The sequence below is a fragment of the Ascaphus truei genome, chromosome 5 (genome assembly GCF_040206685.1).
Source record: "Ascaphus truei isolate aAscTru1 chromosome 5, aAscTru1.hap1, whole genome shotgun sequence".
NCBI lineage: Eukaryota > Metazoa > Chordata > Amphibia > Anura > Ascaphidae > Ascaphus > Ascaphus truei.
Genome location: NC_134487.1, coordinates 158,294,301 through 158,438,479, shown reverse-complemented (window position 1 = coordinate 158,438,479; position 144,179 = coordinate 158,294,301).

Here is a 144,179-nt window from a genome sequence, read left to right as displayed (position 1 = left end):
GGTACTATCCTCCTGAAGACAGGTGGTGTGTGGTGCAACCCACTCACCATATGTCTCATTGGCAGGTTCCCCTGAAAAATATGCAAATACTCACATCCTGGTAGGGCAGGCAGGCAGGCTGTGCAGCTACTCAATGCAATACAGGGAAAAGGGAGACCAAAAAGCGCACCAGCACAAACGGAGCAGGAAGAAAACCAGAACAAAAAAATGATTAAAAGGGCACTTTAATGTGGCAAAAGACCCATCCAATGCATTTCGAACGTCGCTGCGACGTTCGAAATGCATTGGATGGGTCTTTTGCCACATTAAAGTGCCCTTTTAATCATTTTTTTGTTCTGGTTTTCTTCCTGCTCCGTTTGTGCTGGTGCGCTTTTTGGTCTCCCTTTTCCCTAATCTGTTTGTACAGTCAAATGTATAGTATATAAACAGCAGTGATGATGTACACAAAACCTCTCCTCTCTCAATGAACAACTGTACTGTACACAGAATGAGGAACAAGATAAAGACGGAAAAAATAATATTACTATATATATATATATATATATATATATATATATATATATATATATATATATATATATATATATATATATATATATGGAAAAGAGACACAGCGCAGAACTACACAAATGTTGAGTGGGGGGAAAATATACACACCACCAATAGCCAAACCAGCATTAAATAAGGTACATACCCTGGAATACAGCTGTCCCTATAAGCTGCAGCCAATTAGGTCTGCGGCTCCACAACGCCGCGTGAAGAATGTGTAGAAGAGTGACCTAGGCGCAAATAAACAGGGAAAGAAGAAACACAAGAAAAGGGATCATAGGGCAGTATATCAACAATTACACAGACTATATAATGGTGAGAGATGCGCTTACTCAGGTAAGTGGTTTTAAAGCCTGTAATCCTCTATGGGACTCGCAAACACAGCTGCTGCAGCTCTTCCTCTTAACCTCAAGATGTCCAGGATTCTTCCACAGGAACACAGCAGCTGGTTACAGTGGTCACAGGGGGTCTCTGGATGCAGCCCGTCTCTATAGGTTGATCTCACAAGGAGGGGGTGGAGGGGGGGGTGGGAAGGGGGGGGGGTTTGGGAAGGTAATTAAGGAAGGGACAGTATATGTGTAAAACCTTTTTTTAATCTAATAGAATGCTATAAAAACAAGTAATCAACTCAAAAACAGGCAGTAGAGAGTGATTTTCGAGTCTCTCACACTCGTGTAGTCAGACGCCGATTACCAGTCCTTCGCCTCCTCGCTGTTGCTTTCGCATCACGTGACGCGGCGCGGTATGATGTGGCTCAGCTCTCGCGAGAGTTCGTCACCTTCAATGCAGGGAATCACCACCGCAGCTCCTAGAGAATCCCTCTCTGCTCAGCTGTTCGGCGTATCTCCTCTACTGCTGTGGAAAGTGCTGGCCCTAAGCGTTTCTCCACTCAGGGCTTCGTCAGGGGTGATGATGTACACAAAACCTCTCCTCTCTCAATGAACAACTGTACTGTACACAGAATGAGGAACAAGATAAAGACGGAAAAAATAATATTACTATATATATATATTATACATTTCAGTATATATTATCAAATAATATTTGTATAAATGATCATTATTCATGTTTCTCCATGTTTTACAAATGTTTTCTAAATGTTTATCCAATTTCAATCTGCCAGAAGAACTTAATGAAGACTGCATCATGTATTATTCATGATTATTTTTATATTTGTATTTTTTGGTTCCTGATAAAATAAAATAAATATTTATTCACATTCCTGCTAATCATAATCATTGACAGCAACCACCCCCCCACCCCTAAAGTACACCAATGAATAAGAATGAACGACAAAGCAACATGAATCAGTTAATGGGTTTTTTAACTCTCAGTTCTCACAATGCTGTGCAAATCAGATTTACATTTCAAAATCGAGAAGGGATTTTCCAAAGCGTTACCGTAAACAAAGCCTCAAAGTGTTGGGGGGGGGGGGGTGAGTCATGTGCAGTAATCAGCTAGCTCCCATCTCAAAGAGAATTACACGCAGGCGCACTGAGGCTTTGTAGCTCTGCTATGGACGGATTCAGAACACAATGGCAAGATTCAGAAAAATAACGACTCTGTGGGGAGGGGGGGTTGGGTGACTCATGCGCAGTAAGTAGCAAGCTCCCATCTCTAAAAGGATTAGAGTACACGCAGGCGCAGTGAGGCGATTGACGATCGGCTAGGGAAGGATTAAAAACACAATGACTAACTAACTTCAGAAAATTAATGACTCTGTGGAGGTGTCTGTCGATAAGAGTTTGTGTGTGCGTGGGGGAGGGATGAAGGATTAGTTGTGCAGCAGTTCACAGAAATTACATAGAGTAGAGTACAGTAATTTCAAACGGCAGTTCATCATAATACTGTAATTTGATCCCTACACCCCCCAAATACAGTACATAAAAAGCACACAAATCAACCATGTGCAGGCAAACGCACAGATTTAATATTGTAATATCACGATTGTTTTTGCAGGCTTGTGGATAAAATAACAGTTAAAAAGTAATAATTGAAAAAAATTTGGGAGGGCACTCAAGCAAGCAGTGGTGGGTGAAGTTACAGGCGCATGAGCAGGAATCAACTAGCTCCCATCCGAAAGAGGATTACACACAGGCGCATAGAGAGGTGATGCTCTGTGCAAATCAAATTTGAGAAGGGATTTTCCAAAGCGTTGCCGTAAACAAAGCCTCAAAATTCCCATCTCAAAGAGAATTACACGCAGGCGCAGTGAGGCTTTGTAGCTCGGCTATGGACGGATTCAGAACACAATGGCAAGATTCAGAAAATTAACGACTCTGTGGAGGGGGGGGGGGGGTTGGGTGACTCATGCGCAGTAAGCAGCTCCCATCTCAAAGAGAATTACACGCAGGCGCAGTGAGGCTTTGTAGCTCGGCTGTGGATGGACTCAGAACACAATGGCAAGATTGAGAAAATTAACAACTCTATTATGGAGAGGGGGGGTTGGGTGACTCATGCGCAGTAAGCAGCTCCCATCTCAAAGAGAATTACACGCAGGCGCAGTGAGGCTTTGTATCTCGGCTATGGACGGATTCAGAACACAATGGCAAGATTCAGAGAATTAACGACTCTGTGGAGGGGGGGGGGTTGGGTGACTCATGCGCAGTAAGCAGCTCCCATCTCAAAGAGAATTACACGCAGGCGCAGTGAGGCTTTGTAGCTCGGCTGTGGATGGAGTCAGAACACAATGGCAAGATTGAGAAAATTAACAACTCTATTATGGAGAGGGGGGGTTGGGTGACTCATGCGCCGTAAGCAGCTCCCATCTCAAAGAGAATTACACGCAGGCGCAGTGAGGCTTTGTAGCTCGGCTATGGACGGATTAAGAACACAATGGCAAGATTCAGAAAATTAACGACTCCGTGGAATTTCAAATCCTTGAGCTAGCGTTCGTGGGGGAGGGGGCTACAGATACAGCTGCATGAAGTTCAAAGTTAAAGACATACTTTAATTTCAAAAGGCAGTTCATCATAATAATACACCCCCAAATATAGTACGTAAAAAGCACACAAATCAACCATGTGCAGTCAAACGCACAGGGTCGCAGTCAAAAGCTACAGCACAGATTGTGAAAATAAAAATAAAAAAATTACAAAAAAAAATTATTATTTTTTTGGTCACTCAAGCAAGCAAGCAAGCAGTGGTGGGCGAAGTAACAGGCGCATGCATAGTAATCACCTGCTGTCAAGCAGGAATGTGATTGAAACCAGAAACCAGACACACGTTCAAAGGAATGGTATGGGAGAGATGTACTGCATTGTAGAGAAGATAAGATGTTGAAATACCCTGCAGTGCAGTTAATTATCCTGAGAGGAGAGCGCTGTATATGCCGAAATGTGACACTGTTACAATACAGTACACGCCTATGCGTTTCAACAATTTTCAAATGAGACATACTGAGACATACTGTACTGCAGAACAGCACTGCAAATGCATGTATACTTTAAATATGCAAATTTAGAATTACTGCGCGCGCACACACAGACTGTGTACTGACGTAGTTTGTATGTGTGATGGTGCTCTGAAAGTGCTGGGACCATATATAATGGAAGGGAGTATAAGCTGGGTATATAATTAGAATAATAGTACTGTACCTTTAAGTGGGCATAGGATACCCTGAAGGTTGGGGTGGGTTGTCCAAAGACACCCCCCCCTTCCTCATTGGGTTAGCCCCAGGTATTGTACTCACGTATTGTTTCTTCCCAGAATCTCCCTTCCAAAGCGTGCAGCTGTTTGTGTAAGAGTTCCAAAGGCCAGGGTGTGCAGCGCACAGCAAAGATGATAAGAGCAGGTCTTGCAATAAAAATCCTTTATTTGTAAATCATCTGGATGTGGGACAGCAGCAAACTTCAACGCGTTTCGTTCAGAGGGAACTTTTTCAAGAAGTGCTGTATACTTTAAAATCATCAGTTTAAATGCAGCTGCCCGCCGGGTTTTCGCGCCAATAGTGACGTCATTGCGTGTCATCAGACCAATGGGAATCGTGCATGCCGCGCATGCGCCGCGCGCCAGAGCATTCTGGGAGCCCCCGCAAGCCCCAGCCGCGCTCATCACGATCGGCACGCCTCTCAGGACGGCCTCCACACTGAGAGCACGCCTCCGAGAGCCGCGTAGGCTCCCTTCCTACTCCCCGCATCGGCGCATGCGCAGATGCTACCTCTAACTCCCCCAGTAATAAAAAACCTGACATGCGATCCACTACTAACTAGGAAGCATGTATAAACATTGAATTATATGGGAACATTTACAGGCTGCTGAAAATCACCAGGCAGGCAACTACAAATATGACATATACAAAAAATGAATGAATATATAGCTATTATATGAATACAAAATTACTCACAAAAGAAATAATTATATACATTTAGATAAATCTTTAACAAACGAATGTATAATGAAATATTAACAAAAAATATTGAGAAAAGGATATATGAAAAAAAGTATAAAGAAAAACAGGAATGTATAAGAGGAATACATAATCCAACACTATTGTGTGTTGGAACAAAAAATTATTGTATTAAAATTAAATTTATTACTTAAAAGAATTCTAAAAGAATAATGTTAAAACAAATTAAAAAGGTGTAAATGGATCTTATACCTATATCTAAAGAACAGCAAATTGCTTGCTCATATTAATGAGATGGAGTTTACATAATGTTAATCAATAAATGCAATTGTACATTTATATGGTGTGGAGTACTATATATTAGGTATATGGATTTATGTATAAAGAAATTTCTTAAACACTCTTGCTATACTGTGGTTAAGTAATTAATAGCATAGAGAAATACATGACTTATTATACATTAATTGGTGCAATATGCATTTTTCAGAAGAAAACAGAATACATTGATTACACAAATGACAAAAGGTATATATTAAGGTAAACAGAGAGATGACATATGCATGTTTTTTTGTGTTGTTGAGTATAAACCCTTTAGCAAAGGTGGACTAATGGGTTCCTAGAATAGAATTGGATAATTTTGGTGTATATCGGGGGATAATTGGGCAAAAAACAGTAGACGGTGAGTGTTTATGTTTATATATTATGTCTAACATTTTTTGTTATAATAACGTTAATATATATGCTGAATGGTCTTATTTCAGGAAATGATTGATATTCCATTCAACATTCATCCCATCTGGGTACCTTGTTTTTAACGTGAATATCCAGTAGGATTCTCTACAGTCTAATGTTTTTACAATATTTCCCCCTCTTTCTTTATTCATTATCTTCTCAATACCCATGAATGAGAAGCTGTTAATGCCTCCCTGTCTGCATTCCGTAAAATGCTTAGACACAGGGTGATCAGTGTCTTGTTTACGAATCAGTCTGCAATGTTCCTGCATCCTTGTCTTTAAAGCTCTTGTAGTCCTTCCGACATATCTCTTCCCACAGCCGCAGGTAATAAGATACACCACAAATGTGGTATTACAATTGATAAAGCTATATATGGTGTGGCGTTTATGTGGGCTGTAGGAAAAGACATGTCGAGCAGGCTTCATGAAACTGCACATGCTACAATGATTGCATCTAAAGGATCCTTTAGTGGAGTAACGTTCTGGATCTTTCACCGGCGTGGATATCACGCTTGGTGATAGAAATGTGGCCAATGTCTTGGCTCTTCTGTATACGAATTTTGGGGAACTGACAAAAAAGTTCATTGAGAGGGGATATGATCGGGAGACCCTCCAAACTACATTACAGGAAGTCACGGAAATTGAGCGTGAAACTGTATTGCCGTCTGGATCCAGAATGAGGGATGGCTCTCGTGCTATTAGTAGTAAAAAAAGTGAGACTAAGGAAGATGGGATTTGTCCTTTATTTATCTCCCAATTTAATAGATCAAGTCATCAAGTAAATAAAATTGTTAATAAGCATTGGGAATTACTAAAAATGGATCCCATACTTCGTGAATACACAGAGGAAGGCCCAAAATTCGTATACAGAAGAGCCAAGACATTGGCCACATTTCTATCACCAAGCGTGATATCCACGCCGGTGAAAGATCCAGAACGTTACTCCACTAAAGGATCCTTTAGATGCAATCATTGTAGCATGTGCAGTTTCATGAAGCCTGCTCGACATGTCTTTTCCCACAGCCCACATAAACGCCACACCATATATAGCTTTATCAATTGTAATACCACATTTGTGGTGTATCTTATTACCTGCGGCTGTGGGAAGAGATATGTCGGAAGGACTACAAGAGCTTTAAAGACGAGGATGCAGGAACATTGCAGACTGATTCGTAAACAAGACACTGATCACCCTGTGTCTAAGCATTTTACGGAATGCAGACAGGGAGGCATTAACAGCTTCTCATTCATGGGTATTGAGAAGATAATGAATAAAGAAAGAGGGGGAAATATTGTAAAAACATTAGACTGTAGAGAATCCTACTGGATATTCACGTTAAAAACAAGGTACCCAGATGGGATGAATGTTGAATGGAATATCAATCATTTCCTGAAATAAGACCATTCAGCATATATATTAACGTTATTATAACAAAAAATGTTAGACATAATATATAAACATAAACACTCACCGTCTACTGTTTTTTGCCCAATTATCCCCCGATATACACCAAAATTATCCAATTCTATTCTAGGAACCCATTAGTCCACCTTTGCTAAAGGGTTTATACTCAACAACACAAAAAAACATGCATATGTCATCTCTCTGTTTACCTTAATATATACCTTTTGTCATTTGTGTAATCAATGTATTCTGTTTTCTTCTGAAAAATGCATATTGCACCAATTAATGTATAATAAGTCATGTATTTCTCTATGCTATTAATTACTTAACCACAGTATAGCAAGAGTGTTTAAGAAATTTCTTTATACATAAATCCATATACCTAATATATAGTACTCCACACCATATAAATGTACAATTGCATTTATTGATTAACATTATGTAAACTCCATCTCATTAATATGAGCAAGCAATTTGCTGTTCTTTAGATATAGGTATAAGATCCATTTACACCTTTTTAATTTGTTTTAACATTATTCTTTTAGAATTCTTTTAAGTAATAAATTTAATTTTAATACAATAATTTTTTGTTCCAACACACAATAGTGTTGGATTATGTATTCCTCTTATACATTCCTGTTTTTCTTTATACTTTTTTTCATATATCCTTTTCTCAATATTTTTTGTTAATATTTCATTATACATTCGTTTGTTAAAGATTTATCTAAATGTATATAATTATTTCTTTTGTGAGTAATTTTGTATTCATATAATAGCTATATATTCATTCATTTTTTGTATATGTCATATTTGTAGTTGCCTGCCTGGTGATTTTCAGCAGCCTGTAAATGTTCCCATATAATTCAATGTTTATACATGCTTCCTAGTTAGTAGTGGATCGCATGTCAGGTTTTTTATTACTGGGGGAGTTAGAGGTAGCATCTGCGCATGCGCCGATGCGGGGAGTAGGAAGGGAGCCTACGCGGCTCTCGGAGGCGTGCTCTCAGTGTGGAGGCCGTCCTGAGAGGCGTGCCGATCGTGATGAGCGCGGCTGGGGCTTGCGGGGGCTCCCAGAATGCTCTGGCGCGCGGCGCATGCGCGGCATGCACGATTCCCATTGGTCTGATGACACGCAATGACGTCACTATTGGTGCGAAAACCCGGCGGGCAGCTGCATTTAAACTGATGATTTTAAAGTATACAGCACTTCTTGAAAAAGTTCCCTCTGAACGAAACGCGTTGAAGTTTGCTGCTGTCCCACATCCAGATGATTTACAAATAAAGGATTTTTATTGCAAGACCTGCTCTTATCATCTTTGCTGTGCGCTGCACACCCTGGCCTGTGTACTGACGTAGGTTGAACCGCCATGGTATTAGACTTCCAAGACAACAGCTCGCAAACGCCCCACTGAGTTTTTACACGGCATTGCAGTATTGCAGACAGCGAGAATAAAATGCTAATATCACGAGCGCGAAAATAACGCAGTTCACTCTGGGCGAAAACCACAAAAACCCGCACCTAGCCGGGATAATCTCAGAACCGCGGATCTAGCCGACTTAGACTCAGGTCGGCCGCCACTGTAGTAAATATAGTATATTGAAGAAATGAAGAGCTATGAACAAACTTTTTTTCCTAAATATTGTAGATTAGGGATTAACAGCATTTTGAGATTTTCATATCTATATGAATGTCTTGCATAGAAGGAGTTGCAGGGGAACCTGGTTCAATCCCTGGTGTCAGCTTCTTGGGCGTCACTTTATCTCCCTGTGCCTCAGGCACCATAAAATAGATTGTAAACTCCATAGGGCAGGAACCTGTGCTTGCAAAATATCTCTGTAAAGCGCTATGTAAAACTAGCAGTGCTATACAAGAACATATTATTATTGTATTCCTACTTATACAGTACATCAGCCTGTTTTTGAAGTGAAACTTCTTTAGTGGCACCTCTGATGGGATAAAACTGGATAGATGGGGGGCGAAATGTGAAACGGAAGTGACGTCACGTAATGGACGCCGCTCCGCTCACACGTCCCCTGTCACATGTGGCGGCGGCGGCGGCAATAGCCGCCGGCGCCGCCCCAAATCGCCGCCGCACCCCTCACCCTCTCACACACCCCACACCCCACACCCAGCTGCTCACATATGCGGCGGCGATAGCCGCCGCTACTAACTGCCACTGTTCCGCCGCCCGCTGCCATGCCACGTGCAACGCATGCGCAGAAGCGGCTGTGCCATTTCCCGCCCGCTGCCATGCCGCGCGGCATGCATGCGCAGAAGCGGCTGGCAGCGGCGCCGTTCCCCGCCCGCTGCCAGGCCGATGTACAGGAGGTGGGAGGCTGGCGCTGGTGCCGCTCTTAACAGCCTGGGAATGGGGGGGTTTGAGCGCGCCGCCGGGGGGTGAGGAAGGGGGGAGCTTGAGCGCGCCACCGGGTTGTGGGGAAAGGGGGAGCTTGAGCGCGCCGCCGGGTGGTGGGGAAGGGGGGAGCTTGAGCTCGTCGCCGGGGGGTGGGGGGGGTCTGCTCAGAAGACTCAGACTGAGTCCCCCGGGTCCGCAGCTCCGCCAGGGGTGGGGGGAGTCAGGAGAGAGGGGGCAGGACACAGACACAGAGACATATGGTGTGTACACACAGAGAGATACACATACACTGACAGACACACACACACATTGACTGACACATACTTACACTGATTGACACACACACACTGACTGACACAGACACACACTTACTCTGACACACACACACACACTGACTGACACACACACACACACACACACACTTACTCTGACGCACGCACACACTGACGCACGCACACACACTCTGACGCACGCATGCACACACGGACGCACGCACACACCCTCTGACGCACGCACACACACTCTGATGCACGCACACACACTCTGACGCACGCACGCGCACCCCAGTGATGTACCGAACACCGGCCCTGAATGATGTGCCTATTCCTTCCCCCCCCTGTGAGCTCCCCCACCCGCTCAACATTCATGATGCTGGTACTGCTGCCAATAAAAACATACACACACACACTGACGCATGCACACTTTGACGCACGCACTTTGACGCATGCACACTGACTGTCACACACACGCACGCACACTGACTGACACACATACGCACGCACACTGACTTTCACACATACTCACTGACTGACACACATACTCACTGACTGACACACATACACACACTGACTGACACACATACACACACTTACTGACTGACACACACACACACACACACACACTGACTGACACACATACACACACTGACCGACACAGAGAGACATTCACACAACACAGAGAGAGAGAGAGAGACATACACTGACACACACACACACATTGACTGACACACATGCACACACTGACTGACACACATACACACACTGACCGACACACATACACACACTGACTGGTACAGATACATACACTGACCGGCACAGATACATACACTGACTGACACACACACACACAAACACACATACATACTCTTTGACTGACACACATACATACTCACTGACTGACACATACACTGACTGACACATGTGTGCCGAGCACGCGCGTTATAAGTCAATTTCTGTGACAAAAGTCAAAGAAGTTTCACTTACTATGCGCGTGCACAGCACACACAGCTTTTTTTCCTATGACCTATATTTAACATTACAATGTGTATGAAGCACAATATTTTTGTGTTTTATTTTTTGTTTCTAATGTTAATCTGGGTGTTTCCAACAGCCTAAGGGTATGTTTACAAATCTAGATCATTTACACACCTACATAATGAAATATTTCATGCTCTGTCAAGAATCATCATGTATCCTTTTAAAAAAAGAAAAGGCAGCGCAAAAAGTGGGTCATGCTTGGATTGAATTTCTGAGCAGCTATTCATAATGTCTCAGCACTGACGTCAATGATTACCATGTTACTTTACATTTTTATAGCTGGAAAAATTAGTGCAACATTTAATTTGTCACTGGGTCTTCAGAAGCATTTTATTTCAGTGTTGTGTAAGAAAAAGTACTTGATGTCAGGAAATGGAGAGGTATTTGGTCATTCAATCACCATAGCCATGATGCATAAGGATCTCTATTAAAAGTGGGTGAATCACTTACTGACATTTACTTTACTTTCTTCAGAATATTAAATTTTTATATAAATTTACCAATATGGCCACGAAAAATGTAGCATATATCTCCATATGCATTTTTTTCATACTAAAGGATTGATAACACAAATTATTAATTGATTGATTATCTGCAATTATTATAATGTCCAAATTGATGTTATCTATATATGTTAATTATCCTTCATATGAGAATCTGATTATATTTAGGCAGGCTAGGCACTGTGGGCCTCCAGGTGGTCCCCGCAGGCCCCAATGGGGTCCACAGGTGGTCCCCGCTAGTCTGGGGTTTCTCGGGTCCTCCACACAGGTGTCTGGTGGCCCTCGGGTGGTTCCCTCAGGTTTTTGGGGCCCTTGGGTAGTCCCTGTGATTCCCCTGGTTCTTCCCCACAGGTGTCCCCCATGGTCCCTCAGGTGGGTGTCCGGGGGTTCTCAGGTGGTCTCTATGGGAACCCCGCTGCCCTGCGGTACCATTCCTGTATGTAAAAAAATAAAACACAGCCAATATGAAGCGCATCCTCGTCCGGATACTGCAGGCCCCTGTCCTCCATTGCCAGAAATCATACATACAGTAATTAATACATTCTAATGTCCCCTAACCCCTTAATCACCGTAGCAGTTAATAACCGCTATAGCAATTAAGGCCACCATTTGCCATAGCCCAGACTCTGTGGAGCCTGGACAGCGGGTGAGCTCAGTATGCAAAGAGGCAGAGGTGCCAGGTTGGCGCATGCCCCTTTAGAGACTGAGAAAAGGTGCTCACCTGGCTTTACAATACCGGCAAATCGGTGATTGGCTGGCAGGAAAATTCCCACGCTCTGATAGGCTGTAGAGGTTTGTGAATGGGATGCTGAAACCCATAAGGAGCCTTGCAGCCAATGAGGAGCGCAGATTCCAAGCACCAAACCATCAGCGGCAAATTCAAAGATGCTCTGTACTGAATAGACGCGAGCCGGCTTCAAAGATTTAGACTCAAGAATTCTTCTAAGTCCCACTTCTGAAGAACATAGCGGTCGCGGCTGGCATTGCATGCTGAAATCAGTTCCAGGACTTTCGTGAGTACCTACCGGTCATTGGAAAGGTCTCCTAGAGAGGTTATTTTTGTGAATTTTGTTTAAAGGATAGATTTATTCATTAGCCCCGTTCCCAGTAAGTGTGTTAACCCTGTAAATTGTGTTACATTGTGTGTACACTGGCGACACACTTTATTCGAGCTCGGCTAGTCCCACGAATTCGGGTATACTCGGGTGTATTGAGGTTTGTGACTGTTTTCTGCCCAAGTGCATTGCATTATTTTCCAGGCAGGGATTGAAGCATTTTATTCCCGCTGGCTGCAATACTGCACAGTATATATATACTGCATTACAATTCATGAATTTATGCCATCTGGTAGACACGCGAAGCATTGCAGCCTATTAAATCCTAATCATTATCATTTAACAGATCAGCCGCCCGTCAGCCAGGCATGAACCATGGCTGGGAAGGCAAATGCAACGGGGCTTGTCAGAGGTGAGGAGCGGCGCATTCCAGGTATCTGCCAGGTACATACTGGGTATTTGCTCGAATAAAGTGTGTCGCAGCAGTATGTCTTTTCCTGAAATAATTTACAATTTATTTTACCTCCTTGCTTTGCTCAATCAATGATCCCAGTATAAAAAGGTGTTGATAAAGCTTGTTTCCCATGACAGCTGCTCATTGTGGGATAGAGTATACTGTACCTCAGGATGGATTAGTTTAGGTGGGTTGATGTTGGAGGATGTTATTGTAGATAGGGTGGAGTTTCGTCCAGCCACACAATTCATACCAATACGGTTGGCAAGGATGGTGTTAAGGGTGTGCTAGATAACTCATCTTTTCAAGGAAGCCTTTCAGGGAGATTTTAAATGACTGAAAGCTAGGGTCTGATATGGTACGTAGTTGGGAATTACAGCAAAAGGGGTCAGCACAGGAAAAGTCTTTTAGGCAGAAGTGAGAGGAGGTGATAAGATAGGAGGAAAGGTGGATACAGTGAACAGCTCATAGGAGGCATGCAGGTATATATTTGAGGATGAGGGCTGAGATATAAGGGGAGGCAACATCATTGAAAGCTTTGTAAGTCAGAACTAGAGTTTTTTCATTTGATTCATGGTGATATGGGAAACCAGTGTAGGGATTTGCGTAGTGGAGCAGTAGAAGTGAAGTGATGAGTCTGGTGCAAAAGAAGAATGCCAATGAGGAGAAAGATGCAGTAGTCACGGCGGGACAAGATGAGGGAGTGAATGTGGATTTAAGTTGCATCATGAGTGAGAATAGGGCATATCCTGGCAATATTTCAGAGGTGAGAAATGAGAGATCAGTCAAATATGACCCATAGACAGCGGACTTGAGGTGTTGATGATATTGTGGTATTATTGACAGTGAGGGAGAGTTTGGGTCTAAGGCTGGTAGTGTAAGGGGAAAGAGTATTAGTCCTGTTTTTAACATCTTAAGATTCAGATAATGGTGCAACACCCAGGAGGAGATTGCAGAGAGAAAGTTAGTGACCCAGGAGAGGAGAGATGGAGAGAGGTCAAGGGAGGAGAGGTAAATGTTGATGGCATTGGCATATAGATGATAATGAAAACCAAAAGAGTGTATTAGTTCCCAAAGAGACGAGTTGTAGAGTGAGAAGAGCAGAGGGCCAAGGGTAGATCCTTGAGGGATCACAACAGAAAGAGGGAGTGAAGAGAGGGAGATACCAGAAAAGAAAATACTGAAGGAGCAGTTGTATAGGTAGGGTGTGGACCAGGAGAAAGCTGTGTCATATAGACCAATGGAGAGTGTTCAGGACAAGAAGGTGATTGACAGTGTTGCAGTCAGCAGAAAGGTTCAAGAGAATTAGCAAGGAGAAGTGATTAATAATGAAACCGGGAATAACCCAGTGAAAGTGATGTGCTAGTGATTTAGGTGAACAAATCACTCACATGAACATCTGCAGGAGGATGGTCTGGTCACGTAAATATCTCTCTTAAAAGACACATGGAGAGTACATAGCATATTACAGTTTAATGCACAAAACAAATGGATTCAGATTGGGGAAAGGCACACTCACATTCTCCCAAAGAATAAATCACAATGAGTACTTTAAAGGGCACACTCTCACCTCTCTAATGCTTCTGAACAGCTCTGGAACTGGAAAGGTGACGGTGTAAGTCCCTGCTATCCACCTAGATCCTCCGATCAACGTTGTGAAGTCGCGCACATATATAAAAAAAACAACCCTCCCCAACCCATATAAAAATTCCCCCAAGCCCCCCAATACAAAGCAACATTTTCCCAAGCCCCCTATACATATAAAAATTCCGCCAATACATATATAGCCGCGGCCCCTTTTATTCTCCAACATCTTCGAATTTTTTGGGGATATTTTCCGAATGCCACGCACTTCATCGCATTCATGCCTCATTCATACCGCATTCACGTTCATGCATTCAATTTTACAAGCGCTACAATACCGGAGCATAAAAAAAAAATACTGCATCTGCCCGCGGTAATCAGAGTTACGCCGATACGGCCGCATTAGGATAAAGGCGGCCGCCACGGTAGCAAGACCCCAACTCCCCCCAATAAAAATAACAAGACCCCCACTCCCCCCAATACATATAAAAAGACCCCCACCCACCCCCCCCCCCCCCCCCCAATACATATAAAAAAAAGTAGACATACCATGGAGACCGGCGGTGACTGCGGAGGATCGGCGGTGACTGCGGGGTACCGGCGGTGGCTGCGGGAGACAGGCGGAGAGTCGGGGCCCAGCCGCATCCGGCCATCAGATGCAGGCCTCCTCATTCTGTGTCCCACGCAGAGCTTACTGTCAGCGCGCACCGGAAGCTGAGGCGCACTGACGTCAGAGGTGCCCGGTGCGCTGGGAAAGGAAGAAGCCTTGTATCTGATGCAGAGCCAGGGCACTTTTGTTTCCCCCCCCCCTTTGGCGGCCCTGACGGCCATGCAGGGGGCCTGGCCATCTGGGCCCCCTGACCCATGGGGCCCAGGATGCCAACCCCGGCAGACCCCCCTGTTGGCGAGCCTGGCTGCTAGCAGCTGCAACAGCACAATGTTAGCTTACCTGGTGCCTGCAGATTTTTTCCCAGTGACCAAGTTTGCCACTGTGGGTTTCCGTTGGGGGGAAAATAGTGCTGGCCTATGGGCGGCACATAACCTAGCGACAGGCCTGACTATACTGTATATTACTGTGCTGTTTATATCCTTGAACTTATTCCCTTTGCCTACAATGGTAGGTTATTGTTAATAATACTTCACATACATTTTAATGATTAGGTGAGTGTTAAATGTCATAATTTGTTATTATTGGAACGCTATTCGGAAGTCAATTCGACTTTAACATGTTTTAATGCATGTAATGATTCAGTAGTAAAATATTTTGCAACAAGAATTTTCTTTCAAATAAAAAAAATATTTTATAGACATAAATCTTTTACTGGAAGCATACAACTATTATCGGTTATTTAATACAAGTTACTTACTAGTATTTTATGTAGTATGTTATGAAATTCTCCAATAAAATGTGTTTAATATTTACTGTAGTTCATATTGCTAATATTGTTCAAATTCCTTTTCATTGATACGTTTCCTTTTTGCATCAATAAAGGCTTAGACAAAGATGGGGATATTCTCTGTCCTTGATTAAAACTGAATATACTGTATGACAGAAATATTGTGTAATATCAATGCAGAAGCATGCAAGAGGAAATCATTAAATACAGATTTGGCTTTACATCAGTAGCTCTTGTGAAAACATTTTCCCAGTAACCTGAACTGTTTATGAAACTGACTTCCAAATACGCAAACCAATGTAATCTATGGCATAGCATTAGCCAACAACACCAATGTGACGGGAGGGGGTAACCAGGCAATACAATAAAGGTCAAGCCCGTTTTGGTTACCCCTGCTCCATGTATAAGGGTCCAAGAGAGTTAGCTCTTGGGCCCAGTAACCTTATACCATTCCAATGTAATGTCTGAAATAAAAATTTTTTTTTAGTTTTTCCCTTTCCGGGCATGCAATCAAGCAGGGATTGCTAGGGTATGAGATTTAAAGGGTTTTTGCGGAAGAACCGTTGACAAAATGTGCCTAGGAGGTTGGGGTCCCCTATAAATGTACCCAGGAATCATGCCTGATTCTCTGATACATGTAGGCACATTGTCCCGACAATACCTCCCCTTGAAAATGCAAGCGCGACTCACCACTAGGGTACCCTGCTTCAGCACAGCCCAGAAAGGAGAATGAGGCACAGGGATAAACATGTATTCCTGTATCTGAGGGAATCCCTAGATTAAAGGGGATACCCCAGATAGTGGCAAGGTGACCCACAACCAGTATAGGGTTGTGTTGGTGCCCAAAACCTATATAAGGTTCAGTGGGACTCTGAGAGCCAAACTGAGTCCAAGGGAAAGTGTGTGGGGAAAAAGGCAGATAGAAATAAAACTACAATATTTTTCCCTATTCTGTTCTCTGTCCCCTAAGTCTCAGAAGTGTAGTAAAAGATACTTTAATATAATGTAATATGCTTTTTCTATGTCCAAACAGGCACCCTGTGCAAACCCATAGGCGCTGGTAGGTCTGATGGACATTGGAGTTCAAAGCAGCCAGAGGATGCCCAGAGGTGTGAATAGCATTTGTCAGCGGGGAAAGGCGGAGTACCAGGTCTAGAGATCAATGGCAGTCTTCCGGGCTGCCATTTGTCCTGCCAGACCTGGTGTAGCCTGCCCAGCAGGTGGCATTGAGATTGCCAGGGAGAGAGGTGGCAGGCTTGCACATGTCTCTTGACTAGTTCGGATTTCCTGCTGACCCGGCTTTTCTAGCCGGTTTGGCTCTGATTGGCTGCTTGGGAAAGTTCCCACGCGTTGATTGGCTGCTCAGATTTGTGAATTAAACTGAAAATACTATACAAACCTGTGAACAAATCATATTCGGAGTCCCTTGTAGTACGAGTGCGGCGGGATTTTCAAAGTTGCTTCTGTGTGAATAGCAGAGCAACCGGCTATGATTTTTAGCCTGAAAAGCCTGCCCGCCAGACTCTAAGTCCAGCTTTTTGGGACCAAGTTTTCAAAAATCAACGTAGCGGTCGCAGATGGGATTTTATGCCGATTTGAGTTCCAGGAGATTTGGACTAATGCACTGTCAGGAAGGACCAAGTTCTCAGAAGAGACTGTAGCGGTGGAGTATGGAATTTTATGCCAAATTGGGTTCCAGGAGATTCCGGGCTACAGTAAGTCCCGGTCAGGGTAAAACTATCCCATAGTGTTGCCTGCACCTAGGAAAGTCTAGTTTTCAACCCCAGTCCCAAAGTAAGTGTGTCTTTTTGTCTGTATTTTGTGTTCCATTGTGTGTAAGCAAATTTATGCCGAACAAATTACAATTTATTTAATTACCTTGTTTTGCTCAATGAATGATTCTGGTAAAAAGGTGTAAATAACCTGGATTCCCGTGACAATCAATGAAAACCTGGATCTCGTCAAGTCATTCTGGTATTTTATCAGTCAAATTCCTACAAGTGTTTGGTGCTCAGAGGGAAATTGCTTAAATGGATGTGAAGTTAATCTCAAAGCCTTTACATAGATATGTATTCACTATTTATCTAGCATGCTTCAGATTCTCTACAGCAGTAAACTACAAAGAGCTAGGGCTTTTATCTTTAGTAAACACTTCAGCATGAGTTTAATGGACAGTAATCTAATGGGGGGGTTTACAGACAATAGCTGAACAAATTTCCCTTTAACATATGTTATATGAGGTAAGGAATCCATGATTTTATAGCAATGTATTATAAAACCAGAATTCACAATAAATGTAAGTAAATAGAATAGCTTACCCACAATGCTATTCTGAGACAGATACACCTTTTTACCAAGCTTCTTTGCCTTTAAAGAGAGTTGTGTAGCATAATTATGTTCTCAAGTGATTGAGAAAGGTTCAAATGGTGAATGATGGCAAAAGGCAAAGAATAAGTTATCCTTCTCAGAGAGTTCAAGAAGTAATATCAGTATCAGGATTCAGCAGCCAGAAAAGCTGCATCTAACAGACAAAACTAGGGCCATGTTCAACAAAGGGAAATGTGCAGCTACTACAGTAGAACAAGCATCAAAAGCAATGCTTTTAAGGGGTTTTTTTTGGTTTGGTTTTTTTTTACCAGAGATAATCAAATTACTTGATCAATAAGTATTTACTTCCAGTAAATAACTTTGCAACACATCAAAGTAATTTTAAGTTAAAAATAGTCTCCATGAATGGGATTCTGACTTTTATTTCCTTATCTGTGTGGTTCCAGGTCGTCATCTTTACCTTCAGTTAGCCCAGAATTTGTTTTTGTTGATCAGACCTTTTAGCAAGTCTTTGTTGTGCTTGGGACTTTAATTTATTTCTCTTTTATGCTTGAGGTATGTTATTATAAATGTTTAGGATTTGATCATTTTTAAAAGGGCAACTGTTTTTCCTTTCCAGGAAATGATGTGGATAAAATGCTTATCTTAGTATTTTTTTAAAAGACAACGCAACAAAAGTTTGTATATTTGTAAGATCCAAAGCGAAAATGGGAGCCAGAGGGGGTTCACTTATAAGATAAAAATGATTTTAATTGATCATACAAGGGACCCTTAAAGAAGCAACAGCAACACACAATGCGTTTCGCGCGTATAGCGCTTCATCATGATGAAGCACTATGCGCGCGAAACGTGTTGTGTTTTGCTGTTTGCTCTTTAGGGGTCCCTTGTATGATCCATTAAAATCATTTTTATCTTATAAGTTAACCCCCTCTGATCCTTTTTTTCGCTGTGGATAGTGCTCTGTTTTTCTCCTTTGCTGCTTAGCTACCTCAAACGGATTGCACATCAGAGGACCTCCCAAGATTCATCCAGATCTCTACAATAGTGAGTTCTGAGTGAGTCACTCAGAGAGGCAGCATGAGGGTGGATAAACCCACAGGATAGCCTGTCACTGCCTGTAGCTACTAGGACTTACGTGACATGGAGGCAGAAAGATAGCCAGGACCAGCCATGGCTATATGTACTTAAGAGCGCCAGATCCTTGCTTATATTTGTAAGATGCCTCTATTTATGTGTTTTCACAAACATACTTGTTGCAGGGACTGTTCTTTTTATCCTGGCCTGATTGTACAATACTTTTATTTCAATTGGTTCAAAGAGAGAAATCTAAAACAGTAAAAGCAATTGAAAGTTCCTATAAAAATAAAGTTGCAAACCAACCCTAAATCCCTCTCTGTAAAACAGAATTCATCACACCAAATGCACTTCTATACAAGTGGAACTTTGTTAAACATTCATGATTAATGATTGCAGACAGCTAAGCCACAGCCTAAACCGCAGGCTGATAGTATCTGACTAATTACATAGGGGTTCAGACAACGACAAATAGATGATTTAGTAGCTTCATATTTCATTTGGAAAATATCTGGTTAATTTTTGCATTCTTGTGATTTTTCATTTTTTCACATAACTTTTGAGTATGTGTTTTAATTTGACATAACGTTTGTGTGAATATGTCTCTATCAAACCTGTGATTCTTCATTTGTTAACATAACTGTGAATCATGTGCGTTCATACTACATTTGTGTGGATACATTTCATAGTATACTCTATTTAAATATCAGCAGACACTTTTTGTATAAAGGATAATGGGGTTGGCCAACAGTTTGAAGCTGTATGTCTCTAAATAGCATGATTTATTTAGGCATTACTGTACAGTATGTATTTTGAAATTATAATTACCAGTAGACAAAAGTGAACGTGTCAAAATTTGAGCCACCTATTTTTTGCAGTGTTTTGATAAAGATTTGATTCACAAATATTGGACAGAGAGACCTTGCTCAAGAACCCCTTGGTGGTGGTTGCGTGCTGCCTGGGAGAGTGGCAATATAAATGTAGAGGTGTACCTAAGGAGGGTACAGAGAGATCACTGATGTAGGCGCACTGCAGACCTTTATATAATAAGGTGGTCAGAGGTGAAAAAATGTTTAAATTTTTTTTTTATTGATTATATAGGTGTACTTAAAAATGATAAATACCCACACTAGGGGTGTATATCTGGATGCTAAAGTCACTCAGTATCAGTGATCTATTGGAGCTAAGGCATAGTTACCAATTTGTTTAAAGTGGAGATATGGGTAGGAGACAGGTAGATTCAAATATATGGTGGGTAGTCCCTAAATATTCCTCTTACTGCTGTAATATTTACCAGTTTGCAGTAGGTAATAATAGCCTTGTAGTGTACTCTGCTAAGTCAGTCTTACTGCGCTTGCTGTCAGGTAGCGATGTAAGTCTCCTTTAATTCGTATCAAGAAAACTAGTGTCTTATACATATACACTACCGGCGTATATTTATGAATCCCTGAAAGGGTATACTTCGTGAAAGGTTGTCTGTCAGCCCATACTCCGTGGTAGTGCACTATAAACTTGTAAATCAATATTCCGAATAGATCGGAGGTTGGTGTTGAGGTGAGTATGCTTATGATGTGTACATATGGTATGTGGTCTATAAGTATATGCTTCAGATCTTCCTACAGTCGAAAAAAATCTCACCAGTATGGCGTAGAATGCTGAGTAAACCGTCACACGTGAGTGGAGTTTACCTTCAGTATGTGAAATCTGCGTAAGGCTATTTTCCTATAGTAAGTAAAATTCGTGGAAACCTATTAACTGCGCATGCTCCGTAGTAGGAACATAATTAATCTGTTGATCAATACATGGAACTTCGCGACAGTTGAGGTCAGGGTAAGTGAAATTCTGATAAATAATGTGGTCTGATTTGTAGTATTGACATTAGGTATGTTTCAGATATAACGTATTGGGCTAAGCAAAAGTAACAAGCTGATAGGCTCACGTGTAACTACTTTAAGGATATTATTAATCTCAGAGCTAGTGTAGCCATTCAGTGGGTAGAAACTGCTTAGTGGTGTTTTGCCCTCAGCCTTAGATGAAGCAGGTCTGCTGCCTGCTCTAAACACAAATGGTCTCTCTTGGAGTATCTAGGATTTCCAGCGGAGTACACTCAAAATAGTGCAAATAGAGTGTCAACAAGCAGTGACACTCTAGTGGAGTTAACGTGATGTTTTAATCTGAGAATGTAGTGTCAATCTCAGAGCTAGTATAAATATATACAACTTCAGGATGTGAAACCTGCGTAAGGCTATTCTCCTTAAGCTATAGTAAGTAGAAAATCATGGAAAACTATTAACTGCGCATGCTCCATGGTAGGATCATAATAAACCTGTTGATCAATACACAGAACTTCACGAGAGTTGCGGTCCGTGTAGGTGAAATTCTGATAATTAATGTGATCTGATTTGAAGTTGAAAAAAACAAAAAGGAAGCACTACAATGGAAAGACTCTCCCAACTTTGAGAAGTATGAAAATATACTTCAAAAGACAACTGACAGTATGTGAAGGGAAACAAAGAGAGGAAACACAACAAATACCTCAGAGATAGTGGAGACTTTGCCCAGGGTAAAATCTATAAGCACCACTTTTTGGCAGGTAAACCAAAGATGCAAGAATATAGTGATTCATCCACAGACTGGGACATCTCTGAAAACGAAGAAAACAGTAGTTACCAAAACAAAATAACAACAAGGTCAAAAGGGACCAAAGAAAAGACCACTCCACAGGCAGAACTACATTTTTTAGACTCGGCCCAGGAAGGCACAGACTATGGACCAGAAAAACACGGAGAGGAGGGATATTGGAGAGGAAGAGGAAGATGGTCCAACTATCGGAGACAAAGGAGAAGGAGACGCTAAACAAAACAAACACCATAAACAATATGGGTAAAGTCATCAACCTCTCAAACGTGATCATTACAGAGGCACAAATGACTCTCCTGGAGAAAGGTCTCTCATACACTGGCGACACACTTTATTCGAGCTCGGCTAGTCCCACGAATTCGGGTATACTCGGGTGTATTGAGGTTTGTGACTGTTTTCTGCCCGAGTGCATTGAGTTATTTTCCAGGCAGGGATTGAAGCATTTTATTCCCGCTGGCTTCAATACTGCACAGTATATATATATATATACTGCATTACAATTCATGAATTTATGCCATCTGGTAGACACGCGAAGCATTGCAGCCTATTAAATCCTAATCATTATCATTTAACAGATCAGCCGCCCGTCAGCCAGGCATGAACCATGGCTGGGAAGGCAAACGCAACGGGGCTTGTCAGCGGTGAGGAGCGGCGCATTCCAGGTATCTGCCAGGTACATACTGGGTATTTGCTCGAATAAAGTGTGTCGCAGCAGTATGTCCCCATGAGCAAATACACACACACAAACACACATATACAGTATATACTCCTCCCTCCATCAACATGCATAGCCAGTCCCTGCCTGTATCATTAAATATATGTGTGTGTGTGTGTGTGTGTGTGTGTGTGTGTGTGTGTGTGTGTGTGTGTGTGTGTGTGTGTGTGTGTGTGTGTGTGTGTGTGTGTGTGTGTTACACAAAAGGCAGACATCAAAATCAACACTATGAAATGAATAACATCTATAGCCAAATACGTATCTGTAAAAAATACCCAGGTTTGGCGGTGCTATGGGGAAATAATATTAATCACACAAAGAAAACAGAACCCAAAAAAAGCACTCAGATATTAATAATGATAAAGCAAACATGTAATAGAAAATATCAAAAATAATGTTTAATTAGAATACATCTACATAGGACACATACACGATTTAAAAAAAACAATGAAACCAACTCAAACACTACTTCTACAACTCCTGAATTAAATAAGGACAAAATCTACACATACAAAATAAAGAACAATGTAAATCGGGCACAATGTAGCTGAGAACTTTTTGGGAACAAAAGTGCCCAATTAGCTCAAGGCCAGCCGGTCATCTAAACAATTTGCAAATAGCAATGAACCTGAACAATGATAATACAGTATGTATCATAAATGAACTATACCACTGCATGTACCATAAACCAGAGAGAGAGGAAGAGAGAGAGAGGAAGAGAAAGAGAGAGAGAGAGAGAGAGAGAGAGAGAGAGAGAGAGAGAGAGAGAGAGAGAAAGAGAAGAGAAGAGAAAGAGAGAGAGAGAGAGAGAGAGAGAGAGAGAGAGAGAGAGAGAGAGAGAGAGAGAGAGAGAACAAAAGGAAATCTGCAGCACTCACATGTAGAAAAAAGGTTTAATCAAAAACCAGGACCGCTACACAGTCTCCAAAACAGAGCAACGTACGTTTCAGACTATGGGCCTCATGCAGTAAGCACCGAAAAAGCACTCTGAGCAGGGGTTCAATATCGGCATGATTTTGGCGTTTTGCCCTCGCAGTATGCAAGAAGGGCTGATTCATTGTCGAATCAAGGCGAAAATACTTGTTCCCACTTTGGCGATGATTTGACGATCATACACAGGTGTATCGGAGAGCTTGGAGATGTCATGATATGTTCGCCAATTCATGTTGTTTCTGAATCTGCCGAACCAAGCATTTTCTTGATTGAGCGGTCCATTTAAAGGCAGTGTTTATTTCAATTCATTCTCTGTGTTGTTGGGAGAGAGAGAGAGAGAGAGAGAGAGAGAGAGACAGACAGAGCTGGCCGATTTGTATATTTGATATTGAGATAGTTTCTGTGTATTGTGATTGATGTGTCCTGTGTTGTTTTGTTAACATATTTTTGGTGTTATCAGTTTGCAAGTGTTGTGTGCGGTTCAGTTTCAATTTGTTTTCTGTTATTTGTGAGTGCTATAGGTATGGCCGAGAGGCGTATGAGGAGTGATGCTGGTGTGAGTGGTACTGGTATTCATGTGAGTACGCGTGTGAGTGAACATGGGAATCAGGGGAGTGATGGTGGTCTGAGTGCTAGTGGTGTTGTGAGTGCTAGTGGTGTTGTGAGTGCTAGTGGTGTTGTGAGTGCTGGTGGTGTTGTGAGTGCTAGTGGTGTTGTGAGTGCTGGTGGTGGTGGGGTGTCTGGTGGTGGTGAGGTGTCTGGTGGTGGTGGGGTGTCTGGGGGTGGTGGGGTGTCTGGTGGTGTTGGGGTGTCTGGTGATGGTGGAGTGTTTGGTGATGGTGGGGTGTCTGCTGGTGGTGGGGTGTCTGCTGGTGGTGTGGTGTCTGCTGGTGCTGTGCTTTTGGAGTGTCTTCCATTGGAAGAAGGAGAGTCCAGCCAGCAGCAGACAAGCTCAGTGGCTGGACGTGTTTGGAAGAAATTTGTTGAGCGGCCACGTAATCCACGTTTCAATGATGAGGAAAACAGAGTTCTTGTGACAGGGATTTTGGAGCACTATGACCATCTGTATGGGCATTTAGTAGGTAAGTAAATCTTTACATTGATTGTTCAAATAGTTTTTCTCGTATCTGATGTAACATGTGTTAACTGACATCGAATAATCTTTAATATCTATCAATGATAGTAGATTGTTACACACATTATCATTGATTGTTTACAACGAAGTTATGAATCCATTAAATGTGACATTGTATGTTCATTGAACATTGTCGCAAGCTTCCTTGGCTTTGGATGTATCCACATCATTTTAATTGTCATGTGCCCCACATATTGAACCTAAACCAGCATTTTATCAATATTTTTCAACAGTTAGCACATTTATTTGTTGTTCGTCATTAAATAACATATTAACTTACCATAATTGTTATGTATTTAAAGGACGGACAAGTTCAGCCGTCAAGGAAGATTTCTGGGAACAGATTAGATTGTCTTGTCTGCGTGTGGGAGTAGTGTCAGGACCCACACGAATTGTAGGAAAAGATTTGATGACATGAAGGCCAATCTTAAAAAAAAAATCCAAAAACAACGGATGCATGCTTGTGGCACTGGAGGCGGTCCGCCAGCACCAGCTCTAACGCTAACTCCATTAGAGAAGCAGCTGCGGGATAAATTTTTGCCGGTTGTCGTGGAGAGTTTGCCTGGTGACCGAGATATCGGTGTATAAGATCATCCATTCCCACCAGGTGAAAAATCTTACTGTAGTACACGTGTCGTATGAAAATGTTAATTAGAATTGTCCCCCCAAAATGTCAGAAATAAAAAAAAAATATATATATATATATATATATATATATATATATATATATATAACCAAGAAAAAACAATTTGAAGTAGCGCCGCTAAATATCCCAGTTACTGATATTAATAAGAGAGGCAGTAGCTAAAATTGGATATGCTTAGAGGGGCAGCTAAAGTAAGGCTAGTGCACTATGATAAAACTTTAAAAAATACAATATAAATGCAATCTCCTGACAATTAACCCTAAAGAGTAAAAATAAAAATCTAAAAAATATATTTATTAAGTAAAAAATAGAAAAAATAGAAAAAATTGCCAAAAAATAAAAAGATGTAATAAAAAACCTTCAATACATAAAGTCCTGTTCCAGTGGTAATGTCTTTGGTTTCTTGCAGCCCGTTTCGAAGGGATCACCGGTCCCTAATGATATCTAGAAAAAAGGAAAGAGAAAGAAACAGGCGCACACCTAGTGCATTACCACAATAAAAATGTATTAAATGAACATTAAATCTGACAAATGCCCACTCACAAAAGTACAGCAAATATAGGCGTGTATGAGAGGCTCTCATGTGCCAAGCAGCTCGATCACCAGCATGCGTCCGCAATCAATGGCGTCGTCACGTGTGTCACCTCCGTGGAACCGGAACCGGAAGAGGGGTCCTTCGCCTTCGGTGTTCAATAGGACAGGTCCCTCCAGGAAACAAACACTTCCAATGTAACTGATGTAATAGGTTGTAAGCCGGGAGAGCAGCACACGGGAGCCAAAATTCAACAATCAAACTGCAGCAGTGTTCGTGGGCAAATGGCGGCCAGAGTCTAGCCACGCCCTATGCGTTTTGTCATCAATCACCATGAAGAAGTCATCATTTGATGACGAAACTCGTAGGGCGTGGCTAGACTCTGGCCGCCATTTACCCACGAACACTGCTGCAGTTTGATTGTGGAATTTTGGCTCCCGTGTGCTGCTCTCCCAGCTTACAACCTATTACATCAGTTACATTGGAAGTGTTTGCTTCCTGGAGGGACCTGTCCTATTGAACACCGAAGGCGAAGGACCCCTCTTCCGGTTCCGGTTCCACGGAGGTGACACACGTGACGACGCCATTGATTGCGGACGGATGCTGGTGATCGAGCTGCATGGCACATGAGAGCCTATCTCATACACGCCTATATTTGCTGTACTTTTGTGAGTGGGCATTTGTCAGATTTTATGTTCATTCAATACATTTTTATTGTGGTAATGCACTAGGTGTGCGCCTGTTTCTTTCTCTTTCCTTTTTTATATATATATATATATATATATTACAGCTTGGTGATGATAGTTTATTATATATATATAACTGTATGCTCATTTGCATGTCTTGGGTCTGCAATCCTGCCTTACACTATTATGAGCCAGCACACAGCACTTCAACTGCAGGAAGGGGTTATGTGTAATGATATGCAAATCAGCACACAGTGCCTCCTTTTACCTTAGAAACCATTCAACATGTTTCCCCTATAGGTTTAAGCTTGCAGCATGGTCACAGCTTGGAGCACAGCCAGGGTTAACATGCATACCCAGTAAACACAGACGCAGTCATCCGTTCTGACATTAATGGGTGTCATCACTGTGGTGTTGGTTATATTGTGTATGTAAAAATTAACCAATAATGAACTATTTGATTTATTTCTCTATCTATATCTATATCTATAGATAGAATATATATATATATCTTTCTATCTATGTACAGTAGCGGCAGCTTTTATTTGAACACTTCCCGCACGGCAGGATGCGTGCGGGAAGCATGGAGACACGGTGCGTTGCGGCGCACTGTGACGTCACAGTCACGTGCGCGCCCAGCTTCCCCGGCTTCCCCGGGCTTCCCCGACACCCCTGGAGTTTAAAGTGAGGTAAGCGGGGGTGCGGGGAAGCAGAGGGGCAGAGCAGGAGCCGGGTTCGGGGTCAGGAAGGGGGGGTAAAATGCGTACGAAGTGGAGGGGGGTGCGTGTAGGAAACGCGGCAGCGCGCGGTCTTGACTGGCGGCAGCCGGAGTAGATCCCGGCATGCCGCCGGCATTAGTTCAAATAAAAGCTGCCGCTACTGTAACACCTCTAAACAGGGCATTACTGCCTAATAATGTCCTGGCTGTAATATTTTTATGTCCAAGGCGAACAATAGGAACTTTTACACAGACATGCCATTATTGGTCACTAATGCCCTGTTTTGTGTTGATGTTGCCTCGTGTGAGCAAAAATACGAATATGTACCATATATCATTAAATACTGTTCATATATAGCTAACAATATATTGTAACTACGCTGATGTACCTGTGTGTGAAAAAAGTTCCACAAATATCTAATCATAGCAGAGAGGTGAACAGGGGGGTGGGAGGGGGAAAGAGGGAGGTCAGGGGGTAATGGTGGGGTGAAGTGTTGGGGGAGGGGGAGAGGTGGTTGAAGGTGACAATGGGAAGATAAGTTCATGAGAGTCATTTGAAATGTGAATTCTATTACAACTTTAAAGAACCTTTACACGAAATATCACAATTTTGCTTTGTACTGTAATTACTGTTTAAAATAACTATTCTAACCTTAGTGATACGCCGAGAATGTGGGGATCTGTCCTGCGCTTCCGTGTGCAGAGTGGCAGTCTGAAATTGTATCAGACACTGGGGCAGCGCATGAGGGAGCTCCGCTTAGCCACAGAGTTGACCGGTGCAGGGGGCTGTTGGTTACTTACCTCACCTGCATCTCCGGTCTGGGGCCTGCTCACCTCGGCTGCTCCTGCGTGCCACCGTCAGAAGAATATCAGGAAACAATGGCGGATTCCGGCGCAACTGCGCATGTCTGACTCAGAGAGGCTGCTGGGATACTTCAAAAAACTTTATTCGTTGAACACACAAGGGCTAACACTGCATTCTCCCCCTCAACGCGTTTCACCCTTCGGAATAGGGCTTCGTCTTGGAGCCCAAGACGAAGCCCTATTCCGAAGGGTGAAACGCGTTGAGGGGGAGAATGCGGTGTTAGCCCGTGTGTGTTCAACGAATAAAGTTTTTTGAAGTATCCCAGCAGCCTCTCTGAGTCAGACATGCGCAGTTGCGCCGGAATCCGCCATTGTTTCCTTAGTGATACGCCACCTTCTCACACCAGTAGCATCTGTGAGCGAGAGACTGCATGTGGTGCTGAGTGTAACCCACATGCAGAGCTACCCCTGCATCTCCTAAATGTTCATAGTGATTTGTAAGTAATATCCTACAATGTCAAACAATTATGTGCTGAATTGTAAGCATGGAGCATTGATTTCATTCATGGCAGTGATCTCACTTCTTGTGCCTATAATAATACATACCATATCCAGTGTATGGCGAACAAACCAGTTTATTGGACTACACATCCCTTCATACATATCTGCATGAACATAGTATGTATGTTGTACGGTTCAAATCAGATTTATATTCATCATGTTAACATGTACATTTCTGTTAATATGGATCATCTACAGATGGAGCTAAGCATATCATTGTTATCTGCTGAAATAATGGTGATAGTTTTACATCAGTACTCCCACTACAGATACTGTCATGTGTACAGAATTCACATAATGAAACATTGTGATGTCTTTCTTTTAAATAGTTGCGCCGCCATCTCCTTGGCCACCTGGGCCACAACACGTGCCCCCACCTGCATCCTCAGTGTCATCAGAAGTAATGGAAGGTGAGTGTCTGACGTACACACAATATAATATGTACATTTACATGCCAAAACACATTGTTTACAAGATGTGACTTTCACATGTGATGAACTTCAGAATAGTTAATGAATGAAACTGATGAGCTGTACGTTTTCATTAGACAACCTGTATTGTGTGTGTTTTAAACTACCCAGTATGAGTTGTGATGTAAGAACAATCTTCCATTCAGTAATCATTCACACTGACTCGAGACGTTTGTACAGGTTGCCAAATGAGTAAATCATTTATTGTCAAAACATTTTGTATAATATGTCATCATTTAATGTGTTACACTATGAGAACAACTATCATTATTGCATGAACCAATGTTAATGTTCCATGTAACTTGTTCATTTATTTATTACTTTTTACAAACGGATCTTAAAGCTCAGGGACAAATGGGCTCAAGTGACCATGAAGTTGTTGACACTCCTGGATTAACACATCATTCAAGTCCTCCTGCTCGTGACAGTTTGTCCGCAATTGCAGCTTCTAAAGAACGAATATTGGGTGAAGAAAATCGTCACCATTCAGAAATGATCTCACTGCATGAAAGGATGATGTCACTGCATGAAAAGATGCATGAAAGGATGACATCAGAAATGACACATAAAAAATGTCATCATACAAATTCCAAAAGAACTACAAAGTCTCAACATCACATTACAAGCACTAGTTCTCAATGTAAGCCAAGCCAATCAGTTTAGGAGTACAGCAAGAGAGCAGGAATTCCACTTTAACCCATCAGAGGATGGATATTTCCGTGATGCAAACTTTTCTCCGACCCATCACTTCTTTATTCACCACTTCAGGATGTTTCATGTAGACTCGGTGTATCTTCTTTTCAGGTTCCTGTCAACATAGAAGCGTTGCCATCATCTCTTCCAAATATTCTACAGACACCTACAAATGAAACACGAAAAAGAAAAATGGTTAAACAATTAGAAATAACCAGCTTTTGCAAAAAAAAATATTCACACACACACAAGAAACTGCTCCAGCAGTGTTTCAATCTATCACAAGTGCTCAACCAGTGCCACACGCCATAACAAGTGCCCCCGAACTGCCACACGCCACAACAAGTGCCCCCGAACTGCCACACGCCACAACAAGTGCCCCTGAACTGCCACACGCCACAACCAGTGCCCCCGAACTGCCACACACCACAACAAGTGCCTCCGAACTGCCACACGCCACAACAAGTGCCCCCGAACTGCCACAGGCCACAACAAGTGCCCCCGAACTGCCACACGCCACAACAAGTGCTCCCGAACTGCCACAGGCCACAACAAGTGCAACTGGTAGGCAGAGAGTACTTGGCACAGGGAGAAGGCGATTACAAGAGCCAACAAACAGGCCAGTGACTCGCTCTCAAAAGCCAAAACTGAAATAAATAAAAACAAAATTCACTGAATTGTTTTGTGTTGTGATGTTTAATGCATACTCATTCATGCATAGTGTATGTATGAGCATGTAGAAATAGGTAGAGATGCTTGACAATATGAAAGTATGTCCTTTCAGACATAAGAATGTAGAGAAATGCTCGTTTACTGAATGAGGTAAGGCATGTTTGCAAATATATTATACACAATAATTCAGCTGTACAATAATGAAAATACATTATGCCACACAGTCCATGTTAATGGACTATGAAAGTCACTTAGCTAACTTTCCCCTTCAGTACTAGAATGTTGTCATGCTATGACACAATTATTTCTATACAACCTCAGTAAATGTTGCATATGACATGACCTAGTGTTTCATGTAATGTGTAAATTACAATTGAACCTGTAACAAATCTCCTTTGAATAATCTGAATTCATACTTCATCATCTTTACATGTAATCATGTATCAAATACTTGTTACTGAGAAACTCTTTAAGGCTCTCTCTCTATAGGTATGTATGTATGTATGTATGTATGTATGTATGTATGTATGTATGTATGTATGTATGTATGTATGTACTGCACCGACACACTTTATTCGAGCAAATACCCAGTATGTACCTGGTTAATTTTTTCTATCCCAGACTTTTTACCGTTGCCTGCTCAGAGTGCAAGGCATTACTGACTCATTTTTTGAACTCACCAGCATTAGACCTTGTCACAGGTCTTTTAATTTCATTTTTTCAGCATGTTATAATTTTTCTACATTTTTTCAATTTATTACACAGTTTCTTTTTCTGTTTCAATTTATTTTTCTTTTTTCTCTACCTCATACCTGGCAGCTCTATTGATATAATGGAGGTTCAAATGTCAGATTCTAGTCCTGTTGCAGCCATGCCCTTACACTTTGCTTTCAATTACTCAGACCACACTGCTAGGTCTAAAAAGGCAGGCTCAGTGTTTGACAAGGATTGTGCCGTTGTCTGTGAAGCAACAGAGGACCTGAAGCCCCATTTTTTCAGACTAGAAAATTACATCACGCAAGATATAAGACTGTGGTGGGACTTGATCTCTCTTGAGAATTATGTAAAAGATAAAAGAATACCACGTGGCTTAAGAATTAAAAAAGCACCTTCTTTTGGTTTTGACGACAGGGAATTCGAGGCACAGTGGATTAAAATCCTAGACCACTGCTCTTTTAAGCTCATTGAACTTATAATACAACGTAAGCTTAAAGAAAAGTCCATTGCAGAGAAGCAAGTTAAAGAACTCCAAAAAAAACTTCTTGCATTTACTGATATTGACAAATTTAATGAAATGGATGCTAAATTAGCACAACGTGTCAACACCATAGAGAATGGCATCATGTTGGCCAAACAAAACAAATATGAAAGTGATAAGGCGGATTATCTCAAAAACCAAATATACATGTGGCAGAGACCTAAGAGGCCTAAATCATCTAATAAAGGCAATAACCCTACAAACACAAATAAAAAACAGGAACAAGGGAATAAGTCTAATAAACCCACGAAGTCTATCCTTAGAAAAACCTCACATACCGGTTACCAATTAGGCAAGAGCTTTGAGTCTGACCTGTCTGATAATGATTTTGTGGGCCCAAGTGTTTCCTTTTCAGAGAACGAGTCAGCAGTATCCTCAGCAGATGAAAAAAGCAATCCTGTACCTCAACCAAAGATCACGAAACCACCGTCAAAAAACGAAGAAGGCGACGGAGAAGATCCAGACATCAACTGGTGGTCAGCTCCGGCAAAGAAAATGAGGTACCAGAATTAGAAGACACTAATGTGATTAACATCTCTCAATACTCACTAAGTAAATCAGAAATAGAAATTCTTGATCTGGGATTAACATTTGCACCCACTAAGAACTTTGACTTGTTCTCTACAATTGTGGACCTTTACAAGTTCACGAGAAAATTATCTTTAAAAAGATTTTTCAGACAAAAAGAATGTCAAACTGATTCAAGGGGACCTTCAAACCTAATAACCTCTGATAACAATCAGTCCACTACAATGCATATTTTTGACATTAATGCCCATCTGTCATTTAAAGAACAGTGTCATCTACAGGACCTCTCAGAGCTACTCAGGGAACAAGAGACTATCTGTGAGGATTCTTTACAGAACTTTCTAGGAAGAAAAGACTCTGGTCTGAAAAGACAGTCCACGTTTTGTCCCAATTTCCTTAGAGGCCATGCCATAGATACCTTTCAAACATCAGTTCAGAGAGATCTGAAACTCTTATCACAAGGCATATCTACAATGGGTACTACTAGACAAACCACTGCCAATCTTACCCCTGCTCAGCGTGATGCATTAAGAAATATACAAAGTAACAACACCATCATTATCAAAAAAGCTGACAAAGGAGGAGCGGTAGTGGTGTCGACTATGACTATTACATTAAAGAGGCCTTACGCCAGCTAAGCGATGCGGATTCATATGTTTTATTAAAATCAGACCCCACACTTGCCTTCGGACGTGAGCTTGATGAACTTTTGGATCTAGGAAGAATACTTCAGGTTTTGTCAATCACTGAGTTCGAATTCCTGAGGTGTAAATGTCCCGTTATCCCAATTTTTCATCATCTACCTAAAATTCATAATCCTCTCTTGGCTCCACCGGGGAGACCCATTGTGTCTAGCATAGGCTCTCTAGGTGAGAACCTCTCAATATATGTCGATCACTATTTACAGCCATTGGTCTCTGCCCTCCCCTCGCATCTTCTTGATACATCTCATGTACTCTCCATATTTTCAGATTTCACCTGGGCACCTCAATACTTATGGGTCACACTAGATGTGACCTCACTTTATATTAGCATTGCACACACACATGGCCTTATCTCTGCACGTTTCTTTCTGGAAACCCAGTCAGATTTATCACCAGCACATATCACTTTTTTATTAAATAGTATTTCTTTTCTTTTGACACACAACTATTTCATGTTTGCGGGGAATTTTTATCTCCAAACACGTGGCACAGCAATGGGAACATGCTTTGCCCCATCATATGCCAACCTCTTTATGGGTTGGTGGGAACAGTGCCACGTGTTTGGAGATGGGAACCCCTTCAGACATCTTATAGTCACGTATCACCGTTATATTGATGATTTGATTTTAGTATGGAAAGGCACTATCACTCAATTGCACGCCTTTATTTCACACCTTAATAAAAATCCCTTCAATCTTTCATTCACTGCCCAGCACCATCACCATCACATCTCTTACCTTGATCTCTGTCTTTATGTTGATCTTAATATGAGAGTACATACTGATATCTAAAGAAAGCCCAATGCTCGTAACACCATATTACATGCCAAAAGCTCTCATGATAAGAATCTTTTCAGAGGCATACCTCGGGGCCAATTCCTACGCCTCCGTAGGAACTGTTCGAGCATTGAGGACTTTGAAATTAGATCACTTGAGATGATTGAGAGATTCGAGGCGAGGGGTTATGATCCGGTTATTCTCCAGGAGGCCTATCTTAGTGCAAAGATGGAGCCAAGAGAGAACCTTATAGTTAAACGGGGAGCAGTCTCCTCTACTAAACTCAAAAAGAATACATCTCTTACTAAAACTAATGACAATCTCCCACCCTTCTTCATTACCAGGTTTAGCAACCAATCATATGACATCAAAAAAATCATTAAGAAATACTGGCCCATACTAGCTACTGACCCTCTTCTTAAAGACATGGTGACCCATGATCCTCGTGTGGTCTTTCAAAGATCTCAAACAATGGCCAATTTGATTTCTCCTAGTGTGCCTAGATTAATTTCTAAACCCAAGGAATTATTTCCAAACTTGGTTGGTTGCTACCCCTGCCACCATTGTAAGATGTGTAAATATCTTTTGAAGACTAAAACATTTTCAGGGTCTGATAACACTAGAGTGTTCAAGATTTTGTCATGTATCACTTGTAACACTGACCATGTGATCTATATGCTCATGTGTGGTTGCAATAAACGGTATGTGGGATTAACCACGCGACCGCTAAAGCAACGCATACTTGAGCATATGAGATTAATTCTCAGGAGAGACAAACTGCACCCGGTCTCTAATCATTTTGACATATGTCAAAAGGGAAGTCTGTTGAACTTTAGATGTGTTGCACTGGAGTCTGTTAAAATGCATTACAGAGGTGGTGATAGAGCCAATTTTCTTCACAGACGTGAGGCATTTTGGATATTTACACTCAACACCTTAGCACCCAATGGGTTAAATATCGACTGGGACCTGAAGAGTTTCCTTTAAGGATATACTATAGTACTATACTTAATTGGCACATATAATGTGCTCCAAAAGGTATTACTTTATTAATGAATCATCTTTATCCCACCTTTATATCCCCCCTCTAGTCGTGCATATGAGCAGACTCCAGTATCATTCTGTATTATCTATCGGTTGCCAGGGTGACTTACTATTTTTTGAAATTCCTTTATGATGTTGTAACATATTAGAGACTCAGATGGTTTAACACTATTATACGTCCACTTACCTATTTATTGCAATATTATTTCTATTGCAATTCCATGCGAAGCTTTGTATGCCAAAATTTATTTGTATACCAGTGAGTTAATTTTCTACCTATCTAATTGGATAGGCTATAATCATTGGTTAGTCAATCATTACATATGAGGCATGACATGTTTTGGTAATATTTTATTGGGACATAACATCAGGAATCATCTTTGTCCAAGATGTATCTCATTCATTTATTTGTTTATTTTCACTTATTCATCATTACCCTTCTTTTTTCATTTGTATATAGTATATATATTTATTCTGTTTTCCCTTATTCTGTTTTTTCTCATTCTGCTTCTCTTCTGTTCTGTCTTGTTTCTTTACTATCTGCAAAACAAAATCAAGTGTTTATTTATATCAGCTGTTTTGCATGACGGGGAGTATGTTAAATACCCAGGACCTCCCCTTACCCAGTACTCCTTGAGAAAGCGCCATAGTGGGCGTGAAACGCGTGGGAGAGTTTGTCACTGTCTATTTTTTGTTTTTATGTAGCCCAATAAATTAGTTTTTAACCCCTTTTGCTGGTGAGTTCTTACCTTATTTTCTCTGGAGCGGATGGACCACGAATCCTTTACCTTCTCAGTCACTGCTGCGAGGATCAGCGTTCACCACCGGAAGCGGAAGCAGCAACAAACACAGAGGGAGACGCATCTATGCAGGACTGGAGCTGGAAGGAGGAAAGCAGAGCGGTGATCTTGTGAGTCGCGTGGACTCCACACCGGGCGATCAGCCAGGGTCAGGGATTGAGTGAGTACCTTTCCATTCTCCCGTTAACAGCCCTCTCTTGTGTTATTAGTCACTTACCTTGCTCCTTATCACAGTCCTACCCGACTTTATATACCCGGTGTCAACTCCATTTAAATGCTTCCATATTGACTTTGCCCTGCCTGGCACCTTTGTCTACACTCTTTTGAGCTCCTACACGGTTAATTTTTTCTATGTACCTGGCAGATACCTGGAATGCGCCGCTCCTCACCTCTGACAAGCCCCGTTGCGTTTGCCTTCCCAGCCTGGGTTCATGCCTGGCTGACGGGCGGCTGATCTGTTAAATGATAATGATTAGGATTTAATAGGCTGCAATGCTTCGCGTGTCTACCAGATGGCATAAATTCATGAATTGTAATGGAGTATATATATATATACTGTGCAGTATTGCAGCCAGCGGGAATAAAATGCTTCAATCCCTGCCTGGAAAATAACCCAATGCACTCGGGCAGAAAACAGTCACAAACCTCAATACACCCGGGTATACCCGAATTCGTGGGACTAGCCGAGCTCGAATAAAGTGCGTCGCCAGTGTGTATATATATATATATATATATATAGCCCTTTTTCTGAACCTTCCCAAAGGAACTACTGGTCACTGTACAACACCTGCGGCTCCAGGAGATCTGAGCCTCCGCTAGCTGGGAGCCTGGGGTAACACTTATACACTTACTTAGCGCAGCGCCTCCACTTACCCAGAATCCCCGTGATGTGAGATTTCCCTGGGCAAGAAATACAACAACACACATATACTGTATGATGCAACTAGTTTACTATAGAGAATGCACGATACCTTATCACTCTATCTTATAGCAATATAACCTTAACGTGTAACCCTAGTGGCTCGCCAATCTCATCAGGAGCAACGTCTCCGTCCCCTCACCGCGTGCCCCACACACTGTGTCCATATATATTAATGTGATGGTATAGGCTCAGTTCTTTAACCACTCGCTCAGTGTTCCTAAAGAGTTTAGCCTAGGGCGGGATCAGTGCCTGTTGACCAGTGTTGGTGCACTTGTTGTTATAGTACTTGCTGGTCACGGCGGTGACCGGTACCTCTTCGCAAAGGGTCAGATGAATCAGCGATCTGTCTCCTGGGACTCAATGTCCAGCCGTCTGGTCCCAGACGACTCGCCTGCAGACCTGATCCACACGATTGTCCCTTTGTCCGTAGCTGGTACGCAGTAAGGTGATGCTCGATACTACTATAGGCTGTCCCTGCAGCACAGCAACCTTTGGTGTCTTCAGGGAACACTTCTAAGGGCCTATGGGGTAGCCTGTCCTATGCAGGTGGGTCACTGACCCCCTGCACCCACTCTACCTCTCCCTTCACCTCCCGGATCCCCTCTGACTACTCAACCTAAACCTGCAGCAAACACACTGCACTCACACAGTACCTGCAGCAAACGCACTGCACTCAACCGGTACCTGCAGCAACCACACTGCACTCAACCAGTACCTGCAGCAACCCACTGCAACCAACCTGGTACCTGCAGCAACCGCACTGCACTCACACACTGTGCCTACTTGTCAGCGCTCACAGCACTACCAGCCGTGACACTGACAAGACTGCATACTCACACCTAAGGGCAGGGTCCCTAACCTAGGGACCGTCCCTCAGTACATACCCCCTTCCTTGGAGGGGATTGGGGCCTGCCTGGGATCTGGGGAACCTTACCTGGTGTAGGAGCCACTTGCTCCCTACACCCTTCCTTCCCTTTCTACTCCCAGCTTCAACAGCCAAACGTGGTCCCCGCAACATTGTAGCCTTCCTCCACAGGAGAAGCTGCAAATCCCTATTTTCTGGCTGGCTGCACGTGATGTGGGTGAAAGGGCAATCCCCAGAGGCTGCTGGGAATTGTAGTCCACTCAGGTCCTCTTTAGCATTGGGACCGCTTGCGCTACCCCTACTGCGCCTGCACGACCAATGCGCACGCTCGCGCAACCTGTCATGGCGGCCCCCGCTAGCCGGGTACGCCGCAGAGACTCCGGGGACTCGGAGCGCTCCCTGCTCCGGCCCCCACCTTTGCGTTGTGCCGGCGGTTCCGTCGCTGCTTCCGGGGGTACCCGCGATAGCTCGGCACGCCACAGAGGGGGTCCCTGTAGGCAAAACAAGACCGGGGCTACTTTTATATGACAGAGAGAGACAGAGAGAGTAAAAATTATATATAGACACTTTATGTGTGTGTGTCAAACTCTATATAATTTTTCCTTACCTTGGTGCGCTCCTGTGCTTCTTTTCTTGGTCATTCTGTTCGCCGGCGGGGTCTTCCACCGCAGTTCGTTTTTTGGAGTGAGGGGATACACTTCAAGCCATAGGAGCAGCAAGAGGAGGGAGAAGAATTCATTTCTGCAACACTAGGAAGCAAGAGCGCAGACTGAACTTTCTTTGATTTATATTGTTACTGCTTGTATTCATTGGATTAGCTGGCTACTGTTTTTATTTAGGTATGCTAATGCAGTGTTTAATAATGGGCAAATAATCTATTATCCATAACTGGATAATAGTTATTTTGCACATTATTGTACTGTATGTGTTAAGGGGGTGTATTTAGTTAGAAATAATGTTTAGTATTTTTGTAGGCACAACATTGGTACCGCAGGCCCAAAGGTACCCCGAGACTCCCGCGGGGACCACGGGACGGCTGCGGGGTCAGCCGGGGACACCCGTGCGACCCCCGGCCTCCCTCGGGGAGCCCCACGGAGTCAGCCGGGGACACCCGCCGGCCTGTTGTATGAGTGTTGCGCACGCAAAAATGTAAACAAAGAAATTTTTCAAAGTCCAGCTTTTTTATCACCTGCTTTGAGCTAGCGATCTTTTTTGACCGCAACTTTCGCATACGATAATTTTGCGTAGCTTAGTGAATCCCGGAGAAGGGCAGAATTGAACGCAAACAGATTATCGTACGGGCAAAGTTGGACTTTGAAAAATTTCCAGGAAAAAGTCAGTTTATGAACGCAAAGTGCCTGTTTGCGTGGCTTAGTGAATGTTGTTCGGGGGAACATCACGCTCTAAGCACTTTGTGCTCTTAAAACGACTTAACGGAGCTTAGTGCATAGCCCCCTATGTCCCCAGTCTATAAGCAGTCTAGGTGTTTGTATAAAAAGTATATTATAAAATATAAGTGAATTGAATGTACTTTTAGTATGCCGCTATGATGCGGATAACACCACAATAGATATTAGGGAGATAAATTATTCTCAATAAAAAATGAAACATAGAAAAAATAGATAAAAATCAGAAAGAATATGTAAGTCCCAGTTCATATAAAGATAGTTTCTAATGGGTTGCTTGTCAGAGCTTCGTGGTATAATAACATATATATTATTGTTCACATTCCTTGCTTAATTGTATAATTGACACTTAATTTACAATGACAAAATACATAAATTTACTATGACTGCAGGAGTATGATCTGCTGACATGGGAATATCTTGCATCGGTAACCTGGTACGTGGCCCTAAGCACAGTTACATTTGTTGAATGGCAACTTTACACACAGCAATCTTGTCATATTTCATGTATTGTATGTCTATTTATATAGTGCCAAAAGTGCGCTTCACAAAGAATACAATACGGGGAAATATAATACGAGCAGCAAAATCAGACAATAGGAAAGGAAATCCCTGCCCGAGAGCTTACAATCTAAGTGGTTAATACAATTATAGGCATGTGGAAGTTTGATAAATACATGAAAGTGCTATTATATAACATACAATAATTTTTTTATGCATTTGTACACACAACGTAGTAAAACATTATTCAGAGTATTTATATATATATTTATATGACTAATGTAAAGGGTCAGGAGCAATCAGACAAATTGCACACCGATACAATCAATATGATTACATTAGTACAAATTTTATTGTCCTGTCCACAACAGTATTTTTTAAATGTCTCATTCAGGCTGCGCTTATAGTGCCGGCGACAGCGATGCAACATCGCGGCAAAACGTATGCATTGCCGCCATTGTGTGCGGTTATAGTAAGCGCGGCGCGACGGATTGGTCGCGATCGCTGGAAGTCATCTCTTTGATTTTCCAGCGACCGTCGCGTCCCCGGCTCTATAAGTGTAGCCTTATTCAAAATGAGGATAATAATTTGTTTAATATATAAAAAATGTCTAGAGTTGTGAAAAATATAACAATTGCTTGGACTTATAACCTCAAATTATCATGTACAGTGTCTCATAGCACTAGTCCCAACGTAATGTAGCCAAGTGTCTAAATTATGTTTACAGCATGTGTAACGAGTATGTAAAAGGTGTAGCTTTTTCTGTGTTTGGATACTTCCATTGACATGATCTTCTGTCTGTGGAATGGAGATGTCAACATCTGTAAAATAAGTAGATATGTCATGTTACTAATAAATGTACACCATTATGAAAACATCTCAGCTGCATACAAACAGACATCATACTTTTTTTGTATTGTAAGAGTTGTCTAGTACATGTTAAAAACATTTACATTTGTTTGTGGCCTGGAATGATTTTTCACATATCTTTTACCAATTTTTTTTTTATAACGGATGATTTATCATGAATGAATAGTTTCTCTAACAACCATATACAGTAAGAAGTATCATCGAGTGAAAATGATCAAACTGCCTATACTACAGCCATTTGTTGTGCCAGACCTCCTATCACTGCAATAATGTTATATAGGGAAAAATGAGAAAGCGCAAGACCCTCATAGTGTAGTACAGTGGTGCGCAAACTGGGGGGGCGGAAGATTTTTCAGGGGGGGGCGCAGCGTTTACAGAGGCCCCGTGTTGAGAGTGTGAGGCCTCTGTAAACTTACATACCCGGCTCCAGTCACACATCTCCATGACAATGCGGCATCAAATGATGTCCATGGCCATAGACACGTGACGTCAAATGACGCCGCAGGTCACGTGACGTCACATGACCCCGAGGCATAATTTGACGCAACATTAGAGGTGAGGGGGGGTGCGATCTAGGAGGAGAGAAGGTAGGGGGGCGCAGCGCAGGGAGTTTGCGCAACGCTGGTGTAGTATATAAAATTAAATGTTTTATAAAAAGGTAAGATATGCACTTACAGAATAAAAAATTCAAAAGAGCATGTAGGTAAAATAACCAGTAAGAATGAGATGCTGACACAGCTGCTGGACAGGATCCTCAGACTCATCGTCCTCCTTAAAAGGCTCCAATCTTTTTCCAGGAGTGACGCTGATGTTAACCTCCAGTTATCCTGGAGGAACGGAGATGCGAACAGCCAGATTAGGTAGAGAACAGCTGTTATTTTGTATTGTGGTGTTTTGAATATTCTATATTACATACACGTTTCTTTATATCCCACTGTTCATTTGTTACTAACTACAGTGATATACTTGTGGTTACAAATATTATTTACTTTTTGATCACAGGTCTTATATGACCGTTGTTTCACATTTATATATCTATTACACCTATTGATGCGCTTGGACATTTTTTGGTTCTACAAAAGTGTTATATACCCACTGCCAGATAACATGAAATAGCTTCATAATGTTACATATTCGCTATAAATCTGCTGCTTTCCCAGCCATTTATCTAAGTCAGTAACACAGAATGAGCGAATCAAACAAATCATAATGGATCCTTAGGCAAAGTACACAACTAATTATGAATATGTGCACTGCATTGCTGAACATATTACCTATTTCATAAACTCCGAAACGCCAAAATGGCAACCTGCTTTAAAACAGAAGGGCGTAAACATCGTGGAATGACATTTAAGGGATGCTCAGGGATCTCATTAACTACCTCGTACCTTCTTTCAGAAGTCTGTTCCGGCATCTGGTGCTCTTCACGCCGCGAACTCTGTAATATTAACAGATGGCAGAGAAGAGGTAAAAGGGGAAAGGCACAACTTATAAATGAAACAATTTTGTTCCTATGGTGCGTGCATGCGTAATGAATGGTACGCATATGCGTGTAATTCGGGAATAACTGATTCACAGATTGTATAAAGTAATTTTTTTTATAGTTGCCTGCATTATGTTGCATGCATATTCTGTGCAATCATGCAATGGGTGTTATGGAGGTAGCTGCTGTAGTCGATCAATTGGTTGTTCTGTGGGTTCATCTTGTTCGGATAGTTGCTTGCTCCATAATAGTTTGCATAATGTCATGCTCTGAGGCGGATACAGATAGTAAGTTACTCTGTGGCATGTAATCTGCTGGAGAAAGGTCTTTTTATGCATGTTCTCATACTGTAATAGTTAGGTCCGTCATGGTTCTGGTATTGGTTGAAGCACTCCGGTTGAAAAGAATAACAACAATTCTGCTGAAAATTTAATGCACTGCTGCGGGCACCTATATCATGGTAACTTTTTCCAAAAATGTGCTCTCCTTCTTAAATTTCTATGATCAAACATACGCATCCATGATTCATGCACCGACCAAGAGCCACCCCTCTTTCCGGTATATGGTGGGTTTAGAATAAAATATTTATTGATAAAGTCTATCTGATCGAATTTTGCCATCCATCATGGTTTGTAGTATTTTTGTAAAATGGGTATTTTTCTATGATATACAGATATACCTCTGATACAGTTGCTCTTTTCTCTGTTCGGAATTGAATGGCGCTATATATTAGATATGTGTAACTCAACGGAGGTCTCTTGTTGCAAGACATTTCTAACGCCATGTGTTCTCATGGAAAGGTGGAAACTAACGCAAACTATTCCTTAAAAGCAGCTTTGGGGGAAAAAGTATCAAAATGATACCGTTTGGGTACAAGGTCAATACAAAGGAAAAAGTGTCCATGTAGTCTTCTCCCACATATAGCTGTAGTCGGTGTATTGTATAATTTTGACTTGCATATTCAACATAATTCACTGGCCAAACTACCAGACACCCAGTAATTGGAAACACTATTGTGTATAAACAAAAGTTATTTGTAAATGTTCACAAGAACTATTTTGTGTGTACTAAATAACTTGAGCATTTTCATGTCAGGATGATAATGATCCTTAAACAGAGATCAGAATCTCATTGCTGTTGATTTAACATTTATACACATTCATTATGTTCTCATACACACTACATAATTTCACATAGTTAAGTATGTGGCTTTAGCATTACTGAAGGATAGTATGTTTGTCTGAAATGTGTCAAACATGTAAACTCTTGTCACATCACTGTGTATACAGTTATAGTTAATATATCCCTCATACATGTACTATATATAATTCAGTGCAGCAATTATTATTTTTTATTTACACTATAAATGAGCAGGACATGCTCAAATTAGGAAAGACAAATTGATAATTGTTATTATCAGAAGTATCATAGCATGCACTCCCTTCTGTCATTGCTTGGGCCACACCAACAGTACTGTGAGCTTGACTGGTACTCGCTTGTGCCTGTTCCATTGATTGAGCTATAATAGTTAGATTATTCAAATAGCCTTCTGAGTTTCCAGGTGTCCCTTGAAAAGGACTGTCATGTTCCGCAGTTCATGAAAAATGCTGTTCTGTCATTTCAGCTATTCGTCTGCCACAGCCTGTTGATGATGAAGAAATATTTCCTCTGCTGTTTTGAATGAAGCAAATGAAGCTGCATATGTATTGTCCTCTTCGCCTGGTTGTAGAGGGTCATTGTCCTCTTCCGTGACAGGATTTTCAAGATCCTGTTCTTCAGGATTGTCACATACAAGTAACTCCTCTTGTTCTGCTGTATAATCAACTGGATCAGGAACATCAAGTTGTCTGAGTGCTTCAGCATATTCTGGTTCTAAGGTATCCTCCACAGCTTCAATATCTTGGCTCTCCTCAACCAATATGTCACTTACTAATTCATCCATATTTGGTGATGCAGACAAATCTGAGTGTTTCTTCATCCATAACTATATCATAAAAATATATAATTTGCTATGAACATAATGACAAAGTAATTATGTGCTAGTGTAATGATTTTGCCTGTAAATTAATATTGGCATTTTATTATATACTTAACAATAAATGCATATAATGTAATATACACTTCTTATTTATGTACATGTGCATATGCCATTAACATCACATAATCAACAGCTAATATATTTGTGTACAAATGTTTGATATTTAAATAGAATCATAAAAAAAAAATTTTAATTCACACATGAATGGTACATTAAATGTTGGCACGGTATCCAATTTATCCAAAACACAAAAGTACAGCGTTAACTGGCCTATTGAGACTACATTATACTGGACACAGATCTAGTGTGAATGTGATTTGATATGATTTCTGTGATATGATTTCTCCCCCTACTTTATGATGTCCGGTAGAGAAGCTAGGTTACCTGTGGATATTCATCTTAGGGTATACACTGATGGAGTGCCCAATGTTGCCCACTGCAAGTATATTAGGAGATTGAAAGACAACCTCTATAGGGCAATACGATTGCAAGGTGCGCTATAGGGAACTTCATCCTGGGGACAAGGTTCTCTTGAGAAATCTGGGAATACCAGGAAAGCATAAGATGGCTGACCGATGGAGAATTGCTGCTTTCAAAGTGGAATTCCAGCTGCCTGGGATCCCTGTATACCATATCAAAGATTCAGAGGGTAGGGTAAAAGTCAGGCATAGAAATCACTTATTACCTATTTCCCAAGTGAATGAGAATGACGGGATTGATCCCCTAATAGATATGCCACAAGTGGAGATGGAGGATCCCAAAGGGGACCAGGCTGGCTCGTCCGATAAAGATCAAGCTTCTGAGGAAGAAGGGAGTTTGCCATTTGATAAAGAGGAAGCTAGCCATCATTATGACAATTCTACTCCTTCCCCATCTGGTGCAAAAAAAGACTGTGATGATGCTGATTATCGTTCTGAGAGGGCCAGGACCTCAAGCCACTGGAAGCCTCTCCGACCAGAAGGTGAAGAGATTTCTTAATCAATAGATAGGCCGGTTCAAGAAATACGGAAAAGTCCGAGAATAAAACGCCCTCCAATTTAGATTGCTTATGATGCAGTAGGGCAATCCCAATATGAGTCTCAGCAGTCATCAAAGCAGCGGTTTCCTTAGATCATTTCTGTATTAAGGGAAGTGTTCAATGCTATTTAAGTGTTCTGTGAAAACTATTATGTTATGTATGTATAGAGTGGCCTTGCACGTGGATGGCAAGGGTTTTCACCAGGGGGAGTGTGTAGAAGGGTATTCCTCCACACCACTAGGGACGTTGACACCACTCCTCAGAGTCACTCTGAGGAGGCAGAGAGGACTAAAGAAACTTTATGTCCTTGAACTCTGACACTGAGCAGGATATGATACACTGGGACTGTAACATGCGCAGTCAGTGCTGCGAGAGCAAGCATGGTGCTAGGACTGTCCTGGGAGACAGTAAGGCTGCCAGGGATTAGGTCAGTGTTACTCCCGGAAGGCCCCAGCTGGATCCCCAGCCACAGTAGCCTGAGTATTGTAGGGAAGGCCTATAGTTAGGGACCTTTCCTATTAGTTACTACACCGGTGACACTGCAGAGTGGGATGGACTCCAGAAAATAACTTCTCTGCCTTCAGAGACCACGCGTGTGGCTGCTCGTGGTAAGGAGAGAGGGGAATTGTGTCGGAGGCCCCGCATTGTGGGACACTGCATCTTCCTTCATCCAGGGAACGAGGCCCACATTGCACGAGCTTCCCAAGAGAAGGCACCAACACTGAATGGGGTAGCGCTACCATCCACACACACACCCTATTGCACCGTGTGGGTGACACGTGCATTCCAGGGTGACTGGGATGGGATTGACATTGTGGGTTACCATTGCTTAGTGTGCTATCATTACTGTTGTTCCTATCTGTGTTGTGTTCCTGCCCTGTTTGTAATGTTTATATGGTTACATTATTGTGTGTGTGTGTTTATTTACCAAGGCCCTATTTCCTGTGAGGGGCCATCCGTCCATGGTGGGATTCTAACAGGTGGAGGCGCTGTGCCTTGCACCCCAATCTCCTTATGTGCGGAGGCTCAGGCCTCCTGTACATCACACAGGTTAGCATCGCAACACCACATTACCCACAATTATCCCTTAGGGGGGATAGGGGTGTTACATAAATGAAGTATAATTTTTTTAAGCTGCAGTAGAGTGATTTCTCACTGTAATAGATCCTGTAGCGCCTGTCGCCAATATTCGTAATAGAGAATGATAGAAACTCGGAGTTTGGAGACCACGTTATACCTTTTATTACCTAATAATTGACATTAGGAAATGTTCTTAATAATTTATAATTATTTTTGGAATTGTTTCAGAGTAATATCAATAAACTGCTATATACACATTAATATACTACAAACAGAAACATGTCAGGAGGGCCAGAGTCCACTTAACTGAAACTCCAGTTAATTACAGGTTAATGCCTGGTTAATGATTCAGCTTCAAGTTTTATTAAGTAAATAATGTATTAATTTGTAAACTATATAACTACAGTAGACGCAACCCACAGTTAAAACCTGCAACCAAAGGCTTCATCATGAGGCTGCACCTCTATTTATAATCCTCCTTGGCTCCTCCTCTTTCACCTTTAATAATTTCGTTTTTCAGAATGCAGATTGCAGATTACATTTTCAAGTTAGAATGATTAATTCCCCATGTGGATTGTCAGTGATAGAGAAAGAAAAAGGCGGATTTACCTTTTGACACTGATCAGTCTTTCCCTTTTCCACGGACTGAGCTATAGTAGCTTGAGGAACCTGTTGGAGGAAGGAGTAAATACTTGTATTACTTACTATACAGTAGAATATATGTATTTTATGCATTTCAAATGATTGTACTGCATTGTTATACTGTATTTAGTTCTATTGCACTTTGTATTGGTCACTGCCTGAATAGTTCTCGTCTGTGGGTCACAGGAGCCGCAACCAGCACAACAGCAATTCCTCTTCTAACAAGAATTAAGTAGAAATAGCCACATTAGTCCAGAGAAACTGGGTACTGTACTTCAGTATTAGGTGATACCTTTTTTTATTTGAACTAAAAATAGATATTATAAGGCAAGCTTTTAAGAGTTGTCTCTCTTCATCAGATCAGAAATACTGATTTACAAAGATTCCATTAGTTTAACACAGAAACTGTAGAAGATGTAGAAGAAGAAAAAAACCAAGATAGTCATCTTGGGCAGAATGAATAAACAGACAGGGCAATAAATGAATGAAAGGGACACTGAGACAATCAGCAGTGTGCAGGGGGGTGGAGATGCAGGGGGAAGAGGGGGCTAATTGTAAAATTCCCATATCAGCATTAAGTCCTCTTGATTTAGTTTCAAAGAGAATTATCATTATGAGTTCAAATGTTTATTTTAATTATAGAACTTCTGGGTAATGGAACAATAAATAGCAGACACACCTGAAAATATTAAAACATTTTGCATACTGTATTAGACTGCCTTAAAATCTGTTGTTTGTAAAGGTTTATAAATGCCACACAAATTCTTCAGTTCAGGGTGTAACTGGGCTTGTTGCCTTTGGCATCACACTCCAATAACGCTTACATGCCTCTAGCATCTGCCTTTTCAGAAATAAAAATACAGCTATTTCATCCGTCAATTAGAACAGAGGACTTTCCTTTGGATTTCATGGAGAAAACAATCACAGACATGCATACAGTAATCTATAAACTAGGTGTATCCAGCGTAACATACACCGATCCAGCAGATCTTAAAGGTTATTAATTAAACATGACTTTTGTTTTCATCCCTCCCGGTAATGCATTGCTGTCTCATCCCTTCTTTCCCACCTTACTCTCTCCTCCATCATGCTCTCCTCTGCTTTGCACGCTCTCCCCCCACCCCCCTCTCTTTGCATTCCCTGCCTTAATGTAGCAGGAAAAATGCAAAAAATGCACACAGCAGCGCGCTGCCCCACAAAATGGGACACAGGTGGTAAAAGTGAAAAATGTATTGCCCAATTAATATGACAAAAAAGGAGGTGTGGACCCTCCTACGCATTTCACACCAAATGTGCTTTGTCAAGGAGTATGGTGTGATATCTGGGGAAGTCCTTCTTATAGTGCTAACAATAAAAAAACAATTTCCAAATTTTGGCGCAAAAACAGGTACATATGACGTAACTGCGGGTGCGTGTACGCTCCCGTGAGTGCGTCTGTCACTGTGATTCCACAATCTCCCCTCATGCGCGCGACACGTTCCCCCGAGCGCCTTGCCAAGGTGGACCTGGAATCACCCACAGCCCCCCCTCCTCGGTGACGTCTGCACTAACCACCTATCATACTGAGGGGAGGAGAGAAAGGGAAAGCCTCCGTAGCTTAGCCTTAAGAGGTACATGCACTGCGAACACCACATGCACGTGCATGTCCCCCTGAGCCATGTCAGGAACAGTCCCGATCTTGTACCACCCCTCAGAGACATCTCCCTCTCTTAATGTGTCTGCTCCTCTCCGTGCACACTACCCTCCCTTTTCTCCTACTCATCTCATCTGTCTCCTCCTCTTCTTGCTGGCTCTGATTCCTGCTCACCTTGCTGTCTCTCCTCTCCTCTATTTGTACTCTCTCCTTCCCCATAATCACACTGCTCTCTACTCTCTCCTTTTTTCTTTCCTTGAGGAATGCTGGTTGTTGCTTAGCAAATCTCTGTAATAACTGAATCTTTGCACAAAAACATACCTAAGCTATATGGATATTTAAGTAATAATCCCCTCAGAACAGGACATTACTGGCCAATAATGCCCTGGCTGGAAGAGTTGAAGGCCCGAGGTGAAGCCGAGGGACTTTAACCCAGACAGGGCATTATTGGCCAGTAATGCCCTGTTCTGAGGGGATTATTACTATTATAGGCTAAATGTAGGCTTATTTATTTTTACATTTTTCATAAAAAAGATAGACACTTTTTTAGTCATATTGATTTTTATCAGCATGATACATTCTTTTGCTTTAACTGCAAGTTTATTAAAAGGAAATTATACATACACACAGCCCCGCCTCTATATATACACAAACAAACACTGCAGCCCCCCCCCCTCTATATACACATGTAGCCATGCATAATAATGGACTGCAGACATCTTCCCTGTTGGCAGTAAAACCTGGTAAGTACAGGAATGCCAACAGTAGTTATGGAGGTTTTCCCTAACACCCTGGTGAGGTGCCCTATGTATGGATGGGAGTGGCTGCATACTCTGAGTCCCTGGATAGTGACATCAGAGATGTGCCTGCCCCCTGAGGTATATAAGGCACAACACTGTCAAGTTAGTGTTGTTGGTTGCTGATGTATTTGGCTCCTGTGAAAGGGATTGCAGGATATCTTTGTGACCCTAGTGCTGTAACTAGTGGCGCAAACATCCAAATCAAGCCTGTCTAGGCCACACTGTGTCCAGGGACCTTGCGCAGGGGTGATCTCTCTAAAGAGAGAGGGGATCCCACTCCAATTAGGAGGGCAGTACCTGGCAAAGGGACAGCACGGAGAAATGTGCAGCTAGAGCTGAAAGCTGCATGGGGCAGTCTACTACCTCCAAATCATCAATAAAGATGCCCTTGTTAAAGATACCCCCACTGTGTGAGTGTGAGATTACTCTGCAGTGGCAGTCACCACCGAGAAGGAGTTCCTCACCAGGACCATCTCCCTGCGGAAGCATAGATCCTGATGAGGTGGAGTCGCTGCACATGATGTAAGTTGGACTCGCACCCACTACCTCAGCTACCTGTCCTGATGACATCCCCTAATACCATCGTGCGGGAGACTCAGGAGTCCTGTTACTTGCAGGTGCACCACCATACACGATCACGTAATGGGGACCGGTTAGACCACATGGGCCAATGTGAGATTGGGTGGGTCAGACAAGGGGGGTCCACCCGTTACACACACAAACACACTCTGCAGTCCCCCCTACACACTGCAGCCTCCCCTCCAATACACCCACAAAACATACTGCAGCCCCATGTAAACCCACAAAACTGCAGTCACACCCACCAAAACACACTCTGCAGCCCTCCTCCACCCTCTACACCCACTAACACACACACACTGCAGGCCCCTCTACACCCACAAAATACACTGCAGACACACTAATAAAACAGACTGCTGCCCCCTCTACATCCACAAAACACACCAGCAGTCCCCTCTACATCCACTGCAGCCCCCTGTAAACCCACAAACTGTAGACATACACACACAACACTCTGCACCCCGCCACCACCCACAAAACACAACTGAAGACACACACTGCAGCCCCCCTCTGCACCCACAAAAAATACACTGCAGACACACACAAACCAACAGACTCTGCCAACTCTACATCCACAAAACACACACCAGCAGCCCCCATGTAAACCCACACACTGCAGACACACACACCAACAAAACACTGTGCAATCCTCCTCCACTCACAAAACACACACACACTGCAGCCCCTCCCCCTTCTACACTCACACAGCAGAGACACACCAAAAAACAGACTCTGCTGCCCCCTCTAAACCCACAAAACACACACACCAATAAAACACTCTGCTGGCCCCCTTTACAACCACAAAACACACACAAACATTTCCCCTCATTCTCCTGTGCGGAGCTCTCTGCAAGCAGGTTAGGGGAGGAGTTGATGTCTCCTGTCCAATCAACTCCCTTGTCTGAGAGCTAATTTCACTCATTGTGAATGAGAACTGAAAGCTGATTGGCTGAAAAACTTGGCAGGGTACCAAAAATTCTGGGCCATTACTGATTGGAAAATGCCTGGAATTTTAACCAATCAGAGAGCAGGGATTTAAACAATGCCATGAATTTACCAGCTTTAGCTTGCAATTAGGTATATAGATGTGTGAATCTGGCTTCTCACAATAATACAGGGAAAAGGGAGACCAAAAAGCACACCAGCACAAACGGAGCAGGAAGAACCCAAGACAAAAAAATGATTAAAAGGGCACTTTAATGTGGCAAAAGACCCATCCAATGCATTTCGAACGTCGCAGCGTTCTTTTTCAAGGATAAAACACAATGTGATAACATCCATTATATACCCTCTTACCTGTGGGCCATTTCGCGCCAAAAATCAGAACCTGATGACGTCATAACAGAGCGACTCAGTGCCGATCTAAGGGCAAAAGGAAGTACCAAAGGCAGTGTGGCCATCTTGGATGTGGGCAAACATAGGAACACAATAACAAAGCTTTATTGACCATTCCAGCAGAACAAAATACATTGCTGCTAACTGGACAAGCATATTTAAACGAAATAAAGCTATATTAAACTAAACTAATGCTTAATAAAGGGTACTATTATATCAAGAAAAAACATGAACAAGGTGGATTAAAAAACTAGCTGTGTTGCAACTAAGTTATATACAAAAAAAAGTTAAAAATAAAAACCTCTAGACATGATTAAAAAAATGTGCAAGAAAAGTAAATTTAAAGACATATTACACATACTTACTGCATAACACAGATTGTGTACCTAAATCATAGGAACCAGGGAAATACAACCATTATAAAATATGAAGTATTATCCACAAGATACATCAAAGAACAATTTAAGCTTACATATTAGCATAATATTTGCATGATAAGGCATAGGTTCAAAGGTTATAATGATAAGAATATAATGTCCAATATAATGACAATTGTCTTATTTAATCTGTATTACCAACTAATTACACCATAATACGTCTATCACAAAAATGTTTACAAAAAATGTGTTAGTTGCCAGTCAATGTTCAAGCCCATAGGGAAGCGCGTTTGGAGAGTGAAGATCCAATACGCCTCCCTACGGTCCAGAAGGTTGATATGATCACCTCCTCTAGATTTAGAAATAACTGATTCAATCCCCAAAAAGGAAAAATTATTAATTCCTCCCTGACCACATTCAGTGAAATGTTTTGAGACTGGATGATTAGTGTCTCTCAATTTTATGAGCCTTAAATGCTCTAACATCCTGACCTTAAGGGCTCTAGTCGTCCTCCCCACAACCACATGTTTTTAGATAAATCACAAATTGACTTTTACAATTTTAAAACTGTTAATCTTAAATTCCTTATTTGGTAATATATTCACACCATGTGGCGGTGGCAAGGCAAACTGGAAAAAACTTTTGGCAGGCTTCATGTGTTTACATGCACTACAAGAGCCACATTTGAAGGAACCCCTAGTGATAAAAGGTTTTTTGAGACCAGAAGATTTGAGTTCACTTGGTGAAACATGAGAACCAATTGTTCTAGCTCTACGATATACAAAAGTAGGACCAGAATCCACATATTTTTTAAGGACAGGGTCCATGGATAAGACATTCCAATGTTTTGAAATTATAGAGTTTACTTTTCCACTTTGTTTACTAAATTGTGAAATAAAAAGAGGACATTTGTTTTTTAATTCTGTCAGTCCATGTGAGTCCTGTTTAATACCAATTGTCTTAACATTGTTAGCAAGGCGAGAATCTCCAATTGGATGTGTGGGCAACAATGATGCTATCTCTGTATGTAATGCATTTTCAAATGCAATTGCTAAATGTGATTTGGGGTATCCCCTTTCCAAAATTCTCCTTGTAAGTTCCTCAGACTGAGAAAGGAAACCACTCATAGTGGAACAATTCCTTCTCAGTCTGAGGAACTGTCCCCTTGGTATGGCCTTTATGACATGGGATGGGTGGCAGCTGTCTGCCCTAAGAAAGGTGTTCCTGGCATTTTGCTTCCTATAAACATCCGTTTGGATTTTTTTGTCTATGTCTACAAATAATTGTAGATCCAGAAATTCAATGTGATGGAAATGAAAATTGAATGTAAATCTTAGATTATAAAGATTATTATTAAGATAAGATACAAAAGTGTGAAGTGTAGTGACATCCCCCCTCCAAATAATAATTAGGTCGTCCACAAATCTTTTATAAAAAACAATATTGTGACGAAATAAATTAGTGCTCGAATAGATAAAAAGTGCTTCCCACCATCCCATAAATAAGTTCGCAAAAGAAGGAGCAAAACTTGTACCCATAGCAGTGCCAATAAGTTGCAAATAAAACTTACCATTAAATGTGAAAAAGTTGTGCGTGAGTAAAAAGTGTATAGCGTCCAAAATAAAAGCCGATTGAAAAATTGATATTTCTGGTATCTCAATAAATTGGCGGACCGCTGCCAAACCATGGTCATGTTGTATAACAGAATACAGAGAGGTAACATCAAGTGTTACCCACAGGTAATCATTACCCAATTTAACATTTTAGATCTGATCAAGAAGATCACCAGAGTCCCGTATAAATGAGGGCAATTTCCTAACAAATGGCTGAAGAAAACCATTAACATATCTTGACAGACCATCTCCCAAAGATCCAATACTAGAGACAATGGGACGACCTGGAGGGTCGACCAATGTCTTGTGGATCTTTGGGAGATGGTGGAAGATAGGAATAATGGGATGAGATGGAATAATGAATTTAACCTCGTCCTTCGACAGAACTTCCATAATAACACCTGAGTCAACCAGTTCTACAAGGAACTCCAAGAATTGCGGTGTGGGGTCGGCGGATAGTACACGATAGGACCGGCCATCATCCAGTTGGCGTAATGCCTCCCTGATGTAACCGTCTCTGCCCTGCACCACCACCGCACCCCCCTTGTCCGCACTCTTAATGACCAATGCAGAATTATTTTTCAAAGATTTTAAAGCTAAACGTTCACTTTGATTCAAATTGTCATGATCTATATAGGATAGGGAAAATCCCTGAGCTAGAAGACGAAGGTCTCTTATAACCAGATTTTCAAACATAGTCAGAAATTGACCCTTGACATGAGTGGGGTAGAACACAGAACTCCTTTTTAGGCCTGAATTCCATTCAGAAAATGTAGGAATATTAACATCATCAACCGTCTGTTCAGATAAAAGATCATTCATATCTTGCAGGGTACAAAAATCATTAAATGTATGTAAAGCAATAGATACCGGAGGAACAGAGTCGGATGAGGGGACATCACTCTCGGTAGCGTGTGATGGCCCCCCATCTAAATCCTCATCTCCGGTCGACCTAGTAACATTTGGAATAAAATTGTCAAAAAACTTTTTCAAGGATAATTTCCGAACAAACTTATACACATCAATAGTGGTTTCGAACAAATTAAAGTTCATTGAAGGTGAAAGTTTTAGGCCTTTATCCAGTAGTGACAACTCTGTAGGAGAGAGAGCAGTTTCTGAAATATTTATAACATTAGATATATCATTCAAAACTTCTTCCTTTTGGAGGCGGACCTGTAGCCCCCTCCTCCTCCCCCCCCATCTTCCCTCTTCTGATTCTCTTGTGTCCTTTTGAAATAAAGGGAAAGATTTTGGTTGTTGCTGTTGCTGTCTCTGTTGATTAACATTTTGATAAGAAAAAACATCCTGGGACTGGTCCTGACCAGAATCAGACCTACAGCACCGACATTGTTTATTGCACTAAATCACGGCGGCACGCCGAGATCTACCCCAGCTGCCGCCAGTAACAACCGCGCGCCGCCGCGTTTCCCCCACGCACCCCCCCTCCGCTTCGCGCGCAATTTAAGTTTAAAACTTCAGCAATAAACAGTACAACACTGCCCCTCTGCTTCCCCGCACCCCCGCTTACCTTCATTTTATCTCCAGGGGTGTCGGGGAAGCCGGGGAAGCCGGGGAAGACGGGGAAGCCGGGCGCGCATGTTACTGTGACGTCACAGTGTGCCGCCACGCGCCGCGGCTACCCGCTTCCCAGCCGCATGCAGCCGGCGGTTTTTACTGCAATAAACAATGTCGCTACTGTAGGTGGTTGACCCCAAAAGGTGCGTCCACCCCTCCCTCGCCCCCTAGATGGAGCTCCACGACCACGATGATCATCATTCTCAAATGTATTGACAAAAGATACAGAATGAGAGGTAGAGGCAATTTCTGCATCTGAAACATCAGATTCACCACTCTGATAATCCACATTCTTAGATTTTAAAATGGACTTATTGGGAGTAGATTTAAACTGAATGAATGATTTATCTTTGTTATTTGATCTTTCCTGAATAGAATTTATCCTCTGCCAATGGTAAACCTGGTTCTTTTCATAGTCATATCTGTCCCGATCATATTTACTTTGTTTTTTAGACATAATACCACATTCCACATTTTTTACCGTTTTGGAGAGAATAACATCAAATTCCTTAAAGCCCTTTAAACCTTTGAAACTGTATAGGTTTTTTTGCAGTTCTGTGATTTGAATATCAAGCTGATCTTTCTCCTTCATTTTCTGAAACACTATTAACTCCATCAAACGAAAAGAGCAGTCATTGAGGGCTGTCACCCATCTATTTTCAAAATCCACATCCGGAAAACCAAAGGAGGGGCTTTTTTAACCCTTAGTCCTCTTGGGATCCTTTTACATTTAGCATAGTTCTCCAGGCTTATAATGTCCCACCATAAGCGGTTCTTATGAATCAATAAACTTTCCAATTTTTGAAAGTGGATTTTGAGATCAGAGATGTCAGTGGTATCCAAATCCACAATGTTATCAAACACACGTAAAGCTTGTTTTTTTCTTTGCGTATCATCACAAGTGTTGAAAAAATAAGTATCTGAAATATCTTCTAATTCATCCATATTATACCCTGGTTCCTCCATACCAATATAATGGAACACAAAGGGGGTACTGAAGCCACAAAAAAGTAACTATAAAAGTGTATAAAAAGCAAAAATATAAAAATTAGGGATCTTCCTTTTAAATTCAAAGATTAAGCTCCAAAAAACCTATGCATGTGTGGCTCCAACCTGTATATATTGCAATATGGAAAATAGCTGAAGCGCTCAAATGCAGGTATATCTCAAAATGATAATAAGCCAGACCACTGTACCAGGGTACTAACAATTGATATAGTACCTATTGTGTCATATAATGGGTACTATCATCCTGAAGACAGGTGGTGTGTGGTGCAACCCACTCACCATCAGTCTCATTGGCAGGTACCCCTGAAAAATATGCAAATACTCACATCCTGGTAGGGCAGGCAGGCAGGCTGTGCAGCTACTCAATGCAATACAGGGAAAAGGGAGACCAAAAAGCGCACCAGCACAAACGGAGCAGGAAGAACCCAAGACAAAAAAATGATTAAAAGGGCACTTTAATGTGGCAAAAGATCCATCCAATGCATTTCGAACGTCGCAGCGTTCTTTTTCAAGGATAAAACACAATGTGATAACATCCATTATATACCCTCTTACCTGTGGGCCATTTCGCGCCAAAAATCAGAACCTGATGACGTCATAACAGAGCGACTCAGTGCCGATCTAAGGGCAAAAGGAAGTACCAAAGGCAGTGTGGCCATCTTGGATGTGGGCAAACATAGGAACACAATAACAAAGCTTTATTGACCATTCCAGCAGAACAAAATACATTGCTGCTAACTGGACAAGCATATTTAAACGAAATAAAGCTATATTAAACTAAACTAATGCTTAATAAAGGGTACTATTATATCAAGAAAAAACATGAACAAGGTGGATTAAAAAACTAGCTGTGTTGCAACTAAGTTATATACAAAAAAAAGTTAAAAATAAAAACCTCTAGACATGATTAAAAAAATGTGCAAGAAAAGTAAATTTAAAGACATATTACACATACATACTGCATAACACATTCCAAATGTTACTAGGTCGACCGGAGATGAGGATTTAGATGGGGGGCCATCACACGCTACCGAGAGTGATGTCCCCTCATCCGACTCTGTTCCTCCGGTATCTATTGCTTTACATACATTTAATGATTTTTGTACCCTGCAAGATATGAATGATCTTTTATCTGAACAGACGGTTGATGATGTTAATATTCCTACATTTTCTGAATGGAATTCAGGCCTAAAAAGGAGTTCTGTGTTCTACCCCACTCATGTCAAGGGTCAATTTCTGACTATGTTTGAAAATCTGGTTATAAGAGACCTTCGTCTTCTAGCTCAGGGATTTTCCCTATCCTATATAGATCATGACAATTTGAATCAAAGTGAACGTTTAGCTTTAAAATCTTTGAAAAATAATTCTGCATTGGTCATTAAGAGTGCGGACAAGGGGGGTGCGGTGGTGGTGCAGGGCAGAGACGGTTACATCAGGGAGGCATTACGCCAACTGGATGATGGCCGGTCCTATCGTGTACTATCCGCCGACCCCACACCGCAATTCTTGGAGTTCCTTGTAGAACTGGTTGACTCAGGTGTTATTATGGAAGTTCTGTCGAAGGACGAGGTTAAATTCATTATTCCATCTCATCCCATTATTCCTATCTTCCACCATCTCCCAACTGGATGATGGCCGGTCCTATCGTGTACTATCCGCCGACCCCACACCGCAATTCTTGGAGTTCCTTGTAGAACTCGTTGACTCAGGTGTTATTATGGAAGTTCTGTCGAAGGACGAGGTTAAATTCATTATTCCATCTCATCCCATTATTCCTATCTTCCACCATCTCCCAAAGATCCACAAGACATTGGTCGACCCTCCAGGTCGTCCCATTGTCTCTAGTATTGGATCTTTGGGAGATGGTCTGTCAAGATATGTTAATGGTTTTCTTCAGCCATTTGTTAGGAAATTGCCCTCATTTATACGGGACTCTGGTGATCTTCTTGATCAGATCTAAAATGTTAAATTGGGTAATGATTACCTGTGGGTAACACTTGATGTTACCTCTCTGTATTCTGTTATACAACATGACCATGGTTTGGCAGCGGTCCGCCAATTTATTGAGATACCAGAAATATCAATTTTTCAATCGGCTTTTATTTTGGACGCTATACACTTTTTACTCACGCACAACTTTTTCACATTTAATGGTAAGTTTTATTTGCAACTTATTGGCACTGCTATGGGTACAAGTTTTGCTCCTTCTTTTGCGAACTTATTTATGGGATGGTGGGAAGCACTTTTTATCTATTCGAGCACTAATTTATTTCGTCACAATATTGTTTTTTATAAAAGATTTGTGGACGACCTAATTATTATTTGGAGGGGGGATGTCACTACACTTCACACTTTTGTATCTTATCTTAATAATAATCTTTATAATCTAAGATTTACATTAAATTTTCATTTCCATCACATTGAATTTCTGGATCTACAATTATTTGTAGACATAGACAAAAAAATCCAAACGGATGTTTATAGGAAGCAAAATGCCAGGAACACCTTTCTTAGGGCAGACAGCTGCCACCCATCCCATGTCATAAAGGCCATACCAAGGGGACAGTTCCTCAGACTGAGAAGGAATTGTTCCACTATGAGTGGTTTCCTTTCTCAGTCTGAGGAACTTACAAGGAGATTTTTGGAAAGGGGATACCCCAAATCACATTTAGCAATTGCATTTGAAAATGCATTACATACAGAGAGAGCATCATTGTTGCCCACACATCCAATTGGAGATTCTCACCTTGCTAACAATGTTAAGACAATTGGTATTAAACAGGACTCACATGGACTGACAGAATTAAAAAACAAATGTCCTCTTTTTATTTCACAATTTAGTAAACAAAGTGGAAAAGTAAACTCTATAATTTCAAAACATTGGAATGTCTTATCCATGGACCCTGTCCTTAAAAAATATGTGGATTCTGGTCCTACTTTTGTATATCATAGAGCGAGAACAATTGGATCTCATGTTTCACCAAGTGAACTCAAATCTTCTGGTCTCAAAAAACCTTTTATCACTAGGGGTTCCTTCAAATGTGGCTCTTGTAGTGCATGTAAACACATGAAGCCTGCCAAAAGTTTTTTCCAGTTTGCCTTGCCACCGCCACATGGTGTGAATATATTACCAAATAAGGAATTTAAGATTAACAGTTTTATAAATTGTAAAAGTCAATTTGTGATTTATCTAATAACATGTGGTTGTGGCAAGAGGTATGTGGGGAGGACGACTAGAGCCCTTAAGGTCAGGATGTTAGAGCATTTAAGGCTCATAAAATTGAGAGACACTAATCATCCAGTCTCAAAACATTTCACTGAATGTGGTCAGGGAGGAATTAATAATTTTTCCTTTTTGGGGATTGAATCAGTTATTTCTAAATCTAGAGGAGGTGATCATATCAACCTTCTGGACCGTAGGGAGGCGTATTGGATCTTCACTCTCCAAACGCGCTTCCCTATGGGCTTGAACATTGACTGGCAACTAACACATTTTTTGTAAACATTTTTGTGATAGACGTATTATGGTGTAATTAGTTGGTAATACAGATTAAATAAGACAATTGTCATTATATTGGACATTATATTCTTATCATTATAACCTTTGAACCTATGCCTTATCATGCAAATATTATGCTAATATGTAAGCTTAAATTGTTCTTTGATGTATCTTGTGGATAATACTTCATATTTTATAATGGTTGTATTTCCCTGGTTCCTATGATTTAGGTACACAATCTGTGTAATGCAGTATGTATGTGTAATATGTCTTTAAATTTACTTTTCTTGCACTTTTTTAATCATGTCTAGAGGTTTTTATTTTTAACTTTTTTTTGTATATAACTTAGTTGCAACACAGCTAGTTTTTTAATCCACCTTGTTCATGTTTTTTCTTGATATAATAGTACCCTTTATTAAGCATTAGTTTAGTTTAATATAGCTTTATTTCGTTTAAATATGCTTGTCCAGTTAGCAGCAATGTATTTTGTTCTGCTGGAATGGTCAATAAAGCTTTGTTATTGTGTTTCTATGTTTGCCCACATTCAAGATGGCCACACTGCCTTTGGTACTTCCTTTTGCCCTTAGATCGGCACTGAGTCGCTCTGTTATGACGTCATCAGGTTCTGATTTTTGGCGCGAAATGGCCCACAGGTAAGAGGGTATATAATGGATGTTATCACATTGTGTTTTATCCTTGAAAAAGAACGCTGCGACGTTCGAAATGCATTGGATGGGTCTTTTGCCACATTAAAGTGCCCTTTTAATCATTTTTTTGTCTTGGGTTCTTCCTGCTCCGTTTGTGCTGGTGCGCTTTTTGGTCTCCCTTTTCCCTGTATTGCATTGAGTAGCTGCACAGCCTGCCTGCCTGCCCTACCAGGATGTGAGTATTTGCATATTTTTCAGGGGAACCTGCCAATGAGACTGATGGTGAGTGGGTTGCACCACACACCACCTGTCTTCAGGAGGATAGTACCCATTATATGACACAATAGGTACTATATCAATTGTTAGTACCCTGGTACAGTGGTCTGGCTTATTATCATTTTGAGATATACCTGCATTTGAGTGCTTCAGCTATTTTCCATATTCTCACAATAATATATAGTTTAATTACAAAAATTAACATTAACTCGTGATGATTAACTTTTAAAAGAGCATTTAACCCCGCCTGCAGACCTGCCTAAGACATGCAAATGAGCATACAGGAATATTTGCTATATGCTTTGCTGTGGAGGGTTTTGTCACTTTTTTTACTCACCATAACTTAACTAAGTATATATATATATATATTTATATTAAACACACGCACACAATATATATATACACGTACATATGTACGTATGTACATATATATATATATATATAGTGTATGTGTGTGTGTGTATATATATATATATATATATATATATATATATATATACACATGAATTTCAGTCAGCACACTAGATGAAAATGTTGTAATAGCAGATGCTATTCCCATAGAGAGTAAATATGATACGAACCAATCCAAAGACCAGTAAAGAGACAGCAGACCGCACGGGGTTAATCCAAAAGTCTATATTCACAACATGAAATACACGTAAGCCAACGTTTCGGTCCCACAGAGAGACCTTCCTCAGGGCCGTGCAACCCACACGTGTAAGTGACCAAACATATATACCCTCACCCATAGTGCAATGCAAACAAAGGGAACCAATCACCAACATGCAATCAGACATTATATGCAACATAGCTGTGCTCCGTGCCCCCTCCCCTATTACCTGAATATCCAAATGATTCATCATGACATAAGAGTATAGTGATACAAATGTAAAATTACAATACCTGGCGCATACAATACAGTGATTACAATACAATAACAATAAATTATTATAAAATAAAGGATATGTGACAGTGAAGTGAAGTCCTTTTTCAAAGTCTATGAATGAATTGGACTCTGTCCTCAACTTGGGTGGAATATAGTCCCTCTCATGCAGCAAGTTATGTTCCTAAGATGTGAGACAAAAAACAGAGACACCACATTGCGCAGTATTGATTTGACAGCAAATGAAGTCCTCCCTTATACCTTATACCTTGACCAGAGAGTGAATGGGAGTCCTGATTGGGAGTCACTCTCCGGTCAAGTCACGAAATCGTGACGTCAGCGCGCACAAGACTGGATAGCGCGAGACTATCTATCTGCAATCCGGAAGCAGGAGCTGACAAAGACTGGGGTGTGTTGTGGGACAGCCAGGTCGGGCGTTTAAATTGTTTTAAACACTCACGAACTCTGTGAGTATATTTCTGCAGCTAGCTAGGATGCGTCATTAAAGTTTTTTATACTATTGCGCAATCCTCTGTTTTTTGTATACCCCTATGCTGGAGATATATACAGGAGACCAGCACAGAAGGAGAAAGCACTTTCCTGAGACGGGTTTTCTTCAAGGATCCAGGAGAGACAGGAACATCACGTGGGGTTCGGGTTAACCTGTGAACGTCTGGATCAGCAGAAACAAAGATACAGATTCTCTCAACTGCACGAGACCCACTTTATATCTAGTAAGTGGGCATTTCACTTAGAGGCATATAAGGGAGGACTTCATTTGCTGTCAAATCAATACTGCGCAATGTGGTGTCTCTGTTTTTTGTCTCACATCTTAGGAACATAACTTGCTGCATGAGAGGGACTATATTCCACCCAAGTTGAGGACAGAGTCCAATTCATTCATAGACTTTGAAAAAGGACTTCACTTCACTGTCACATATCCTTTATTTTATAATAATTTATTGTTATTGTATTGTAATCACTGTATTGTATGCGCCAGGTATTGTAATTTTACATTTGTATCACTATATTGTTTTTAGGGTTCACATGAGATTGTACCCTTAGTAGAATCACCAGGCAGCCTTTGCACACGCATTTATGCATTGCACATAAACACATATGGTCTAGCGCTATCAGAGTAAATTTGTTAACACTTTATGACATAAGAGTAGGCACTTAAACTATTAGGAGAGAGACACCCTGAGACACTGGTCCCAGAGTCTACTGCCCGTGCGGGGGAACGTCGCGCGCCGCGCATGCGCAGTGGGCCAAAACACATTGACTGCCGGGGCGCCAGCAAGGAGAGTGCGCCGCGCATCACAGCTGTGAGCAGACGCCTCATTAACTCTCCCTGGCAACCAGGGACGCCGGATGTACAACTTGGATGTGGTCCATTGTGTTGTATCCACTGCAAAACTGTGCTTCTCCTCTAGGCAGAGTGACGTAAAGGGTTTGTTGTAGCAGATTAGTGAGAAACTTCATAAGAATATTGTAAATGATTGGAAGTAGACTGATTGGTCTATAGTTATTGAGGTCTTGTTTCTCTCCTTTGTTGTGGATGAGGATAACTATGGCATTGCTCCATTATTCTGGAATTTTCCAGTTCTTCGAGCAGCATGTAAATAGTTTTGTAAGGATCTTCTGTACTTTTTTATCAGCTTCTTTCAAGATTTCACATGTAATAACATCTTCACCGAGAGTCTTCCCTCACATCCTTATCTCACTGCCTCAAAGTGGCTGGAAAGTGGCAACAGGTGTTCAAGATGGGTGAACTTGATGTAATCCGCTCAACAGACCTTACCGGCCTTTAATCCGAACAGGTGTTTGAAAACTGGAGGCAAACTACGCCCTCGTGAGTGTGGGCGAAATTCACATAAACTGCTGGTGTATGAGCCATGTGGCGGCCGCGTCATACGCAATCTGTTTCGTAGTTCAAACCAAAAGTAATATAAATTGCCACACCGCCTGCCTGCACACACCTTCTGGATGAGGAACGGGAGAGGGGTGCTGAGGATTGGTAGAGGGAGAAACAGAGAGAGGGTGTAATGATTACCGAAGTACAGCCGCTCCGCGCATCCTCTCGAGCACCACAGCGCACACACGGGTTGCCTATGGACCACATTCCTTACCAGACGAGCACAGCATGCACGGCCGCCAAAATGGCATCATCCAACGCCGCGGACTCAGGCTCCGCCCCTGGATCGTGCCGCGCACTGACTGCGCACAGAACTCGCACGTGACACGTGTGCCACGCCCCCAAGCTCCGTGTCAAGATCCACTAGCTGCCAAACAGCTACACCTGCTCATAGAAGCATTCATTAGCTGCACAAACAGCTGCACCTGCTCATAGATGCATTCATTAGCTGCAACACAGCTACACCTGTTCTTGGAAGCCTTAGACCTATCACGGCCGCTGCGGGGGCCATGCTCCCACTCCACCCCCTTAGGGGTTGTCTGATCCTGCCTATATATGCTCACCAATGTCACAGGTACTTTGGCTGAGCATAGATATATGTTACTCTGTGTTTAGCCTTGCTGTTTCTGCCTTGTTCCTGTCCTGTTGCTTTGTTCCAGTTTTTGATCTTCTGTGTACCGAACCGGCTTGCTTTGACTATTCCTACCCCTGGCTCCTGATCTTGGCTATCTCTGACTCCTCGCTCCTCTCTAATCCTGAACTCGGCATTGCACCTCGACCACTCTCCACTCTCCAACCCTGACATCGGCAAAAGTACCTTCTACGCTCCAGATATCTCCTACGTTGAACTCGACAAGTATAAAGACTACTCTTTGATCTCCATATCCTGGACCCGGCTGTCATGGCAAACCTACACTCCGGACGTGGCCCCCGTGCCTGTGGCTGGTGTTTGTTACTACTCCCATCTCAGTACCGGGGTCTCGTCTTGTTTGTGGTGAGCACAGCGTGACAGAGGGAGGGAGAGATGGTGGACGGGTGGAAGAGATTCAAATAAAGATTTGTTTATTTATATTTTTGATTTATTATTATTTGAGGGGCGGATAGAGATGGGTGAAACTGTCCAAATCCCTTTCTGGATTGTTCCAGGCTTTCATTCAAAATCTGATCCGTGTTAAAATCCGCAGTCAAATTGTTCTAATTTAAATCAGGACAGATTCATTTAAATCCCTCCATGAGCCTCAGTTTCTCAGATGTTAAATAATCTAATGTCTGGTTTAACGTAATCCATCCAGCGGACCGTGTTTATTTGTAATCCACTGTCGTACGTGTACGAATAAATTAAAGCGGAATTTTCTGACGTATTACTTTTTAAAAAACAGTGGTGAGAAAAAGTTTGTGAACCTTCCATGAACACCATTCTTGTTCAGTCTTCTTCTGATAGTTAAGTCATGAACACTCACATTAGCCATGGAGAGAGCGGCCTGCAGATCCTTGAATGTTACTCTGGGTTTTTTTTAGACTTCCTGGATGATTTTCCGATTTGTTCTTGGAAAGATCTTGATAGGACAACTGCTCCTGGGAGTGACTGATCTTAAACTTTCTCCATTTGTAGACTGTCTGACAGTGAATTGGTGGCGCCCCAAATTCTTAGAAATGGTTGTGTAACCTTTTTAGACTGATCAGTAACTACTTTTCTGAGGTCCACAGAGTTTTCTTTTGACTGTGGCATGATGTTTTCAAACACCTGTATGTTGAAAACCAAACTCACAAAGTTTCTGATCTTTAAATAGGGTAGGGCCCCCAGCACGCCAATTATTTAAACACCTGATTATAATCACCCCTGGAGGAGATGTGCGCAAAGGGTTAGACACTGACGTTTTTAGATGAAAATCTACAACATACAGAACACCTACAAGCTCAAATTGAACCCCCAAAATACCCACAACATATATATAAGCATATAAGTTTCACAGAGGAGTGCTACTGAGCATGGCAATTTATATTTAAAACCAGAGACTTAACATAAAACACAGACAAAGCTCAGTCTGTGTTTTATGTTATGTCTCTGGTTTTAAATTTAGATGAAAATCAACATAGGCTTTATTAGACAGCAGCTTTAACCAGAAAACAGCTTCAACAAACTAAGTTAGAGCAGAAAATAACAATGAGGCCTAATCCCATGTAGAAGAATGAATAACATTTGAGCAGTCCCTATTTGAGGACTGGAAAGCTAGGTCTCTTTCAAACCTTTGACACAAATCCAAAGAGAGGGTGCTCTCCACGTCAGTCCAGAGACTATGGGGGTTCCCTTTGGGGGGTTCCAAGGACCAGCGTTTGGAACAGTGAAAAAAATTGTGAACAGTGAGTCCTGCTTGTTTGTTTGGAAAGACTTAACCTACCAACTAGGTAAATATTAGAGCAAGTGTAGAGGACACTGAACAAAGTGGGGTTAAAAACCCAAAAACGGCGATTTGGACCGGATTGATGCAAAAAAATTGCTTCTAGTTAAAATATAGAGGAACGCCGGTATAGAACCGGAATCAGCACATGTGTATTTATGGATACCTTTTAGATAAATAAATGCTGATCACTCTGATAGTTAAATCATAATGTCAATTCAGGTATGTGTGGATAACATAGTCTATCCTGGGTACTGGAATCAGCATCAATGCTTCAATGTTGACTCAATGCTGATTTCATAGATAATAGCTGAATATATATATATATATATATATATATATATATATATATATATATATATATATATAAATATATATATATATATCAGATATAACCAGATGGTGATCCGGAAAGGAGAGACAGCACACAGCCAAGGCACTGTATTGTTCATGTGAATACAGTTGTTTCATCTACTTGGCTGTGTGCTGTCTCTCCTTTCCGGATCACTATCTGGTTATATCTGCTCTACGTGTGCATATCGGACAAGCATCGGTATATTTTTGTTTGCAGTGTGCCTTCTGCCCTTGTTTTATTATATATATATATATTATATATATATATATATATATATATATATATATATATATATATATATATATATATATATATATATTGTGACAGGGTCATTGACTCTGTATATGTTAGTAGGAGATGGCAGTATGCATGCTTTCCAGTAGACGAGGGGTTAACCCAGCTTATTAAGCAGTCCACAGGTGATTCAAAGTAAGCTAGTTCACCTGCTTTAAAACAGGAAGAGGAAATGCCTCTGGGGCGGCAGTCTCTCTCTGAGGAACAGAGAGAAGACAGAGGAGTGTTGAAAGACAGACACAAGCTGCTCAGATTGACCCTGTCCCAAGGGGGGAATAAAGCTCCCAGGTAAGGAGCCAACTGGTTTTGTTGAACATTGTTGGGCTGGACTAGGTTAGCTAGCCAGCCAGGTAGTTAGCCTGCACTTTTGTTTAGTCACTGCCCCGACCGGGGTTAGGGTTTTTTTTACATTTTAATTTAAAGGGACAGTGTACCCATTGTTTTAGTTACCCTTTTTGGACAAATAAATCCACCAGCACTATTTCACCAGAAAAGTCGTGTTGTCTCCTCACTTACCATGGCCATCCTGCCACACGTGGTGTCAGAAGTTGGGATGTCAAACATCCTGTAAAGGGGGCGGAGCTACAGATTGCGACTGGTGGAACCTGTTCACGCGGTAGCTGCCACTATGGAGGACGTTGTGAAGGCCTTAGTACACAGCACCACTGTCCAGCAAGAAGCTAACAAACAGGGACAGGAAAGCACGGCTGCACAACGCGAGACAAACCGGATACTTGCAGCCCAGCTTGACGTTATCGCAGACACACAGAAGCAGCTGATTGAGCAGCTGGCCCAGATTAAAATGGACTTGTCCAGTATGGCCCCGGCACGGCCCGTCCTCGATGACGTCGAGGGATACCTCCGGTCCTTTGAGCGAATCGCTTCCCAGGAAAGTTGGGCCCGCTCCAAATGGGCTGGGATTATCGCACCCTTTTTTACTGGGGACAGCCCAAAAAGCATATTGTGACCTCGATGAAGAAGCCGCAGCAGACTATGACTGTCTGAAAAGCAAAATCCTTGCAAGGATTGGAGTGACTCCCGCAGTTTGTGCGTAGAGGTTCCATACGTGGAGATTCCAGGAACACAAGCCGTCCAGATCCCAGTTATGGGATTTGATTCACCCAGCATCCAAGTGGCTGAAACCAGAGGTATATAGCCCGACACGGATCCTTGAGATGGTGGTGTTGGACCGCTTCATTCGAGCGTTACCCCAGGACCTTCAACGGTGGGTGGGGCAGGGAGATCCCCTCACTTGTGATGCCATGGTAGGTGCAGTGGAGCAGTTTCTGGCTACCCGTGAACTGTCACGCTCCCCTCGCCCAATCCACAACCCATGTCCCAACACTAACGGTAGAGGCCAGCGCTGGCGCCAGGACCCACGACCATTCGCACGATTTGAGAGGGTGGAAGAAAACCCGGATAGGGACAGAAACTCTAAATCTCAGAAAGGGTTTCAAGAACGAACTGGGCCAATTATTTGTTTTGAGTGTGGAGAGGCAGGACATATTAAGGCATATTAAGGATTTTGTGTGGTGGTAGATATGACCCACGAGGGAAAACGTACCCACAACTTCCTCACCACGGTGATTTTAAATGGTAAACCAATCTCCGCCCTGGTAGACTCAGGGAGTAATATTAACTTGGTATCAGGGAAGGTGGTTAAGCCTCTCCGGTTACACCAGGGTGAGAAGTTGTGGGTATTATGTGTACATGGGTGTACGCTTCCGTACAGCACGACTCTGATAAAAGTGAAAGTCGAGGGGCAAGTCATCCAAACTACGGTAGCAATTGTACCAAAGTTACCCCATTCCCTAGTATTAGGCTGTAATTTCCCTGGTTTTGACACCCTGATCAGAGGCCAACTCACCTTAAACAATCCTACTCCGGGTGAGCTTTTTCCATTTACAGACCCTGAATTAGTCTCCGAGGTGTCTAAAACCCCTAAATCGTAGGAAGGGGAAAAAAAGAGGTACGCCCCCAACCCAGTTAGCACTGGTTACTACTCCTAATGGAGGGGGACCACAGGGAGAGGAGTTCTCCGAGACAGGGCCTGTTGATGCTCAGGTGTCCGAGTTACCCGTGGAGGTAAGCGGCCAAACTCCAGATGAGGAAGGTTTTGGAAGTCTAGAACTTTCCCTGACTAACTTTGGTAAGGAACAGGCTAATGATCCCCAGTTGAAAAATGGGTTTAGCCAGGCGGTAGAAGGTAATGGGGTCCTGGTAGAAGGAACCACCAAGGAATCCTATCCATATTTTTATATTAAAAATGATTTGTTATACCATGTGAGCCAAGAGGAGGGCCAAGAAATAGAAAAATTGCTAGTGCCCAGTTCATTAGTAAAGAAGGTCCTAGAGCTAGCACACTCTCACTTATTGGGGGGTCATCTGGGAGTAGAGAAGACACAGCAAAGAATCCTTAAAAAGATTTTTCTGGACAGGGATATATAATGCAGTAAAGAGATTCTGTGCCTCTTGTCCCGAGTGTCAGTTGACAGCCCCCTGACCAAGTTTGAGGGCCCCATTGATCCCTATGCCTATTATTGAGATCCCATTTGAGAGGATCGCCATGGATATAGTGGGTCCCTTGGAGAAATCTGTCAAGGGTCATCAGTACATCCTAGTGATCCTAGACTATGCCACTCGCTATCCAGAGGCGCTCCCTTTACGTAATACTTCCTCCATAGCTATAGCTAAGGAATTGTTACAGGTATTCTCCCGACTCGGGATACCGAAGGAAATTTTGACAGATCAGGGTACCCCGTTTACATCTAGGCTTATGCGAGACTTATGTGTAGAGCTAAAAATACAGTCCCTAAGAACCTCTGTTTACCATCCGCAAACGGACGGACTGGTAGAACGATTTAATAAGACTTTGAAGATGATGTTGAGAAAGGTGGTCGCTAGTGATGGGAAGAACTGGGACACCTTGTTGCCTTATCTCTTGTATGCTATCCGAGAGGTGCCACAGGCCTCTACAGGGTTTTCCCCATTTGAACTCCTGTATGGGAGACGCCCAAGAGGGATTCTGGATAGCCTCAAAGAAGAGTGGGAGCAACAAGCTGTTCCAGGGAAAAATGTCGTCCAATTTGTGGAAGATTTAAAAGAACGCTTTGCTCATATTACTCCCATAGTCAGACAACATTTAGAAGAGGCACAGAGGGCCCAACAGAACCTTTACAACAGACCTACGGTTCGCAACTTCCGACCAGGGGACCGAGTAATGGTGTTTGTTTCCACGGCCGAAAGCAAGCTGTTATCACATTGGCAAGGGCCATATGAAGTTCTAGAACAGGTGGGCACAGGGAATTATAAAATTCGACAGCCAGATCAAAGGAAGGTGGAGCAAATCTATCACATAAATCTATTAAAATCCTGGAAGGATAGAGAGGTATGTCTGATGGTAGTAACTAATAAATCTGGGAAAGGGGAGGATCCACTCGTTCGAATATCGGCAGAACTCACTCCTGAACAATACAGAGAAGCTGTAGACTTGGTAAAAAGGAACAGGGATGTATTTTCCAGCGTACCAGGGAAAACTAGGGTGATTTCCCATGATATTGTCACTAAGCCGGGGATAGCCGTTAAGATAATACCTTATAGGATCCCATAAGCCAGAAGAGGGTCTATTCAGTCAGAGGTAAAGAAGATGCTAGAGTTAGGGGTAATTGAGGAGTCCCATAGTCAATGGTCCAGCCCCATTGTCTTGGTACCTAAGCCAGATCGGTCAATACGGTTCTGTAATGACTTTAGAAAAGTCAATGAAGTCTCGAAGTTTGATGCCTATCCTATGCTGCGGGTAGACGAGTTAATTGAGAGATTGGCGAGGGCCCGTTTTCTAACCACTTTAGATCTTACAAAGGGTTATTGGCAAATCCCCTTAACAAGTTCAGCAAAAGAGAAAACAGCCTTCTCCACACCTGATGGCCTTTTCCAGTATACTGTCTTACCCTTTGGCCTTCATGGGGCACCTGCAACCTTCCAAAGGTTGATGAATAAGTTGTTACACCCACACTCGAACTACGCCTCAGCGTACTTAGACGATGTGGTAATTCATAGTCCAGATTGAGACTCACATCTACAAAAGGTTGAGGCAGTGTTGAGAACCTTTCGTGAGGCGGGTCTTACAGCCAACCCAGCTAAATGTTCAGTCGGACTAGCAGAAGCAAAATATCTCGGCTATGTTGTGGGAAGGGGGATAGTAAAACCTCAGCTCAATAAAGTCGAAGCCATTGAGAATTGGCCCCGTCCCCTTAAAAAAAAACAGGTTAGGACATTTCTAGGCATTGTAGGTTACTACAGGCGTTTTATACCCCATTTTGCAACCCGGGCTGAACAGCTTTCAGATTTAGTAAAGGCAAAGGCACCTGATGTTGTAAAATGGAGCAGTGATGCGGAGACCGCATTTTTAGACCTAAGTACAGCGCTCTGTAGTCACCCAGTCTTGGTAGCCCTGGATTTTTCGAAGGAGTTTTTTCTGCAAACGGACGCCTCCGAAGTAGGTCTCCAAGCAGTACTGTCCCAGTTTGTAGGAAAGAGGAACACCCGGTCCTCTATTTAAGTCACAAATTGTGTCCCCGCGAGCAAAGACATGCCACAGTAAAAAGAGTGTTTGGCCGTAAAGTGGGCAACAGACACGTTGAAGTATTACCTTTTAGGCAGGTCTTTTACGCTCATTACAGGTCATGCACCCCTACAGTGGATGCATAGAAATAAAGAAAAGAACTCGAGAGTTACCCGTTGGTTCCTGTCATTGCAACCTTTCAACTTCACAGTCCAACATCGGCCAGACCTACTGCACGGTAATGCTGATGCACTCTAGGGTGCACAGTCTCGGTGCACGGGCCACTCCACTCGGTAACGTTACACTGGGAAGGGGGATATGTGACAGGGTTATTGACTCTGTATATGTTAGTAGGAGATGGCAGTATGCATGCTTTCCAGTAAACGAGGGGTTAACCCAACTTATTAAGCAGTCCACAGGTGATTCAAAGTAAGCTAGTTCACCTGCTTTAAAACAGGAAGAGGAAATGCCTCTGGGGCGGCAGTCTCTCTCTGAGGCACAGAGAGAAGACAGAGGAGTGTTGACAGACAGACACAAGCTGCTCAGATTGACCCTATCCCAAGGGGGGAATAAAGTTCCCAGGTAAGGAGTCAACTGGTTTTGTTGAACATTGTTGGGCTGGACTAGGTTAGCTAGCCAGCCAGGTAGTTAGCCTGCACTTTTGTTTAGTCAGTGCCCTGACCGGGGTTAGGTTTTTGTTTACGTTTTAATTTAAAGGAACAGTGTACCCATTGTTTTAGTTACCCTTTTTGGACAAATAAATCCACCAGCACTATTTCACCAGAAAAGTCGTGTTGTCTCCTCACTTACCACGGCCATCCTGCCACAATATATATGTTAAAAATGGTTATTGAGACAAAAAGTGGCACTGTGTGCTCATTTGCATGTCATTTCCCAGAATCCCTTGCTGCAGTGGAAGTGCTGTATGCTGGGTGATAATGGGGAAAGGCGGGGTTGCAGACCTGCCTAAGACATGCAGATGAGCATACAGCTATATTTGTCTATTTGCTTTCCTGTGGAGGGTTTTTGTCACTTTTTTTACTCACCATAACTTAACTCAGTATTATGGTTTAGCCTATCCCATAGCCTCTCTTGCATTCCCAGTAAAATCAACCATACACTGATGAGACCCATCAAGGTCGAAACAGCTGTCTGTGGGTGGTTTTCTGGGTATGCACCTTAACCCTGGCTGTGCTCAAAGCTGTGACCATGCAGCAAGCTTAAGCCTATAGGGAACCATGTTAAAAATGGTTATTGAGGCAAAAAGTGACACTGTGTGCTCATTTGCATGTCATTTCCCAGAATCCCTTGCTGCAGTGGAAGTGCTGTATGCTGGGTGATAATGGGGAAAGGCGGGGTTGCAGACCTGCCTAAGACATGCAGATGAGCATACAGCTATATTTGCATATTTGCTTTCCTGTGGAGGGTTTTTGTCACTTTTTTTACTCACCATAACTTAACTCAGTATTATGGTTTATATATAATATATATATATATATATAATATATATATATATATATATATATATATACACACACATAGTGTTGTGTGTGTGTATATATATATATATAACACAGTGTGTGTACTGATGCAGCGGTCGTTATTCGAACGGATCACATATTGGAAAACGATATAATCCCTTAATTCTCCCCGGTTTTGGCGCGTTATTTATTTGAACTGACCGCGGCGCATTAGCTTCCCAAAGCAGAGAACCCTGCTGTGTGAATGGTACCGGCGTCTGCCTTTGTGTAATAGACGCGCAGAAAGAGAGGCTGAATCAGTCCCTCTAACTGCGCGCCTCTCACAGGCGATCGCGGGGGGTTTATTAAAATTCTAAAATTACAGTTTTGTAGCAGGGGGTCTCCTGAGCTGAACAAAGTTTATTTCAGCCTTGGAGACCCCCTACTTCCCGAGTTACAGGCCCAGTTATGGGGTGCCGGTATCCCCGCCATGTTAAAATCCTGTGGGTCACGTGACCGCGGGACTAGAGGGATACGGGCACCCCATAACAGGGCCTGTATCTCGGGAAGTAAGGGGTCTCCAAGGCTGAAATAAACTTTGTTTACCTCGGGAGACCCCCTGCTCCCCCACACTAGTATCAACCCCCCCCCCCCTCCCTATAAAAAATCCTTACCTTAGCGGGTAGCTGCTAAGGTAATGAAGCTGCTTGCATTTTATTTTTATTCATAGTGTGCGTGAGCAGGGGGTCTCCAAGGCTGAAATAAACTTTGTTCAGCTCAGGAGACCCCCTGCTCACGCACACAATAAATAAAAATTAAAAATGTGAGCAGCTTCATTACCTTAGCAATGCCCGCTAAGGCAATGAAGGGGTTAAGGCACAGGTGCCAACCATGTGTGTAAAAAACCTAAAACATGGGCTACACAGTACAGTACATTTAAACCCCCGCGGTCGCCTGTGAGAGGCGCGCAGTTAGAGGGACTGATTCAGACTCTCTTTCTGCGCGTCTATTACACAAAGGCAGGCGCCGGTACCATTCACACAGCAGGAGTCCCTGCTTTGGGAAGCTAATGCGCCGCGGTTAGTTAAAAAAAATAACGCGACAAAACCGGGGAGAATTAGGGGATTATATCGTTTTCCAATTCGTGATCCGATCGAATAACGGCCGCTGCATCAGTATACACACTGTGTGTGTGTATATATATATATATATATATATATATATATATATATATATATATATATATATATACACACACCCACACAGTGTGTGTACTGATGCAGCGGCCGTTATTCGAACGGATCACGTATATATACACACACCCCCCGTACCACCAAACACACATACTGTACAGTACATTACAGGCAGACGCCGGTAGCATTCACACAGCAGGGGTCCCTACTTTGGGAAGCTAATGCGCCGCGGTCAGTTCTCTAAACACAGCGAGCTTTGTCCCCGTTGTGATCACGGTTTCCCGCATTAATTGCCGCATGAAGTGTTCGAATAACGGCCGCTGCATCAGTATATATATATATATATATATATATATATATATATATATATATATATATATACAGTGTTCGACAAACCTATACATCTGCACGCCCCGGGCGAGAGGATTTAACACCGTGGTGAGCTCCTATTGGCCCAAGCAGCACACATGGTTTTTTTTTTTAATTTTTCCCTTCTCGCGCTACTGTTTAGCTGTTTAGCTATGTGTAGCTATAGCCCAGACAAAACCCGGGGAGCCTCACTCTTGGGGGGCCCGCTCTCCCCCCTGTCGATGGCACATTGCAGTCCCTGAGATGCAGGAAGGAAGCACAGAGGGAAATCCCTTCCTATGCAGGTGGGCGGGACCTGGGTCAGAGGGCGGGGCCCTGAGATCAAGTAGGGAGGACAGAGGGGAAATTCCTTCCTCTGCAGAGCCTCCGTAGGTGGGCGGGCTTCAAGTAGTGCAGTGTGGGGCTGAAGCTGCAGCCTGAGAGACAGGCTAGGAAAGGTGAGAGGGGGGGAAAGGGTTAAATCACAGGAGTAAAAAGAGACATGAAATGGATACAGGAAGGAAGAGTCACAAAGAGAAAATGAAGTACAAGAGAGAAATACATACTGAAAAGCGGGAAAAGAAAGACATGAGAGAGACAGCAAAGAGAGAGAAAAAAGAGAGAGAATGAGCAAAGAAAGAGCAGAGAGAGAGAGCAAAAAGTGAGCAGAGAGAGAGCAAATAGAGGGAGAGAAAAGATAGAGAAAAGAGAGAGAGTGAGAGCAAAGAGAGACAGAGCAAAGAGAGAGAGCAAAGAAAGAGAACAGAGAGAATTAGAGAGCAACGAGAGAGAAAGTAGAGAGAGAGGAGAGAGCAAAGGGAGAGAGAAAGCAGAGAGAGGAGAGAGTAAAGAGAGAGATAGGGAGCACAGAGATAGAGCAGAGAGGGGGAGTGCAAAGATAGAGAGAGAGACATGAGGGGGCCCTGAAAACATTTTTGCCCGAGGGCCCGCACATGTCTAGCTACACCACTGCCAGGATACCACATTGATCCACCCATGCAGAGTATCCCTGTACCAGGGATAAATGCCTCAGGTCCAAAGTTCCCTTTACCAGTTACTCTCTAGACACTGAGACTAAACGTGAAAAACTGTGAAGCTGTGAGTGGCATCGGCTTTTATACTTTTCTGGCCTCCATCTGAAATATGGAAGACTTGTTCATGGAAGCTGGCCAATCAGGACCGAGGGAGGTTGAGGACTATGTTCCAAGTTTGGATAAGTACTCTCCCAGCTGGCTGACACATCCTACTCCAACTCCCTTGCAACTCCATCTGGCCAACACAATGGACAACAAGTCACACAGAAACAAATGGAAACCCCACAGTTGTCCATTAACACTTCCCCTACACAGCCCTCTGTCTCATTGTGTGCCTATCACTCAGTCATTATTTGCTAGCCCAGCCACACAATGAGTCATACAGCCAAGTGCATTTACCTAGGAATGATACATAACAACATCACTTACTGTAACATGCTATTACCAGGCTTGAAGACATTTTGTCACTCTGTGATAGTTTGGTTAACTCTTGCTTTGGGTAGCCATCTGGACAGGCAAATGCAGCAAGCTGGCTGGACCATTTTGTAGCTTGCCATTCTGCCCCTTCAGTCACAATGGGTTCCTCAAATACCTTACCTACTCCTGCTGCCTGAAGTTGACTGAGTAAAGTTTCTGTTTCTCCAGCTGAGTGGAAAAGTGCTCAAAGCATATCAGGAGATCTTTGAGAACTATGAGGTGGTCAAACGTTGATGGCCGATATGCCATCACCCCAGACTAATACCGCTACAGTTCAGGTCCCCTTTCTGGTCCTTACTGAACATCATGCTATTTAAACAAAGTCTTTTTCAATCTCTCTCTAGCTTCTTGTCTGATTATGCCTGCACTCAGTAAGCCACTGTCTCCCTTCAGCAAACAACACTCACAATTGAAATCAAACTTTAGAAAAATGTATATTATGGGGCTAATGTATCACCACGTAACAAAAGTTAAAAAAAAAAGTGAACTTTGATCAATTTGGTTCATTGCAATAGAACATTTGTCTCCAAAAGTTTAATGAAAATGTTCTCAGCTTTTTAAAAAGATCAAACCAAATAGGTGTACAGTATTTTGACAAGTTTGCATTTCACACCTAGAGATAAACATGCAGTATAATGAAATGACAATTACAATCATGCTAGTCTGATCCTGTAAAACTTTTACATGTTAGCGTATGTAAAGAGTGACTCAGGCTATTTCTGTGAGTTATTTCTATCAAGCTCACTTGAAATGGGGATAAACAGTTCCAAAATAAAAAGCTGGTGTAGTGGGGAAGAGGTGCCAATCTATACCTCTCTGAAATATGTTATTGTGGTGTGATTCATATTATAATGCAAATATGACCACAGAAATGTAATATACATAACCCAGAAGAATGGGAAGGCCTGACCTATTGGGTAAGTGGGTGACTTGATGCCCCCGACCCCACCCCCCTTCACACATTCTCTTTGGCGTTGAGTTACGGGCAGTGGGGGAACAACGTTTGAGCGGGGATGTGTGAGGGAGGGAGGTTATTCTGCACGCAGGGGAAGTCTTGCTAAATGTCCCGTCCCCATGATGATCCAGCCCTTCTGCCTTCCCTTATAACGCAGATATAGCAGATGTTACTTCTCATATTACTGCCTGTTAATGCGCAACATTGCACAATTTGATACCAATGGCTCCATTTGTTTGAAATGAGCCACGATATATCTTGCACCAAACATCACGTCAGGGTTATGCAATAATGTGCAATAATGGGAGCAGTAATGTTTGATCCACCTGTATCTTATTATTTTGTGTTGATTGGTTTATATGCTTATGTATCAGGGTACCTTCCCTTGTCTCGTCCCTGGCAGTGGTCCGGTTGCGTGGGAGGGTTTAGTGAGCTGTGCCGGCCATGTTGTGGTTGGCACAGCCACATACATGTGGACTGTGTGTAAGGCAGCGGCCATCTTGAGATTGGCACTACAGGAAGAGGAGGCCCTGTCATTCAGGATTTCCTCCGCGAACTGGAGGAGGCGTGCTCAGTCCTGATGAAGCTGGCAAAGGGAGCTAGTCAAGCCCCCTGGACTAAGCCAGACCCGTTCCCCATAGGCCCCAGCAAGTTCCCCTACACAGTAGTGGAGTATTGTAGGGCTGGCCAATATTAAGGGACCTGCGGACAATTTAGCAGAGCAGACGTAACCACAGTGGAGGATTCCCTAGGCCTGGTGGAACGGCTGCGCAATACTACAGGACGTAAGGTGAGAAGGGGATTGTGTCGGAGGCCCTGCATCATGGGATCATGGATGTGGCCTGTCTGAGTAAACCCTGGTGTACCCGAGTACCCAGGAAGGTACACACGTGCACCAACACCAGACGGGGAGGGCAACGCTGCCCTCACATATATCTCTGGGTGGGATTGTTCTGCTGGACATCGGGTTCTAGGTGCCATGGGCAACCTCAGTACTTTGGGGGGACAATTTGGTTGTTTTACCTACCGGAGATTGTGTGTATGTATTGCATTGCAGGGAGTACTATGGGATCATAGTAAAGTGTGTTGCGTATACATTGTTTGGATTGTGGTTATTTGAGGTGTACCCTATAGGTATACCTGTTCCAACACTGGGATACTCACATGTGGAGGCGGTGCACCTGTCATCCCAGGCTACCCAAGCGTGGAGGCTCATGCCTCCTGTAAGCCTAACAGGTTAGCACCATAACACCTGTATCGGTCGAATCTCCATGAGGAGGAGGGAAGGGGGTTACATTTGGAAACGCTGCTGAGATTCAGACCTGGGGTGCCAAAGACCAAAAGTATATTAATAAAATTTAAATTTATGCAAACAATATGTCACTACCGTCCAGAATGGAGGTCCAGCAGTGGGCAGTGGCAGGGCCAGAATCTCCAAGCCGCATTGGTGGCCATTGGCCACGTGCCAAAATGGACTCACTTTTATGACATATGCCTGGCCTTAATGCAACATCCAGAGTTTGCTCAAATGTGGGGGATGGCAAAAATATCTGAACCTGATTCCACCTGGGACATGGTGCTAATAGCCAGCAGTATAGACCTGGATGCGATGAAAGGGCTCAAGGGCGTGCACCTCAATGGAGCCCCGGATGGGGGGTGCCCAGTAATATATCAGGATGCCAAGATCAAGAGGGAGGAGGATAGTTATGGGGGTGCAGATGGGAATGCTGATGGGGATGATCCTAAATCACCCCCGAATAACCCCCGCTGGGGAAGGGGTAGTCCAGAACCCCAAGGTAGACCCGTAACAGAACCCCTTCTAACTGACTACTGCAGCAGTTGACCGACACCTTAACCACATCCTCCGACGCTAACCACTACCGCAGGCTAAAGGCCTTCTCTAGGGTGTTGCCCACCCCGCTAGGCGAGGAAGAATTCGGGGACTGGAAAGATCACACTTTCCAGGAACTAGAGGAGTGGTCCTGCTTTGAGGCTGTGAAATAACAGCGAATAGTAGAATGCTTGCGCCTCCCTGAGGTCTATATTGTTCAACTGTAACGTGAACAGTATACAGAGGCTGACACCCGAGACCTGGTTATGGCTTTAAATACCACCTATTGTTCTAAAGACGATGATGTGGAACTCATGGCCAAATTTCACGACCTTAAGCAAAACGACGGGGAAGATATGTCCGCGTTCATCCGGTGCTTGCAGTTAAGACTTTGGGCACTAGCGTCAAAAGGGGTTATTGAACAACCAGAGCTAGATAGCCATCACCTCACACAGTTGCAGTGGGAATCATTGCCAATGCATCCCATTACCATTATGCTCAGATGTACTCTCTCCACATAGAATCCCCCTAGGTTTGATGAACTAATGCACCGCATGCAGGATCAGGAAGTCTCCTTGCGGTTTCATACACCTGAAAAGAACCGGGAGGCCAAATGCTCGGAGGATACCGGCAGCTCCGTCCGGGGGACCCCGTTAACGAATTACCCCATTAACGAATGACCCCATGGGGATAACAAATCTGGAACCTTCACGGTCGACCCCACGACCAACAGCGCGGGTGGCCCGAGACCTGGCCCCGCTTTTCCGTGGAACACCCGACTGCACGCCTTGCTGTTATGAGTGCGGGGAGGAAGGACACATGAGGAGGGATTGCCCTCTGAAGGTAACCACCAAAGCAGCCGCGCTGACTTTTGCAACTCACCCTAAAACACAGCCACCCCACAGCAGGAAAAGCCCAATATCTACCAGCCCCAGAAAAGAACCCCAAACTGACCTCTCAAGCCAAATCAGCCCCACCTTGTTTGTCTGAGTCTTGATTGAAGGGATCTAAGCGTCTGCTCTATTCGATACCAGTTCGCAGGTAACCATTGTCTACAGGTCTTTATACGACAGCCATCTGCAGCATCTGCCATTGGAGTATGCTGAAACCATGACCCTGTGGGGGCTCAGCAGCCAGGATTACCCGATAGATGGGTTAATTAAGGTGCGGATGGACATACCTCAACTCAATACTAACCTAACGCACACTATGGAGGTAGAAGCACTGGTGTGTCCCGAACCCAGTGAACACCCAAAGTTACCCATTATACTGGGCACCAATGCTGACATAGGGCCTCATGCTATAAGCAGCAATAAGCCCCTTATTTCCAGCTTATCGCCCAAAAAGTCTACAGCGATTCAGTAAACCCCGATATGGTAGCGAAAAGAGCAAAAATCGCCAGCTTCTCAAACTCGCTCAATTCTAGTAGCCCTGATCAGTTTATTGAGGCTGATCGCCGCTCCAAATGGAGATTTCCTCTCCAAATCGTCCCGCCACAAAAAGTTTGCAAGAATGTGGGGAGAAGCTGCCGAGAAGCGGCAAGACAACACTTAGAGAACAAAATGTATTTTTCCTGCATCGGATTGATGCCAGGAGACTCCGGATCTGAAATCCATTAATATCAGCATCAGAGACCCCCGGCATGAATCAGATGCAGGAAAAATGCATTCACAGGCAACTTAATTAACTTAGCAACAAACCGCTAAGGTAATCAAGGGGGTTAACCACCAAATCCATGCTTATTGTGGGTAGCGGGGGTGGATGAAGGTGGTATTTGGCCCTTGGTGGGTATTTAGGCCTTGCGGGTGGACTTAATCGGTTCATTACCTTAGCGGTTAATACCGCTTAAGGCAGGGGTCTGAAAACCTGTCCTCAAGAGCCGCACACAAGCCAGCTTTTATGGATATCCCTGTTTCAGCAGAGGTGGCTCAATCAGTGCCTCAGTGCTTGACAGGGCCACTGATTGAGCCATCTGTGCTGAAACAGGGATATCCATAAAAGCTGGCCTGTGTGCGGCTCTTGAGGACAGGTTTGCAGACCCCTGCGCTAAGGTAATGAAGGGTTTACACCCCCCCCCCCACTACCCACCCAGTAGGCCTAAACACCCATCCTTTAGGCTAATACACCCTTCACCAGGCACCGCTACCCACAATACAAAAAAAACACATAACAGCCCTACTATCCACCTTCTAGGCCACCACAAACCATTACAATATTTCATAAACATGACTCCTGATGAAAACTCCAAGGAGGAGAAACGCGTAGAGTGCAATCTGTTTCCAGTGCCCAGCAGAGACCGAGGGGGAGACTCAATACAGAATCATCTGTTCACTTCCAATAGCCTCCAGGGTCTACATTCGGGGATCGTACCTGGACGTGCGGGAACCGAAAGACGCAGACGTCACAGTGTACTGTGAACATTGAGTAGGGAGACCACTCTACAACCTCCACGGCGGCTGTTTGATCATGTTTTGATCTATCTGAGCATATTATTCAGAAACCATGTGAGTGTGATTTTACCCTTTCATGCAGATAAAATAAGTGTTTTGCAATTTTGAACTATGTTTGTTCCTCTTCTTTCAACCTGGTATATGCGGTGAGGACCTTTTACCACAAGCGGTTCCACAGATGATACAACCCCATAAAGATTGAAAGATAAAGAAACCTTTATGTACACCATAACACAGAGAAATATGTGAGTATAAATTGGATTGGGGAATTGAAAATGTATTGAAAACAGAAGACTTAAGACATATTGCACCATTTGTATATTTTTTTTATTCACATGACTTTGCACTCCCTGATTTTTCTGGACATCAAAGCAAACCTTGGATTGAGAAAGCAATCCCAATCAAGGATTGAGCAGCATCGGATTAAGTCTGTATTTTATTCAATTATAAGCACAAAGATCACCATTTAAGTTGATTCAATTTGAGCACATTTTTGCACTATTTGTTGGGTAATTCACTGATACCCTTATACTGTTTTCACTTTGCAATTAAGTAGATTTAAGCGCTGTCAGATAACACGGTTTATCCCCACATAAAACAAGCCATGACAATTCAAATCAATTTACATAAATCACACCACTAGCCAAAAAATACATTTAATACCTAAAAGCAGTAACCAACACAACAATTAATTCATACAACCACTAGGCAACATATTAATTAACACCAGTAGCGACCAAAATACATCATTAAATAAAACCAATCTGTAAAAAGAAAAAAACAAGCCATGACAATTCAAATTAATTTAATCTAAACAATAAAAAGGCATAGAAAATAAAACAGTCAATAGAAGAAATGCATTTGCCAAAAAAATTCATTGGGTCCCACTGTACTCATCTGTACCATAAACAGACACAGATTAATACATTAGCAGTCAATGGGCAATGAAAAACATTAAAAAAGAAAAATCGAATCAAAAAACCTGGAAAAATAAAAGCACAGCCAATCAGATGGCGTGTGAACTATTTGCTGCCCAAATGTGACGTCACAAGCCATATTTTAAGGCCGTGACCTAATTTGAGCTCAAGAAGCCGTCGGGTCAACATCGTGGATTTAACATGGGGTTATTGGATTAACAGATGAAGATAAAGACAGAAGATAAAGAAAAACAAGAAATAATCACAGATGAAGAAAGAAGAAGATGAGGGAAGATTAAAGAAATAATTTTATTACCCGTCCTGGATCTATACGGTGGATGGCGTTGGATTGAGTTTCATGACGTCACCGTACGAGAGCTTGCTGATTCTCCAGGATTCGGAGGGCCAACGCTTCTAAAGGTAAGATAAATATTGAATATACTGCTGCGGCACAGTTTATTCGAGCATTTGCCCGTTCTGTGCCGCAGCAGTAGCCTGGCGCGCGCCCGAGAGTGACGGGCGCGCGCCGAAGCAGCGGAAGAGCGCCCTCCGATCGGGGCGCTCTCCCTACCGCTGCCGGGTCCGCCGGGTCCCCCGGAACCCCCTGCCGCTGTCCCGCGATCGCGGGACACCAGGGCTCCCTCGGGGAGCCCCTGGACGCGCGTGCAGGGGGCGCACGCTCCCGAAGACGCGTGACCGCGCGTCTATGACGCGCGGCACGCCGAGGGGCGGCCACTAGCAAGCCGGGAAATCTCCCGGCTTGCGGATCTGGCCGCAGTGTAATAAACTGTGTCGCCAGTGTACTGTATGTACTTTTATTTTTACAGGTTTTTTGTTTTTGTTTTTCATTGCCCATTGACTGCTAATGTATTAATCTGGCCTGTTTAGGGTACAGATGAATACAGTGGTATACAAGGGTCTTCGGAACAAGTCTTCAATAAATTGTTCAGAGCTTTGGAGATGCAAGCGTACCCATCGACGAACCTCCTGTAATAGGACCAAGCTTCCTGGTGTGTTAGTCTGAATACTATAAATGTACCCTCATCTACAACTCTGATCTAATTAACAAGCTTCCTGGTATGTTTGTCTGAATAGAATAGGCAGACCCTTCCCTTAATTATTAGTCAAGAAGTGAATGTACTAGAGTACTTAATTGAGTCTATATTGGCTGTGTTACATCTTAAAGTGTTGCATATATAGTGTCTGTGGAGTTAATACTGGAGTTAGAATTGGAGGTGAATACTACAAGAAGATCAGGACTTTGTACTACAACAACTCTGCAACTGTGAAAACTTGACTTTCTAAATGCTCTGATAATTTGTACACTTCCTATCCTCCAATACCTGGGAAGTCTCTCCTCCTGCAACTCACTATGCCCTCACTACTGCTTTTTCTATTTACTTTTTCCTGACATATTTGTAAACATGTCTGTTCTCTCCAACTTTCCCATTCCCCTCTGTAAGGGAGTGAAGAGGTTAACTCCCTTTCCAGACTGCACGTGTCGGATTTCATACCTGAACATGGAGGTGTGGACAATGAACTCCTGATTAAGCAGGCATAAAAGGCAGGAAGCTGTCAGAGACAGGGAGACTGCTTTCTTCCATAGAGAAAGAGGAAGTGAAGCTTCTCCCAGTCAGGAGAGAGTCTGGCTGTTATGGACCCTACGACTGAAGGAAGCAGGCCTGTGAGGTCCAGCTGGGAATCACACCCAGGATAAAGATTTCTCCCCAGAACTGGCGTTCCTGATTGCGGTTGGAGCTAAACAGAGACCCTGGGATAGGAAACCCCTACAGAAGATAAGACTTTCTATATTATTCCCTGTCTTTCTAATATTGTGGTTATAAGTTTGGACAGGTAACTAGCTTACCCAGCCAGGCAGATAGAAAGGGCGGAGAAATGTTTATTTAGTTTCCATAACGGGAATAGGATTTTATTTTATGATTTTGTGTTTTGCCTTAAAGGGACAGTGTACCCAATGTTTTAGTTGTCTTTTTGGTTAATAAACCAATCCAGAAGTGTAACTCTCTGTCTGTGCATCTATCTGCCCTCGCCTACAGGCCACTCCGTCACACCCTCCTATCCCTATTTCTTCATCTCTCTTCCCCTCCACCTATGCCTGTTCCCATACACTGCACCATTATTTATACACCTTTTTCCCAACAACATCTTTACCCCTCAATAATAAATATCCCCACAAATACTCTATTCATACCCTCTATCCACTCCTTCCTGCTGTTGTGGATATCTCTCATAATCCTGGACCCAGACATATACAGACCTGCAGGCAAGAGTCCACGTGGGGAAAGTGGAGCACAGCCGGTCCAGAAATGAATGATCCGGGGCTAAGCAGTTGAAATTAACAAATTAGTTATTGTGGGTGCACAACATGGTGGCACAGGGATGTACCTCTGACACGTTTCGCGCTAAAATAGCGCTTTTTCAGGATAATCTTTGAAAAAGTGCTATTTTAGCACGAAACGCATCAGAGGTACATCCCTGTGCCACCATTTTGTGCACCACGATAAATATTTTTCATTTCAACTGCTTAGCCCCGGATCATTCATTTCTGGACCGGCTGTGCTCCGCTTTCCCCACGTGGACTCTTGTCTGCATTTACATTCCAGCTGGACGCACGCCTCTGAGACACTCTCCAACAGCGTTATGCGAGTAACAAATTTTATTGTCATACTGTTAGAGGACCATGTTATGCTCTAGGGTTGCTGCCAGTCACATTGGGACACGCCGAATCTGCTGATGTTCACCTACACCGGTTGGCTCAGGCAGGGTTCCTTTTTTATATACAGTACCGACCAAGTTTATTCTAAAACGGCTAGAGCCGCAAGCCGCGAGGTTTCCCGGCTTTCTAAACGAATCCCCTCGGCGTGCCGTGCGTCACCGATGCGCGGTCATGCTTCATCGGGTGCGTGCGCGCCATGTCCTGGTGTCCTCTAATGTGGGGGATGGCGGGGGGGCTCCGGGGGTCCCGGTGGACCCGGAGAGGGGAGGGGGGTGCCTTGATCGGAGGACCGATCCTCCGAGGCTCCGGCGCGCGCACGGGACACCCCGGCGCGCCCAGTTTCTGTCGCGGCCGAGACCAGGCAAAAGTTAGAATAAACTTGGCCGCGACAGTATATCGAGCAGCAGGTAACCTTTCAATGAGCTCTACAATCAAGATTTACTTAGCTGTTTGACACCACTTATTTGCCTCAGTGTCCGTTTCAAGAGTTGTTATTTATTTTTTCTTGTGAACTCTCACTCAGATGCACTGAAATTGGAGGACATCCCCTCACAGCTTCTATCATATACAGACCTGCTTTCATCCTCGCCTCCCTGCCACCTCTTCCCTTGCTAATGGTGTTAACCTATCTGATTGATCTAATACTGACTAACCTTAAAACTTACCTCACAAATCACACATCCCAGTAGCCTGTACTCCTGACTATTGTCCCACACTCACAGTCACTGAGGCAAAGCACTGCCAGCCACTGCACTTATTCCCTCACCTGCTGTCTCTGTAAGTCTCTCAGCACAACACTTAGATTGTAAGCACTTTGGGGCAGGGATTTCCTTTCCTATTGTCTGATTTTTTGGCGCTTATTGTATTATTCCCTGTACTGTATTCTTTGTGAATCGCTGAGTACACTTTTCGCGCTATATAACTAAAGATATACATACATACATACATACATGGCCACATAATCCTAGAAAGGAGCGGAGTTCTACCATGTTCTACCATGTTCTCAGGGCGAGGCCTGTTTACTACTGCTTCCACCTTGGTAGAGTTGGTTGCCGCCCCTTCAGTGAATGCGATATGGCTCACATAGGTGACTGATGATTGGCAGAATTTGCATTTATCAAGGGACAGCTTCGGGCCTTACTGCTTCAATCGGTCCAGAACTTTCAAGAGACGTTTTTCATGTTCTTCCAGCATTCGTCCGAACACTATAATGTCGTCTAAGTAGACCAAACACTCTCGGGGATTTAGATCACCAAGGGTCCTTTCCATCAGTCGCTGAAATGTGGCTGGGGCTCCACATATGCCTTGAGGCATTCAGGTGAACTGGTAGAATCTCAGCGGACAGATGAATGCTGTCTTTTCTTGATCTTCAGGGCTCATGGGGACCTCGTAGAGCGAGAGCACAGATCCAACATGCTGAACTACTGACTGCCAGACAATGAGCCTAGGATCTCTTCAATTCGAGGTAAGGTGTGCTGGTCAGGGAAAGTTCTGCGATTTAGGGTTTTAGGGTTTGGTAGTCCACACACAGCCGTACGGAACCATTTTTCTTCCATACCACCACGATGGGTGAGGTGTAGAGACTGCGGGACTCGTCTATGATGCCGGCGCCTTTAATTTCTTGCAGAGTGTCACGGACGTCGTCCACGTCCCTCGGGGCTATTCTCTGTGACAGTTCATGGAAGGGGTTGGTGTCACTCAATCTGAAAGTGTGCTGGGCATTCTTAGTACATCCCACATCCAGCTTGGCTTGGATCACAACCCCTGAGGAAGCCATAAAAAACAGAAGGCAAAACGCATAGGATCCCGTAGTCGGCAAAGAAGAGTCTTGTACCCTGTGAGCCACCGTACCTGCAGTGCGCGCAGATGCATAAGTGCCGACAACGACGCCAGTAACCACGAGAATCGGAGGATCAAAACCAAAGGCGCAGGGCTATTTGCCAACAAGGAGACTCTTATTCCGGGAACTTCGGGTGATCCAGAGTGGTGTGAGTGTACCCTTATAGCACTCAATGTATTTTAAAAATTGGGAAAATGTGAGTGTGCCCTTTTCCCATCATATTTGTATGCATGTTCATTAAACTGTATCACGCGATGTTCTCTCTACACATTCTTTAAGAGAGTGACAAGACACTCTCCTGCAGATATTCATGTGAGTGATTTGTTCACTTATCACTTGAGCACAACCATCAGTTTTATTAGGTATTATTGGTTATTTGTTGTGTTGGTTGCACTCTATTGCGCTTAATATGCCGACCAAGACCAGCCATATGTGCTGCATGTGGATGCCAGCTATGATGGACTAGGAGCGGTGCTTCACCAGAAATATCCTTCTGGGCTACGGCCTGTCGCCTATATGAGTTGCAGCTTGACACTAAGTGAAAAGAACTATCCAGTTCACAAGTTAGAATTTCTGGTGTTGAAGTGGGCCATTGTGGATAGGCTGCATGTCTACCTCTATGAAGTATCATTTGATGTGAGGACGGACCACAACCCACTGACGTACATTTTGACATCTGCCAAATTGGATACTACTGGTCACAGGTGGTTGGCTGCCCTGTCCAATTACAGCTTCACCCTGAAGAATTAGCTGGGGCCTAAGAATATTGGGGCCAACAATCTGTCCCAAAGGCCAGGATAGGGGCCATGTCTGAAGACAGAGAATGTGAAGAAATACCTGGTCCCGGAATCTGTGCCACGTGTTCTACAGTGGCCATTTTGAACAGAAAAGTGGCCTTAACTGAGTTAAGTGTGGCGGATTCTCTGGGATGTCAGTCCAACGCCAATGCCAACGCTGGGATCCTCACGTGTGGAGGAGCTGCACCCGTCACCCCAGGCTCCCCAAGAACAGAGGCTCAGGCCTCTTGTAAGTCTAACAGGTTAGCACCATAACACCATATCAGTCGAATCTCACTGAGGAGGAGGGAAGGGGTGTTACACTTAATTATCAAAAAAGCAAATAAATATACATCATTCAAAAAAGAAAAACATATTTAAAAAGAGGAAAAGGAGTATTTATTGAGAACTTAAAGAGTTAAGCAGAGGTTTGCTGATGGTTTTGTTTCTTTATCATTATATTTGTTTTAAGAACTTGTTGTACTGTAATGTTAATAAAGCTGCTGTCAATTTTTCCACCAGTTTGGCTGTTCAGTATGAAAATATAGCATATTAGGACATGTAAACAAAATCTAATTTGTATTAAAATGTTAAGGATAATACTCATTTGTTGTTTAATTAAAGTTTGACATGAAGTAGAAAAAAAAGGAGCAAAAGTGTAGCAATTTATAATCATTAACACTGTGATGAATTCAGTATTATCACCTAATATAAAACTTTGCTTGTGTATCTAAATTTACTACAGAATGTTAAACTTGTTCCAATAGAATGAATAATGTAAACAAATTCCAGGTTTGTACTGTGCCCATTCACATGAAACAAACACTTTGGGGGCAATGCACTAAGCCGTGAGCTTTTGCGCTGGCCTGAAGAAAAAAAAACGTCAGCTAAAAAGTGAAGCCGGAGGCGCGATTCACTAAGGATTTCAGCGCATTCAGGATCGCACGTGCTCAAATCTGCCAGATCGTGCGTGCTTTTTTTCCCCCCCTGTTATTATGCTTAACGTTCAAGTACGATAACTGATAGGAAAAAAAAGCTTCCTGTAACATTTGCATGGAGATTCTGCATCTCCGTGCATGGCTGTTACAGGCGATCGTGCATTAAGAATATACATTTAAATAATACCCTATTTCCTCAATTCTAAGACGCACTTTTTTTCCAATTTTCACATGTCTGAAATCGGGGTGCGTCTTAGAATTGATGTATTAAAATAAAATAATAAAAACAAGTGTCTATAGCACTAACCCCCTTCTTTTCACTTATGTTTCAGGAGAGGTCCCATGTCAGTGGAGGACGAAGCGGCGGCGGGAATGCGTCGGGTGTGTGGCGGGAGTGGTCCCAAGTCTGCAGGTGAATGAAGATAAGACAGAGGGCGAGTGTTCGGTGGCGGAAGGAGATCATAATAGCAGGAGAGCCAAGCAGGAGCACAGCGGCATGGTGGAACGGCTTGGGAAGTGCACACTGTAACCGGAAGTCAGACACCGGTCAACTTCCGTTGTTACAGTTTGCACCTCCCAAGCCGTTCCCCTATGCCACTCAGCTCTCCTGCTATTATGTTCTGCTTCCGCCGCCACCGCACGCCATCCACTGTCTTCTTATCTTCATTCACCTGCAGTTTTGGACCTATCCCGCCGCACTCCGGCCCACTATCCATCTTCAACCATCTGCAGACGTGGGAGCTCTCCATCCGCCGCCGCCCGCTTCATCCTCCGCTGACATGGGACCTCTCCTGAAACATGGTAAGTGAAAAAGTAATTTTTCTCGGTTGTAAGGGCCAAATCGATGGTGCGTCTTACAATCGATGGCGTCTTACAATCGAGGAAATACGGTAGTGTACATGAGCAGGGGGTCTCCGAGCTGAACCGCATTGGTTTCAGGTCCGGGGACCCCTTACTTCATGAGATACAGGCCCCGTTATGGGGTGCCGGTGTCCCCGGCACTTTTAAAGCTTCCGCGTCACGTGACCGGGACATTTAAATTCTGCAGGGGATACCGGCACTCCATAACGGGGACTGTATCTCCTGAAGTAGGGGGTCCCCGAGGCTGAAACCAATGCGGTTCAGCTCTGGAGACCCCCTACACATGTACACTACTGTCAAAATACACACAACAATAAACAATAATTCATTACCGTAGCGGATAGCCGCTATGGTAATGAAGCTGCATCAATGTAAATTTTAATAATAGTGTGCGGGAGCAGGGGGTCGCCTGAGCTGAACCGCTTTGATTTCTGGCTCAGAGACCCCCTGCTTCCTGAGTTACAAGCCCAGGTATGGGGCATCGGATACCAGTGTCGCCGCCATCTTTATAGCGTCCAAGACGTGACATGGACGCTATAAAGATGGCGGTGACACTGGCATCCGATGCCCCATACCTGGGCCTGTAACTCAGGAAGCAAGGGGTCCTTGAGCCAGAAATCAATGCGGTTCAGCTCAGGAGACCCCCTGCTCCCGCACACTATTAATAAAAATATTAAAGCAGCTTCATTACCTTAGCGGCTATCCGCTAAGGCAATGAAGGGGTTAAGGAACAATAGCATGTTTATTGGGGACAATTGCCCCCAATAAACATATCAATATACAACACACATCTTCCCGCCCCCTAACACATACAATACAGCAATGGGCAAAATTACTATTATCCACATATGGATAATAATGCATTTGCCCATTTACAAGACATGAATCACAATAAATACTGTAAATACATATTGCACTTACCTTTCCATGCACCCATGATGAAGGTCATCTTCATCCTCATCCTGACCATTTCCCCTCGGGGCTGCAAAACATACACAAGAATACAAATAGCCAATTTAATGTCCCTAACCCCTTAATTACCTTATCGGTTAATAACCGCGATAGTAATTAAGAGGTTAATCCACCCTGGCCCCATACCAACCCTTCACCCATTCATTTGTACAGTGGGTATTATATATATATATATATATATATATATATATATATATATATATATATATATATATATATAAAGAAAAGACAGCCACTATCCATAGTCTGAGTGACAGTGAAACGTATGGTAGATGGAATCGAGTTGAAATATACAACAAATAAAGAAAGTTCCTCCTCTGAACCTCCCCAAATGAGGAATATGTCATCGATGTAGCGTACATAATGGTTGATGTTAGTGGCAAGGGGAGCATCACCTAATATATGTACTAATTCATAGCTGTACATGAACAAGTTAGCGTATAAAGGTGCCATGTTTGATCCCATCGCCGTTGGGGGACCGTCATGTCCAGCGAGTAGAGTATAGTATGTCCAGCATTCCGTTACCAGCCTCTACACAAATATTCCACACGCTGAAGGGCTGGAGGCCATCCGGTATCACTATACTCTACTCGCTGGACATGACGATCCCCCAACGGAATACTTATTACAATTAGTTGAGGTCATTCAACACAAAAACTTTTTTTGCTTTGAACGTGACTTTTACTTGCAACTAACTGGTACGGCAATGGGATCAAACATGGCACCTTCACTGTCACTCAGAATATGGATAGTGTTACTCTCCTTGACACTGTGGTCTATTAAAAGGATGGTAAACTTGAGACGTCAATCTTTCAGAAACCGACAGTTAAAAACTCGCTGCTATACGCAACCAGTCACCACCCTGAGTCACTTAAGCGTGGTCTTCCCTACTCCCAAATGTTGAGGGTTAAACGAATCACCAGTGATCCCTCACTAGTAGAGGTCTCACTCTTAAAAATGGCCCAAAGATTCATTGATCGGGGATATCCGAGGACTGAAATTCATGCGGCTTTGAAGAGAGTACTAGCATTGGAGAGGGAATCTCTCCTTATACCGCATATAACCAAGAAGGATGACCAATGTGTTAATATCAGCAGCACTTATTCTACTGCCTCAAACCATATTCGGCGTAGTATATGCAAAAATTGGCACATTCTAGCTAATGATCCCAATTTGGCCAATTGTGTAAAATGCCGCCACGCATGTGCTATCGTCGCGGTAGAAATCTCCGGGATGCACTGGTGCAGGCTGATCCATCGAGTAAATACACACCTACCTTGTCTTGGCTCCGTAGGAAACCTGGCACTTACAAATGTCATGGTTGCATCAATTGCAATTTCATGCAGACTGGCCAATCCTTTTCCCATCCACATAATGGGCAACCCATCCCTATCAGATCTTTTATTAATTGTGAGACGCGGTTTGTAGTCTACTTTATTAAATGCCCTTGTGCGCTTTACTATATAGGAAAAACAAGCCGGATGTTTAAGGAAAGGATGGCGATTCACAGGTCAACCATTCGAAAAGCTTTATTGGACATTGATACTGGTGAGGATCTAAAACATCTTCCAGTAGCCAGACACTTCAGGCAACACAAGCATAGCTTATCCACACTTAAATGTATGCCTATCCTGCAAGCCAAAACGTCCTCTCGTGGTGGGGACAGAAACAAGTTGCTACTTCAGGTGGAGGCCAAAATGATATACGAACTAAGAACAATGTCACCACATGGTCTCAACGAAGATTTTCGCCTTGGATGTTTCATCTAATGTTTCAATGGACTTGGTCATTTTTGTTCATTTTTTTTTGCTATATCTTTTTGATATTTTTTGGTCTCATTTGTTGATTTTATGGCATTTTGTCATTTTTGTGGTTCTTCCACATTATCTCTTTGCTTGTTGCTAATGTTATTTGTTGTTCTCACTCTATTTCTCTGGTGTCTAATTATTTGTCTGTTCCTATGTGCTCGTCTATGTGGTATCACACTTTTTATCATTTTTTTGTCTTGTCTTCCCTCCTCCCTTTGTCTTATTTTTTCCTTCTTTTTTCCTTCTGTTTCCTGTGTTTCACTTGGTCCCTTATTCCTTTCCCTTTCCCTTGTCTCACATCCACATTGGTGTTTCAAGTAGCCTGTCCCTTCCTTCCAGGCACTGTGATTGTTAGGTGTACCTTTGGTGCGTTTATATTGGCTCCCGTGGCTTTCTAGTAGTTTTTGTTTATTTATTTTTCTGCTCACTGATGGTGCTATTCGCGTTGTGCATGCGCGACACCATTGCCTTCTGCTCCATTATGCTCGGAACTACTGCGCATGTCTCTGTAGCAGTCTCTGCATATATTTATTTATTTTCAGTCCCTTCCTTTGCCACTCGCGCCGCGCTTGCGCGACCACACTGCCTTTTTCACTTATTACGATCCGCACTGACTACACGGCTCCATATTGATTCCTGGATATATTTATTTATTTTCAGTCACTCACTAAGGCACTTGCGCTGCGCATGTGCGATGCTGTTGCCTTTAGCCTCATTGACTCCATGGTTACTTGTGATGCTTTGTTATGCTTTTCCCCTCCAGCAGTGGTCGCATATATGACATCATTCTCAGATCTGACTAGTGAGTGTCTGCAGCTGTTTAGTGTTGTGACTTGACCTATCAGGACTCTGCTTGTTACTTGGTGGTGGGTATATATGTATGTTTGTCTTCACTATGTTTAGAGCACTCCCTTGAGAAAGGTCATGTTTCTGGGACCGAAACGTCGGTGAATGTTCCTGTTTTCTACTAATACACTTCTTTTTTGGATACTACTGAGTGTGCTGTCTCTTCCTTGCTCTGTGGGACTGGGACTCTGGATCTGCCTGGTAAGGAGCTCATATAAATGAGAACGTGGGAACCATTTGACGAAAATGTGATGTCATAGGCCTATAAAAGCCTGTCGTCTCATTTTTAAGCCAGACACCGATGAGGGAAGACCTCCCCTCCTAAGAAGAGAACCAGGGCGTGGCGGAAGCAGATGGAAGAAGATGGAAGAAGACACCGGAGAAGGGAAAGAAGACCCCAAGACTGACAGAAAGGATTACAAATAGAAGAAAGAAAACACAGATGGATTGTAAGGGTTTTTTATTTTATGGTTACCTGTGGATTGGTTCGAGAGCTTCCGGGTCCCCTGGATTTTGGTGAGTGGGCCATCTAATGGTAAGTAAACAAAAGAAAAGTATATATTTGTAACTTTTACAGCTTTTTTTAAAAAAAATTCATGTGGTTTTTTTAATGTCCATTTAATGCCCCTGCATTTATGTATGTCCCTATGGATATACATACATACAGGGACACTGAATGGTTGTATTGTATTTTATATTTTAATGTAATGTCATTGTTTTTTATGCTCATTTATTGCCTGTGTATGTTATGTATATGGCTAGACATACAGGGATAATAAATTATTGTTTTGCAATTGTTTATTTGTGTTATTTTCATGTATTTAAAATGAATTTAGCAGCTTTCTATCTACATTGGTGTGTGTAATTTAATTTTTATTTACTTACATGTAATTTTTAATGGTCTTTGCAGTAGTTTATTTCATGTGCTTGCTGTGTAATATTGGCTTCTTTTTGGTAGTTAGATTTTGTATGATGGTAGTTACTTTGAAGTTGAAATTTTTTAACAATTTTTTGGATTTATGAATTGAATAGTGAATTGTGTAATTGATTTGGATTGTATTGTAATTGATTTTTTTAATTGATTAATTGATTGATGATACCTTTATTTATGTTTACTTGCTGATTTTGTATTTGATTTTGTTGATGGCATTGTATGCTGTTGTTAATTGTTTATTTTGCTTTAAACATTGATTTTGCATAGTGTTACATGATGCACAGATTAATTGCATCATGTACACACTAAAATGCAATTGTTTGTTTGACATTTGGTATACAGTACATTTATTTGTCTAGGTGCTGGTTTGTTGGGAGATGAGATGTAATGTATTTAGCTATGTGCTGGTTTAATTTTCTGATGCAATGAGCTGTTTTTCAGATTGAGATTTCATGTTTCTATTTCTGCATGTTTGTGTAATCCTTAACCATTTATTTGTATATTGGTGTTGTGTGTGTGTGTGTGTGTGTGTGTGTGTGTGTGTGTGTGTGTGTGTGTGTGTGTGTGTGTGTGTGTGTGTGTGTGTGTGTGTGTGTGTGTGTGTGTGTGTGTGTGTGTGTGTGTGTGTTGTGACAAACGGCTTACTCTGGGGCTCCGTCGTTTGTCCGGGACTGTTTAGAACACGGTCTTTTAGGATAGGTTAAATGATGAGGCGTCACGTACTGTTCCTTTAAACAGGCTATGCCTGGTTTATTCAGTCCCAGGCACTGAGACTGCCACAGTGCATACAACAGAAAACAGATCAAAACAAAAGCTGCTCACCTGAGCGATAACTTAACTTAGATATCCCTGACTCAGGGTTGGAAGTGGCTTTTCCACTCCCAACAACAAAACAAGATACTTTTGCAGTCTTATACAAATGAACAGAAAGATTGAACCTGTTTGGGGAAGAGGCTTCTCCCCTCTGTAGTTCAGCAGCCTTCCAGCCTCCTGGCTCTTGTGGAGAGACCAGAGCAAACAGGAAAACAGTCTTACATACCTGATTCCTAATTAGCATGACAGGTGACAGAAATCAGGCAGCAGACAAACTCTGGTCTGGATCTCTCATCCCTCAGTTCCAGCGCTTGCCAAACTGTGGGATGGAGTGTATGTATTATAAGGCTGCACTCCCAGGCCAAACAGGATAGAAACTGTTTAGTATCCTGGGAGCCCTATATACGGAATTTATTACCATCCCCTGGTTTCTGTCACATATCCTCCCCCCCAGCTCAGACCTCGAGGGATGAGCGACCATGGATATTAGGGAGTGCATCCTTGACAACCCGTCAGCATTGCCATGTTTGTGCCCTGACCTGTGTTCCACAGAAAATTTAAAGGGTTGTAGGCTTAGGAACCACCTGGTCACTCTAGCATTCTTTTCCCTGTTTTGACACATCCAGGTAAGGGGTGCATGATCTGTGACCAACCGGAATTTTCTTCCCAACAGGTAGTATTTGAGCGTCTCTACAGCCCACTTTATTGCGAGACACTCTTTCTCTACTATGGAGTAATTTTTCTCCTGGGGATTTAGTTTCCTACTTAAATAAAGGATGGGGTGCTCCTCACCTTGAGACTCCTGGGAGAGTACCGCCCACAGCCCTACCTCAGATGCGTCGGTTTGGACTACGAACTCTTTGGAGAAGTCAGGTGTGACCAACACTGGTTGGGCACAGAGAGCTTCTTTCAGGCTTCTAAAGGCTTGTTCGGTTTCGGGGGACCACTTTACCATTAGCGGTCCTCTTGCTTTTGTGAGGTCAGTTAGTGGGGTTGCCTTAGTTGCAAAATTGGGAATAAACCTTCTATAGTACCCAATTAACCCCAAAAAGGTCCTTACTTGTTTTTTTGTAACTGGCCTTGGCCAATTTTGTATCGCCTCAACTTTGAGTGTTTGGGGTTTGAGTAAACCTCTGCCAATAGAATATCCCAGATACTTGGCCTCCTCCAGACCAATAGTGCATTTAGCGGGGTTAGCAGTTAGTCCAGCAGACCGGACTGCGTCAAGCACAGCTTGGACCTTTGGAAGGTGGGATTGCCAATCCTCACTATGGATTACCACATCATCCAGGTAGGCGGCAGCATACCGAGCATGTGGTTTTAAAATTTTATCCATCATTCTTTGGAATGTGGCGGGAGCTCCATGTAAGCCAAAAGGCAACACCTTATACTGAAAGAGGCCGTCTGGGGTTGAGAAGGCTGTCTTTTCTTTTGCCCTTTCTGTGAGGGGAACCTGCCAGTACCCTTTTGTTAGGTCTAGGGTTGTGAGATATCGGGCTTTGCCCAGTCTCTCTACAAGTTCATCTACCCTGGGCATAGGATAAGTATCAAATTTTGACACCGCGTTTAGTTTCTGGTAGTCATTACAAAACCTTGTTGTACCATCTGGCTTTGGGACTAAGACTATAGGGCTGTTCCACCCACTTTGGGATTCCTCAATTACACCTAGTTTTAGCATTTTTTTAACCTCTAAACTTATAGCCTTTCTTTTGGCCTCTGGGATTCGGTACGGTTTAAGGTTAACTCGGACCCCCGGTTCAGAGACTAGGTCATGTTCAATTACGCTAGTTCTACCTGGCTGTATAGAGAAGATTTCTTTGTTTCTTCTCACTAAATTCTGAACCTCTCGTTTCTGATGAACAGACAGGGTTTCAGCTATGCTAACCTCTGGGTCAGTTTCTTGATTCTCTGACGGACCTGGGGGTACTAGGGTTAACAAGACTTCTCTATCTTTCCAGGGCTTGAGTAGGTTTATATGGTAAATTTGCTCAGGTTTCCTCCTACCTGGCTGTCTTACCTTATAATTTACTTCTCCCACTCTTTCCAAGACCTCATATGGCCCATGCCATTTAGCAAGGAATTTACTCTCCACGGTGGGAACCAGAACTAGTACCCTATCACCTGGAAAAAAAATTCTGACCCTAGCACCCTTATTATACGTATTCCTCTGTGCTTCTTGAGCTTTCTCCATGTGTTCCCTCACTATGGGTAGGACTGCAGCAATGCGGTCCTGCATCTGGGCAACATGCTCTATTACACTTCTGTAAGGGGTAACCTCATGTTCCCAAGTCTCTTTGGCTATATCCAATAAGCCCCTTGGGTGTCGGCCATACAATAGTTCAAACGGGGAGAAGCCTGTGGATGATTGGGGAACTTCCCTAATGGCAAATAACAGGTACGGTAACAAACAATCCCAGTTTTTCCCATCTTTATCAACCGCCCGCCGTAACATGCTCTTTAAGGTTTTATTGAACCTTTCCACTAAACCATCTGTTTGTGGATGATAGACTGAGGTTCTCAGATGCTTGATTTTTAGGAGTTTACATAGCTCTTTTGTTACTTGGGGCATAAACGGTGTTCCCTGGTCAGATAGAATCTCTTTAGGAATTCCGACCCGGGAAAACAGAACTACTAACTCTTTTGCTATGTTTTTAGCAGAGGTGCTACGTAGGGGAACTGCCTCCGGATATCGTGTGGCATAATCCAATATTACCAATAAATGCTGATGTCCCCTAGCAGACTTTATTAGGGGTCCTACTAGATCAATAGCAATCCGGTCAAATGGTACATCTATTATGGGAAGGGGTACCAATGGGCTGCGGTACGCCTTGAACGGGGCGGTGATCTGACATTCTGGGCATGAGGAACAATAATTCGTAATTTCTGCCAGAACCCCAGGCCAATAGAAGCTTCGGAGAACCTTTTCTTTTGTCTTTTCCACCCCTAGGTGTCCCCCCAATGGATGACTATGTGCGAGGTGTAATACTACGTTACGGAATGTCCGTGGTACCAACAATTGTTTAGTTGTAACTGATTTCCTTTTATCAACCCGATATACTAGGTCGTTCTCTACCTCGAAGTAGGGGTAAGCAAGTGACCTATCTGGTTGGCCAGGAGTACTATTCTGGTCCCGTATATTTCCCCTTGCTACCGCTAATGTGGGGTCCTCCCACTGGGCCTTCTTAAAACTCCCAGGACTGACCTCTAGGTCAGCGAGGGTCTTATCCGGTTCTGGGGTGGTAAGTGTCTGATCAACATCTTAATTTGGGGTATTCCCTACCAAAGTAGTGATGGGGAAGGGAATTTTACAGCACTCCTCCTTTTCCCCCTTCTTATTTGGGCCCTCGTCAACCTCCATTTCTGAAAAAGGGAAAGGATTTGTTTCTTCTAATACTTTGTTATGGTCCGCTATTGAACTCTGGGCGCTATTCTGAGCGGGGGACCACATTTTTAGAAAATGGGGAAAGTCGGTCCCTATTAACACATCATGTGCCAGTTTGGGTACAATACCCACCTTGAAATCTAAAGAACCAAACTCTGTTTCAAAAAAAACATCAACAGTGGAATATTCATGATTATCCCCATGTATACAACAAATTGCCACTCTTTGTGAACTGTTTCCCTGTTTCTTCTTAATGGGCAAGAGGTATTCGGACACTAGTGTGACCATGCTCCCAGAGTCAAGAAGTGCCCGAACCCTCTTACCATTAACCTTTACAAATGCCCACAAATGGTTATTCAAGGGGTCCTCTGGGCTAGGGCCCATACATTGGGACAACAGCGCATAAGGTTCCACGCTGTTGCATTGCATGGGCTCATCATTTAGTGGGCAGATTTTTGCTGTGTGGCCCCTCTCATGACAATTTACACATTTAGGTACATAGTCTGTGTCCCACTTAGAGCCTTTTCCCGGCTCCCCATGTTGGCTATTGCCCTTAGTGTGCGAACCACTGTTGCTGGTGCTGCGTGAAGGTGGTCGCCGCTCTTCAGCGCCCCTTAACCCCGGTACCCTTTTACTGTCTCTGGAAGAGTCCTGGAACCTTGGGTAGTGGGGTTGCTCCACGACTGTGGGTTGCGGGTTCTCTTCTGCTGCATTGTACCTTTCTACGAGGGCCACAAGCTCATCCGCATTGTGGGGGTCACTCCGACTGACCCAACGGCGTAAGGCAGAGGGAAGTTTTCTCAAGAACTGGTCCATGACCAACCGTTCCACGATGTGGCTGGCTGAGTTGATCTCGGGTTGTAGCCACTTCCGGGCGAGGTGGATGAGGTCATACATCTGGCTTCGGGTGGCTTTATCCATCGTGAAGGACCATGCGTGAAACCTTTGGGCGCGAACAGCCGTGGTTACGCCGAGGCGGGCGAGGATCTCGAACTTCAATTTTGCATAGACGTTAGCTTCGGCTGGCTCTAGATCAAAGTAAGCCTTCTGGGGTTCGCCGCTTAGGAAGGGTGCGATTAGACCAGCCCACTCAGCTTCTGGCCATCCCTCTCTCTGTGCCGTGCGTTCAAACGTGAGAAGATAGGCTTCCACATCATCCGAGGGTCCCATCTTTTGAAGGTAGTGGCTTGCCCTGGTCATTTTTGGAACTGGGGCTGCCTCTGCCCGTGTAAGGTTACTGATAGTCCCCCTCAGGATCTCGAGTTCCTGCTGTAAGCCCTGAGCGAACCGCTGTTGCTCCTCTCTCATCAAGCGGTTTGTCTCTTGCTGGTTTTCATTCGCGTCTTTCTGGGCAGCGACATTGCGTACCAGCGCACTCACCACGTCTTCCATCTTGTTTGCAGAGGATGAGAAAAAAAAAACTTTTTTTTTTTTTTTTTTCAAAGTTCTTTAACCCGCAGACCTTTTAGTGTGCTGCCCGCATTCTCCACCATATGTGACAAACGGCTTACTCTGGGGCTCCGTCGTTTGTCCGGGACTGTTTAGAACACGGTCTTTTAGGGTAGGTTAAATGATGAGGCGTCACGTACTGTTCCTTTAAACAGGCTATGCCTGGTTTATTCAGTCCCAGGCACTGAGACTGCCACAGTGCATACAACAGAAAACAGATCAAAACAAAAGCTGCTCACCTGAGCGATAACTTAACTTAGATATCCCTGACTCAGGGTTGGAAGTGGCTTTTCCACTCCCAACAACAAAACAAGATACTTTTGCAGTCTTATACAAATGAACAGAAAGATTGAACCTGTTTGGGGAAGAGGCTTCTCCCCTCTGTAGTTCAGCAGCCTTCCAGCCTCCTGGCTCTTGTGGAGAGACCAGAGCAAACAGGAAAACAGTCTTACATACCTGATTCCTAATTAGCATGACAGGTGACAGAAATCAGGCAGCAGACAAACTCTGGTCTGGATCTCTCATCCCTCAGTTCCAGCGCTTGCCAAACTGTGGGATGGAGTGTATGTATTATAAGGCTGCACTCCCAGGCCAAACAGGATAGAAACTGTTTAGTATCCTGGGAGCCCTATATATGGAATTTATTACCATCCCCTGGTTTCTGTCACAGTGTATATATATATATATATATATATATATATATATATATATATATATATATATATATATGTGTATATATATATATATATACAGCTAAACCCCGTTATAACGCGCCTCGTTATACCGCGATTCGGTTATAATGCGGTTTTCCCGTAGCTCCCATTTTAAAAAAATAAAAAAAAAATTTAAAAAAATTTACATTTAAAAAAAAAAAAAAAAAATTTTTCCACACAGTGCACACACTCACTGCACACACACTGCTCATTGCACACACTGCACACTGCACACACTGCACACACTGCACACACTCACTGCACACACACTGCTCATTGCTCACACTGCACACTGCACACACACTGCTCATTGCTCACACTTACACACTGCACACACTGCACACTGCGCACACACTGCTCATTGCTCACACTGCACACACTGACACACTGCACACACACTGCACACACACTGCACACTGCACACACACTGCTCATTGCTCACACTGCACACACTGACACACTGCACACACACTGCACACACACTGCACACTGCACACTGCACACACACTGCTCATTGCTCACACTGCACACACTGACACACTGCACACACACTGCACACTACACACACTGACACACTGCACACACACTGCTCATTGCTCACACTGCACACACTGACACACTGCACACACACTGCACACTGCACACACACTGCTCATTGCTCACTGACACACTGCACACACACTGCACACTGCACACACTTACACACACTCACAGACACTCACACACACTCACACCCACATACACACACTTTCGCTCCCATATATACATACACACACACACTCTCTCACTCTACACAGACGGGGGGTGGGGTCGGAGCAGAGGAAAGGCCGCGACCAGCACCACCACCCGCTCCCCCCCTCCTCCCGCGCAGGCAGCGGGAGCGCCAGGGACAGCGGTGGGGAGAAGAAACCCCCCGCTACCACGTCCATGCAGGCAGCGGGAGCACCGGGCATGTGGAGGGATCAGAGGTAAGCGGGGACCGGAGGGACATCCCCGCTCCCATCTCCTGCCCCGCGGGCTGTCCCGCGGTGACAGGGGGAAGCGGGGAGCGGAGGGACATGCCCGCTCCCATCTCCTGTCCCGCGGGATGAATCTGCATTAAAGCGGCGGCCATTTTTTTTTCCGCGACCCCGTTAGTAACGCGGTGGTCTCGGTGTGGACCCCGAGACCCGCGTTATAACGGGGTTTAGCTGTATATATATGTATTATATCCACTGTACAAATGAATGGGTGAAGGGTTGGTATAGGGCCAGGGTGGGTTAACCCCTTAATTACTGTCGCGGTTATTATCCGCTAAGGTAATTAAGGTGTTAGGGGACATTACATTGGCTTTTTTTTGTTATGTTGTATGTTTTGTAGCACCGGAGGGGGACATGGGCAGGATGAGGATGAAGACAGCCTTCATCGTGGGTGCATGGAAAAGGTATGTGCAATATGTATTTACTGTATTTCTTGTGATTAATGTATTTTAAATGGGCAAATGCATTATTATTCATATGTGGATAATAGTAATTTTGCCCATTACTGTAGTATATGTGTTAGGCGGCGGGGGGGGGGGTGTATTTATTTACAAATATTGTTTATTTTTTTGTGGCACACCATTGGTATCACAGTCCCGCGGGGAGCCACGGACACCCGCGGGGACCCCCGGATGCCCACGGACACCCGGGGGACCCCAGGATGCCCGAGGGGTCAGCCAGGGACACCCACCGGCCTGTTGTATGGATGGTGTGCCTGCAAAAATGTAAACAAAGACATTTTTCTAAGTCCTGCTCCTTTAGCGCCTGCCTTGAGCTGGCGTGTTTTTTTCAGCGCATTTTTAAAGCATGATCACTTATCGTAGCTTTGAGAATCGCGCAGACTGGCAGAAATCAGTGCATTTAGCTGATCGTACAAGCTTTGTGGGTCTTTGAAAAATTTCTTGAAAAAAGTCAATTTTAGAGCGCAAAGTGCCTAATGTGAGAATGTGTCACTAATGTGAGAATCGTGCTGAGTGCAATATCACGTTCTAAGAGCACTTTGCGCTCTTAAAACAACTTATCACTGTTTAGTGCATAGCCCCCATTAACTGACTTATTATAATACAGTACAATTTAGCAAAATTCGGTGAATTCTGGCAGAATAGTTACTGTACAATTACAAAGTCAAGGCATGTGCCATAGATTTTTCCAAACGCCCCCTACACCATTTTACTGTACATATAGTAAGTCACATCCTTGATACAATTAATTTTCATCTATACATTCCTATATCATTATCTTGCTTATCGTAGTGTGCATTGACTTCTTTTAGCTGTCTAAATATTAGGCAACATGCACACTTCAGTCATATTTTAACTTTGATGTTATCAGTTGACAGAGTGTGACCTAAATGTTGACATTTGAAACTTAATTCAGCAAAGCCCACAGCCTTATGCATACAGCAATATTATTATCATTTATTTATAACGTGGAAACATATTCCGTAGTGCAGAACAATAGGGTTGGAGGACAGAAACAATAAAATATCAAACATTAACATACAGTACATTCTTAAAGTGTGTAAGGAGGACCCTTATTTCTATAAGATGAAGGCACACATTCCTGAACAGAATGTGTAGTGAATTGAACTACTGTATTCAAATATTTATATTTGATTTTTTTTTATCTTGTAACCATTCATCATAATGTCATATATATGCTCTACACAATGAGAGACAGCTATTGTTAAACAATTATAAAATGCCAGTGAACAAGTAAAAACAGCAGTGATGGAAACAGGAATCCCTGCAAAGGGGAATTCCTGCATAAAAAGATTTTACAATCTCAGCAGGTTTAGATCCTTTAGATATTTTTTTAAATATGCTGCAATAAAACATACACAACCATTAATCAACAGGAAGGAAAAGATGTGCGTGATGAAAAATGTAAATCAAAGATCAGAGGAATCTGTTTTTATTGCTAAGAACAAGGAAACTGCGATCTGGTACTAAGACAAGATAGTACTTGCTTTCAGGTTAATTTAAATGAACATTATTTTAGGGTGGAGTGTCATATATTACTGTATATAACAAAAATAGGATTTAGTGAAATATATCCATTTACTTTCTCCTACTCTGCTTTATTTAATTTTGACAAAATGCTGTTCAATTTACATATACCATAAATAATTGGCACATTAGATGCATGCATGGCCTCTATTGTTGACTCTGTAATGAACATTAATAATTCTAATTATTAAATTTAAGTAATTAAATTATTAAGTAATTATTAAATCTAGTAATTAAAGTATATGCAAATTTCTGATATGGCTGGTCTGGCTATACCTCTGCCCCCCCTGTCATAAGTCCTGGTAGCTGCAGGCTGTGTCGGGCCCCCATCTTGGGTTTACCCCTCCTCATGCAGCTTCCTTGAGTGGCAGGAGTAGAGATGGGGCTTGGTCTGTGATTACCCAATCCCGGGTGCAGACTTGGTGCCTTCCTCTTCTGCACTAAGGAAGAGGCAGCTCTAAAATATAGTCAGTCTGAGTCTCTCCCTCTTGGGATCGAGAAATTACCTTCAGCCCCTCAGGGGGCTGATTAGAAATACCAGGCCTTGAGTCTGATAGCTGGCCTAGGTACCCTCCAGACGCTGGGATCTGACACAGAAGAAATGTATTCGCTGTATTAACATCTGCAGTGGCTATGAATAAAGAAGATCATGTTTTATATACTCCCTGCCCAAGTCTACAGTCTATTGGTGAGGAATATGCATGATGTGTTCCAATGTGGGGACTGTCTCCAGCTATGCTGGAGCCTGCGGTGGATGGAGGCACTCGCACTAAGAGAAGAATGAAGCCTGAGATATCTAAAAAGCCTGTCCTGTTATCCCCACACTATCGCGTACCCTCAGATCTCCTGCAGCCTACAGATATCATGCACCAACTCACACCAGATAGCCAGCAATCTCCCATAGGGGGGAAGAAGCAGTGCTACAATTGTAGGCGCTGCTGAGATGCAGCAGCAGGGCAGGCTATTAGTGCAGTGCAGTGCAGCGCAGCAGTAAGGAAGGGGGAATCTCTCTCTGTGGCGTCATCAGGGAGGGGGTTACCAAGACCCTTGCAGAAAATCAAGATTATGTTGGGGCGTACCCTGAGGCTACTCCAGGGAGCGTGGACACCCTCATAATAAACTATGTTGAGGCATACTCTGGGGGTTTGCCCAGGGAGTGTGGTTATCCTCAATCTTTACTTCATTCAACACTAGGGACAGGCCCCTGAGGCATCGCCAGGGACCCTGTGTACCTTTTCTTCTGTCTGTTCACTCAAAATGGTGGCTACTGGACAATGGAGCACACCACATGTAAAATGCACTTAAAATGGTGTTCCCGCCCTAAAAACGGGACCGCATGGGCTTGCTGCAAAAATGCAAGCTAATTCTCTGCAAACAGTTGCAAGCTTTCGGCGCCAAGCCTAAACCGTGCCCACCACTGTCACTGGCTCAGCAGGAGCCAAGTCACGCCCTGTGCTGATTGCCCCTGCTCTAAATTCAACCAGAGGGAGGGGGCACAACCAAGAGCCAATCAGAGTTGAATGTATGGTGCTCAAGCACAGGGACCTATGAGGTTAATAATAAGGAGAGAAGAAGTACTGGGAAATAATAAAGGACTAAACCTTGTGGTTATATGGGCTCCAGATACCCTGAGGCAGGGGTAGATGCACGGAGACACCCCCCCTTACCTCATTGGGCTGGCCCCCGTGAGTATACTCACAACTCTATGTCACCAGTATTTCTCTCCAACGGCGTGCTGCTGTTCCAGTCAGGAAGTATCCAGTGCAGATTTGTGTGTGTGCAGCGCACAGCCAAAATAGGGTGATAGCAGGTCTGGCAAAAAAAATCTTTATTAAATGGTCATAAAAACTATTTTGGCTGTGCGCTGCACACACACAAATCTGCACAAGAGCCAATCAGAGACTGTTCCTGCCTTGGGAGGAGCCGGCTGCTGGCTATCCCACCTCTGTTCCACAGAGCTGAACAAGTGAAAGGAGCTGCAGCATCTCTCTGTTGTATCTTGCCTTTACAACTACTGTGCAGAAAAAAAAAATGTCTACCTTGGAGATATCAATCTTCCACCTACCAGGAAGGCTACCAGGTGGTGGAGGTGGATGTAAGGTGCCACCTGTGGTGCTTTTTCCCCCAATGTCAGCTCCCTGGGGGCGAAGCCAGCCCCACTGCTACATGCCCAAGCTGCAGGGCCTATTATATGAGGCATGCCAGCTCAGTGCCCGCCAACGATATTCCGCCAGGAGATTGGGCTGTCGCACCAACCAGTGTGGCCCTTACAACCTTCCCGTCCACGGACATTACTGTGGGTCCGTGTACCCCCTTCCATGCTCCGGGGATCCCGAGTGGTCCTGCGACTGCGCTAATACCCATGCAGGGTCTAAAGTGGTTCAGGACCGGAACCCTCATTGACAGAGCCACTGGGTGAAGAGACTGTCCTAAAAGAGGCCGGCGTATGTCACCTTGTGGCGTGGGAGCAGACCTGCTACCTGCCAATTGCCACCAGCGACGGTGAAGTGCGGCCGGGCCTGCATTCAGAGGAAGTAACCCTGCTATCAACTAAAGATGCCGCCTGCAGCCGAGAGTCCATATATGCCTCTCCGACAGAACAGTGATCCAGCCCACCTGTGGAGAGAACATCCCCTACCTGTGGCTTGCTGTGGAGTCCAGACCCTGAGACATCCCTTCAACTGGCCCTGGTGCACCTAGAGCCCCAGCGGAGTCGAATGGCGGATGTGGATCCCATCGGAGAGAGAGAAGTGCCTGCAGTGGATCAGAAGGAGCCTGCAATCATCCCCGATCATCGTAGTGGTGAGGCTCTATCCACTTAACCCATACAGGCTCCAGCTGCGGCCTACGCTGACGAGGTGCCGGGAGGTGCCTCGGTCAGTGGGAAAAGCAATGACGCGCTTCCGGTGGTGCCGGATGTGACGTCACTTACGGTGCGGGACCAGTACCAACCATCAGATCTCGAGAGAGCGGCCACCAGCGATGACGTTACCATCATGACACCGGATGAAGCTGATGGAAGCCGCGCCGAACCCATTCTTGTAAGTACCGGACTGTCTTATGCTGACACCAAATGATATTTGACCCGACCCAGAGGAAGGGCACGCAGAATCCCTGCGGCCCTTGTTACTCCTCCTGTAATCACATCTATGGGCCGGGGTAGGCCCAAGATTGAGGGACTGGCCCAGGACAGTGCTAGGCCCAAAGCTCCGGTTTCTGCTTCCTGTGCCCCTACCAACAGAGCCAAGGATTAAAAAGCCATATAAAATTTATCCAGAATGGTAAAACTCAAGGCTTACAAGATACCGGAGTATAACGGGCGTTGGTAAGGTTAAAGATGATACACCGAGTCGCGACCTCGTGAACCTCCAGCGCGTCCGCCTTCTCTCCCGGTATCCGTCCTGTACTGCAAGTTGGATGCCGATACGTCACTTCCGGGTTTCGTGGGTGTCGTTGTCGTCACCGGAGCTGCAAGCTGGATGCCGATACGTCACTTCCGGGTTTCACGGATATAGTTGGCGCCACCGGAGCATCAGCTGGATACTGTCTCCCTCAGGGTGTTGTATTGAGGGTTACGCTCTACGCGTTTCGCCGTGCAGGATTGACGGCTTCGTCAGGAGTGACGTAATCCCCTTGGAGGATACTTTATATACCCTTCCTAATTGCAATGACCTTTCTCCCTATAGGTCACAGCATATGACGATCTAATTGATTGGATAATTTGTTTACCACTCTAACAGATCTCACACAAAGTTATACAGATATATTAAAATACAATTTATCCTTTAATACACAATATACTAATAAAACATTTATTTGCTCATAACTAAAAATTATATAATATATGGCAAACACATCTAACTCAATAAAATTAAATAAAAATTCATAAAATATTCCCCACATATTAAAAACGTCGATTGATGCATCTCCAAAGGGAAAAAAGAAGAAGAAAAACACTATGAGTGTGATTGCATAACAGTATATATAACATCATAATTTTTTTTCACTCTCTAGTGTATATTTCATATACAAATACTAGATATATAAAAGCTTTTACTTTCAACTTCAAAGGAAAGCACTTAATTCGAAGTCCACATTGAGTCCTAAAGGAACAAGTGTTTTAAGGGTGAAGATCCAGAAACTCTCTCTCTTTTTCAGAGAGGTAATTCTATTCCCACCTCTCCAGTGTGGTAACACCTGTTCCAGTATAGTAAACTTAAGACCAGATGTGTCTCCGTTGTGTTTTTGGATAAAATGGTTAGACAAAAAGTGTGTTGTGATACCTCTCCTTATATTACCAATATGCTCAAGTATTCGTACTTGTACTTTTCTCGAAGTTTGTCCCACATATTGTAGCCCACAGGGGCAAGAAACAAGGTATACTACATGATCAGTCTTACATGTTACAGCTGGGTGAGAATTTGTGCCTATGGCGTAGGTATATAGATGATATTATTTTTGTTTGGAAGGGGGACGAAAAGAGTCTCATTCTATTCACCCATTACCTAAATGATAATTTGTTGAACTTACATTTCACATGTGAATATAGTCAAGAAAAAGTAAACTTTCTAGACTTAGAAATTTTCATTGAGGATGGTCTCATTAAGACAAAAACCTTTTTTAAGGGTGTTGATATTAATAATTATATATCTATGGATAGTTGTCATCATCCTAAATGGTTGCAAAATGTGCCTTTTGGGCAAATACGACGTATTAGGAGAAATTGCACTGATGACAGCAATTTCTATAGTCAATCAGCTTTCCTACAAAATAGGTTTAAAGAAAAAAACTACGAGGACAAAGTCATAAAATTGCATTAGTCAGAGCAGAAAGCTTAGAGAGAAAAAATCTGTTATGTGACAATAAAAAACAGTTGAGATCAAAGAACAACTTTGAGTTTTCATTTTGTACAAATTACAATAGCCAATCAGAAAAAAACTCAAAAATCATTCATAAATATTGGCATATTGTTAAAAATGATTCTATACTGGGAGAGATTGTCCCAGACAAACCAACTGTTATTTTCAAAAGAGCCAAGGCTTTAAAGGATAAATTAGCCCCTAGTGCATTGCAAAAATTAAATTCAATTGCAAATAGGTGGTTAACACAAACCAAAGGCTTTTTTGGTTGTACTGCATGTACGGCCTGTAAATACAGGACTGATGATAAATTTGGTTTTACATCATTTGTGACAGGAAAGAGGTTTAGTATTAAACAACTTCTAACATGTAAGACTGATCATGTAGTATACCTTGTTTCTTGCCCCTGTGGGCTACAATATGTGGGACAAACTTCGAGAAAAGTACAAGTACGAATACTTGAGCATATTGGTAATATAAGGAGAGGTATCACAACACACTTTTTGTCTAACCATTTTATCCAAAAACACAACGGAGACACATCTGGTCTTAAGTTTACTATACTGGAACAGGTGTTACCACACTGGAGAGGTGGGAATAGAATTACCTCTCTGAAAAAGAGAGAGAGTTTCTGGATCTTCACCCTTAGAACACCTGTTCCTTTAGGACTCAATGTGGACTTCGAATTAAGTGCTTTCCTTTGAAGTTGAAAGTAAAAGCTTTTATATATCTAGTATTTGTATATGAAATATACACTAGAGAGTGAAAAATTTTTATGATGTTATATATACTGTTATGCAATCACACTCATAGGGGCCTATGCAGAGAGCAGCGAATTTTCGAAATTCGCCATTTTTTGGAGATAATCGCGCAGAAAACAGCAGAAAATGGAGATTTCCGAAAAACGCGCCAATTTTTATTTTCTATTTGTAAAACTCGCCTCGCGGCTGGCGAAAACCTCAATCTCGCCAGTTTTACAAATATCCTAATGCAGAGAGCCGCGAACGGCATCTAGCGGCTGTTCGCGCCAATAAAATGGCGCTATTGTCTCCTTTTTCCCTCGCCAGAAAAAATTGGCAAGAAGCGGCCGCTCGCGGCCATTGCAAAGGGGAAAAAAAAGGCGCGCATTTGTTTTTACAAGTTTCTGAAGCGCGCATCTCGCCAATTTAAACTCGCCAGACGCATCCATGTTAAACATAGCAGAATTCGCACTTTTCTGCATATGGAGAATAAAACTCTCCAAAAAAGCTACTTTTTAATAAATTCGCCATTTTTCAAATTCGCTGCTCTCTGCATAGGCCCCATAGTGTTTTTCTTCTTCTTTTTTCCCTTTGGAGATGCATCAATCGACGTTTTTAATATGTGGGGAATATTTTATGAATTTTTATTTAATTTTATTGAGTTAGATGTGTTTGCCATATATTATATAATTTTTAGTTATGAGCAAATAAATGTTTTATTAGTATATTGTGTATTAAAGGATAAATTGTATTTTAATATATCTGTATAACTTTGTGTGAGATCTGTTAGAGTGGTAAACAAATTATCCAATCAATTAGATCGTCATATGCTGTGACCTATAGGGAGAAAGGTCATTGCAATTAGGAAGGGTATATAAAGTATCCTCCAAGGGGATTACGTCACTCCTGACGAAGCCGTCAATCCTGCACGGCGAAACGCGTAGAGCGTAACCCTCAATACAACACCCTGAGGGAGACAGTATCCAGCTGATGCTCCGGTGGCGCCAACTACATCCGTGAAACCCGGAAGTGACGTATCGGCATCCAGCTTGCAGCTCCGGTGACGCCAACGACACCCACGAAACTCGGAAGTGACGTATCTGCATCCATCTTGCAGTACAGGACGGATACCGGGAGAGAAGGCGGACGCGCTGGAGGTTCACGAGGTCGCGACTCGGTGTATCATCTTTAACCTTACCAACGCCCGTTATACTCCGGTATCTTGTAAGCCTTGAGTTTTACCATTCTGGATAAATTTTATATGGCTTTTTAATCCTTGGCTCTGTTGTCTCTCTTCGGGGATTTAATTCTCCCTATTTGTCTGCTGTGTGTGGACATATTCCTTACCTAGCAGTTTTTGCTCCCTGGAGCACTACCATGTTATGTATATATAGCCTGGCCTTCGGCAGCTATTGCTAATTCTGGGCCTTTCCTCTGTCAGTCCTGTTAGAACAGGCAGTGGAAAGGTTAATTCCTTCAGTTGGCCTGTTTGTGAGTTTCAGCTCTGAAGTATTGTAGCAATATTCAGGGGCGGGCCTAAGCAACATTTGAATGTGTTAATCCAAAGGGTGGATATGGGTTGGAACACCCCCTAATGTGTGTGTGAGCCAATCGGTATCCAGCTTTGAGTTGTAATGATTCAAAGCTAGAAACACTCCCTGAGGATATTCAAATTGAGACATATTCCCAAATTCAGTTAGTGATCAGGAGTCTAGAGAGAGAGAGCTGAGAGAGATAGGAAGACAAGAAGAGGTCTCCCCCTCTTGCCCCACCTGGGTAAGGAGGGGGGGGGGGAATCAAGCTGCCATGAGCAGAGAGGCAGAGATTACACCATGCCTGTGATATCATGCTGTATGCTGTCTGCACACCTATGCTGAATAAAGATCCACAGAAAAGAAGCTGCTGTGTGTGTGTCCCTGTTCCTGTGTATGGAGAATGGAGTGTCAGTGGGGGTCTCTCCTCTGGAGACCCCAGGGGATCCCTACTGGCTGGAGGCACTGCACCACCCAGAGAGAGCAAGGTAACCTGTCCCACATCACCTCCTGTCCCTGTCCTGGTTCTCCTCACAACACCGCGGAGCCCTCATCCCTCCTGTTTGCCAGCAGGTCACAGCACCCAGACCACTCAGAGTGACCAGAAGGAGTGTACCCCCCAATCTCATGTCGGGTGGGGTACCATAGGAGGGTTACAATTGGAGGCGCTGCTGAGATATATGAGGACTGCTCCCCAGGACAGGACAGGTTTTTCAACGGGACAGGTTTTCAACGACAGAGGACCATGCATCAGTTTCAAAGACTTTGTATGCAGCACAGAACAGCAGCCATAGACTCTGCCGTGAGGGAACCCCTCCTTGAAGCTCCCCCAGGGAGGGGGTTACCCTAATGAAGAAGACCTTGCTGTGGGACTATTCCTGGTGGCTATGCACCAGGGAGCGTACGTCTTTACATGCACTTCAAGGGGACAGAGGCTGCTCTATGATTGCATAGGGACCTCTGTGCACCCATCTACTTACCAAGAAGAAAATAGGGGCCGGTTCCTGAGGCTTCACCAGGGAGCTGGCTGCCTATTAATGGCACTGCAGCAGGGGCGACTGACCTGAGGCGTCCCCAGGGAAGTGTGGCCACCCTCCTGTACCCACAGCGGAGAGTGAGGGGGACAGGGAACTCTGGGGATTACGCCTATGACCCCTGTGCACCCCATCTAAGAAGAAAAGGGAGGCAGGTCCCTGAGGCTTCACCAGGGAGCTGGCGGTCCCTTAATGGCACTGCAGTTGGGGCGACTAACCTGAGGCGTCCCCAGGGAAGTGTGGCCACCCTTCTGCACCCCACGACGAAGAGAGAGGTAAGGGGGCAGGGACTACAAGAGAATGTCTGTAGGTCCCTGTGCACCCAGCAGTAAGAGTTACTGCCGTCCCTGTGCGAGGCGTTCCCTGATGCTACCCCAGGGTGCGTGATACTCAAAGATTACAGGGACAGAAATGTATTTGTGGCTCCTGAATGCAAACGGAGACCCCACTGTGCTGGACTATGTTCAATCTGGCGTTTCCTGCTCCTACAGGGATGTCATGTATTTTGTGCTCTCAAAATGGCGGCTCCAGCTCTTCTGGGGGCCGCATGGACTCTCTGTGCTCAAAATGGCGTTTCCCGCCTTACCAGGGAAGCCATGTGCTGTTCTGCAAGGATTTCTGCATTTTGCAAGCTTGTGCTGCTCTTCAGCTTGCAAGAAAGTGAGGGAACTGTTCAAACACCTCCCCCATTTGCTTGTTCTGGATTGGACTATCCTATCTACCAGGGGGAGGAGCTAAGTGTGTTCCACGGAGCAACAGGAAGTGAGGGGCCAGATGCACTTCCACTTCAAACACTGGTGGTTGTGTCTGGCAGGCTGCCTTGCTTGCTCCACTATCAGAGACTGGGCCTGTGTGCTGAGAAGCCTGTCAGCAGCACAGAGGCTGATGACATCATTGAGGTCTCTACCATTACCTCCACCGTACCCGAGTATGCTATGGAGCTGTCAGTTCCAGTAACTGTTGTTGGTGCCTTCCATCTGATCCACGCTGCCAGTGTGGGTGCTACACCACAGGTATCGGCCGATGCCTCCCATGTACCCGATGCGGCTGGGATCTGCCCTGCTACTCATGGCGGTGAGCTGCGTATCCTGTCTACAGATCCCCGCTGGGATCAAGCCCAGAAAGCTGCGGAGCTGTATCTGCGGCGTCAGCAGGAGAAGTGCCGGCCGGCACCACCCCTGATGACTGCATCGACTACCATTGCTACTCCACCACTGGGAGCTAACATGGCCGCTGAGTTGCCCCGGCCGGGTGAGCTCCAGAGAGATCCAGGCCGCTCCGGTGAGTACTACCCTTCTGGTTGATCCTTTCCTCCTGACATGCAGGGAGCGGAAGAAGTCCCGGGAGGCCCTTCAGGCCCAGGCGCTGGCTGAAGCCCGCTGCTGTAAGAGCATAGGGAGGGGCAAATTGAACTTGACCCAGGACTGTGCCATTGCTCCTCCCGGGGAGAGTGCCCTGAACGTGCCCCTAGAGACTTTGGTGCTGGCCCCTTGTCACCGGAGGCCCCAGTCCCTGAGTCATCTGCCCCTTCTGCCCAGCATTCCCCATCCAACACCAGTCCCAAAGTGCGACCCTTGACCCCCGGGCCCTCTTCACCTGGAAGCCCCGTGGCTCCCTATGGACAATATGATGTTATGTCTGTTATGCAATTGGAAGGGTCTGTGTATTGGGGGGGGATTGTGAAAAGATGGGCTATGAGTTCCCATATCTACCTAATGATACTGGGAGAATGATCAGGAAGCCTGCTCATTACTATTAATGTGTTCTATTACTGCTGTAGTAGAAATGGTTCTGTTTAGTTAGTCACTGTATTGCCATGTATCTGTGTCCATGCAGTAGTGAGTATGTCAGTTCTGTCAAGCTGGAGTGCATAGGAGTTATTGCATTTCAGCTCATGTAATTTACAGGTGTTGCTCAGCAAGGTAAGGGTTATACCTGCTGCAGTCCAAGCCGGGACGGTTGGAGTTTTACCAGAGGGAGTATATAGCCTGGCCTTCGGCAGCTATTGCTAATTCTGGGCCTTTCCTCTGTCAGTCCTGTTAGAACAGGCAGTGGAAAGGTTAATTCCTTCAGTTGGCCTGTTTGTGAGTTTCAGCTCTGAAGTATTGTAGCAATATTCAGGGGCGGGCCTAAGCAACATTTGAATGTGTTAATCCAAAGGGTGGATATGGGTTGGAACACCCCCTAATGTGTGTGTGTGAGCCAATCGGTATCCAGCTTTGAGTTGTAATGATTCAAAGCTAGAAACACTCCCTGAGGATATTCAAATTGAGACATATTCCCAAATTCAGTTAGTGATCAGGAGTCTAGAGAGAGAGAGCTGAGAGAGATAGGAAGACAAGAAGAGGTCTCCCCCTCTTGCCCCACCTGGGTAAGGAGGGGGGGGGGAATCAAGCTGCCATGAGCAGAGAGGCAGAGATTACACCATGCCTGTGATATCATGCTGTATGCTGTCTGCACACCTATGCTGAATAAAGATCCACAGAAAAGAAGCTGCTGTGTGTGTGTCCCTGTTCCTGTGTATGGAGAATGGAGTGTCAGTGGGGTCTCTCCTCTGGAGACCCCAGGGGATCCCTACTGGCTGGAGGCACTGCACCACCCAGAGAGAGCAAGGTAACCTGTCCCACATCACCTCCTGTCCCTGTCCTGGTTCTCCCCACAACACCGCGGAGCCCTCAGCCCTCCTGTTTGCCAGCAGGTCACAGCACCCAGACCACTCAGAGTGACCAGAAGGAGTGTACCCCCCAATCTCATGTCGGGTGGGGTACCATAGGAGGGTTACATATATATATTGCTAAACAGTACACACTATGGTAGTTTGTATATATTTTCCAGGTATTGACGCTCCCCTGATTCCGTTCCATCACAGAACTTCCAGTAAGTATCCTAACCAAATAACACAACCCACAGTATATATGAAGTTACTAAAAACCATGTGAGCTAACCCTCAGTCATGACAATAGAGCTATTAAACAACAGATTTAATAGGGAAGGGTACAGTAAATAAACCAGGATACATACAGAATCAGCAGCAGTAAATAAAAAGTGAGGGTAGTGGAAAAGTTCTATAACATGCAGAATGTTCAGTTAAAGTCTGGGGCTGCGGCAGGGTCCTTGGGTTAGGCAGGGTGGATTGATGCATGTTCCAAAGATTCCAAGTGAGTCTGACTCTAGGTGAAGTTTGTGCCCCTTTAAGGGATTCTGAGCCCAATCATGGAGCTTACTCGCAGGAGGAGCCAAATGGGGTCAGCCACATCAGGGTACTGTCATAGCTCTGCTCCCAGGCCAATCAAACATGGGAGTCTGGAATTTGCAACTGGCCAATAGATAGGCCACCTTTTCAAACTAAGAACCCTCTTTCCCTGGGCACGAAAAACTGTGCCTGCGCAGGGAGAAGGGATGGGGAAGCAATGGGAGTCAGAAATGTGTCCAGGCCAGATGACCCCTCAGGGGGAGCCCCAGAACAATCATGGCCATCGAGGGACTAAGGCGTTCTCACATGGCCCTCTCCCATCCTACAACAGACCACCGCCATGTCTGTCTCCTGCCACCTCCAATCCGCTGCTGCAGTACGTAGGATGGTGGCAGGGGAGTAAAGAGGCCATCAGAGCCAGATGGGGATACTGTGGGGGTGAGGAGAATCTCGATTTCATCTTGGGTTGTCTGATTCGGGTTGTTAAAGTAGTAAGTGGAGTACCTCAAGGGCCCCTTCTTTTTAACTTGTTTATTAATGACCTTGAGGTTGGCATAGAGAGCAAAGTATCCATATTTGCTGATGACACTAAATTGTGGTAGTAAAATCAGAGCAGGATGTAGTTTCTCTCCAGAAGGACATGGATAGACTGGAAACTTGGGAAGCTAAATAGCAGATGAGGTTTAATACAGACAAATATAAGGTTATGCATTTGGGAAATAAGAATAAACAGGCAACTTACAAATGAAATGGGGCAAAATTAGGTCAATCCTTGATGGAGGAATGTATCAATCAGTCTTTGTGTTAATATTCACTCTCACAAGTGTACAGTATTTGTGCTTGTTTTTTGTCGTCACGTATGCCTTTTTAAAAAGATGTTCAACCTTTTTCTATCTATTGTATCTGCCATCAAAATCTCCATAGATAATGAATTCCAAATTTTGAATGCTTTTACTGTAAAGAACCCTTTCCTTTGTTGCTGGTGAAATCTCCTTTCCTCCAACCTTAAGGGATGACCCCTGTGTCTTTTGTATTTCCCTTGTGATAAATAGTATTTTAAAGTATTTGTATTGTCCCCGAATATATTTGTATATAGTTATCATATACCCTCTTACACGCCTCTTTTCTAGTGTAAAGAAATCTCATTTAGCTAGCCTCTCCTCATAAGCCACATTATCCATCCGAAATGCTTTCGAAACGCGTAGAGTGGGAGTCTTATTCAGAGAGGAGCATACAGCAGAGGAGTTGCAGGAGGATCCAGCCCTCACCGAGCGACGAAACCGGAAGTGACGTCACACGCCAGTCGGAGCAGTCTAAACAACTGACCGGAGGCGGAGGAGTGGGGGAACGTTGCGGGACGGTGAGCCAGCTGGCTAAAATCTTCCTACACTAATGCAGTGTGATATGCCCGTTTTTTTTTGTTAGAATGTGAGTATAATATTTTATTGTTATAAAGCTATTTTTATCTTGACTGATCTGCGCTATGCCAGTTTTTCTCTCTACATTGGGGTACGTGATCCTGGGGACCTGATCCACTTTGATGACAACTGCATCATCCACTTACCTCTGACCGTTTGAGTCAACCCTGCCTTTTTGACTCTTACATCTTGTAAGTAGTCAATTCATTAGAGCCAAGTCAATTGAAGGCTTTTTTCACATTGTCATTTTTGCTGCACTTAAATTTATTTTTGTTTCCTCCCCATGCTCCCCGTGGATTTTGTGTGTTTTGCTGTTACTGTGGGGGAAGAGTGAAGACTACCCCTTCCAGTGGGTTCCAGAGCAGGGGGTGAAACTGTATTTACTTAAATTTTATCACATTTTTCACTTATTTAAGTTTTTGATTACTCACTTATTATTAGTGTCCACTTTTTATTTGTTTGCGCCTGTGTTCACTTTACCACTATGCCTTTGCAGTTACTGCATGACTTTGTGCACTATTGCGAAGCCTGCTGTCTACAAACACTCCTAAATCCTGCTCCATCAAGGATTCATTACAAAACAGAAAAATGGCTACCGCTCGCCTAAAGTGTCCTATTTTACACATGTGCTGGTAATCGAAAGATAGGGTGCATACAGGAGGGGTGTATACTAGAAAACGGTGAAAGGTCACAGCAGTGGCCTAAAAGAATCCTAATTGCACTCGCTAAACCAGAAATGCTAGGCTAGGAAAAATTAAATCCTTGGAGTTGCCTCCATAGCCATACATAAACAGTATTAAAATCACATTTATTTAACATATATACAGTAAACCTTAATTACTAAAACACCACTATGTGGCTCCAGGAGGGCACAGAGAGAAAGGTGTGTCGTCGGTGAGTGCTTATAAACTCATCTGGACAATGGGAGACTCTAATTAAATTCAGGGCAGTGTATACATAATGTATAATCCTTTTGATCCATGTCTGTGCTTGGTGCACTCTTTTGTTAGTCTCCCTTATAATAGGATATGCTCTGTAATAAGAAGGAAGAATTTTACAGGTACAGTACACCACACTTTTACCTACTGTACAGTACAGTAGTGTACTGGTTGTGTGCCTGGTCACAAGGGAGGGTTTGCAGATCTATTCCATTGTTATGTACATATTATAGATGTTTTATTTCACTGTGCACTCATTTCATTCTATGCATGTATTAATCTAATTACATGACCGGCGTGTACCTGATTGGCAGTTTGAATCACCTGATTCGTGACGTCATCGTAGACGCGCAGCTACTAAATTCCTCAGCCGCAGTGGTGACGACACTCCCGGAAGAAGCCCCTAGTGGCGAAACGGCCATCGGAGGTGCAGGACGGAGATGCAGTCATGGAGCAGATTATTTTTTCGTGTCTCTCACACAGCTTCACGAGGAGTTCAAAGATGGCTATTTAGCCGTTGTTATTCTGCGGAAGGAATCCGGAGGAGTTGAGCAGAGACGCAGCTGTACATATGGTGATATGCATTTTGATTCTCTACCTGGATTAATTATTTTCCATTTTGACTGCCCTTAATCATCTGCTGCTCAGTATCTAGACATTATCACATATCATTGGGAGCAGGCTTCCTTCCCTAATCGCATACAACTACCTTGTTTTCATTCTGGTTCTCTCTCTCTATGTCTGCACATCAGAGGCTTATTTACCAGCTGTGTGGGATGACTGATTGTTCTTTTTCATTTCCCTTGGTTTGGTTCAATCCACCTTTATGTATGAGTTTCTCCACACTATCCATTAGGGGAGTTTATGCTTTTTATCTGTATACTTTACATGTGTGGAGAGACCATTACTAGGTTGTATTCAACCATCCTTGGTTAGTCTGTGTGTGTGTACACAAGTCTGGGGTATTCCCATGTTGGGCATGTCCATTATTTAGACTTTTGAGTGCGTTATCAATTTGTGTGTTATCTATCGTACTCTTGTGTTACAACGTTACCTTTTCCCCTTTTACAGCGGTTTCCTTTGGGGACCGGACGGTCATGACTCTATGTGGGATATTTTGATCTTAACTGCGAGTATGAGGATCCCTCTCTCCTAATTTACTATCTCAGGTCTCCACTGGCTTTAGGGCTAGGTACACACCTTATGACTCATTATTAGCTCTTTGATTGTGTTTCTCTTGTCTGCTTTGTGTTTTTAATTGTATGTTATTTTTTTCACCTTGTTTTCGTTGTTGTCTCAGCCCATGTTTAATAAACATTTTGGTATTATCATCCTTTATGATCAGAGTGCTAGCTTTGGGATTTCTTTGTCTTTTTGTGTCCTCAAATATTTCGTTCCCATAGCACCGCCACTTACCTGCATTTATGGTAATTTTGTGGTTTTTGATCATCATTATTATATATTGATTTTTGATGCGGTTATATCTGTGTTCATATATATATATATATATATATATACCACAATTATTAAGGTTATGGTGGGTAAAAAAAGTGGCAAAAACCCTCCACAGTAAAGCATAAAGCAACTGTAAATATTACTGTATGTAGGTTTGCATGTCTTAGACAGGTCTGCAACCCAGTCTCTCCCCATTATCGCCCAGCACACAGCGTTTCCACTGAAGCAAGGGATTCTGGGAAATGACATGCAAATGAGCACACAGTGCCACCTTTTGTCTCAAGCTCGTATTACACAAGCAAATCCTCAAGCCAATGCATACTGTTTTAAACACAGCTTGCTTGAGACAAAAAGTGGCACTGTGTGCTCATTTGCATGTCATTTCCCAAAATCCCTTGCTGCAGTGGAAATACCGTGTGCTGGGCGATAATGGGGAGAGACAGGGTTGCAGACCTGTCTAAGACATGCAAACGAACATACAGTAATATTTACAGTTGATATATATATATATATATATATATACATATACATATACATATATATATATATATATCTGGGTAGGTTTCATGTAAAAATTTCAGGCAAAAGGTGACACATTGTGTGCTCATTTGCATGTCATTTCCCAGAATCCCTTGCTGCAGTGGAAGCACTGTATGCTAAGTGATAATCGTGAAAGGCAGGGTTGCAGACCTGTCTAACGTGAATGTGCTCACAAGTGATATTCTTTATTGGCTATATGCAGTGGAGGTTTTTTATCGCCTTTTTCACACACCATAATTTACAGTAACATGTGTATGGTAAACCTACCCAGCCTTGAAAATTGCAAAGCCAGTACAACCAACCTCACACTGATGAGACCCAAAAGGTCAAAATGGCTGTCTATGAGTGATTTGACTGACTTTGCATCTATTTATTTATAAAATATTTTACCAGGAAGTAATACATTGAGAGTTACCTCTCGTTTTCAAGTATGTCCTGGGCACAGAGTAAAACAAATAATACATGGTTACAAATTCAGTTACATAAATGAACAGGGTATACATTATATACAAGACATTGCGTGCACAGTTAAAGAAAATATATATTATGGGCGTATGAAACAGTTACAGACCAGATTAAAATGTGAGACAGCCTTAGATTTGAAAGAACTTAAACTGGTGGTGGATGTGAGAGTTTCTGGTAGGTTGTTCTAGTTTTGGGGTGCACGGTAGGAGAAGGAGGAACGTCCGGATACTTTGTTGAGCCTTGGGACCATGAACAGTCTTTTGGAGTCTGATCTCAGGTGATAAGTGCTGCAAGTGGTAGGGGTGAGGAGCTTGTTCAGGTAGCTGGGTAGCTTGCCCATGAAGAATTTAAAGGCAAGACTGGAAAGGTGAACTTTGCGCCTAGACTCTAGTGATGACCAATCTAGTTCTTTGAGCATTTCACAGTGATGTGTGTTGTAGTTGCATTGGAGAACAAAACGACAAATTGAATTGTAGAGGGTGTCAAGTTTGCTAAGGTGGGTTTGAGGTGCCGAGCCATATACTATGTCTCCATAGTCAATAATTGGCATTAGCATCTGCTGTGCGATACGCTTTCTGACCAGGAGACTTAGGGAGGATTTGTTCCTGTAAAGTACTTTATGCTGTGCTTAAACGCTGTGTGAACAGCAGAGCATTTGCTTATAAGGGTTCCATGTTAACCCACAGTGGTTTCTGTGCTTAGCACGACCCTTATTACATCTCTTTATGGATTTTTTAATTAGTGAGCAGCGCTGGAAAATCAACGCTGCTGAGATTTTCTCAGCGAATGGTGCTATTGTTGGTGATCCTGTGGTTTCTATTACTAGTACACAGGCTGACCAACTTAAACAATTAAAATTCTTATTGAAGAAAAGAACAAGGACATGGTGGAATAAGACGTCCTTGGATAGATATTTGCAGCAGCACTTGATACCTATGGGCCTCAGGATACAAGTGTTTCCTTCCTTTGAATTTCATGCTGGAGATTTTAAATTACAATGGGAAAAGGTCCTTGATACGTGTTCTGCTGAACTAATGAAAATCCTTATTTTTAATGATGAGTCGACTATAGAAGATCTGAATATGCAAATTGATATATTAAAAACCAAATTAGACTTGTTTGATTCAAATTGTGTTACACAAATTGAAAAAAATGTATCTAAGTATGAGCAAGATCTGATGTCCTTTAAGAAAAATAAATTTACACAGGATTTATTGGACTTTCATTCTAAAAAAGTTTATAAATAGAACCATAATCGGTCTGGGAATCAGAGGAAAAAATTTACAAGAGTTCCGACCAATCAATTAAATCCAGAATCTGGCTTCATAACTTCCGACATAAAGTCATCTGATGGGGGTGAGAACTTCTACCTCCCGAGACTATGAATCTTCTTTTTTAGGACAGGCCAAGCATCACAATCGAAGAGATCCAGGACGATAAGGGGAAAAAAGAGTTCTAAGGAACAGACAACAACTGACATACAACAAGAATCCCAAAATGGACAAGAAGATCCAGCAAAAAAAATACAGTTGATTTGACAATTATGAATCTGTCAAATATTGTCCTAACAGACAATCAGAAATCTGTATTAAAATTGGGTTTGTCTTTTTCTCCCTCATACTATATATGGCAGACTCTTTCTGCTGGGTAAAAGATCTTAACTTATTCTGCCGTAAACTGTTATTGCATAAATTATTTGCTAAATCAGCTCAAGAAATGGATAGCAGCGTGTTGGATAATACTGCCCCCTTGTGGAATATCCAGAAGCTTAGTATTTTAGGTGAATTTGGTACATCTTTTTCAGATCAAGCAGATGATGTTACTGATGCTGTTTCCTCTGTATTTCCAAAATCTAAATCTGTATTTTGTCCTCATGTACAGGCATGATCTCAGGTTGAGATCTTCTTGAGTCTCGTTACTAAGGAATTCTCATCACTGCCTAAATTACGTGGACCTAACAACTTGACCGCAGGTGAATGTCACGCTATTGATCAGCTCAAACAAATGTCAACTATAGAAATTAAGCCATCCGACCAGGGTGGCAATGTTGTTTTATGGCCAAAAGCCATGTATAAGAGGGAGGCTTTTCGACAGCTGCGTGATTCTGGCTGTTATGAAGAGCTTCCAAGTGGCCCTACCAACAGGTATAAACTCTTGTTGGATAGCTTGATTACAGAAGCAGTGACACAAGGTATCATCACACAAAAATGCAGTAAGGGACTTATTTTGAAACACCCCGTGGTGCCCACTTTTTATATGCTACCCAAGGTCCACAAGGATCTCTCCCATCCCCTGGGTAGACCGATTGTGTCTAGCATAGGGGGGCTGTGCGAACCTGTCTGCCGTTTTTTAGATCACTTTTTTCGTCCTCTTGTGGAAACCCTGCTGTCACACCACAGGGACACAATGGATGTTCTTCAGAGACTCGACCAGCTGACTGTCACGCCTGTATGCCCGCAGACCAAGCTAGACCCCAGTACTGAAGTGGGAAAGGTATGATACCACACACCCACAGCAGTGGGAGCAAGCCCGGAGTGTGGTATAGCGTTGCTGGGCCTGTTGGAAGAGTTGTTAGTATATACTTGCAACGCTTGGGGAGTGTCCGTGAGAATAGTCGTGTCCGTTTGCCAATGTTCAGGGGGTCCAGAGGGTAGAGTCGTCAGAGAGCAAGCCAGGTCCTAGGAAGCCAGAGGTCAGCGAAGTCGTATGCGTAGCAGGGTTCAAGGGGTTACCAGAGAGCAGAGTAGTCCAGGGAGAGCAGGGGTCAAAGCCAGGGAAATCCAAAGTAACACAGGAGCAGGTATTCACAGGAGCACAGAGGGAGCACAGCATAGGACAGATACACACAGGGAAACAGGAACTATGCAGAGCGAGGAAGAGGTGGACAGACAGGGATTATAAAGGAAGGTGCACCAATGACAGAGAGGGAGGAGTAGAGAGAGAAGTGGGAGAAGCAAGAGATAGGTCAGGGAGAGAAGAAGAGGAGACAGAAGGGGCAGTCAGGGGAATGGCCTGAACAGCTTGGGAGGCGGAGACAGGGGAATCCTGATAAGAAGAGTCTGTGCGCGCGGCCCCTGTAAACTGGGGATGCGCGCGCACAGGCTGAAACACAGGCACGGCCCGCACGGAGCAGGGGAAGACAGCAGGAGGGGGACGGAGCCAAGCGGAGGGGAACGTGGGCGAGGCCTGTGCCCATGCGATGGCCAGCAAGGGTAGAGAGGAGCATGAACGCGCGTCCCCCGTGGGCTGAGGGGGCGCGTGCACCGGACGCGTCACCAGGCGTGCGGAATGTCGCGCCGCGGGCATCACGCGAAGAGGAGGCAACGGGACGGATGGCACCACAGGGGAAGGTAAAGGAGCTACCGCTGGGGAGAGGGAGCGGGGAGGATTACAGCAGGGGCTGAGGGAGCACGTGGGTATGCGAGACCTGCGGGGAACGCGCTGCGGCAAGGGGAGAGAGGTAGACGGTGAAGGAGAGGAGTGGGAAGGGGCAGAAAGGATAACGGGAGATGGGAGAGAGGGAGAGGAAGAGGAAGGAATCTCCTGAGTCGTCACACTGACACTGGACAGGAGTACCATGCTTGCCACCTGTGATGTAGAATCTTTATATACTAGCATACATCACAGAGATGGCCTACGGGCAGCACGGTATTTCCTGTCCATGGGAAATCTGGAAGACGATCTGATACAATTTTTGTTGGAATTATTACAATTTATTTTGACACATAATTATTTTGTATTTAAAACCAAATGTTCTTTACAGATCAGGAGTACGGTGATGGGTGCCACCTGCGCACCCTCCTATGCCAATCTTTTTCTGGGTCAATGGGAGAGAGAGACTGTGTTCCAGGAGGATAGCAACCCGGCTGTCACACATGATGTTATGGTTGAGGTTCAATGACGATATTCTCATTTTTTGGGAAGGTACTATACCAGTCCTGCAGACTTTCGTCAATGACCTCAATCATAACTGTCTTAACATCAAACTTACAAGTACAGCTAGCACAGTGAGCGTTGATTTTCTGGATCTGAGCATCAATTTAGATCAGGATGCAAAGATATTTACAGATATACACAGAAAAGACACTGCGACCAATGCTGTCTTGCATGCCACAAGTGCACATCCATATCATTAGATCAGCGGAGTCCCATGGTGGAGTTCCTTAGACTCAAGAGGAACTGCTCCTCTAATGGCATTTTTAAAAGACTAACAGAAATGGTTTCTCGTTTCCAGGCCTGTGGTTACAGCAACGTTTTTATTAAGAGGGGCAGGAAGATCTCGAACACCAGAGCACTCAACTCACTTTATAGGTTAAAACAGGAGGACAAAACTACAAGTTATAAGACCATGCAATTTATTGGTACTTATGATTGGATTTGGTCCAAATACAGACAAGTATTACAATAATATTGGTATGTGCTATTGATGGACCCAGATTTAAAAAAATGTTTTGGGTGGTTTTGTCAACATGGTGAGTCGTCGGGCCCCCAAACTAGCTGATAAACTTGTGCATAACCACTACAGCAACAGTAAACCCACACATTTCCTGTCTATGAATGTTCAAAATGGATTTTCACCATGCCGCACGTAATCAGCATGCCAGTATATGCAACCAGCATTGGAATTTTATGATTCCAAGCATGTTTCAAGATACAGTATGATATACACACCACTCTAAATTGTAAATCTAAGGGAGTGGTGTATTATCTAACTTGTTCATGCTTTAAAATCTACATTGGCATGACTACACGTGAAATAAGATTCCGTGTTTTGGAGCATGTGAGAAACATCAAGACAACTGAATGTGACTTAGCGGCTGGGAGAAAAATCACGTCAGTAGCAAAGCATTTTAAATCAAAACATAACTCTGACCCAAATCATCTAAGAGCATTTGCTATTGATAAAGTCCATTTGGGCATCCGTGGGGGAGATTTGGAAAAGGCACTTTTACAGCGAGACTGCCGCTGAATGATTAAATTAGGGAGTTTAATACCACAGGGATTGAATGAGTACATGGGTTGTGCCATTTTCTTATGATTTCATTTTAAATTCCTGTGGCTCTCTCGTCTTTATTCCATCATATATAAACCAACATTTTACAACTGTTGTGCCCAGGAATATCATCTGCTGAATCAGATATACAATTTGATAACAGGCTTTTTACTTTTTTTGTTACAGCTGGAATTTGGAGTCCTTTAGGGATCTAGATCTATGATTCCACACTAATATTCTAATACTTACCTAAGCATAACTCATCATTTTTGAGGCAAATGATCAAGTATTTGAATCTGGTAATATGCTAATATTTTTGTAATAGCAGCAGTAAGGGACTCTTTGCTTTGTTTATTATAAATCTTTAAAAGCAACTAAGACTCTCTGTTAATAATATTAACATACCTTATAATAAATATGGGAGTTTAAACTTTGTCTAATATATGATATTGGGTTTGTATGGCTAGTATGGTCTGTGTGATTTGTGGGTAACCATTAAGACACTAGATTTCTATAACCAACCGTTATCACCATACCTCATCACCATCACCTCTGTTGCCAGAAATACACGAAATAAAACAATCTAATGGCCCCTAACCCTTTTTATTTACATTATTATTGCTGAGTGGCTAATGTTTTAATGTCTTTAAGAAATGGATATTCTCTTTTTAAAACAAATACAATTCAATAATATATTTACAGTAGAGGCAACGTTTATTCTAACATTTGCTGTAAACTAGCCGGGTTACATTCTGGGTATGTGCTGGGTATGTGCTGGGTATGTTCTGGGCTAGTTTGAGGCACGTTTAAGGCATTTCTGCATTGACTAACGACCCATAGGATTAACACAGCAGGGATCCCTGGCAGTCCAATTCAGTTTGAATGGGACTGCCAGGGACCCCCGCTGTTAATCTGATAGGCCATTAATCAATGCAGAAATGCTGGGGCTAGTTTAAGGAAAGTTTAAGGCATGTATTCAGAATGTACCTGGGTGTACCTGGGTCTTTTGGGTAATTGCCACTGGTTTTTGTTAGAATAAGAGTTGCCTCTACTGTAGATATATACAAAATGCACCCAGGGAGGAGAGGTATTTCTACATAACTGACTAACCATGTCCTCTTCTTTCATTTTTATATACGACTGGCTAATGAAAGTTATTTTCTAAGACACCATTTAAAGAACAATTTTAAAAAGATGATATGTGGTCTTTTTTTTATATGTTGTATATAAATCTTAAGTTATATCTTTATTGAATGTGTTTTCTTCCGGTTACAATTTTGATGCAATAGTCCATCTTGTGGTTAAATATGAGAATGCGTCTCTATACATTGTTATGTTTTCTTTATTTTTTTAATGATTGTCATTAGCATGTGATTATACTGTAAATATGAGGACTGGGACTGTCACACATGCGAGCCCTTGAGGAAGTGGAGTACAAAGTAAAATGCATATAGGGCACGTGCCAGGAATGACAGGAGTGGAGGAGAGCATAGAGATTCGTATTGCAAGCATGGAAGTGACGTCATCTGACTCCATCGGGGTTTGCGTAATTGAACAGAGGATGCCAAGATCAGAGGTGGTGGGGGTCCATGTAGATCATTTGGAGATGCTATTCGGTTCGTGTTCTTTGCTCCTATTTCTTTGATCTGTTTGTGAGTTTCCTGATCTAATTTTTAATGTTTGATAGTAAAAGATATTTATGCACTAATTATGTTCTGTTGTCCTTTGACGCAAGTGATGTCACAGTGATGCAACGCGTCACCGGTGCGCATGCGTGGCACTACTGGACTTTTGGCGCGAAATGGCGGCTATGTAAGCAAGAAGGTATGTTACTGTATTACACCTTGAGAATGTCCCACGGGACGAAACGCGTTGGTGCGTTTGCTGTTTTCATCTTCCTGTGAGCTTATCTATTAAACACCCTTCAGTTTTATTCTTGGAGTTTTCCCGTGATATTTTTTTACTCAGGATTATTTCTGTTTGCTGTGCTCCTTTGCTCCATCCTTCATCTAGTCATTTGAAGCATACTAAGAAGATTGCAGATCAGTTAATGCACCATGCTATATTCAAAAGGCCTGAAAATCAGCTACCTTTGTATATTAATGATGTACCAGTACTGTGTGTTCCATTTTAAACACGGTGCACTATTATCCACCTTTTGTCTTTCTTTTTAAATGACATCTGTAGAGAATTGACGCTACTTTTTTGGAATTTGTTTGGGGACTTCTTGGAAGGTCTTTCTTATGGGAGTGTATTGTATGAAACATTTTGTATATATGCTTTATACCACTTTGTACACTTACCAATTTTACTGTGGCACTTTTGCGCTTGATTTCTTTTAGCCATTTTGTTTTTAACCAATGAAGGTCTTATTGCGAAAACTCCCCTCTTTTGGTGTTACTATACGGGCGTAATGGGTTAAAGGAGTTAGATACTGAACATATGCCCCCTTAGAGATTGTGATGGTTCAGGGGATTCCTTCCCCTTCTTTCTCTCCCTCTGTCCCTTCCCTTGCCAATCTCACTGCACTTACCCACTCCTGTCCCGCTCCTTCTACCTCTCATGCTGCCCCGTTGCCTCAGCGCATGCCCCGCAAGTCTCGCGCATCTGTGCGGTCCCCGAGCCCCTGCAGCAATGCTCCCCACTCCCAGACCCTCTCAATGCCCGCTGCCATTCCCTCACCTCCAGCGCCGATCCCCTCCGTTCCTCCGCTTCCCTCCGCTGGTGTGCCCGCGGCGCTCCGCTTACAGAGGGCGTGAGCACACGCTCCTCTTCTAAGGCCTGTCACTCTCCTGACTCCTCCCCCCATTCCCTGCAAGCTATCTCTCTGTCTGACCCCTCTGTCTCCGCCTCTTCTCTCCCTGACCTATCCCTGTCGTCTCCCACTTCTCTCTCTGCTCCTCCCCTCTCTCCCATTGGTGTGTCTTCCTTTATAATCCCTGTCTGTCCTCTCTATCATTGCTCTGCATAGTTCCTGTTATCCCTGTGTGTGAAGTCCTATGCTTTGCTACCTCTGTGTTCCTGCTTGTACCTGCTCCTGTGTTACTTTGGATTTCCCTGGCTTTGACCCCTGCTCGTCCTGGACTACCCTGCTCTCTGTAACCCTTGAACCTTGCTATGAACTCTACTTTGCTGACCTCTGGAATCCTTGGACTTGGCTTATGAACTTCGACTACTCTGCTCTCTGTACCCCTGGACTTTGGCGCACGGACAAGACCATTCTTACGTTTAACCCTACAAGACGTTGCAAGTATCCTAACCACTTTTCCAACACGCCCAGCAACGCTATACCATACTCCGGGCTTGCTCCCACTGCTGTGGGTGTGTGGTGTAATACCGTTCCCACCTCAGTATTGAGGGCTTGACAGGTCTGCGGGCATACAGGCGTAACAGAGATTAGCTAGATTAGATAGATTGATTCTGGTGGAATGTGTCGCTGAAAATTGGGGCAGAAGGATCCATTCAATTGAGGTATGCAATAAGAGGGGGGGGCCTAATTCGTTAGCCTTATCCTGCACACAACAGAGAGAAAACAATAAAATAAAACACAAGCCAGTGAGTCAACGTTCCCGTGTTCCTGGGAACACTGTTGTAGTTAGGAGGTGACCCCAATAAGTGTGTTTAGTATACATTTTCTAAAAACCCTCTGCTTATATGTTGTCGGTTTATCATTACAGTGGGCCATAATAAAAGAAAATATATTACATCCATGTATTTCGTGTATTTACATGAAAATTGTTTTTGCTTCAGGTTACGGTTTCAAAAGAATTGTGGCTGTATTCAAAGTAATGGGTCATATACATTCTGGTAAATGTTGTATTCAAGAGAAGCAACTGTGTGTAACGCTCCGCCTGCCCACAAGCCAGACGAGACCCCGGGACTGAGGTGTAAAGGAGTAATACCATATACCTAGCAGTAAACGGGGGCACAGCCGGAGTGTGGAAGTAGCGTAGATGGTCCTGGTAACAAAGGTAGTTAGTTTTACCGTACTTGACAACTCCAGCGAAGAAAGGTAAAGTCCGTAAGCCAGTGGTCATGGGATGGAGAGAGCAGCGCAGTAGAGTGTCCATAAGCCAGTGGTCTTGGGATGGAGAGAGCAGCGTAGTAGAATGTCCGTAAGCCGTGTCCAGGGGATATAGAAGTCAGCAGAGTAGTAATGTCCAAAGCCAATCCAAGGGGTACCAGAGAGCAGCGTAAACGAAGTCCAAAGCCAAGGGTCAGAATCCAGGGAGGTCAGCAGAATATCCAGGGACAGGAACAGTAACTGAAAGACAAAGAGGGCCAGGCAACAGCAGACAGCACCAAGGTACAGAAGCTATGCAGAGCAAGGAGGTAATGGTGAGAGAAGACTAAATAGGGGGCAGGGACCTATTAGAAGAAGGGGAGGGATGGCCCGAGGGAGGACCTGATAGGGGAGGAGTGCCTGAGAGGCTGGGACCTATTAGAGTGAGGGGAGGAACGAGGGAGCGGCCCAAGGTAGGACCTGGAGGGTAGAAGTGTCTGGGAGGCTGGGACCTCTTGGGGCGAGGGGAGGAGCGGAGGAGTGGCACAAGGGAAGACCTAATAGGGGAGAAGTGTCTGGGAGGTTGGGACCTACCAGGGCAAGGGGAGGAGCAGAGGAGCGGCCCGGGGAAGGATTCGATAGGGGAGACGTGCCAGGGGGTGGAGCTACGGGAGCAGGGGCAGAGAAGCGCGCACTGCGTGTGCAGCCGCAGAAGGGGAGGAGTCAGGTGCAGCCTGGGTCCGTGCGCACCCGTAAGGGTGACGCGCATGACCCGGAAGTGTGGCAACGGCCGTGGAGGGAGCCATGGGGAGTGAGGCACGCCGTCGGGGAGCCTGGGTGGCACGGAGACCAGGTAAGGAAGCGCTGGAAGCGGGTGTACCCACAGCGCGGATCCTTACAGTACCCCCCCCTCGAGGGTCGGACTCCGGATGAACCATCCAAGGTTTGAGGGGAAACTTTTGGTGGAACCGTTTGAGCAGGGACGGGGCATCAAGATCCATATGTGAGACTCAAGAATGATCCTGAGGTCCGTATTCCTTCCAGTGGACCAAAAACTGGAGCTTGCCCCTAGAGATGCGAGAGTCAATGATGGACTGGATTTCGAACTCCTGTTGTCCCGATACAATGGGGGGAGGAGGCCGAAGAGAAGGATGAGCGAATTGCTTGCCTTGAATAAACGGTTTCAAGACGGGAGAGATCTTCATAGAGGGAGGCAAGATAAGCTGATAAGCCACAAGATTGATTTGTCTTAGGATAGAGAAAGGACCCAGAAACCTGGGGGACAGTTTGGGGGTTGGGGCCTTCAGTTTGATATTTTTTGATGAAAGCCAGACCTTGTCTCCAGGTGCGAACTTATGGGCCTTCCAACGAAGCCTATCTGCTTGTCTCTTCTGTCTTAGCACGGACTTCCGTAACACAGTTTGAATCCTAATCCAAGACCCCCGTAAGGTGGATACCCTATCATCAGCTGCAGGAACTCCGGACCTGGGAGAATACATGGGAAGACGGGTAGGATGAAATCCGTAGTTTACAAAAAATGGTGATTCTTGAGTGGACTTATTCTTGAGAGAGTTTATTGCAAATTCAGCCCAAGGAAGTAACTCAACCCAATTATCCTGATAATCGGAAGAAAAACAACGCAAATACTGTGCGAGGGACTGGTTCATGCGTTCAGTCTGTCCATTTGTTTGGGAGTGATAGCCTGAGGAAAAAAGGAGAGAAATGCCCAACCTCCGGGAAAATGCACGCCAGAATTTAGAAACAAATTGAGTACCACGATCCGAGACAATGGACCATGGGAAGCCATGAATACGAAAAATTTATTTTACCAAAATATCCGCCAAAGTACTGGAATTGGGTAGACCCTTGAGGGGAATAAAATGAGCTTGCTTGGAGAATCTGTCGACAATTACAAGAATAGTATTCATACCATTAGATGGGGGAAGATCCACGATGAAGTCCATGGCAATGTGACTCCAAGGACGGTCCGGGATCGGGAGGGGTTGTAGAAGACCAGAAGGCTTTTGACGAACAGATTTATTTTGTGCGCAGACTGGGCAAGAGGTGGTGAACGCTCTAATGTCCTTTAGCATATTGGGCCACCAGAAGGTTCGCCGAATCAGATCAGAAGTCTTCTTAAACCCGGGATGGCCGGCAGATCTGGAGGAATGACCCCATTCAAGAATTTTGAGATGAAAACGTGGGGCTGCGTAAAGGCGACCATCAGGAACTCCAAGCCCTTCGGGGACCTGTGCCTGAGACTCCAAAATCTTATCCAGAATGTCAAAGGAGGTGGCCGAGATAAACAATTGGGGGGACAGAATGGACTCCGGGAATTCCTGTGACTTCTCCTCAGTGCAAAACTGACGGGACAATGCATCCACTTTGATATTCTTAGTCCCAGGAATATAAGAGATGATAAAGTTAAACCTTGAGAAGAACAACGCCCAACGAGCTTGACGAGGGCCCAAGACGACGAGCACCTTCAATGTAAGAAAGATTTTTGTGGTCTGTCAGGATCAGAATGGGTTCCTTGGTTCCTTCTAGAAGATGTCTCCACTCCTGTAATGCCATTTTGATGGCCAACAATTCCCTATTCCCCACGTCGTAATTTCTTTCTGCTGAAGAATTTTTTTTAGAGAAAACCCACAGGGGTGTAGTTTATCTTCGGGGGTGGTTCTTTGAGAGAGAACCGCACCGGCTCCCACCTCGGAGGTGTCGACTTCCAAGGTAAAGGGGAGGGTGGGGACGGGATGATGCAGAATGGGAGCCGAGACAAAGGCTCTTTTAAGGGACTCAAAGGCCCAAGTGGCCTCCAATGGCTAAGAGGAGGGATCGGCCCCTTTTTTGGTAAGGGCTGTAATGGGTGTAACCAAGGTAGAAAAAACAGCAATAAATTTCCTATAATAATTTGTGAAACCGAGGAAACGCTGAATCGCCTTTAAAGAGTTAGGTTGTGGCCATTCGAGTACAGAATTAAGCTTCTCCGGATCCATGGTGAACCCTTGATCCGAGACAATGTATCCCAGGAAGGTAGTTGAGGATTGGTGAAAGACACACTTCTCCATCTTGGCGTAGAGCTTGTTGGCCCGTAAACGGGAGAGCACCATCTTAGTATGGAGAATGTGTTCCTCGAGGGTTTTGGAAAAAATAAGGATATCATCCAAGTAGATAATCACAAAAGAATTCAATAGATCACGAAATACCTCATTCATAAAGTCTTGGAAGACTGCAGGGGCATTGCACAACCCAAACGGCATCACCAGGTACTCATAGTGCCTGCTGCGCATGTTGAACGCGGTCTTCCACTCATCACGGCTGCGGATGCGAATCAGGTTATATGCCCCCCGTAGATCAAGTTTAGAGAAGATCATAGCGCCTTGTAGCCTATCGAAGAGTTCCGGGAGAAGAGGTAAAGGGTAGCGATTCTTGATGGTAATCTTGTTTAGGCCATGGAAATCGATGCACGGACGGAGCGACCAATCTTTCATTTTTACAAAAAAGAATCCTGCTCCGGCGGGAAAAGTGGATTTCCGGATGAAGCCTTTTTTAAGATTTTCTGTAATATACTGGACATGCCCTCTGTCTCAGGCAGGGATAAAGGATATGACCTGGCTTTGGGAAAAGGAGCACCCGGAATTAAGTCAATCGGGCAGTCAATCGGGCAGTCAAACGGGCGATGAGGGGGAAGCTCATCGGATTTGGACTTACTGAAAACATCCAAGAACTCCGAGTAGACATCCGGTTGCGTGGTGTTTTGCGGGGGAATGGTCTCCAAGACGGCCACTACTGGAGCGGAAGAAGAGGAAGAATCCGCCTGGGAGGATCTCCATTGAACGGGGAACTCCGCAGTCCAATCGATGATGGGATTGTGTAGTTGCAGCCATGGTAAGCCCAGGATGATCTGAACAGAAGGGGAATGGATGACATCAAAAGAAATGAGTTCAAAATGTCCATCATTCATAGAAAGTTCAATGGGAAGTGTCTCCAAAGAAATAAAGGCTGGCTGCAGGGGACGACCATCGATAGCCTCCAATCCAACCGGAAAGGCCTTCTAGGGAGAGGAATGTTGTGCCGGACAGCAAAAGCCTGATTTATGAAATTCCCTCCAGAACCAGAATCGAGGAAGGCCAGAGCGGGAGTTTGAATGCTGGCATACTTGTGGAAGACAGGCAGTAAGATGCATTTGGGAAGGCCCTGTACAGGAGAGGGAAAAGAAGAGATGGTACCCAGTGAGATTCCCTCATACCTCACTGGGCGTTGGCGTTTCCCGCCCTCAAGGGACAACGCGGCAGAATGTGCCCAGGGGATCCACAATAGAAGCACAGGCCCTCGTTTCTACGATGTAGATGCTCCATCGAAGGAAGTTGATGACTGCCCAGTTGCATGGGTTCCCGGAGCATCCAATGTTGGTAGTACAAGAGCAGGAGACCTGGAATTAGAAGACATGGGAACAGAAGTACGAGGACGTTGACGTTCAGCCCGCCTCTCCAGAAGTCTTAGATCAACCCTGATGCATAAAGCGATTAGGGCCTCCAATGAGGAAGGCCTCTCACGAGCCGCCAGCTCATCCTTTAAGGATTCTGAAAGTCCTTGCCAAAAGGCAGCGGAATGTGCCCCATCATTCCAATCAGTCTCAGCCGCGATAGTCCGGAACTCCAGTGCATAACGAACCACTGATCTCCGACCCTGCGAAATGTGGAACAAGGAGGAAGCAGCCATATCTCTACGTCCAGGAGTATCAAAAACTAAACGAACTTCTCTTTTAAAGTTAGGGAAGTTGTAAGTGAGTTCAGGTTTCAGCTCCCAGATTGGAGAAGCCCAGGCCAAGGCGTCCCGAGTGAGAAGGGAAAAAACATAAGCTACCTTAGAGCGATCCGTGGGGAAGCGAGAGGGTGACAGTTCGAATTGAATCTTGCACTGATTTAAAAACCCACAGCATGCAAGTGGGTCCCCCGCGTATTTACTAGGGGTAGGGATATGCCACTCCGGAGACCCGTTCCCTTCACGGGAGGCAGCGGGAGAGACAACGGAACTGGAGACATTAAGCTGGGGAATCTAGACGGTTAAGGTAGCGACCTGTTGGTTAAGGGCAGTGACCTGCTTGTTCAAGAAGATAAAGTGGTTGAAGATGGTGGTTAGGGTATCTTCCACCTAAGGGGGGTCTGGGTCTGATGGGCTCTGCATAATGTAACGATCAGCCTGCCCACAAGCCAGACAAGACCCCGGGACTGAGGTGGAAAGGAGTAATACCACACACCTAGCAGTAAACGGGGGCACAGCCGGAGTGTGGAAGTAGCGTAGATGGTCCTGGTAACAAAGGTAGTTAGTTTTACCGTACTTGACAACTCCAGCGAAGAAAGGTAAAGTCAGTAAGCCAGTGGTCATGGGATGGAGAGAGCAGCGTAGTAGAGTATCCGTAAGCCAGTGGTCTTGGGATGGAGAGAGCAACGTAGTAGAATGACCGTAAGCCGTGTCCAGGGGATAAGAAGTCAGCAGGGTTGTAATGTCCAAAGCCAATCCAAGGGGTACCAGAGAGCAGCGTAAACGAAGTCCAAAGCCAAGGGTCAGAATCCAGGGAGGTCAGCAGAATATCCAGGGACAGGAACAGGAACTGAAAGACAAAGGGGGCCAGGCAACAACAGACAGCACCAAGGTACAGAAGCTATGCAGAGCAAGGAGGTAATGGTGAGGGAAGACTAAATAGGGGACTGGGACCTATCAGAGGAAGGGGAGGGACGGAGGAGCGGCCTGAGGGAGGACCTGATAGGGGAGGAGTGCCAGGGAGGCTGGGACCTATTTGGGCGAGGGGAGGAGTAGAGGAATGGCCCGAGGGAAGACCTAATAGGGGAGAAGTGTCTGGGAGGTTGGGACCTACCAGGGCAAGGGGAGGAGCGGCCAGGAGAAGGATCCGATAGGGGAGACATGCCTGGGGGTGGACCTGTGGGAGCAGGGGCAGAGAAACGCACAGCCGCAGGAGAGGAGGAGTCAGGCGCACAGCGCCAGAATATAGCACCTGGGTCCGCGCGTGCCTGTAAGGGTGACGCACGCAACCCGGAAGTGCGGGAACGGCCGTGGAAGGGGGCCGTGAGGAATGAGGCATGCCGCCGGGTGGCCTGGACGGCACGGAGACCAGGTAAGGAAGCGCTGGAAGTGGGTGTAGCCGCAGCGCGGATCCTTACAGGTTGTTATGGGTGCCGAGTTTTATAAGTCTGTCTATTTCATTAATTGTCTTGTTCTACCTATGCTAATTTGTATGCTTGTATGTTGCTAGGTAATACCCTCCACCCGCCACCCTCTGCATGGCTCCTTTGGTGTATTTAAAGTGTGATTTAAAGTGTATTTAAAATGTGATTTTCACTTGGTGAGGTAATCCTGAAGAAGGTCCCTTTGGGGACCAAAACACTGGGCTCCTGTGGGCAATGGGTTAATAAACACCCTCTATTTTTGCTTTTATTTTGTCTGGTGCAGATAATTAGACCATTCAGTTATTTTCTTTAAATATATATAAATATATATACACATACACACACACACCCGTACAGTGGCGAGAAAACCCTGTAGAATTTTCACATATTTCACATACAGTACAATTCTAATAGTCCGCTATCGTATTGTTCGGAACTCGTGATAGTCCAGCATTGACGGCTCACTCAGTACCCGGATGAGTCTTTTGCCTCTTTGCATTATGGTCCGCCATTTTCCATTCTGTTGATCGTAATCTTGCTGTTGAACTCATACATCATATATAATGGCTTCTATTGTGAGCAGAGGTAAAGTGCTGTGAAATGAAAGCATGTAACCATGACAATACATCAGCCTACATAGTTTATTCAAAAGTTTGTTGAATTTGCAGAGTATAATAGTCACTACAATGTCGCAGAAGTAATGAACCTGCATATTTTACAGAATAGTTTCTATCAGAAAAAAGCAACATCCACTAAACAGGCAGATCTCAGAGATATGTTTAAGAGGGCATCGAAGAAGGTCTCTTCAACCCCTGTATACAGGGAAGACATCGCGCACCGGAGGTGAGTTGTAGATACATTTATTAAAAGCACACAACAAATATACTGTAAGTAACTTACATTTGAGTAAATAAAAGTAGGCACAACACTGCATTCCGAGTAGCAGGGGGTCCGTAGATGGAATTGTGTTAGGACCTGGTGCACCGGGTCCCAGGACTATAATTTGTAACTCCAGGAATAGAAGGAGCATACACGCATCACAGCAAGAGATGCAAGAACGTGATGATGTCAATCGTGAGATACGCTGCGTAACAACGTAACAGCAAATACCTCAACCCATTTTGGACACTTAACGTGCTTCAACAGGACCCCTTTTATTTTTCGTCATGCCTTGCATAAAACCACTCAATGTTCATGAACATATTTGCAATTATTGATCTGTCATGGTAGATTATCATATTTAAGAATTATTTAATAATCTAGGAATGAAAAAAACTAAATTGTATTGTTAAGGAGTGAGAGCAGCTGAATAAACGCGTCATCGATTATGCAATCAGACAGTCGCATTCTCTTTGTCAGGCGTGCGTGTCAGCTCATCCTTAAAAAAATTGGAAGCTGTCACATGGTACACCAACCAATCGGATTGGGGGTGTACTATTGTCAACCAAATATTGTGGGCATGGCTAACCACAGTTACAATCAATGGCTTTATTGTCAAATATCTAACACTTGAACAGATGACCACCGGGGGTCACTATAAGCCCTATAAATTGCACTCTAAAGTTACAACATCCAATTATGGATGCTGTTACAGTATATGATGGAAGATTGTAATTAAAAGGACCAAAGGAGGGTCCTCTGACCCTTGAACAGCAGACTCAAAAGCAATATTAAAACCAAAAAATAATACAATTTTATTAAATCTATCTACAAAAATACCACACATATAAGAAACATATAAACAAAGGATATTAAAATCCCCAGTGGGAGAGGCGGCTAAATAAAGGGGTGAGCTGGTATATATATACTCTGCTCATACAGGAAATTATGTCCTGTACGGATATAAGGTATACAAGGTGGATAACAATGTATATAAAGGTATATTGTTAGACTTGGCACCAAGAAAGAGTTGCCTATTGAGTCATGATCACCACCTACAAAAGCGCAAAAATAAACACAAATAATATTTCCCCAATATAAAATGATATCCAATGCAAATATATGTCACAATGTCAGTGACTGCATGAATAGTTACCAAAAGAATATGTCTGTATACACGCATGTACATAAAGTAAACGGAGAAGATAGTATTCCTCAGTATTCAGACATCATAGCATAATCGAGATATCAGAAGGTCACAGCTTGATAATGCTGTATAATTTACTTCAGTAACTGTGTTGGTATGGTAAAGGAGAAAATAAAGATGTATTGCTGTGTTTTTGCGCTATACTACCTTTTCTTCATACCCCCGTGGGTAACAAGCCATCTCTCCTGGTGTGCGTCATACGTCTGACGTCACCATAACCCAAATCATATGTTTATGTGCTTTATTGTCAAATGCTTGTTTTCATTTAAATGTCATATGTTTTATTTTATGGCTCTTTTTTTTGAGGTTGCCCATTTATTGCCATTGTGGCAATCCATGCCCAAATTGTGGGCATGGTTTACCACAGTGACAATCAATGGGTAGATGGGGTGGGGGTAGTTACCCAAGGGAGGGTGGTTAGGCCTCCTGGGTGGGAAGCGGGGGGGGTGGATTAACCCCTTAATTACCATGGCAGTTACTAACTGGTAAAGTGATTAAGAGGTTCGTGGCCAGTAGCTACTTTTTTAATGTTAATGTTGCTGTCCACAGAAGATGCAGAGGATGCAGAGGATGGAGAGGATGCAGAGGACGGAGAGAATGCCTTTCTTCCTGGCAGGGGTAAGGGCAACTTGAATTTACTTTATGCTGGCTTGGTAATGTTCCATTTTTAATGGGCAAATGTGCTATTATCCATATATGGATAATAAGAATTTTGCTTGTTACTGGGTTTGTGTGTGGAGGGGGGAGGGGGTTGTATGTTTTGTTTTAATGTATTGCACTGTAATGGTTATTTGATGAGCAAAATCGCTATTAGCCATCTTTGCTAGTAGCACTTTTGCCCATTCCTGTGTGGTGTTGTTGGTAGATGGGTTGGGTGAATTGGGTAGTTATCCTGGGGTGGGTTTTTAGGCTTTGCGGGAGGGTAGCGTGCAGAGTTAACCCCTTCAGTACCTTAGCAGTTGTAACCGCTAAGGTAATGAAGGAGTCAACTCCTGCTGCAACCCTCCCTGGATACCTAATCACCCACCCTGGAGCAATTACACCTTCACCCACCCCCTCTATCAACAAAGCAGTTCCTGCCATTTAACCCTTTCATTACCTTTGCGGTTAGCCGCTAAGGTAATGAAGCTGGCTGTAATTTTATTTTTATTACCTAGGATTGAATCTGGGGGTCTCCAGAGCTGAAATGAATGCGGGTCAGCTCTGGAGACCCCCGGAAACAATCATATGCAGTAAAAATAATAAATATTCCAAGATATGTAAATTGCAATTCCGATCTCGCCCCCCTTTAGATTGTGAGAAAAGAATGCACGTTTTTATGGTCCGAAATGCATCTTGGAGTTTAGTGAATAGCAGTTCATGGCAAAAATTGCGAGTTTGGGCATTTTTTTTAGCTTCCGCAATACATCTTATAGCCAGAATGTTAAAGCTCGTTAAAAAGTAATTTTTATGCGATATTGCCATGTTATCGAAGCTTTGTGAATAGCTACACATGCAATATCACTTGAAAAGGGCACTTAAGCATTAATGCACTTATCGAAGTTCAGTGAATAGGCTCCCTAGGATTTTTAGATTAGATTACAACAATTGAGCACATTTACAAGCTATGAAGGTAAAACTCCTATTTGTCCTTTAATGAACATGAACGTACCGCGTGTATCTGGTACTGTATTTGTTGACACAATACAGCGACATCAATTTAGCTAACATCAGTTGGTTGTCTACAGTGTGCTTTTTATATTTATAAAATGTTTTACCAGAAAGTAATTGGTTCTTAGATTCCAGGAGGAGCATAAAGGGGAAACAAAAAACACAGAGATACTCTAAGTGTAGAGGTTCTTATATTCAGTAAATGTGATTATGAAGTCTTGGCTCTTTTAGAAGGCCTACTTACAAAACTTAAGATATAATCAAGCAGTGTGTAGGGGGATTAACATCCCTGACAGGTGTGGTATGAGGTAGCAGGTAGTCAGTGGCTATCACTCCAAAGACAGGTGTGGTAGAACTCAGCAGGGTTCACAGTGTTCAACAGGATAAGACACCCATGAAAAAGAGAGAAACTCCATAGCACTGATCAGCTAGGTACAAAAATGCTTTATGTTTAAAATATAAAGTGTGCACTTACAATAATGCAATTAAAATGGGCTGTTCACACTTATATAGTGTATGGGAGAAATCGTCTGCCGCACTGGCTCACCGTCCTGCCCCCGCCAGCGTCTGTTAGTCCTGGGTCTGACCGCAGCTCACAGTGTGTGGCGATCAGATGCCGCAGCTCTGGCACGTCCCAGTGAATGTAGCGTCTGACATCACCTCCGGATAGGGTCTGGCAGTATCTGGGCAGCTGGCGGCTTCTCTCCCTCAGCTCCAAGGTACTCAGGAACTCCCACTCTACGCGTTTCGCCAGAGGAATCGGCTTCGTCAGGAGTGTGGAGTTTCCGCCTTAATTCATGGTATATATAGCCAAAAATAAAATACTAACACATGCTGCATAAGGCCTCGGTCCCGCTGCGCTCGGTGGCGCGGGCGGCCACACGCAAGTTCCCCACCAGCAGGGGAATCCTGCGGAGCCGGTCCCGGTCCCCGCTGGCTGCACAGCTTACTACACGCTGTGGTGCGTCAGCTGCTATGGGATACAAGAGAATGGTGTTCCCTAGCGTTGACGCGTCACATGGTGTGTCTGTGAGCCAATGGGGAGGGGAGGCATCGGGAGAAGGAGAGGCTTCGGGGAGCGGGGAGGAGTGTGGAATGACAGCAGCGTGAGTGCCTGTCTGTGTGTGTGTCTGAGTGCGTGCGTGCCTGTCTGTGTGTGTGTATGTGTGCCTGAGTGCGTGAGTGCCTGCCTCTGTGTGTGTGTGTGAATGCGTGCGTGCATGCCTGTCTGTGTGTATGTGTGTGCCTGAGTGCGAGTGCCTGCCTCTGTCTGTGTGTGTGTGTGTGTGTGTGTGCCTGAGTGCGTGAGTGCCTGCCTCTGTCTGTGTGTGTGTGTGTGTGTGTGTGTGTGTGTGCCTGAGTGCGTGAGTGCCTGCCTCTGTCTGTGTGTGTGTGTGTGTTGCTTTACTTACCCGAGCCGTGGAGGGAGGGGGGGGAGAGTAGCGGGTCCCTCCGCTCAAGCCACGCCCCCCTCCCGCTCAAACCTCCCACTCCCGCCCACCTCCCGCTCCGGCTCCCGCTCCCTACAGACCGCATATCGCGGTCTGTGTATGTCAGCGCCCCGCCTGTCTGCAGTGCGGGCGCGCTGACTCTGGGAGCGGGGCCTTAGCCTAATGATCTGTGATTATTTAAAGGAGTATACACAGTCTCATCTGCTATCAGCGTCTATGCACTAATGAATAAAGGAACACATCTCTATATACAGGACCTGAAGAAGAGGAATCAACATATACTTCAAATACTTAAATTGTATAAAAATTGAGATAACATTAAATGAATTGGAGGATATTCTAATAAAATGGAGGGAGAGGGAACTCTCCACATTAGAAAAGATGTCTCTATTCAAAGGGTGTCAAAAAATTCCATTATGCAAATCCATTCTAAAAACTGAAGATGCATTCACAATAAATCCTTCGGGGGAGAATAGTACAAGAGAGGGTACAATCAATAGAATACAGTTGATTGTCTACTGTGTGCTTTTTATATTTATAAAATGTTTTACCAGGAAGTAAATACATTGAGATTTACCTCTCGTTTTCAAGTATGTCCTTGTAAGGATTCTGCTCGTTCCGTGCCGGGTTTTGCTACCAGTTCAGGTTTTCTAGGTTGGCTGTCCGTTTTGCTCAATTTGGCCATTTGATGTACTGGCAGCCTGCTATATAATAATAATAATAATAATAATAATAATAATAATAAGCCCTGCACAATTGTTATGGTAGACCAGCCTCTCTCAAGGAGGTAGAGGCACTGACTAAATTTAGCAGTGCAGCTCCTTAAGTACAAGGGAAGTAGGTACCAGGTCTGAATCCAGTGATTGGACACACATAGGGCTAGTCCCACCGCCTCCCTGTCACTCAAAGAAGCTACTATGAGTGGGGAAAACCCATGATAACTCCTGGCAGGCCTGCTTTTACCAGAACTTACTATCCCAATTCTGATCCGAATCCTCAGAATCCCACTTCTCTGGTACATTACTCAGATCAGGGCGCCTGTGGGAAAGACCTTCTCTAAACCTATTACTCCTATTAGCAAATCCCCCTAATTCTCCATCCTCATCTGAACTATACTGCACCTCACCCACATCAGAGCCATATTCAAACTCGATCGGCCCAACCCAGGGTTGCTGAAAATACAGTGCAGCTTTCAGGCGATTCCGAGCTCATCGCACAGCATCTTTATGCACATAGGGCTGCGAAGGTACATCAGAGGGGGCATGGACAATTGTGACAGGGGTTGAGGCCTTGGGCTCAACAATGTCTGGGGCAGAGTCCTTAAACTTTGTTAGGCCACAACCTGTCGCAGTTGATGCCTTCTTGGAAGCTGGATCTACAGACATCCGTTTTCCTCGGCCCATAACCTGCCAGATATAGTCATCAATTTCTCGCCTGGAGCTGACAGTACTCACCGGATCGGTCACAGCACAGTCCCGGTCCGCTCCGGCGGTCGCCTCGAATGTGATGTCATCAGGCGGAGACATCGCGGGAACTCGATACAAGTCCCGCACCAGAAGTTCATCATACGCAGGGTGTGGTTCCGGAAGGTCGGCGCGATCCTTCGCATGGAAGTACGCTCAGGGCAGGGCCTTTGAGCTGTTGTGCTGGGTTCTCCCCCAGGAATTCAGCATTGAGGGCATAGACATCGCAGGAACTGCTGGCCAGCTAATTCAACCACCAGGAAGCCTGCTGGTAGGTGGTGATAAGGCAGTTAGCCATTTTACATGCTAGTAATGCGAACGTGAGCAGCAGCATGATGAGAAGAGTTCTGTCTTGCTCACTAGCTCCGAGGAACTGAGGGTGTGGCGGCTCGCATCCAGCTCCTCCCTCAATGTGGATAGGCTTCTCTGATTGGTGCGCACCATGCCCCCTACCCCTGGTGGAGTTTAGAGTAGGGGCAAACAGTAGCAGGGCGTGACTTCAGCTTTGCTCTGAGCCAATCCCAGAGTGGATAGGTATGGCTCCTGCTTTCGTGCCGAGCCCCGCACAGGCTTTGCAGAGAAAAAACTTGCAACTGTCTGCAAACTATCCATGTGGTGTCCCAGTTCGGTGGGAACCACCATTTTAGAGTGCTAGAAAGTACTTTGTGCATCTTTTCTGTTGGAATTACATGAGTACCACGCACCCTGGGGCAGCATCAGGGAACGCCTCACTTTTACTTCATCAGTACTTTGATGAGTGGGTACACAGGGATCTCTGTCCCCTTTTCCTTTCTTTTGCCGCAGGGTATCCACGCTCCCGGGGCCACAGCCCAAGATACGCCTCAACTTTATCTCTTCCATTCTGATATGCAGGGTATCCACACTCCCTGGCACGAAGCCCAGAGTGCGCCTCAAACATATTTTCTCTGAGGATGTGGGTATTCACGCTGCCTGGCAGATCCCAGGGTACACCCCACATATTGGTAGTGTGTACTGATATGAGGGTAACCACACTCCCTGACACGAAGCCCAGAGTACGCCCCAATATTTTCTCTGAAGATGGGTAGTAGGCTCCCTGGGGAAGCTTCAGGGAACTACTCCCTATTCTTTTAATAGTAGCGAAAGTACAGTCTGTGATGCACAAACACATAAATCCTGCTGTCCTGCTGCTGCAGAAACCTGTCCTGTGAGCATGATCTAAGCAGCGCCTCCAAATGTAACAGTGTTTCCCCCCCTCTCTGAGAGATTTCGCCATTACAGGGGGGTGTGGTGCATACCTGCTGGCTTACAGTACATCTGATTATCCTGTGGTGTTGTGGAGGAGAACAGGACAGGCTTCTGTGGTAGGATCTGATTCTCTCTCTCGGTGTCAGCGCCTCCATCTCTTGCAGGCCTCAGGGATGTAGGGACAATCCCTGCAGGTGAACTTACTTCCCCTCCCCCTGACAGATTGTAGTCTCAGGCAGAAAGATATCTTTGAACAGGATCATTTATTTAATACACTGGCAGATAGAACAGCATACACTGCATACTTCACTTCGTGGGGCTTCACCCTCAGGATGTACCCTGGACCTCCACTCCAGGCCAAGGGCACCTGAAGCAGTCCATGCTCTTCCCTTACTACCTGGTGGAGTAAAGGGTATAGACTCCCCCTCCACTCCCCTAGGGGAGGGAATACAGATTGGCAGAGCCCTGCACAATTGTTAGAGTAGACCAGCCTCTTTCAAGGAGGTTAAGGCACTGACTAAATTTAACAGTGCAGCTCCTTAAGTACAAGGGAAGTAGGTACCAGGTCTGAATCCAGTGATTGGACACACACAGGTCTAGTCCCACCGCGTCCCAGTCACTCAAAGAAGCTACTATGAGTGGGGAAACCCATTAAAACTCTTGGCAGGCCTGCTTTTACCAGGACTTACTGCCAGGGAGGGCAGACTTAGTAGCCAAGGAAACCAGTCTGGCTACAGGTACATTAGGTGAACAGGGTTATACATTATATATGAAGACATTGCATGAAAGGGGCATAGATAAACACATTGTCAAAGGGCATCCTAAAAAATGTTGGGGGTGTTCCAAGCACACACGTTATAAGTGAAACTTCTGTGTGTTTTGTCACTCGCAAAAGATTGATAAAATACAACGTTTGACTTTGGCTCAGCACACACCACCTATGTTTAAAAAATCATTACAGTTGCTATATTATATTTTTGTATATGTATGTCATGTGTTATGTGGACACACCTTGCATATTGTGCACTTGTTTTTTTTATACATGTGAGGTGTGTGTAGATGTGTGTGTGTGTGTGTGTGTGTGTGTGTGTGTGTGTGTGTGTGTGTGTGTGTGTGTGTGTGTGTGTGTGTGTGTGTGTGTGTGTGTGTGTGTGTGTGTGTGTGTGTGTATGTATATATATATATATATGTATATGTGTGTGTATATATGTTTGTGAGGGTGTGTGTATGTATACACTGGCGACACACTTTATTCGAGCACGGCTAGTCCCGCGAATTCGGGTATACTCGGGTGTATTCAGGTTTCTGATATTTTTCAGCCAGAGTGCATTGCGTTATTTTCCGGCAGGAATTTAAGCTTTTTATTCCGGCTGGTTACAATACTGCAATGCCGTCAAAATACACATGGTGGCGCTTGCGAGCTATTCTCTGTGAAGCCGTCCCCTATAATGAATTGTAATGCAGTATATATATATATATATATATATATATATATATATATATATATATATATATACTGTATAACAACAACCCCTGTAAGCCCTAACATACAGTACTGTACTGTACTGTATATGCACATACATAAATGATACTACAGTACTGTATGGGCGGCGGGGGCGAGATGTGTTTGCAGCAGAGAGAGATCCGCTGCTCTCTCTCTGCGCAAACATCCACACATTAAAAATTATTTGAAATACATTTTTATTGATAGTGTAGATGTGCAGGGGGTCTCCGGAGCTGAACCGCGGTGGTTTTAGGTCTGGGGACCCCGTGCCCCCCGAGATACAGGCCCCTTTAGGGGGTGCCGGTATCCAGCTCTGCGTTAAAAGCCCCGATCACGTGACCGCGGCCTGTAAACCAAGCAGAGCAGAGGGATACCGGCACCCCCTAAAGGGGCCTGTATCTCGGGGGGCACGGGGTCCCCAGACCTGAAACCTGTGCGCTTCTGCTCTGGAGACCCCCTGCACATGTACACTATCAATAAAACACATACAATATACAGTATAAATAAACACTCGTTCTTTACCTTAGCGTCTATGCGCTATGGTAAAGAAGCATCATTTCTGTATTTTAATAATATTGTACAGTGAGCAGGGGGTTCCCTGAGCCAGAAATTAATGCTCAGGGAACCCCCCTGCTCCTGATCAATATTATTAAAAATACGGAAAATGCTGCGTCATTACCATAGCGGATAGCCGCTAAGGCAATGAAGGGGTTAACCCACCGTGCCCGCTTTATTGTGTGTAGTGGGGATGGGTGAGGGGGGTATTTGGCCCTTGGTGTGAGTTTAGGACTTGCGGGAGGGGGGGGGGGTTGCGGGTGCACTTAACCCCTTCACGATCGTAGCAGTTAATACCGCTACGGTCATGAAGGGGTTAAGCCCTCCCGCTACCCCACCCCCCCCCCCCCCCCCCGCAAGCCCTCCCCAACCATCGTTGGGGCGAATACCCCATTCACCCACCCTCCCGCTACCCACAATAAAAAAATACACACACACAGCAGCCGCCAAAAAATAAATAAATAAATGACAATAAATACATTGGAAATACATTTTTATTGATAGTGTAGATGTGCAGGGGGTCTCCGGAGCTGAACCGCGGTGGTTTTAGGTCTGGGGACCCCGTGCCCCCCGAGATACAGGCCCCTTTAGGGGGTGCCGGTAGCCCTCTGCTTGGTTTAAAGGTCCCGATCACGTGATCGCGGCCTGTAAACCAAGCAGAGCAGAGGGATACCGGCACCCCCTAAAGGGGCCTGTATCTCGGGGGGCACGGGGTCCCCAGACCTAAAACCACCGCGGTTCAGCTCCGGAGACCCCCTGCACATGTACACTATCAATAAAAATGTATTTCAAATGTATTTATTGTCATTTATTTATTTATTTATTTATATTTATTTATTAATTGTGCTGCTGCTGCTGCAAGTCGTAAACTCACACCAAGGGCCAAACACCCCCCTCACCCCCAATAAAAAAAATTCACGCACAGCAGCCCCACAATTAATAAATAAATCTAAATAAATAAATAAATAAAATCTATGTAAAACCCCCTCCCCCTATTCTCGCTTTTAAAACGCCCTGCCTTCTCTCTAATCTATGTAAAAAAAACCTCCCCCTATCCCCCTATCCCCCTATTGTGTGTGTGCGTTAAGCTTCCCTGCAAGCTATGTAAAAAAAACCTCCCCCTATTGTGT